This window comes from Aphelocoma coerulescens, chromosome 2 (assembly GCF_041296385.1).
Source record: "Aphelocoma coerulescens isolate FSJ_1873_10779 chromosome 2, UR_Acoe_1.0, whole genome shotgun sequence".
Lineage (NCBI taxonomy): Eukaryota > Metazoa > Chordata > Aves > Passeriformes > Corvidae > Aphelocoma > Aphelocoma coerulescens.
Window position 1 is genome coordinate 101,590,194 of NC_091015.1, and position 144,179 is coordinate 101,734,372.

At 39.6% G+C, this 144,179-nt stretch overlaps 3 protein-coding genes across 6 annotated transcripts in view; all 3 read right to left on the reverse strand.

Annotated features, from left to right (window-relative positions):
- TERT (telomerase reverse transcriptase) overlaps nt 1-14,577 on the reverse strand; it is a 36,039-nt gene extending 21,462 nt beyond the window's left edge. For 2 of the 3 annotated variants that reach the window (XM_069004200.1, XM_069004201.1), the window contains exons 1-7: nt 14,170-14,576; nt 11,220-13,125; nt 8,069-8,264; nt 3,630-3,819; nt 2,164-2,346; nt 704-865; nt 221-316 (exon numbers count right to left, since the gene is read on the reverse strand). In XM_069004200.1, the coding sequence (XP_068860301.1) occupies nt 221-316; nt 704-865; nt 2,164-2,346; nt 3,630-3,819; nt 8,069-8,264; nt 11,220-13,125; nt 14,170-14,397 (2,961 nt within the window). In that variant the 5' untranslated portion in view covers nt 14,398-14,576. Of the gene's footprint in view, nt 1-220; nt 317-703; nt 866-2,163; nt 2,347-3,629; nt 3,820-8,068; nt 8,265-11,219; nt 13,126-14,169 lie in introns of all 3 variants that reach the window. The other variant, XM_069004202.1, reaches the window with a different exon arrangement.
- A 9,175-nt stretch (nt 14,578-23,752) lies between these two features.
- CLPTM1L (CLPTM1 like) lies at nt 23,753-49,335 on the reverse strand. Its single transcript, XM_069004207.1, has 17 exons — nt 49,116-49,335; nt 48,111-48,211; nt 46,541-46,730; nt 45,624-45,766; nt 43,650-43,728; nt 39,714-39,831; nt 38,209-38,303; nt 36,617-36,701; nt 35,144-35,247; nt 33,738-33,803; nt 32,670-32,720; nt 31,943-32,025; nt 29,465-29,499; nt 29,123-29,178; nt 28,996-29,040; nt 25,813-25,928; nt 23,753-24,403 (listed from the first exon to the last, which is right to left on the reverse strand). The coding sequence occupies exons 1-17, from the start codon at nt 49,296-49,298 to the stop codon at nt 24,325-24,327; spliced, it is 1,629 nt and encodes a 542-aa protein (XP_068860308.1). The 5' UTR covers nt 49,299-49,335; the 3' UTR covers nt 23,753-24,324.
- Nucleotides 49,336-61,176: 11,841 nt separating this feature from the next.
- LPCAT1 (lysophosphatidylcholine acyltransferase 1) lies at nt 61,177-120,852 on the reverse strand. Of its 2 annotated transcripts, XM_069004208.1 has the most exons (14): nt 120,539-120,806; nt 114,771-114,913; nt 113,035-113,249; nt 103,506-103,618; nt 102,101-102,161; nt 99,649-99,707; nt 94,818-94,852; nt 92,203-92,257; nt 88,599-88,681; nt 77,830-77,955; nt 72,116-72,269; nt 71,134-71,232; nt 67,070-67,208; nt 61,177-62,054 (listed from the first exon to the last, which is right to left on the reverse strand). In XM_069004208.1, exons 1-14 carry the CDS (start codon nt 120,653-120,655, stop codon nt 61,870-61,872), a joined length of 1,584 nt encoding a protein of 527 aa, XP_068860309.1. In that variant the 5' UTR covers nt 120,656-120,806; the 3' UTR covers nt 61,177-61,869. The 2 variants fall into 2 exon arrangements, with proteins under 2 accessions (XP_068860309.1, XP_068860310.1); XM_069004209.1 differs by lacking the exons at nt 61,177-62,054; nt 67,070-67,208 and adding an exon at nt 69,537-70,699 and having other exon boundaries at nt 120,539-120,852.
- Between the last annotated feature and the right edge of the window lie 23,327 nt (nt 120,853-144,179).

Genomic DNA, 144,179 nt, shown 5'->3' on the forward strand with positions numbered 1-144,179 from the left:
TGGACTTTTTGCCAGATGTCCTGCCTGGTGCACTCCTCCCACTGAACACTGACAGCCTGTTACAAACACCAAAGAAGAGTTGACAGAAGTCTTTCTAGAGAAGGTGCTGGGTAACTAGACAAGAGATAATGTAAACACGTAACATGTACAAACCAATAAAAATCCCAATCTTCCTCTAATTCTTTCTTTTTCAGTTGAAAAGAAGCCTCACAAAACTTACCTGTTCAACTACTATCGCATTTTGCAATGAGGCATTCTCCTGAAGCTGGGACACAAACTGCTTCATGTCTGGCATAAAGTCCTTGAAAGTAGAAACCTGTGTAATTGTTTAAATTGTAAAGAAATAAATGATGAAAGCAGTGGAAAATTCAGTAACTGACTTCTTTTATTCAGTGGAGATCAAAGGACTAGCCTTATTCTGTTATTTTAATCCAACAATTCATCTACTGTTAAAATGAAATGTCTCGCTCACAAATCTCTATTTCCATGACACATTTACTCACTAATTGTGAGTAAAAACTTTAAAAGGTGTGGGCGAAAAAGAAACTTTTCTACCTCTGGAAAATATCTAACAGTAGTAAAAAAAGGGTTTATTAAGTACTTAACCAATTCAAATTGTGACTAAAGAAAGCTAAAAAGGAAGACTTTTCCTTGGACCAAAATATGTTTATAGCAGCGAACAGAAGAAATCAGGAAGCCATACATGTCTCCTATAGAGCCTCTTGGCTTTTCCACTTGGGGTAATCATAATCACAGCATAGCGCCGTATGCAGTACACAGTTCTCTTTTCAGGCTTCAGGACCCGCGAAATCACTTCCACAAGTTTCTTGTGAGGAATGGTATCATAAGCCTTGGACACATCAGCCTGAAATAGAAGAAATATCTTCCACTACATATTCAGCAATATTGTTGTAAACATTGTGGTAGTATAAAAAAAGTACTGCTGTGGTACATAAGCAAGGCTGAAGGATAGATCACATGGGAGTAAAATTATTGCATCACTTAGGCCAAATTTGTGACAAAATAAAAACTTGCCACTTACCTGAAAAATCTTCCCCCACTCATCCAGTATTCCCTTAGAAGGGATATGCAAATCATCAGTTTTAGCACAATTCTTAACAGAAGATTATACCATATGCAACCCTAAATCTAACACTGAACCCTCAATCATTTAAGTTAATAGCTGATATTTTTATGTAAATATTATAAGAAACTTTCCTCACCACATGGCCATGGAAAGGACATCTTAGACTTTTGGAAAGCTGCAAACCTACATATTTTACCTTTCCCAAGCCTCATATTGGAAACCTACCTCTGCTTTTACTTGTCATAGTCAAAACTGAAAACTTCCTGTAGAAACAACAATCTTAGGGTTATTTTACACAAATTATGTCAATGACATGACCCTTTGGCTTGAAAGATAACAAGACAAAATTACGAAAGTTATTTCAGGGCAGGATGACAAGCGACATATGAGAGATGAGAAGGGAGCCCCCCTATAATATACATAAATCTGTGTAATTTACATATTTCTGTATACATTGCCCCAGTTCAAAGCTATGAACTGAAATCAAACACAAAATGTTGTCTGCTAGACAGAACTGACGAAAGTGTGAAGAACAAACTCCTTCAAACAGTGGGTTACAACAAGCACTGATTTTTTCAAAGTGGGAGAAGAAACTTATTGGAAAGACACCAGCTACAAGTCATGTGTTCATTTTCAACAGAAACTAATGACACTGAGATAGAAAAGACCAATTTTTTAAGAGACAGTGACTTTATTCAAATGCACATAGGATGTTTTTTCTGGTTTTCATATGGCTCAAAAGCCTACCTGAGCTTGTATCTTTCTCCCACTTTGATACCCAGCTAAATGTAACTGCAAAAAATTCAGCGCATGTATAGAAGTGAGAGCTCCCACATGACAAAAAAGTGGACAGAAAAACACCCAAGTAAAGGAAGCTCTACTGCAGGAACACCCATCCACAAAAAGCAATCAACCACCCCTATCAAAAAACTAACCAGAGTCTGTTAGGTATGCACAAAATTTTATTTAGAAAAAGAAATAATTATGCAGTCAGGTCACAGCTAATACAGCTACAAAAGTATCTGCACAAGCTGGTTTTGAAAAGCTAGTTTAAATATCTAATTAAAAATACATACCTTTACACAGTAGAAAGGAGGAATTTCACCACCAGATTCGAGAACCTTTGTAACAAACTGCTTCCATGTCTTGTAGATATCATCTTTCCCAAACACTGAAGAGCCTATAAAACTGGTGTTTATAGTCCGTTCATAATTTAACACACTAAACAGATTTTTCAGTTGAGTGTTGTAATGATTCATCTAAAGAGACCAAAGAGAATCACCTTAAATTATGTTGAAACACATTAAATTCTGTGCAATGCAAAGATAACAAATTTACATGAAGTTTGAGATTAAATTTAAGTATCTACTATATTATTTTGTTCAACTGAAGCTTTCAGAAAGCCTGAATATCACTGCAGTAACTACTTCAAAGTGACAAAACAGTCTCAGAGATTTTTATTTTGGTACAGTTACATCATATGGAAAATGCTTTTGTTCCTATACTTGACTCTTGGAAATCAAGGTGTAATAGTTACAGTGATAAACAGATAAATGCCAGAAAATAAAACCACCATTGATCTACAAAAAACTTCTTAAATATCATTCATTCTCTCTGCTGGAGATAATGACAGCAACAAGAATAGCAAACAGAAGGTGTGCTCTGAGACTTTATGCTAACTCCAGCTGCACCATCAGCTGGGCCTCTGGAGGTACTTTATCCAAGTAACTGAGCTAAGATTTAACTCAGCTGTGGGGATAGTCAAGCACATCAGAGCAGCACTGAAGTCGTGCAGGTTGATTAGCTCTGTAAACACCATAATATGGAATATTACATGCTTTTAGCTGATGCTCTTTTCACTGGTCTGCAATCACCTAGTCTGAACAGTAAGTGCTATGAAGCTGTTGACACCTCACCCACCTGGGGAACATTCAATCTTGTGAATGAGACCCAGCCTTAAGGAAAAGCAATTTATGCAGCCATGCAAGATGGTGAAACTGGGCTGCCACTATGTCTTCCAGTTAACTGCCCTGTTAAATAGATTATTCTGTGCACTGAGTGTTCTGTCTCTGTTCCCATACTGCAATTACTCTCAGCTCCCTTCCTGTCTCTCTACCATGCTTGCTCCAGCTTCCTTGCCCTTCCTTAGGCCCTCTTCTGTAATGCACCCAGCTCACCACTGTTCACTGGCTCCACAGACAGCTTCACAGATCAACACACACCCATCAGTATTCAGGCAAATCCCAACAGGCCAGACTCATCCATACCAAGAAAACGGGATTACCTTACAAGTTGCATCATTCTATTGGGCTCATTTCCTAAAGACAGGTTTGCAAACTGAAGTTTGTGATTCTGGAACTGGAGGCTTGTAGTAATTAAGCATTGGAAAGGGAGAAGCTAAGCTGCAACAGACCCATTCAGCCATTGTGATTAGAATGTTACAGTCCACCATGTCAAAACTAGTTTTGCGTAACAAAAATCCTTACTCCATTTATTAGTTACCAACATCAAATGCACATAAAACAATGAAGAAAATAAAAACCTTCTTTTCTCTGCTTTCCTTGCTGAGTGCTTGTTGTTCGACAACACCGCTCACTTTTACTATGGGTCTCAACCCATTTGGTTTGGGAATAAACCGGAGCTTTGATGCCACAGGAACAAATTTTTTTTGACGGATAGTTTCAACCTCCTCTGAAGACAGAGGCCGTAGCTGTACTTTGACAAAATGGTTTCTAAAATACAAATACACACTTAGTGTAAGCAACAGGAAAGGCAGAAAACAAAACATTTAATGTCTTTATGATAGCTAAAGCCAAACATTTTTCTAAGACAATACAAATACTAACCTCTGCAGAAACTGACATGAAATTCTGAATTTCATGTCAGAACAGTATCACAGTATCTTAATGACAATGTAATACAATAAGAGACCACACATTTCTGCTCAATGCAAATAAAAACCCCTTTTAACAAATTAAAATTTAAGCACAAATTAGTGGAATACATATGAAAATTGTGAAATATGTTTTATGCAAGAAACAGGAAGTTGGATATTGCTCATGGTTTCAGAAGTTTGAAAGACATTAACAAAGTTGAAAAGAACCTTCTGAAAACTATTCTAAGAGAGCTCCTGGGAAGGACTTACAAAGAGTAATGGGCTGTTCTACTCCCAACAATTAGGAGATCTACCACTTACTAGGAGTTACAGCTAACTAAGGTGCTAGGATACACAGGCAACATAAGGGCTTTAGGTATCCAGGGCTTTGATGAGCAGCTGTCAGTCGAAATGAACAGCAGAAAATAACAAAGAACCAAAGGCGCTTAAGTCACAGGTTCTGAGCTTCCCAAGTTCACCTTAACGGGAAACGTGTTTTCCTCCCAGATCCCCCCTCAGGATTTACAGTTCTATGCAGCTTCATCAAAATCAATACTTTTCCATACAATCAATCAGGAAATGGTGGTGGAGCAAAAGCCCTTGTTTTTACTTAAGATGCAGTGTTAAAGTACCCTACCTGCAACATAAAAGACCTGGATCAATCTCCTGCACTGCTTGTATTGTTCAGACGGACAAAATGTGCCCTACAGACTAGTGGTTATGGTATTACCCTGGGAAGTAGGTGAGGCAATTTCCAAGTCCTCACAAACGACAGGACATCAATCTAAATTTGCATGAAGACTTTTTACAACCCACATAATCCAGCAGGCTGGTTTAGCAAAAGGAGGCTACACTATTACAAAAGGCAGTGGGTAAATGGTGGAAATCTGGTAAAGATGCTCTAAGAGACACCTGAGAAGCCAAGAATGCAGGTAAGAGAGGCACACAAACACTTCTCTTTTGTATGCCTAAACAACTCAAATACAAGCTCATGATCCAGCTGCTTGGGACTCCGAGTCTGAGGGATACAGTGCATGATACCTAGAAGGGATAGTAGCATGCAGGGCCAGTGAGTTGAGGTAATGAAAAAGTTTTGAGCATTTATATTCAAAATTTGAAATTAAATTCCTGGTACAGATGCTGCCCAAAAGAAAGCAGAAATGACTGCTTTTCCACAATGAGGGATAACTATTATTTATAGAATTACGTTCCTTGCTGAACACATAAAACATCATCTACTATACTATTAGGTAAATAACCAAGAACAAACAAGTAACTCCAGTTCAACAGAAACAATTTAAGGATCAAATCTCCATCTCTTTACAGCTCACATTCAAGACTGGGGGGAAAAAAAACCCCAACGAACCTCTATCATTATTTTAAAAAATATTATTTCCTTTGAAAGTGAAGTCAAAGGCCCGTTATTGGCAGATCTTCACTCCTACCTCTGGCCAGCTGTGGAACTGGATGCCATTGTTCCTACAGCAACATTCATTGCTTATGTCATGGCATTTACGGCAGTGCTAATGATTTTGAATGTGTGCTAATCTAGCAGCCACTGAACCACGCTGCTCTCACTGGCACCCACAGTGCTGTTAAGCACTGCAACTTGAAGGAACTTGACTAGATGGTCCTGCTGTCTTTTGACATCTCACTTCCATCTGGTGGGAGAGATTCAGAATTTCTGCATTTTTAATCTTCAGCAGCCACTGTGTGTGGCAAGGGCATGAGCCTTAAGAAAATAGGCGCTGTCACCACAATATTGGGTTCATTATTTTTGAAACACAACTTTACATTCTGCGGGCTATGTAACTTGAAGTAACTGAAGTAGCATGAAATATTTTTCTTAATAAATCCTGCTTTTAATTTGGGGAATGAAGTTTGATATAGTTTCAAAAATGAATACAAAATTGTCTGTGTACAATGACAGCACACTCTGACCTCCACCAATACAGCAAGGCTCATATACAGAGCCAAGGCCCCTCACAGAACAGTGCTCCATATCCTTGAGTGGGATTCTGCCCAGGATGATCTACTCATAAGGACAGTCCTTGAAGATGAGGATTTACTCCCTAATGACAATGCAGTCAGTGCAAAGGCGAGCTCGCAAGTAAGGTCCAGGTCCACTGAGTCCAGCCTGTTCCATCCATTCTCTTCCTCCAAAGGAGGATGCAGAAGAACTCAACAGGAATCAGTGGCTACCAATGCCTTCCTGTGAACCAGCTCAGAGCAACTGCCTTGAGCAGCTCCAGCTGAGGAGAACCAGAACCACAAAACAGCCATGAGGGTAACAACAGAGGTCAGCAGATACTCTTCCTCCAGCAAAGATGGAAGCAGCTCAATAGCCTTTGGCACTGATTCACCAGCAGTGCATGAAAACACCAGCTGGTTAAGAGCAGTGTCTGAACAGGCTCAAAATGGCCAAGGCAGCCCTAAACACCTGTACCCCGTAACTGTAAACCCCAATTTCTCTCCTCCCATGTGAAGCTGGCAGCTGGCCACCTGCATGAATGCAGGAAGCTGGACTCGTGGCTTCACGAGTACACATCACACTTGAAAAAGCAGTGCTGAAAGCCCTGTCACTGAAGCTTAACTGCAGCTGCTGGGATCAGCCCAGAAGTTCTTACAAACTAGGACTCCTGTAGCCAAGAGCAAACATCCTGTTCTTAGAACACGCCTTTGACAAGCATGCAGCAGCACTTCCATGGGATGTTTCTCCAGCTTCCAATACCCTGCATCTTAGGGACCTTCCAAGCCAAAGATGAGAAGGGGCTTCCTGCCAGGTGAGGAAATCAGAAGAAATGAGACTGTAGATTAGGGTCTCTTGAGTTCAAAGCACCTTGTCCTTACACACTGTGCTTTTCTGGGAAACTGGAAAAAGGGACAAAAGAGCTAAATCCCAAGTTGTTTTCCTTTAATCACAAACCCCACTAAAAATCTATTATTTACTACTTCTATTATTATTTTTATTATAGCTCTACTATGTAAATGTCAGTACTTGATCATATTTTGTGCCAAAAAATCGTCTTTAAGTACATTAAAACTCCATAAAACACTAATTGCAACACTACAGCTGTTAGTTTGAAGACAAGACAAACAGAATGTGTGGGACTGAAAATTACATTCTACCACTACTATTTAAAGTGCATATTCTGTGCTACAACTGCAAACAACATCAAGACTCCATTAAGTGCAAACACGAATGCAAAGAATGGCACTGGAGAAATCAATGCTGAAATCAGGGAGTGATCAGGGCAGGAGGGGAAAAAAATCACACATGTAACATTGTGGACCAAGAGATCACTGCAAAAGCAAAAGGTTTACCATATAAAACAGCCACTAAAACACAAGACAAAGTATGCTAATTTTTTCACAGTTCCAAAGCTCTCTCAGACACCAGCAATTTATAACGAAAATCTGAAAGATGTGAACTAGGGAGATGGGTGCACAACACTGTTCATTAAAATTGCCTTCCTATTTTAACACTAAATTGTTTAAAATTTTATCTTAAATAATGCCCTAACTTAAATACATGCATGCATTTTTAGACCAAAAAAACAGCATGGAATTCCAGCTGTACTACAAAAGGAGCTGCAGCTTCTAAATCCCTTAATCTTAAAAAAAAACCCCCTAAAGTCACTAGGCTACTGTCTGATTTTTATGAACAGAGTATTACAGAATTTCAGCAGAGCCTTGGTTTTGGTTTTGTTGTTTCTAAATTAAAGGAGCTGAAGCAAATTGAGTATTTTTAAAATGAACTTTCACAAGGTTACCTTGGGATTCTACCACTATGCTTTACTCATTGGTAAAAGGTGTAAAATACAGACTTATCAAAACAAAATCCTCTTCATAACGGATTTTGTTATTACAAAGATGTCTCTTCGAATAAAGAAGTCTAAATTTGAATCAGTCTTCTCACACAAAATACTTCTGAAATTACAAACTGTGTATGCTACAGTCACAGGCTGAATTTTCCTTTGGGAAATTAGGCAAACAAAAGGAGGATAAATGGGCAATAAATCAAAGCAGAAATATAACTTTGCACTACAAAACACATGATTTCTACATATCTATCCATTAATACTTAATTAGTTTTCTAGTATTACCTAATTCCAATGTTCTGTAACTTGCCCCAAATAAACTTTCGGTAGTAGAAGAGCATGTTTTTCTGGAACATGGTCTCGGTGATATAGAAAAATGATCTGAGTAACTCAACAACATAGGTATCCATCAGCCAGTATAGGAATTTGGCCAAAAGTTCTTCACGGAAACAATGTTCATCGGCAGGAACAAAGTGACCACCTTCAATAAACAATTCAAAGGTAGTTATAGTAACTATCAACTCTTAGTATGAGTAAAGAAACAGAACACACAAACAAGAAACGTGCACAACATTCTTGCCTTAGCTTGAGGTCATGAGAAAGAAAAAAGGTAAGTACATGCAATTACACAGATTTGCCACTCCAGATTTTCAGGACATTAAATAACGCGACTGACCCAAGCTTAAAGCACAAATACAGGAACTAACCTGCAGTAACAAATCGACATAGAGGATACAAATACACACCATAGTAGACCAAAGACTTACTTTCTTCCCCCGACATTGATTGTGCAAGAACTTTAATGCACCAAGGCAAGATTGTTGTGAAAGCAGAGGTAAAATAAAAAGGAACAAGTCTACTATAATACAAAGCTTAAAAAAAAAAAAAAGAAGCAAAAGACTGAAAATACTTAGGTATACTGTAAAAATTAACAAAATTAAACTGGGATGATTTGGGGAAAAGAATGATATTCAGATTTCCCAATTACATGAAAATTAATTAGTTTTAGGGTTAGGCTTTACTTCAGACATCCTATATAAAACCTATTGCTGCAGCCAAAGAAAAAAAAAAGGAAAAAATTCAAATCACCTGAAGTCCATCAGTACTTCCAATATTTAGATGGGACAACAATTATGAACCCAGAGCATTTCTAACTACTGTCAATTTTATGATCACATAAATCTGTAATTATGTCTAAATACGGATGAGCAGGGAATAAGACTCTGGGCTACAATAACAATTTTTTGGCCAACTTCCAATAATAATTATTCTAATTACATTTAAAGAGTAGATTTTAGCCAAAATGCAACAGGATTCTTAAAGAAACTATACAGAAATACTAGTCTAGCTGCTTAGCACAAATTATGATTATGGCATGAATGTGTTAAAAACAGCTTAACTTTGATGCAACAGAACTGACACTAAAATTTATAAAACAGAAATAAGTTTTCAGTTTTCTACTCTCTTTCGTTTTTGCCCACTCTAGGGCAGAGACATTTTCATGTATTTACAGCACTTAAAAAAAGACTACTACTACTTTAACAGAAGCCAGGTAACTTCAGTGAAAAAAACCCACTGTTGGAAAACTCTCTAACTGAAGAGCTGCAATATGCAGTTGTAATACACAAATTAAATCAGGATGCTGATGGGTAGCTGCTCTGGAAACAGATTATTTCTTTTCTAAGTTCTTGACAACAGATGTAAACAATTACTACAATTTAGGAAATTGTCAAGAAACCACTAATACTTTTGGAGGAAAAAACAACCATACCTACAGTGCAGCAAAGCAATTAAATGCATGTTTAAACATCAAGCACATGGGAATACTCTCATGAAAATTAAAATAAGCCTATATGTTGCTTTTTCTGGAATACGACCAAAGAAGGGGGCATTACATTTTTAAAGATAAGATGTTCCAAATGTCTATGAATCAAACACACACTTTACAATAAAGCCTTTTAAAATATTTAACTCCTCAGAATCTTGAAAAGTGTAGTTTTGAACCACAGATTCTGAATAAAGAAAAAATATATTTCCCAGAATTAAGAGTTTCTTATGAAAGTGTAACCTCCCCTATTTTTGACATCAGTTCTCAAACATCTGACCTTTTATTTTCCTCCTAAACTAGAAAGAACCTGTAATAGTTTCAGAACTTATTGCACCTTTTAACAAAAGAATACCATTTTCAGCTCACATTACTGTAGGATCCACGCACAGTATCAGGTAAGAAAAAACACTGCAAGCATACCAGTTAAGGAAGTGCAACCCACATTGTATAAATGGAGAATAGAAGCACAGAAAAATGAAAATATGCATTAGATCCTACAGCAACCAACCAGGACCACGGCTTCAGCCTAGATTTAAATCCTAGGATAGTGTCTGAAGAACAAACTTGAGGAAAGGAAGATTCACCTGTCATTTTAAAAGAGGACTAAACAGAAATGGATTCACACAGAATTTGGAGCAATCAGATGTGGCCCTCCTGAGAGCTTTTTAGCCAGGGACTGCACAGCCTGGGGACTTCTGCACCACCAACTACCCAGGCTGCAGCAGTGCTCAGTAAGGGTCTCTTGATCCTAGAGAAGGGCTCTAGAAAGGTGATGGATGATAACAGCCCTTTTTACAAGGACACGTAATGATGGGACAAGGGGGAAAGGTTATAAACTGAAAGAGAGTATGTTTAGATCAGATGTTAGGAAGAAATTCTTTACTGTGAGGGTGGTAAAGTACTGGAACAGGTTGCCCAGAGAGGTTGTTCATGTCCCAGCCCTGGAAGTGCTCAAGGACAGGCTGAATGGGGTTCTGAGCAACCTGGTTTAGTGGAAGGGGTTCCTACCCACGGCAGGGAGGTTGGAACTATATCTTTAAGGTCCCTTCCAATCCAAACCATTCTGTGATTCTATGGTAGGCAATCCCAGTATTGAATGGGTCCCATACTCACATCTTTCTCACAGGGTTGATGTGAGGGAGTAAAAAAACCTGGGTTTTTTCACTCCCATAGCAGAGGAACACATGCCACTGCAACTGTCTTGATTTGCTTTTAGTTCTTTCTGAACTCTTATAGTAACTAACAGGCAGACAGCCTTTATTCCTTACGTGCTTAGATCAGACTTCGAGGGATTTTCAGAGTCACTGAAATTTGGATAATAGGAGTGGATGGGAGTTTTGTTTTTTGTTCAGCCCAGGTTCTGAATTCATATTTATGAAAACATCATTCTGTTAAACACAAAAAGCATGAATGCAAACAAGTTTTGGAAGGAGGACAAACTTAAGTGTCCTTCCACCATCAAACACTACTAGGTTTGCTCTCTCAGCTATGGTTATTACCAGTGAACTCAGCAATTCTGACTCCAGGCTCAATATCCTCCCCTTCCCACCTTAAACATGAACACCAAACACCTGACAGCCCCACCACTTAGGTCTTTAATATAAGTACCTTTGCCTAGACGAAGCCACATGCAGTCATTCACTCTCATCCTCCACATCAACTCCTGCAATGAAAGCTTAGCAAACTTCCCCCTGGAAATGAACACTTTGACATTTTTTAGGAACCGGCACTTGTTATGGTTTGAACCCCAAAGCTCAGCGGGGATGACCTTGTCCAGGCATTCCCTCACAAACATGTACACCTGCCAGTGGCTGCTGTGCTGCTTGAGGAGCTCCCTGAGGGCTGAATCACGTGCCTCTCCTAGGTTTTGCTCCTCATTCTGCGACTCCCCACGCACAGGTTCTGCAAGGGAAGCACCTAAGTTGTCTGGCACATCAGTGTGACGAGGTTCACACGTGCTGCTTGTCACACACTTAGTAGGCTCTTTCCCAAACTGTTCTGCTTGCTTCTGAACCTCTGCTTCCCCAGGCAAGGCTGCCTGACAAGACAGCTTGATATTTCTCATAGTGGTTTCAGATATCCAAACAGGGCAATTTTTTCTCAAGAGAGCAAAGTAAGCACACTTTCCATGATTGTTTAACAGTTCCTGAAATGTATCCCTCATTTGCCTGTAGCGTTTGGGCAACAACTTCTTTCTCCGCTTGCGTTTTGGCAGATTTTGGTTATGGCTTTGCTGCACCAGATTTTGGCTTAAGAATATAGCTTCTACAAGGTGTCTTCCACCTGCCTGGGAGCTCTGCAAGCGATTCAATAAAAATGATTTAGGAAAGCATTCTCGGAAACTCCTGCGAGAATGCAGAAGAGACTTCCTCTCAACATATACTGCAGAATTCAGGAATCTATTTGGTAACTTCTTTGACAAATGAGGTTGGGGACTTTCCTGCCTTCTGCATTTTGAAGAAATACCCTCCATGGGTTTGGTTTGTCCTGAAGCCAACTGAGATTCACACGTATGCACCTCTACTCTTTTCCTATGGGATTCTGCTTGCATTTCAGCGTTGGACTCTAAAGGTTTGTTACTCTGAACTCCCTGCAGAAGAGAGCTTTTACCCCCCACAGACTTCTTCCTGCCACGAGATGTGCAAACTAAAGAAGGACCAGACACAGCATTGTTACCTCTTTGAGAAATATGGGGGGTTTTAATGAGACTTTCAGAATGTTGTGCTACATACTCAGTTTCAGATCTCTCGGAACTACTTTGGTTTACATCAGGAATAAGACTACAAGCCTTTTCCTCTCTCACTTTCTCCCCTCTTTTTGCCCTCTTGGCTGGAATTTCAGATTGTTCTCCATGAATCTTCCTTTTTAGGGATGGAGCTGTAGCTGAAACACATGAACTGGAGCCACTCTGTTTTTCCCCATGTTCAGTAACCACTCTGATCTGTTCGCTTGCTTTAGAAACAACTTGTGCAGAACACTGGTCACTGGGCACTAAGCTTCGTATCTTGTTATTTCTTTCATTTCTCACTCTGGAGACATTATCTTCACACCTCTGTCTACATTTCCACCCATATGACTTTAAAAGATAATTTCTATGAAATATAAGCCTTTTTTGCACGTATTTAAGCAAGCTAGTACGTTTATGCTTTGAGAGCCTTTGTCTAACAAATACCAGGGATGAGTCTACATTACGTGATATAAGTTCATAAACTGGTTGCCCACAAACTTGGTAACAATTACTAGGGGGAACCAGCATAAAGACTGCACAGTGTTCCAATAAATACATCATCACATCATCCCCTATCCTGCTCAACAGTGTCTCCCAGAAGCCGCTGATGCGAAGAGTTTCTGTGGCAGTATTGGGTAGGTAGCTGTATAACTTTGAAAATGGCACGACTGGGAACTGCGAACTGTTTTCATCCGGTAAGGAGTATCCATATGCGAGGACATTCTTCTTTTTTTTTTCACACAGCCTCTGAACGACTCTTGTGGTGACTTCGCTCTGACTAGATAACTGAGGAAACAAAGAAAAAAGAAAATTAGCTTTCTTCACTTACTCCTCCATAAACCACAACATACCCTCTAAATAAAAACATATGCAAAGATACACAGCCCTACACACCAACTTTCAAACCAGTATTAATGATTCACAAGCACTGCACCCAAAAATTAAGATTTTCCAAGCGTACTGCAAGATGTTCACATGTAGCAACGCAAGCCAACGACTTTAAGGAAGTCTTTTTAATATCTTCCCTTTTGATCCTGGTTTTTACGCCCATGAAACGCCCTACACTACTCCCCTTGAGTCCCTCAGCAGCTCAGACTCCACTGCCTCCAGGTCACCCTGCCCGTGGATCCGCGTTCGCAGATCCCCGTTTGCAGGCACGCATCCGTACCTACGTGCTCGCGCAGGCTCTAACCGCCAGGGAACTAACGCTAATTTTCTTGAGGCCTCTGTTTCCTTTTATGTAAAAGAAAGTTCAACTAAACGATTCGGTACACAATTCCAAAACCCACTCAACAAGTTCGCAACATCTGCTTCCTATCACAGCACAGTTTTGCTCATGCGGCGCTACGAAAAAAGCGGTCCTCCCTCTCTGAGAAGTTTTTTCTCGGCTCAAACACTGACCTCCGGCCCGTTCTACTCACCTCTTCCCTAATCTCTCACGAGTGGGGCATTTTCCATTCCCAGCTGCTCCCCGGCCACATTCGGCTTGTTCATCCCTACCCACATGGGCACGCAGGGAGTCAGGGAGCCCCATGCACACAGACCTGCAGCGTTATCCGCCCACCGGCACCTGGGCTTTGCTCTCCCACCCCCGACAGGAGGCAGGGGCCGATCCCCCACCGCTCCCCGCTGGCTGCGGGGCCAGGAATGAGCCGCGGAAGGCTGTGGGAGCCCGCGAGGCCCGGCCGGCAGCAGCCACGAGGGGCCAAGGGCCGCCGCGCCGCCCCCGCGCACGCACGGAGCGCGGGAAGCGCGGTCCCCGGGAAGCCCCGGCAGGGCTCTCGCTGCTCGGCGCGGGCGGCAGCCCCTCGCCCCCGGGCCCCTTCCTACCTGCTGGAAGGTGAAGGGCCGCGGGATGGCGCGGGCGCCGCGGGGGACGCACACGAGGCACTGCCCCACGAAGGTGCGGTAGCCGGGGGCGTCGTCGGCCCGCAGCACCTCGGCGTCCCCGGCGCCGCTGTCCCCCAGCCGCCGGACGAAGGTCTCCAGCGGCACGGCCTCGGCGTAGCAGCGGTGCAGCGCGGACAGCACGGCCGCGAAGGGCTCCCTGCCCGCCATGTTGCGGCCAAGGAGGGCACGGGGCCACCTGAGGCAGCCGCGGCGCCCCTCCGACCGCGCCGCTGCCCCGCCGGCAGCGGGGAGCAGCTGCTTAGCGATGGATGAATGAATAAATAAATAAAAGTATCAACTGGAGAGGCGGGAGACGAAAACCAGCCAAAACATCCTTTTAAAGCTGCGGTGCGGCTACTCCGCGCCGGTGCCCCCAGCGTGGCCGCGGAGAGGCGGCGGGCGGGGCGGGGCCGGGCGGGGCGGGGCGGGGCGGGGCGGGGCGGGGCGGGGCCGGCCGGAGGCCGCTGTCCAGCTCCGCCGTCGGGGACCAAGCGGGAAGATTCCCCTCCGGGGAACGCTTTTTTTTTATCGGGATCAGCGCTCCACTGGGATTCTGTCTGAAATAAGAGCAACTGTAGGAGAGATTGTGGTGGAGATGAACAGACTAAACCCTAAAAATACCGAAGTGGCTCATCCTGTTTTTTTTTTTTTAGTCAAACTCATGAATGGAGAAGCCAAATAGCTTGCGGGAGTGTGTAACCTACTCCAAGTTTGCCCTGGTATCTGAAGACTTCATGATAGAAAATTTGATGCCAGACTGTGAAAGGGATTGCTATGGCGTTCTGGGGAAGTGTAGGTCTCTAAGCCTGATGTTTGTTCCAGGCAAATTAGTAGAAATCATAGAACTATAGCATGCTTTGGGTTGGAGGGGACCTCAAAAGTCATCTAGTTCCAACCCCCTTGCCATGGGCAAGGACAGTATCTGTGAAATATCTGTGCCATAACAGAATTAGGAGATGTTGGGAGATAAACAAATTGCTCAGCCAACATTGCTCCCATAAGAGGGAGTCCTGCCTTTGAGTTCTGTCAAGTGTTGGAAAAACATGAAAATTATGGTCATCTGGTTGATATATGCTATTTGAATTTCCAAAAACCTTTGCAAGGAAGTGTGGCACAACACACGGCATAAGTTCAACAAACCCAAGACTTTTGAGTAAGTGTTTGGGCCAGATGGAGTTAGCACTCTACCACAGAGAGTCAGGTGACTCTCTTCCAGCTAGGCTTCATAGGTAGGTTGCTGTGAGTATCCTGCAGAAATATAAGAGTTCCCTCTTTCCCAAAGATTAGAGAGTACCTCATCTTTGAGAAGAATCATCTGACAGATCCCATCAGGGAGAAGGTTATTTTTTCAGGTGTGTCACTGGGTGAAGGGAGATATTAATGACCCCATGGTCATGGTGGTAGTGGTGGTGCCATGCAGTGAGTAATTCTCACCAGTGGCAGGGATAGAGGTGTAGAAGTTGTGGGTCTACTGAGACAGAGTAATGTGTACCTTCCCTTCCTCATGTGAAGGCTTTATGGACTAGGGAGTGAGGTCAGCATCCTACTGCTTGTGGAGGACTGGTCTCCTTTCCTACTAAAACAATGAATTTCTTCCTGGGAGTGAAGCAGCTCATCTCCTAACAGCAGAACGGCTGAGGAGACAACTCCCCTGCACCTTGTGACCTACAAGTTGAGGCATTCCTACATCACTTCCCATTCAGCACTGCCTGCTTCAGCCCTTAACAGAGATAGGTACCTGCTGGCATTTCCAGGTGAAGAAGAGCAATAACACCAGGCTTCATGGGACCTCAGCGAGGCTGTAACTGAAATATTGCACTGCCACTGATACTGAGGGGCGGGGGATTTGGAGACAGTCTGAATCCATCAGCATCTGCACCTAGGGTAGGGATATAGGGATAAAGCTGATGCCCTTGGTCTGACCTCTGAAGGATCTATTTGACATGTATGTCCCCCCATCTCTCCATTGCTCCAAAGGTGACAGCACCCCCAAGGTGGAATGTAGCCTGTGGCGAACACATGGTTCACCATTTCCTGTAAGAAACATGTTCAGGAAGAAAGTAAGAGGAAAAGGAAGAAGAAGGGGTCGATTAATCTCTACTAGCTGTTGGCAAGTCCCATCCTGTGCCTCTTCCTGATGCCTGCTTGGTGGCAGTGATCACAGGGGAGAGGGCTGCTGCAGCCAAGCTAAGGGGGCCTCTTTCCTCTTTCCTTTCACAGGTACCACGTGTGTCTGTGTGTCTACCATCAGGCTGGGGAGAGAATTCAGAAGGGATAGGGGGAATGAAGTGAAATTGAAAAAGAGTAAGGTTGGTTTTTTTGGGGGTTTGGGTTTTTTATGGAGGGGGGTGGCAGGATGAACAAGGAATAGAATCACAGAGATGTAGAATTGCTGAGGCTGAAAGTGATCTATGGAGGTGTCTAGTCCACTCTGCTGCTCAAAGCAGGGTCACTTAGAGCAGATTGCCCAGTGCCATGTCTAATCAGGCTTTAATATCCTTAAGGATGGAGACTCCACAACCTTTCTGGGCAACCTACTCCAGTGCTTTATCACCCTTAAAAAAAAAAAAAAAAAAGTTTAAATGGGATTTCCTCTGTTTTAATTTATGCCCACTGCCTCTTATCCTGATACTGGATACCACTGAGAAGAGTTTGGACCCATCTTGTATTTATTCACTTTGATATGATCCCCACTGAGCCTTTCCTCCTTAGGCTAAACAATCCCAGCTGCCTCACGATCTCCTTATATGTCAGATTGTCCTACTCCTTAATCACCTTAGTGACCCTTAGTTCTCTGTGCTCACTCCAGTACATCCACATCACTCTTTTACTGGGAACCCATATCTGGACAAATAATGGGGTCACAGTTCTCCTCAACAAAATTTATCTTCAAGGCATGCTTAACCTTATCCACATCCTGCTTTACAACCAGTTTCTGTGAAACAGAGTTACCCTGGGAATGGATGATGATAGTGGAGTGATAAAAATAAAACTCTGTTTTTACAGTCAAGCAGCAAAGTGAAAGGAAATGAGATGTTATGTTTAGGTCCAGCTTCAGTAATGGCTATTTAAAGAGGCAAGCTTTCTGCAAATGTGCCTCTCTTTTCAAAGCTCCATTTGAAAAGGCTACAGGAAACTCTTATGAGAAATATCACAAGATGAAGATGTAAAGTGTTTTTCAAAACCTCGAAGCTGTGTTCAAACAGAAAAGTAAAAAATAAATCAAACAATGTCAGATTAGTTTGATGAATAACTTCTCAAAGTGGAAAGAAACATGAAACATCAGAAGTGGAACAGCTTGCCCAGAAGTCTATAATGCAAAAATAGAGAAGGAACGCTTAGGACAATCGTAGCAATACTGAGGAACTTGAGGGAGGCTCCTGTGTCAAATCTTTGCACACAGCATGATCTGTCTCAAGCTCAAGTACTGTGAATTATGTTGTTCAAGAAATAGGAAAAAATTGTTCAAAAATCAGCGAGTCTTTATATTTAGATGGTAATTACCAGTGAGTTTAAGGGAACTCAGTGACTACCTAGGTCAAGCCAGAATGTTTCAGAATCACAAGCTATGAAAATACGTAACCTGACATCAAGGATCCCAAAGGAGATCATGGGGACTACCTAGCAGTAAGTCTGAGGACTTAGCTGTGAAAGCTGACTAACTCTGTAGTAGAGAATGGATTTAGTCAACACATGGATAGCTATGGCACATTGGAGGAGCCAACATTACATTTGCTGAGGAGGACATTATATGGTACAAGGGGACATTCCTTTGGTCAGTTCAGGTCGGTTGTCCCAGCTGTGTCCACTCTCAATTTCTTGCCCACCCCAGTCTGCTCATGGTGGGGGCAGAGTGGGAAAAAAGAAATCCTGATGCTGTCCATGCACTGCTTAGCAATACCAAGACATGGGTGTGTTGTCTGCTAGTCACAGACCCAAAGTAGAACATGAACAACTGCTTTGAAGAAATGTAACTCTGTCCTACCAGATCCAGTACAATTTGTCAGAGTAATACCCCTTTTTGACCCATCACATCCATCAGTCTGAGTCATCAGCAGCTGGGGGATCTTCAGCAGCTGTGGCTGATCTTGATGCCGTCTCACCCAAGGCTACTGCTTGAGACAGATCATACAGTCATATGCCTTTAACCAAGGACATCCCTTCAGTTTAACCAGCTGCTCAGTGTAATCCCTTTTTAGAGCATCTGTCATGTGTCATGGCTTTTATCTGCTGTGGAATGAAGCCTGTTGTGACAGTGACTTGCTCTCTTCTCTGTTGGCTTGCATCTGCAGTCTTTGTTTTCTTTACAGTGGTCTTGGTAAATGGAGTTGCCATTTGGTTCTCTGGCTGGCCCTATGCAGAGGGCATGTGGTGTGGGGAAACAAGCCCTTCCTACCACTGTTATCACAGTTAACACTTACATGGCTCTGGCTCTTCCTGTGTCTGTCCACCACAATCCTCTGGATTGGGACTCTCCCTCAGAGCTGCAGTGGTCCCTTCACCTCTTAAATGCTTTTTCCAGGCCACCATGTGTCTCTCACACTGTGTGTGATGGTACCTGAGTGGCATCACTCTTCTAACGCCAGCCCCAGTCTTACTGTGGGATTCAGCTTCTCCCTACTTGCTTGTTGCTCCTTAGAACAGATATTCAGCCCTTCCTCCCACATTTTCCTCCTTGAAGTCAGGTCTTAATTGCACCAGACACACTTTGTGCCCATTGAACACGGGACTTTTCTATTCTGTTTAATAAATGCTCAGTCCCAGTATTTCCTCCACAAGCTCTTTGATCCTTATCTCAGCCTCTTGTCTGGCAGCCAGCCATGCCCAAGTGTATCACACTTTGCTCTTCCTCAGACACATTCTTCCTCAGTTTTCACACTGCCTTTCAGTATTAGCGAGTTTGAGGGGAAAATAATTTTCCATGTGCTGATTTTGGCTAGGGTAGAGTTAAATATCTTCATAGTAGTATTACAGGGTTATGTTTTGAATTTGTGCTAGAAGTCTTGATAACACAGAGCTGTTTTTGTTACTGCTGAGCAATGTTTACAGAGGGTCAAAGCCTTTTCTGCTCCCTACACCATTCCACCAGTGAGGAGGCTGGGGGTGCACAGGAATTTGGGCAATGACACAGCTGGGAAAGCTGACCCCAACTGACTCAAGGGATATTCCATACCACATGGTGTCATGCTCAACATATAAAGCTGAGGGGAGATTGGGGGCAGATGGTGCTCAGGGAGAGGCTGGGCATCAGTTGGTTGGTGGAGTAATTGCTTTAATTTGCATCATTTGTCTTTTTTGGGTTTTATTTTCCCCTGTTTTTATTATTTTATGTTATTTTATACACTGACCTGCAACCCGTTCTGCCCCCCCCACCTTCCCCGCCCTTCTCTAATCTCTCATGAGTGGGTAAAGTGGCATTTTTCATTCCCAGTTGCTCCCTGGTCACATTTGTTTTGTGATTAGCAGGACCAAAACATGCAGATGAACCACACCAATGAAACATCTACCTTGCTTTAGGCTGCTTGACACAGACTAACCCAGGGCTAGAGACTGCTACAGGCAAATAATGCCTGGTAAAAATGTTCAGAGTCAACTTTTAAAAGTCCAAAATAAGAGTAAGATAGTCCACAAGTCTTTGCAGGTGTGCAAGAATAGAAGGAGGACAAATCATCGAGGCAAGCATCAGAGCTCTTAAAAAGGATTGTGAAGCTGTAGATGACAAAAGAGAACCTTAGGGGACAGAAACTGAGAGGTAACTATACCCAAATACATAATTAGACTCAAAACAGCTTGCAAGAGGTTTTATGGGTACCATGTGGCAAAGACTAAATGAACAGTACCACTAAACAGAAAGCTGGGGGCACCATGGGAGAAGCTATCCTACTCTTTTAACCATAGACAAGCGTGAGCCACAATGCCCCAGTGTTAAAAGTGCCTTTTGAATCTATTTTGTTCCTTTTGATGAAGGAGGGGGGGGTTCTAAAAAAAAAAATTAAAAAATCCCCAATCAAACCAGGACTTTTGCTATTAAAAGGAGCAGTGAGAAGTAGAATAGCTTAAAGAAAAAGCTGAAGCAAACTGATCAGCTCCAGCTACCCTTAAAAAGAAGGCATCACGGTTCTCCTTTTATACTAAGAGGAAATTCTTAAATAGAATAATAGACTGTGCTGAGTTGGAAGGGACCCATCAGGATGATAGAGTCCAACTTGTGGCCCTGACCAGCACCATTCGTAAGACTGACACCATGTGCCCAAGAGCATTGTCCAAACGCTTCTGGAACTCTGTTAGGCTGGTGCTGTGACCACTGCCTGTACAAGTGCCCAACCACCCTCTGGCTGAAACACTTTTTCTTAATATCCAAATTCAACCTCTCCTGACTTCGTGCTGTTTACTCAAGTCCTATCACTGGTCATGAGAGTGAAGCGAATCAATACCTTCCCCTTTGCTTCCCCTCACAAGGAAGTTTTGGACTGCGATGAGGTCTTCCCTGTTTCCTCCAGGCTGAACAGACCAAGTGACCTCGAGTTGCTCCTCATAAAGCTTCCCCTCCAGTCCCTTCACCATCCTCACTGCCCTTCTTTGTATGCTCTCTAATAGCTTAATGTCTTTTATCTATATTCCCATAACCACTGGAGGGTGTCTAGATCCTCACAGACAGAGGGCCACAGCTCTCCTAGTGGGAGAGGGGGAACAGTCAGAGACTGTCATTGGGCATCTAGGAAGGCTGGGCTCTTTCTGGCTCCATTTCTCAATACTTAGAGCTAGATTTATTCACTCACAGGGCTTTACACAGGACTATCAGGAAAGTGTAATTAGCATTGTAACAGCGGTAAGATGCTGTGCTGGTAGTGGGCAGCCTCCCGACATCCTTTTCCACCTGTTTAGATTGTACTATAAGGAAAAGCTGTAAGTTGTAATGTAAGGGGTATCAGCATTACCAATAAATTGCAACATTTCACTTCTTCAAGATGAGATTTATCTTCTGATGGAAAAAAATGGAAAGCGTAGAGTTTGCAGAACAACTACAGAATTATGTGTCTTAATGCTTCTGTTGCCAAGCTGTAGGTGCTGTAGCTGAGTTACTGGAGTGTTGTGTTAAAAGGGAACACGTACTGGTGCTGAGCCTGCAGTTCAGCAGCATCCACAGGCCCTGCTCCAGAGGGACAGAAGCACAGCAGAGCAGACTTCTTGAGCTCTGCTAGTAAGACAAAACCTGTCCGTGCCGCCGCAGTTTTGTAAATCTGTTTGTCCTGTGGTTCCTGGGAATAAAAGTCCAAAAGGTGGAAGGTCACCTCCTGGAGAATGGCAACAGGAAATGATGAGCAGGAAGTAGCAGGGTATGGAAGTGAAGAGCTGTGCAGGAATAGAGCAGAGTCTCTGTCACAGCTCGGCGGCACTGCACCACGGGCCATCTACACCCACAGAGTCCAGCCAGCTGCCTTTTGTCACTTATGTCCTTAGAGAATCAGGACTGCTGTGGTATTATGCAGTGCTAAGTCCTGGGCATGAGCAGCTTCCAGAAGCATAGGATGGCTTTCTCAATTAATTCTAAACCAGCCCCAACCCAGAATCACAGTAATCTTTTAACTTCCAAAGCCATTACAAGCCTAATGAAGATGAGACTGTGAGATGGTCACCTAGTAGGTTACAACAGGAGATCCCATTAGAAGTAAGGAAATTTTTAAGTTACTCTTGGACACTTAAACAGATTCTACATATTGGTAATCCAGTGTGAGCTGGTTCATGTGCAGAACCACATTTTTAGCTGATGCCATTACCACAAGTGGAAAGTTAAAACATGTAATTTAGTATCTCCAAAGTTACTACTTACAGTTTTTTATCACCTTTCTTTCCAGTAACAAAAGGTAACTCTTTATCCCATATGCCAAGTCTTTTATTTGGAAATGGAATGCATAAAACCATGACTTGAACAGAAAAGTCTTGCTCATTTTAAAGACTTAAAATGTTCTAATTTTATATGCTTTATGACTATTGTATAGGATATCATGAGGTCAGTGTCAAGAAATGCAAGACAGAAGACCAGTACACTCACAGTATGTAAAGGTGCAAGAGCAATTTTTCAACAGCTGTGCACAAAAATGGGCAATGAAACATCAGAAATACCCAAATATGATATTCTGGACTTTGAGAAGCTACTCTAGACGAACCAATGACTTGGTTGTTTTGAAATGGCACAAAAAGGGAACGTGCTATATGCATTCTTTATATCAGGAAAACTTTTCACATACATTTAACTTAATGTGAAATACTAGTTTGCTTAACAGCAAAGAGCTCATTCTGAACAAATTCAAAACAAGATACAGCAAATGCAACCCCAGTTTTGCATAGACTTACTTGGGTGTGTTTAATGCTAAAATCAATAATCTGTAGTTACAATTAACAGCATAAAGAGACTTTAACATGAACAGGAGATAAATATTCACTTCAAGACTCCTTTCCATTGCCAGCAGTGTGTAAGGAGGACTTCAGTATAGGAAAAACTAGTCTGTGGCAAAACACAATAGGCAGGCATATTTCTTTATCTTTTTGGGACCCAAATATTTATATGTTCAGACTTTTGCAGTATCAGAACTGGATAAAATCCAGTTCTCAAAGTAGTTGCAGACCACAGGAGCTGACCTGTGTTTTTCAAAGTTATTCAGTGAATATTTTCAATTCATGACAAATTGAGGTTAAACAGCCTTGCACAAAGAGCATGCAATTTAATAAACTTAAGTATCATTATTTGTAAACTTACTGACCAAAGCAAAACTACAATTGGAAACTACAATTCTGCGTTTTGGATTTTTAAAATTGTATTTTATTTGCTGCTGAAAGGAATGCACTCCATATTTCCCTTACTGTTACTAAGAAACTTGCTTTTAGAAAGCTTTACAAAGATTTTAAATTTAAATTTTTTCTAACCATTTTTAAAAGTGGCTTCTAGATATAGCTGAGGAGTTTGGATTTTGGTATAATAATTCAACCTGATTATTTTTACACAGTTGAAAGAAACAGATCAAAATACTTCCCTCAATGATTCCATTCCCATGGAATATGGATTTTCCATTGTATGAGAGGTACGAATTGTTCCTTACCAGGCTATTTTTTTTTCTCTGTATCTGTGTAGTTTGTTGAACCTGTACTTGAGGAAAACAATTCCATTTGAATGATGTGTGTTTCATCTAAAAAACAGGATGGGGCAAGGAGGGAGAGGTGAAAAGGACTGAGGAATTGCTCCCTTTGAAACATGACAGAATTGGCCTAGTAGGTCACTGCAGCACCAAATGATAAAGAATTTAAGAAGCATTAAAGAGACTTTCCCAGCACATAACAATGATTTGCATTACATGAACACCTGGTATGCCAAGAAATCAGGTCTGTCAACAATGCAGAAGGATTTCTATAAACTTGCATACATATTGAAAGAAATCATGTTACAGTTTTTTCACACCTTCATTCATTTTAAGAAAACTGAAACCCTCTGCTATATTGTGGGCGAAGAACACAGCGGAATTTGAAGTTTAACAACACCATTTGCTTTATCCTATATTTCCAACAATATCTTTTTTTAGCTCTGAATTCATGATTTCTACAATTTCTATCTCCATTATCAAATGAGAATGATTGGTAATTAGCATATAATCCAATATTATACCTTTTATTTTTGACAGCCTCCAGTTTGGCAATAATTCTTGATTCTGCTGTAACACAGTGTTTTATTTTTTCAGTTTTCATAGCCTAGTGGCACAGGCACCACAGTTTCAGTTCGTGAGTTGTCTTAAAAACACAGACCTGGATCTTAATTACAATGGTCAGGATGCTTAGGTTTTCACTGAAGAGAAGCTGAAATGCAGGAAGTTTATATAATGTCATCTGGCAGACAGTAGACCTTGTGAGGACAGAAGAGGGTCTTGAAAGAGGAGGGTATCAAAACTAGATTTTGGCAATATAGAAGATGTATTGTCCATGTAGTTCTGTCATAAGCTTTAAAAATACTCTTATTAAATAAGTTTTTCCTTCCTTAAGACCAGGTAATACACAAAGCGAGTAAGAGTCCAGGGATCAGAATCTTCTTCAGTTCTTAGTTATTCTCTATGAGCTTTTTTTTTTTGACTTTTCTTCGTAAGATTCTCCATACTCATTTACTCTGCTCTTATCCACAGGATAAAGCCTGGCAGAAAAAACCCAAATCATTAGTTACATTACAGTCTCCTATCTGAAGGAATTAAGTAGTTCTATCATGCTTAATTTTAAAAGTGAATTTCTTTGTCATCATATTCTCTATTCCCATTTGTGGCAAACACCAACATTTTAAAAGATTTGTACAGACATATCAGCTTCTTCACAATATGACTTAACCAGTTGTCTCATAACAGAACCTCTTAAGAGATGTATTAGCTCCCCTAAAGCTTGGCTGGAGTCTTTTCTCAAGCAATCCAGGATACCTCTCAAACTTGAAACTAGTGCCCAGCCCCTATCAGAAGCTGCTGACCTCTTAACTTCTACAAAAATAGCTCAGAAGGGGACCTATTTCACTACATTTTGGTGCAATTATATAAACCCCAAAACGAAGTCTGCAGTTAGTATTAATGATTAGTTAGATGTACATATCTGTATTCTGGTAGAATGTGAATTTGGCTTAGAATTCTTGTTTGCTCCACATAAAAATGTTTCTTCTTGGGAATAAGAATACACTTCCTTTAGCTTCACTATGAACAGTATTTCATAAGTACTGCATATAAGTTTCTTCCCCATCTGATTTTAGTTACTCGAAGAATCTGAAACTCGACAGACCCTTAACTTACAAGAGAACCTGGTAACTTGTGTTTGCAAAGTAGATAAATAGAAAAGCAGAGCAGGGCAGTCCTGACCAGACAACACCCTTTACTACTGCCCAGCAGAGCAACTTGGAGAGCATGCCTAAGACACTGAGCACATGGAGATGTGGCCCTCAGCAAGGGTTATAAGCCCAGAACTCCTAAGTGGTTTTGTGAATAAAAGCTTAGGATTTTCTATCCTTCCCCTTACCTCAGGTATTTATGTCTCAGGTTTGATTTGTGGTTGGGTTTTGGTTTGTGGGGTTTTTTTTGGTTGATTGTTTTTTTGGTTTTGTTTTTGCTTGTTTGGTTTTTGTTTGTTTGTTTTTTGGTTGGTTGTTTTTTCTGCTGGTTTTGGTAGTTTTGTTTGTTTTGTTGTTTTTTCTTTTTTTTTGTAACTTCCAAATCTGGTGAAAAGAAGGCTGTTTTCGGGAGGGAAAAGGGGTTACTGACAAAAATTCTGAGTACTGTGAGAAGAGGAATTTTTTGACTACTCTGTATCATGTCCAGGATTACTGTCAGCTATGGGAAAATGTTTCTGTCCCTCTTATTTGTATTGAGATCTCCTTTGCAGGGTGCCCTGTTCACCATTTCTTTCATTAGGCATATACCTAGCTACCATTATCCAGACCATACTATACTATACATTATTACAGTATAAAACTTCTACTTCAAGTCTATCCCAATCTACAGTTCTTTACAACAAGACAGAACCATCTAATAGCATTGTAAAAACTGTAATGAACATTAAAGGAAGTCATACCATCTTTGGTAGAGATAGACCAGGAACACAACATCATCTCTAAAGCATGCCAGCCTATGAGATGTTGGCATAGTGATGATAAAAGCAAATATATCATCAATAAAGGTGTTGAATGCCTACAAATTAAAGAAAAGTATGCTTCAGTTAGCTGTGAAGAAAGGAAGTTATCAGTCACACAAAGTTACAAGCTTCCTATGTTTTTCTGCAGGAACACAGACTTCTTCCATATTTATAACAACACTTAAAGGTTATGCTGCAAAACTAATTAATGCAAACTTCAAAATGCATTCTTTTAATGAAGACCATGCTGTCTACCACAGACCACAAGTTACAAGTAAAAAGGAAGTAGGACTGTTTCAGGTAAGTTAAGAGTATTTTTATGGGAGGGGAAAAACACAGACTCAATTTCAGAGAAATCTTCAAAAGAAACTGGAAAAACCCCCACACTTTTGCTCATTCATTACTCAAATGACAAGACTTAGAAAATGTCACTTCACTTTCGTTTTCTGCAGAAATTTGTGTAAAATTTGTTCATTTATTGCTCTTAAGAAGATTAACTTGATAGCCTTGGAAAGACTTCAAAATATTTTCAGTGCTTTTCTGGAAGTAACCATATCTTGAATAAGGGATGGATAATTTTCTGTATCACTTCCAATCAATTAGACATACTATAGGCTCTACTTCTGCAGCAATAATGAAAGGTAAATTAACAGAAATGCAACTCCTCTGGATCTGGCTCTCACCTAGAGGGAGGCTGCATGCATCAACTACAGTGCACCAGCTCTAGTGCTCATATGTTGCAATAAAACGTTCCAAATCACTAAAAACATCAGGAAACAAATTCAGCAAAGAATATGCACAGTTGGGTTAACAAACTGAGTCAGTAATGTGGCTCCCTGCAGTTTAGCAAGCTGTACATTAATCCATATTATAAGAAGGGGGGCAAGTGATGTAAGCACAGGATTTACTCTACAAAATGAACCTATGTTTATATGATGGAACAAAACACTAGCAGAAAATGAGGGTGTTGGACAAGAGAGTTCTGATTAGTTACAACACAAGAGCTCTTTCTGTCAGGTCAAAGCAAATCCATCGATCTGAAGTGACTGAAGAATACAGAATGGCACTTTTCAACCCTATGAAAAGGTTTGTCGTGGAGCAAAAATAAAAACTTTGGCAAGCTGGAAAAGACAGCCTTTCCAAGTCAATACTCAAGTGAGTGATCCTACAATGACAAAGGGAAGGAAAAGCTAAATGCTCCATCCTTCAGGCACACAGGCAGTCTTCATAAGCCACTGCAAGTGAGTGCACCAAGGCAGCCCATCCAATAGTGTTTAGACTGGGTAACTTTTCTTTGAGATTACCTCACTTGAAGGTACTCCTCATAAATGTATGAAGGGCATAAACGTAAAACCCACAGAAACTGAAAAGTCAGAGGTCAAATTAAGGAAAAATGATCACAGATGAGCCCTCAGACTCTTCCTTCTGCTTGAAGTGCAAAAGAAAGCAAGCAACTTTAAATATCCATTAAAAAAAGTAAATTACTCCCTCCAAAGCTCACAAAGTTAAACATAATTGAAAACAAAACAGACTTCTTTTTCCACATACACAAGCTTTTGTTGTGGGTAGCCTATGGCATCTAAACAGGAACCATAAATGCTTGGTGAGAAAATGCTATTTGGCAAGGTTGCACTGCTTAAAAGGTTACTTGCTTGAATAACCTCCCTTTGTTGTTTATTTAACTGCTGATGTCTCGGCTCAGTTATTATCTTTGGTGAAGTAGAATTGAGAAATTATTTCACTAATACACCTTCTGCTCCCTCCTCTTAAGAAACATGCTGATTTGCCTAGTGTATGCCTGAAATACTGTGTTTATTGTTATTTTTGTCTCTATTTCCACATCAAACACTGTTTATTTGCTATTCTGCTACCAGCTACATTTCAATCTGTTTTCCTAGATGCACCCTGTTTCCTTAAAACATTAAGGCAGCAGAAAGTTAGACTGTTGCTATAGGCTCATAGAGATGGAAAAGCCTTTTAAGTCTCTTTAGATGTATATATTTTAGGTTTTTTGTCCCAAATCTTCTTTTCAGAACTGGATACCATTTCTTAAGCAGTTTTTAAACTGCTCCTTTTAACTGTTCTGGAGAATTGTAATATAGCAGCACAAAGGAAAAATAAAAGCATTTATGAGTAGAAGCACAAATAAAAAGGGTACATGTTGATGGCATCAGGGTCTTGATGATCCCAGCACATCCAGCCAGGGTTTCTCAGGACACAACGATCAGGAAAACAAAGTACAGTACAAAAATCCTAATGACTGAGATTGGTGGGAAATGATAGAGTAAAAACACTACCAGCTCTTTAGGGCTACAAGAACAAAACTAGCATATAGTTGCCACTGAGGGAGACCATAGGAGACATGGGAACTTAACAGTGGGTGTCCCTTGTTATCCATATCAGCACAAGGAATCCTGACTGGGACACTGGGGTCTATCATCTTGGTGTTTGAATACTACACAAACCACTTGGACACACAAGTGGGTGCTTGTGGATACACAGCCATCAAAGGGTTAGTGAGTTGATTTTGTTTTTAAATAAACTCACCTTCCCCTCCAAGGTCTGCTACTGAGCTTGACTGCAGCACTGCATTATTTCCTACCTGGGCAATCTAAGCAGTGGGGACACCACCTCTTCCCCCATGGAACAACCCCCCTCATACTAGGTTTGCCCAGAAGCTCACAATTACCACCCTAGCACAGAACAGTGTGTACATTACTTCAGTCTCTGGTAGCTCCTGGAACTTGCCAAAATAAGGTCTTTAAGCATCCCTAGCTGTTTCTCGAGAACTATCCCTTGTCAGTGATGCATTGACATCTTCTTAAAATAATGCATTTAACTGAGACTGACAAATTTATCTGCAGGACCAACATCTGCACTCATGCAAGACAGTTGACAGTACAAAAGGCAGTATTATCATAAAAACTAGGATGCAAGCATTCTCATTATATGGAAGTCATTATGAAAAATGAAAGTCAGTGGTTTTTTTTTTAAGGACAGCTGCAAACAAGTTTAGTTCTTAAAAAAATATACCATCCTTCAGCTACTTATTATTAGGCTGCTTTTTACAGAAAATAATTTTCAAAATGACTGCACCCCACTTTAAATTAGAGCTTTACTTACTTTGTATGTGAAAGCCTTCCATGGTAAGTGTGCAACAGATTTCATCTAGAAATAAAAAATATCAAATTGTAATAAAGTCTGCAAGAAGAGACTAGGAAAGTAGACTTTTATCACTTTTCAATCTTACCTTGTAGTTTACAAATAGTTGGGGCAGCATAAACAGGAATCCAAAAGCATACACTCCTGAAGAGAAAGTATGGAAAAAAACCAAATGCACAGATGTACATCACACAACTGTATTTGCATAATTAATGATTTGCACTTATTTTTTCCTGAAGAGAGAAGATGCATCTAATTCTTTTGTTCACTTTGGGTTGATTCTTCTCCCTTTTTCAATCACTGTGATAGTTTAATAATAAGTTATTGCTCTGTATTACATGGATCCAAATGACAGCAGTTAATATTCTACTTTTGAGTCTGGCCTTCATTTGAAGAAATATGAATAGAAAAAAGAACAGAAGGGACTCACCATTGACAAAACTGTTAATCAACCAGGAGTACCAGCTGCAAATAAAGAGAGTACAGTTATATTTCTCTTCAGCCAAAATTATAACACATCCTATACACGACTGTACGCTGACTACTCCAAGAAATGGCTATGTTACAAATTACTTCATGCAAGAACTAAATACCTCACATCTTCCTTGGATTAGGAGGGGCTCCATAGAAGGTACTTTAAGCAAAGGATATTTATCAGTCCATACAAGAAGTTTCGAGAGGTTTATCACCTGTTTTTGTACTTTTACAGACTATTCTAAGACTTCTGTGTCAATAATCAGATAACTAACATGAGATAATACTGTGCACTGAACCCTGACTGTACTAAAGCCTGCAAAGGTAACACTGTATTCTAAATATTTAAGAGACACTTAATATGGCACCGTAAGGACTTGTCAGATTTCAAACAACAAATACCATTCAGTGCAAACCATGACAGTAGGTACTTAAAAAAAAAGGTAAATACAAAGAATCTACGTTTTTCCCTCCTTACATCTAATAACCCTCCCAGATGTTCAGTGGAGCACAATCTTAACAAAACAATGGCAGTACTACAGACAGTGATTGAATTCCGTACTTCTACTTGCAATCTTGAGAACAGCTAATAACTGTCATGCTCTGGTTACGTCATTTAAAATTAAACTTGCACTGTTGTGTTACTAACACATTAATAGCAACAGTACTGTTGTAGCAGTATTTCCATAATCCACAAGCATTTAAAGAATTAATCAGAAAGTATCTCCAAGATTAAAGGATAATCTACTGCCTAGATTACTTGTTGTCACATTTCCTTCCTGATTTAACAATGGCAAGACTTTTATATTCTATTATATGAATTGTTTTCACTTCCTTAAGCTGCAGCTCATAAAACACCTGGAATATAGTATTTTTGAATACTAAAAAAATTCAAGAATTTTGTCAGAAAAGCAGAATTTTAAAATGCTGCATATTTGTTAGCTGCTTACTAAGGCAAAAACCTTTGGAAAAAACCTGCTTTTCAAATAGCCCAGAAATTGCCCCAGTTTCTAGTATGAGTGTTACGGCCCCTGTGTGCAGCAACAGCTTAAAATAACATTACAAAGAACTACTACTGCTTGTTTTCTCCCATCCCATCTGGGCCTAAGACTATAATAAAAATGCCTACATGGCCACCACCATGCTTATGTTTACAGATTTTTCCTACAACAAAGTCTCATGGCTGCACACTTGCTTGCATCTCTCCAACACAAAATGAACGAGCTGTTTTGAGCGCAAGGGGACAAGGGTCTCACTTGTTCATCAAACACTGCGTGTCCAGCACTTGCTGAAGTACTACTATGTTGCAGGAAGTCCATGGCTCTAAAGGAATAAAGAGCTCTTTCTCAAAAATGCTTTTGCTTGCTTGCTATCCTAGCTATCGTGTTTAGGAGCAGAAGAGCCTCTTGTTCAAAGAAAATAATTTTGTCAAAGTTTTTGCTTCTCTCCACTATTGGACAGGTTCAACACTGGACTGTCTTGGGGGTGACCTTATGATGTGTATCCCATATTGCTGCCCTATCCCCAGAAATTAATTCCTGTGCCTTTCTATGCCTCTAAACTGAGCCTGAGAGGGGGAAGGAAAAAGCTGAGCAAAACTTTTTCAAAGCAGTTTGCAGCTTGTTCAAGGTCACACACAGATAGCAATTGGTTTTCCCCACTGCGGCAGGGGAGGGAGGAAGCACCCGGCTTGCTGCTCCCAGGACAGTTTTTTTTTGGCCAGTGGTTCAGCTACTTTGTTCTCCACAGAGAGACTGAGAGTTGAATTTTTCCTTCTCTGGAATTTTGGATTTTCTCCCTTTTCTACTGGGCTGCTTGATTGCTGTAACATCAGAGCACATCGGGAGGACTTTCCACCGGACACAGAGGGCCTGGCCCTGGCCCAAGCCCCAGCTCCGAGGAGACCAAAGGGAGGACTCTAACGCTTTCCCAGGTTTTTCCTCCACAGCGAAAGATTTTACCATTTAACCTCATTTTCCTTTCCTGTGTGTTTGTTAAATAAATAGTTTTATCTTCTTCACTTTCCTTCAAGGAAAATTTATTTTTTCCCGAACCTGGTGGGGGAGGGTGGTTGTGCCTTCTCTCAGAAGATATATTTCTAAATTTGGCCAAACCGGTACACTCTCCTATCACCAACTGGTCCTCGGAGCATCAATGGCAGCTTTCTTCCTTCTCTTCTGATTGACAGCTTGCTCATGTATGCAAGCTACTGAATTCTATACTAAAGTAGTATCAGGTTACTTGTAAAATACAACAGCCTGTTGCTTACAGGATGTTAAAAAACCATCTAGACTCTTCAGCTTTAGATAGACAGAACAAGGAAGTTTCCAGTTCCTGACTTATGAATCAAACTAAAACAACCAATTTCCATAACCATGTAGAAAAAATGGCAATGTTTCAATTCCATATAAGATAATTTATAGAGTTACAGTACCTTTTGTATTTGACATTCAGCAAGGAGTAACCTGCACCTCCAATACACAGTGGATAGAGCAAATATGACAAGTATTTCATAGCCTAATAGACAAGGAAAATAAGTTTGTTAGCTCACATTTTATATACAGCAGATTTTTCTTGGCATTAAATAGAAGACAGCGACATCATTTTTCCCTGAGAATCTTCTTCTATTCCCAATTGTCTGCTATCATTTCCACTATGCTTCCAGTTCTAGTGGTGGTGGTGGTGAAAATTCCAAAGCCCAGTTCAGACAAGCAATCACCTTAGAGCGTAGGCACTAAGAGACAGCACAAAGATCATGTCTAAAAGTAACTCCCTACTTAACACCAGTGTTGTCACCTATGCCTAACTCCTTTCACCAATCAGGAACCACATGAACTTTCCTTCAGTAAAAGTAAGAAGCACAAATAACAAGTACAAATATCAGCTTTCAAATTTGTGAGTGACCTCTCCTCATCTAAGTCGCTTGCAATTCTGCTTCTCAGAGCAAGGCTTCAACCAGATTCAACAACCGAAAGGAGCGGTTTCCTCTCGTAAATTATCAGAATGAATCCTCACTATCTCATCATCTACACAGTGATGATCAACTTGACAACTGTGAGAACATGGAAAATACATTTGTAGAAAAAAAAGAGCAAAACAAGTCAATCAACAGGTCACATATACAGACTTTGTAGATCCAAAGACATAGAATTCCCTCTTACCTGGGCATCATATTCCTCTGTTTTCTTTTCAGAGTCATTGTATGCACCAAACTGCAACACATACAAAAACCATAATGAAGTCAGAACACAGAGGGAAAGCATTTGCTGTCCAGCCCCCTGCATTAAGCAGGTAACAAAGCTTTTGTAAGCTTCTATATAGGAGAGTCATACATTGTCCTGTGCAGCCTTCTAAATACAGGCAAAAAGACTAACCTTTCACCTCATATTTTACACCAAACTTCCAGGACTTCTTTGCTTAGAAAAATGCTGTTGAGACAGCAGAATTCACAAAGCAAAAGCAAAGCCAAGTAGCTAAAAATCTGTCAGATAAAGGAAGCATTTATTAAAAACTATAATCATGGAGAGGTCAGTTATGGATTAACTCCACATGTCCAGAAATTCTGCCTGCTTAAACACAGTTCCTTGATTACTGACATAGGAACAAGCAGAGCCATCAGTCGCTCCAGACACCTAGATCTCAAGCAGCACAAAACCCCAGCACTTCTTGTGAAGAAAACACTGAAGATTAGACAACTGTTTCTCCCACCAACAACATAAACTTTCAATGTAGACTGAACTTTGCCACTGCATATTCTGCAGTCTCAGCACTTCATTTTTATCCAGAAGAATCATCAAAGAGTGTACTGTCCCCAGAACATGTCATATCTTCTGTTAGTTCCACAATGGAGAAGTTCCACCTACAGGTTCATGAAAAAGCCAGTTTCTTATTTCAAAACATGATGTCACTGAAGAGTTGCCTTTCCAACACAGTAGCAGCAGTACAGTCCCACCTATTAGGATTTAACAGGACTGACAGAGAAGTTCTGAAGTTTCTTGCACCATAAATATACACAAATAGCTGCTTTTTCTAAAGAACTCAAAGAAAGTAACAGGTCTGAAAATGCTCATCCTGCTACTGGATTAAGCCATTCATAAAGAGATGTACACAGGACACCTCTGTAATTTTTAAAAAAGTCTTCACTTCACTAAAAGTCAAGTTGCACAGTAACCTGGAAACAGATGGATGATTCAAGAGTGTAATCATTAACAGGGCAATGTCTACTATACCTGAAATTTGGGTCTCAAACCTTGCCATCTGATTGTCATTTTCAAGGCTTTCTTCACTTTCCAGAGCTGTGATTAGCAAAAACAAAATGTGCACATAGAAGATTATACAAAGGAACGTCAGGATTCAGATAATAAGAATCAAGATCCCAGAAAATCTATTTTAAGCACCCATTGCATAAATCAGTAGCAGCCTGATTGCAGCACACACTGCCTGTGTCTACACAAACCCAGTGCTGTGTCATCAAACAAGTACAACATTGTGAGCCTGTACTATTAAGTCTCTTTATCAGATGATGTACTTTAAGTGAAGTAATTTAGTCCTTCCAGGATATATGGACTGCAGTGCCTAGGTGAGGTTAGCATCAACATGTACCCCAGGTCAGGCATTTAGAACATTCCCCAGTAGTCACCTGTCAAGCAAGTTTTTACATGCCCTTGATGAAGGTGCCTCAGAACTCCCGATTAGGTTGATGCTTACATGGCCATTACCTTTCAGTAGTGGACCACAAGCAAAAATCAGTGAATCCACTGAATTATTTGGTTAATTACTGTACAGCTGTAACAGCCTGACCCTAATGTAAACCAAAAGTTTCAGTTCACCCGAAAATTTACTCACGTACCCACATTGCTATACAGATTCGACAACTTAGGCAATGCAAGCTCCCCAGGAGAGCAGCCCATGAAACTTTTTGTGGACAAGGTTTATTTGTTTAACTTTAGATACACCAATATTCTCTTCTCACCCACCATATATTCCAAACAAAAAAAAAAGGGAAATAGGGTAAAGATGATCCTTTACTGTTATCTTTGATGCAAGTGAGAAAATTCTTACAGCATCAATGTCACTATTAGTACTGCATGAGAAACAGGAGTTAAGAACAAGTTGTGAAGAAGTTCTTCCTAGCAAATTCCTCTGAGATGTACTGTCCATATGATTACTGTCACTTTGAGACAACTGTGCTACCTGCAACCCACTGACTAGACGAGGACATGCAGAATCATGCACACAGGCAGCAGCCTCCTCCTTTTCCTCCTTCCCCCATCACCTCAGTCCTGACACTGTCTGCAGGCGCACAGCCTGCTCTTCCACAGTGCTTCCATGCAGGCTTGTTGACATGGTTGTACTTGCCTGGCCAGGAGTGAGGCCTACCAGATTATGTGACAGCTGGAACCTCAGCATCACTCCGTGTTTGGTTTCTACAGTATCCGCTGGACCATCCCAGAAAAACTGGTACTTCCAGTTTAGTTATTTGATCAAGGGACATAATCTCCTCTGCCACTGATAGCCAAGGACATGCAAGCTACAGCAAAATTTTCCAGTAACAAGTTTAGCATTCTTTTTCTACTGTAAACTATGGATGTTGCTGCAAATACAGGTATCTGGTACTACAGCTTTAAGAACTCACCTCAATCACTGCACCAACGCCTGCGGGGATCAGTACCAATAAACTTGTTTGTTCATCCAAAAGGAAAAGAAATATTACCACAGTACTAAAGCACCGCCAAAGCACTAGACAGGAAAAATGAAAATGGAAGGCTTATTAATATTTAAATGAACAGCTGAGATGACAGAAGACTGATGACCTATTTAGTGTAATTCTGTCTTACACAGTTTAAGCATGAATTTATTCTGATATACTTCTGATATACATATTCTGATATACTTCTTGATATATCTAGTGGTCCTAGAAATGGCCAGTGATCTCCAGACAAATAGGGAACAAAAACATTTCATGCAATCTTTATCACAGGAGATGAAAGGAAATTGGAACATTTAATGAACGCTTCTGTACTGCAGCTATTCAGCAATGTATCAGTACTATTAGGAACTACATGGACATGAATTGTGTCACCAGGAAGCTGAAAGGCTGTGAGACAATATGTCAGTCTTTGAAACTCATTTATTGTTTGTAAATGTTAAGTCTTTTCAATTTGACTTTACTGAGTTTTGAAACTGGCAATTGACTCTTATTTCTGAAACTCCACGGACCGTTTTGAATTTTTATGAACTTTCTGGCATACACATGCCAACAGCAGTACAACTGCTTTAGAAAAACAAATGCACTCTCATAAAAATGATATGTGCATTTTCTACATGAGAAAAACATGTTGATCATCATAAATTTTGTTTTCCCTCTGGTACTGATAGTCCTTACATGTTTTAATCCATCTGTAAATATGACAGAATTAGGGATAGTCTCAGAGGTCAAGTGACTCCAGGTTTATAATTTTGCTTTATAATCAAAATTGGAAAAGATCTATTGGAAAAACCTTCATCTGTTTCTAGGAAGGCTTGGCAGGATGCCAGATCACTAGGTTTCTCTCATCTTTCTGATAAACAAATCAAATCAACCCTCCCATGCTCTCCCCCTCCCCCCACCCCAGGAGCCTCTATTGCTCCTGTTTACATCAGAGCCCAAATCAAGCAAGAGATTACACTACAGCACTTTCCACCCACAAGTATTTTGGAACCTGTAGTTATCTACAAGGAACACAAGGGACTCGCAGAACAGCATTATCCATGAAAGCACATTCTCTCCACCCACAGAACAACTTCTGGTCTTCATTCTTCTGTCAAAGCACTTCTCTGTTCCTTCAGTAAGGAAAACGTGGTAACTGACTCAATATTAATCTAATTCCCAATTCCAAGACAGTCAAACCTCAGAAGTGAAACAAGTGCTCAAGTGATACCTGAGCACAGAACTAACGAAGTTAGAACCATCTAACTGTGCAGACTGCTAGCCATCTCTTCTTTGTACACAAAACCATCTCATTTTGCTACCTCTGTGAACCTACAAAGTGTCAACTTAGAGCAAGACTGAAAACACACATCTTAAAATGGACAGCGTATAGACAACACTTTGCATTCTAGTCCATACCTGCTTTTGTTGACATCCCAATCATGCTCCTCTTTTTCTTCCAAAAACTGATGTCATTTTTAAATGCAAGGAAATCAAAGAGAAGCTGCAAATAGGAAGAAACATACTCATTTGCTTGAAACATGCACTAATTAGAGACTGAAAATGTTAACAATGCATTCAACATGGCATTAAAAACCCCCGTTTTAGAAGCTACAGAAAAGAAAATTAAGATTCACAAATAAAAGCTCAAAAGAAAAGCTGTTTTATAAGCCCACGCTCTAAAAGCAGTACAAAATGACAGGATGAATTTCAAATACTGCTACCATTGCAATGTTGTACAAATCACCATCCTGTAAAGAAAGTCAGGGACCCAGTACAGGATAACTCATCACAGAGGGTGAAGAACGAGGACCCTGAGGAACCACACACCTCCTTGAGGGACCACGGAAAGGCACACTAAATTAGACTGAAAATGCTCTGCATTGGACTGATAGTCAATTTAGGTTTGGATATTATCAAAGCTTTTAAAAAAAGAAAATCCTACAATATAGCAAGCCAAGTTTCCTCTGTCAACGTGGCCTACTTCCAGGACCTTTTAGAATTCAATTTATTTGTAGGAAGCTTCCTTATTTTCTTCACTATTTTCATTCAGCATATTTTTCAGTATTTCCTTTAAGCATGCAGTGTCTTAAAAAAATTCAAACACAGATTCCAAAAATTCTTGCGTCCATGGATTTTAATGAGAAAGTTTTCAGTTGTTTTTGTGGGATTTGTTTGTTTGTTTATGGGAAGGGGTTGTTGGGGGTTTTTTTAAATTATTTGAGAAACTGATCACAAAAGAAAAACGTATCAGAAAAGCTTGTCCCAGTCTACAGATACCTTGCAATGTGATAAACAGAGTGGAAAAATTAAATTAATATGTCATGGAAGTCTAAAGCTTTCCAATCAAATTAACTGTATGTAATGTAAATATAAAGACACATAACATTCCAGGCAAGTTCTTATCTTTCCCAGAGTATGGGAATTATGTTGAGTGTAACTGCAGATTACAAAAATGTTCAGTGTCTAAAATCAAGACTCCGATTTAAGCCAATGCTAAGAAAGAGACAAACAACAACAACAACAAACCATGAGTGCTCCACACTTTACAGTAACATTTTTGAAAGCAATTTATTTCAGCTGATCTAAATTTCTGCAGGGATTAGAAGTAAGAGACTCAAACCCTAGTACAGGTGCTCCAGCTATGCCTCTGCAGTGGTAAACCTTGTGAGAAGTCAACAAAATTTAAACCAATGTTGACAGGTATATTAATTCTAGGGGCTTTGGTTCAACTACAATGTAAAAAAGTGATAATGAAGGTAATGTTTCATATTTCAGTCAAAACTATTAGTTTCTATATAATTATCTCAAATTTCTGCCGTATTTAAGTTTTTCATATTAATTCTCTATTGGAAATATAGTTAACTTGTACCAGAAAATGGTTCCATTGCTCTAGTGAAATTGCTATTTTCAAGAATAACTCTTAATAAATAAAACACCTGAAAGCCAGACACACCCCCCTCCTTTTTTTTTTTCATATTATGTACTTCCTAAAACCTAAAACCACTTACATGGAATGCTGCTACGAAGAATGTCAAAGCCAGAAAGTACAAGTTAGTATCAACAAAAATTCCTTTTACTTCATCTGCATCCTTTTCTGAAAACCCTATGAAAAAGAACAAGTCACTGTGCAAGAAGTACCAGACAGTTCATTGCTGTTATGCTCAAGTCCAATATGAAAGGAATCTTACGTCACCTGCAAAAGTTTTTTTAAGGAATCATAAATCCAAAACATGATGGAAGCTTTATTGGTAAAATCCTAATCTACCTGTATTTTGGCAAGATATAGGGCTTGCCATAAACAAAACCCATCAGTTACAAGCCTTTAACTTATATAATTACAATGTGGTTTGTAACGTGCCTTTAACATGCTGTATAATTACAACCTAAGCTGAACACCTGATAGACAAATGGCAAGACACAGGAAATCATTTTGGCCTGAGTGGGAAGTCAAAAAAAAAAGGTTTTTCAAATTGGCCTCTGAACTTTAGTTTGATAGACAAGAAGAGTGAGCTTCACATCAAAAGCTGAAAAATGAGAAAAGGACTACACTGTAAAGCACAACAAAAGTCAGTGAGAAATATTGTCACAGATGCAATATTATGATTGAAGTCTACAGTTCTCAGAAAATACACAATGCTGTGTTTATGGCAATGGTGCTTGAGTTCAGCACCAGCTTACTTTGCCATCACAGCAAGAATGTGGCCATTTTCAAGTGATTTTGGAATTTTGCTACTCATCTAAGGTGACTGTTCCAGAAATTACTCCAACAGGAAAATTTCAAACCTTATGTTTCACTATCTATACACTTATGGGGAACAAGCAGCATCTTAGACAGGCTTTTTTTCCAGGCAGAGGAGGTAGTCCTGGGATGAGAGGTCTTGCTATCTGTGTCTTTCACAAGACAACTGAGGCATGGAATATGAAAATTTCAATTCTGAGGACTCTTACAAAAAATTATGGAGAAGTGATGGTGGACAAAGGCCCGACACAAACTCTGAGCAAGCAATTGCTTGATTATTTCAAGACCATTATGTTTAGCAGACATACTTGTAGCTTTAATATACATTAGCCTGAGCTAAGGAGAAGCAGTTGGATTTTACTTAGGATGGCCTGCCTGTATTTCACTGCAGATATACAGCTACAGTGAGCAGCTGTATACAAGCCTTGTATCAAAGCCTATGTACCACTGATCCAACTTTTCTGTTCCATGGATCAATAGGGGAAACCCATAATGAAAATGCTCTTCTTGATTATGTCCTCTTATGCTGTTACAGAGTACTATTCAAATAAAACTCATTTTAAAAATGATTAATTTACCTCTGTATTCTTGTTCCCTACCACAAGTCAACATATATTTTTATCTTTAACTTAAGGTGAAACAACACAAGATTTGTAGCATTAAACCTCTTCACCAGCTATCCAGAAAAAGAAGTGTCATCTATGAATATAAAAGAAACAAACTGAGGGGTTAGGCTGTGGTTTCTTGGCTTGAAGTCATTAAAGGTAAGCGTACCAAATTGCTGGAGGGAGTACACAGCATCCTGCATGTGGATCCAAAATCGGAGTTTTCCAAGAGATATTTTGTCATATGACACTGTAAGAGGTAGCTCTGTTGTTGAACGATTTATAACCTGCATTTTAAAAAGACATAGTTTCATTTTAACACCAGAAAAATGGCAAGAATTACTTCCATTCATTTTTTATTAAATAAAGTGATTGTATCACACTATAGTTTAATCACACAATTTTAAGAATTCAGTTTGTTTTTTATAGGGAATAAGATCTTAGACTTCTATACCATGCTTGAAGTCTTTGCGTTTTTTCCAAGAAATGTTTAAATTAGCAGCTTGTTCTGTTCAAGTTCCTATAGCAACCTCACTGTTCTTGTATATAAATGCCTCAGAGATGGCAGCATAAAGTGGGGAAAGTGTGCTTAAGATAATTCTTTTGACAGTTCTTCTCTGAATGTATACACTATGATCACCTAAACTAGAAATATTATAAAAAAAAAACCCCAAAAACTCAGCCAACAAATAAATTGTAGCCCAAAAACCAGTCAGAAATTTATTACATTGAGGCTGATTTCAAGAGAAATGGAAAGGATAGGGAAGCAAGATGATGCCACTAGCTCAGACTAGTGAAAATACCATAGCTAAAGCTAAGTAAGATAACTTTGGGATCTGGGGTATCACAAAAACTTTCTTCCTGCCCCCAAAGAATAAATTTCAGCTAACCCTACTCTATCATCTATGTGTTAATTAAGCCAGGAAAAAAAAGTCTTAAATTGCCTCAGCTCCTTCTGCATGACAGTTGTCCATATCCACCTCTCAAACAAGTTTAAAAAAAAAAAAGAAAAAACCCCTTGTCCTCTCAGATGTTAGAGTACTCAGCAGCTACCTCAGTACAAGTTCAGGCAGTATGTTTTACATTTCCAAGGATAGCTCAGGACTACAGATGGGCAGACACTTTGTAAGAATTCAAGACCTACTGCTCCAGGCTCCTAATTACTCCCAATCATAATTCCCATCTCAGACCTGCTACTCTACACTGCATCTCTTTCTACAGTAATTAGTTAGCTGACACCTAACTGAGGTGAATGGACTTCTTCTGATTCTTGTGACATAGAACACAGTTTTAGGCTCCTCACCTATCAGTCAGATGTGAACTGAGGGCTACGTTCGTTCTCCCATTGATTCTGTCCTCCAGTAACTACAAACAAATCTCAATCTCACCACCCTCCCAAGACCCTGTAAGCTTTTCAGACAGTGGCAGAACATGCAGGCAAATGAGGGTGAGGAAGGGAAGCTGAGAAAGTTTTATGAATACAGCAGATAGTAAAGCTTGAGAAACTAGAACAGCGTCAGGGATCTCTGGACTGAACAGAACAGAAAAACAAGTGTGGTTAGAGCCAACTGTAGAGAATACTGGGAAGATTCTACAACTGTTTACCAAAAACTATATAAACATCTTCCAGACTGCTTCTCCTTTTCAAAGGATTCCTGTAATTTGTCTCATTTCAATTTTTCAGTCTATCAAAAACAGCATCAACATTTATGGGAGAAAGGGAAAAGAAATTTTACCAGTGGAGGATGAACAAGCAACAAAAATTTTGCGACTGCTTGGGTAAGCAGCACGTGGCAAGTGCACTCTCCACAGAGAAAGAACTACTAGGGTGGAGTTAGGGGTAGCGTAGAGAGAAAATCAGATTGCAATAGAAGACAGAGATGGAAATTCTAAAATAAAGATAAGAAGAATGAATTCTTTCTCAACATTCAGCTAAAAGCCTCACAACCTCGATGTGTGACGGTTGCTAAGCCTTTGAAAGCAAGGAATGACTGAAACCCTGCAATACAACCTTCTCTTGCAGTATGGCATCAGAGCATCACACGTTACTTCTAGCACTCTACTTAATCAATACTACAAAACAGTGTGCAAACACTGCAAGTAAAGTTCAGTGGTATGAATTTTAAAATGATCTCTTTATTAAATTCTGTGCAATCCCCAAAACCCCAGCATTGGCAAGCACATTTAAGAACATGAGGAACATAATCTCTACACTGCAGTACTTACCACAGAAGGCCTACATCTTGATCAAAATCAGAGTCAGTTGACAATCTATACAGCCCAGCACACGCAGGAAAAATGCATCTTTAGCTCCATGATTTTAGGTCAGGCATAGAAAAGAGACACTGTCTGTGCCCCTACTTACAGCAAACGTTAACCTGGCTCCATCAAAGCTGTACCACCTTCTTTCCTTACTCTTTCCTGCTCTTCACTTACCCCTCATTCTCTCACAGAATGTTTACTACAGGACCACTCTTGCTGCAGGGCTTAAGAGCCATTAGACCAGTCACTACTGAGATATCACATAAACCACTGCTGAAGGGGAAGTTGGCTGCTCTTAGTGGAATAGTCTTTGCAGCACTTCCCAGGATCTTTAATGACTTTCTAAGGCAATGAGTTACAACAGCATTAACTGTGACATGCATGACAACTGCAGGAATGTCATTAGTAACATGAGAATGCTGAGTTTATCTGTGAACAGGGTACATGACTTGACCAGTTATTAGTTCACATGAATGTACTGAACTGGACTGGATGAGCTGTGATAAAACTTAAAACAAAGGACTACGACCACTAATAGAGATATTACAAAAGTGTATCTAAAGAAATACTGGACAAAACTATCTGCTATCAAGACTTGTAACAAATGTTCACGAGTCTATTTTGCTGTACAAATCTGGGGTGGAAGGGACACAAGTTTGTAAAGACTCTCCTGAACACTAAGTAACAAAATTCTTGGTCTGAGCGAAAGTAATGAATTGGATAGACAATTTAGAAAGTTTATGGTAAGTTTACATCTACCAAGGCTTCCATCTAGAAGATGGAGAATCCAGACGTGCTCATTTAACAGTTTTGAGACATTCCCCAAGACTGCTGTTCTCAGTAACTTCATTAAACAAACTCCAGTCAGTGCAACTGAAAAGAACTGCAAAGCTTAACTAAGAGCTGCTAAGATCAACATGATTTAGATATAGGTGACTGCCATGTCTAACCTATAGCAAGGGAACTGCATGATTTCTTACAAGAGAAGAGTTGGGCAAAAACTGAATACAGAAATTCTACTTACATTTATAATTTCTTTTTTTAAACTGCTGGAGTGACTGAACATTAAAGCAAGTTGCCCATAGAGGCTGTGGCCTCTCCATCCTTAGATATAACCAAAACTCAACTGGAAAAGGTCGTGAACAACTCACTCTATGTGATCCTACTCTGAGAAGGGGCATTGGACTAGCAATCTCCAAAAATCTCATCCAACTTCACCCTTCTGTAATTCCATTACTGAAGTTTCAAAGTCCAGATTTATTTGAGAGCACAAAATCATTGAACATACTGTTAACTCCAAGCTTTCAAGTGCTCAAGTTACTCTAACATGATAGACAGCAGCACCAAGAAATTTAACCACAAGTGAATTTTGAAGAGATAAGAGAATAGCTACTGACTTCTCTCAAGTGTAGCTCCACTATCAGCTGGGGATATGTCAATATGCTTATTTCCCTTGAAGGTATGAGAAGCTACTCTGGGATGCTAACAGAACTTCTTCATCTTAGGGAGTCAAACTTCTGAGGAGACGGCTCCTGCTGCTGCTGGTGCTACCATGACGTCCTCTATATCCACCCAAAAGGCAGAAGCCATGGAATCCAAACATCTTTGGTGGAATAAAAGACAACACTTGACAGATACTTCTGCCAGAGAAAAGTCTCAAAACCCAGATCCAGCTTCTGCAGTTACCACAGTAGATCACATTAAGTTAAATGGTCATTGAGTCCTTTTGTGCATTTATACTTTTTCATTACAGCAAGCAACCTATGAGAAAATCTTAATTAAAACAACATTGAAGGTAACTGTTAAAACTTTTAAATGTAATTAAAGGTATTCTATTACTCACCATCAAATCTTTCACTCTGTTGCTTAGCTGATCAATAAATAATATTGGAAGGTAATGCACTGTCTTCCCCAACTGAACCCTAGGATGTTTAAACATGGATTTTATGACTGTAGTGATCTAAAAAGAAAACTACTTTTATTCAAATTAGCACTCATTCATCACTTTCAGATCTACCCATGTAATTTCCCACCATCTTGTCAGGCACACTTTCTTTTAACACACAGCAAGAAACTAGCCACTAGCCTAGAATCAATCTTTCATTGAAAGATATCTGTACTGAAATATATTGTTTGTTTTTACTTTTCTGTAGAAGGACAGAATAAGCAAATAAAAATACAAATGAGATTGGTTGTGATGATGCTGAAGCTTTTGCATGACCAAGGGAAATTTAGAAGTCTGTGGAAGAGAAACATACCAAAGTTTACTGCCACATATTTGTATCCTTCATCACAAATATCCCCCTCCTGTGACCATGACACCTCTCCACCATCTCCCCCACTCCTCTGTGCCCAGCAGGACATCAATCACATGCTCTAGCCCACATGGGACCATGAATGTGATGGCTGATGCACAATTGGGAAGGCCAGATACTATTGCAGGGAGCATACAAGGAGCAGAAATCTTCTCTGCCATCTACACAAGCTCTCATTTGGATTGCTCTACCACCTCACCAACCTGCACGAATCCAGTTAAAACTTCCTAGCCTTCAAGCCCTCTATCAAATTGATTACTGCAAAGTTATTAGCAAATTATGATCTACATGCAATTGCTTTGTCAGTATCTTAGAGAAGTATTTAGCCCAATGCCCTAACAGAGACAAATTCTTAATGTCTTCACTAGAAAGGCAGTCATCTACGCTGTGACGTTCTCGGTAGAAATCTAAGTAGCATAATGGAGACTTTTAAAGGCTGAAAGTTGAATTTTAGCTGTCGACAAAAGAAGGAAGTCTCTATGCATGCTAAGAAAGACTGCATAATAAACACAATGTGCAAGAGTAACACAGAAAAGTACTAATTTGAGGGTCAGAAGTAGTGCTTGGTTATTTAACTGAAGTGATTTCTATGTAATCACTACGATTAAAGCTATTGTTAGTGATATTGCAGCAGGTTGTTTCATATCCAAATTATCTTCCTGTATAATGCAATAACAAAACAGCACCAATGCAAATCAACCAAAAAACATGTCCTCGTTCATCAACCCCACTCCAACAACCCCTTCTTGCTATCTTGGGTCTATTTTATGAGTTACTAAGTTTATCTCTTCTCCTGGGAAGCTATCCCAGAACCCCAGGGTCTGCTGGTAAACCAACTACTTCTGGATTTAAGTAGAGAAAGGCATTAACATACAGCAGCACAAGCCTGTACAGCACTACTTATATGCTTGATACTGGAAGCGATTGAAGTAGCTGTGAGTAGAAGCTACTGCTTGCACCTAGTGGCCTAAAATCCCATCCCTGCTTGTTAGCATTTTCTTGAGGAAAATGACATCATGTAGGAACACACACTGTCAAAGTAAAATAAAGCCAATCATAAAGGGAGAAAAAAAGTTATCACAGGAGATCAGCCATGCCTCTTCAGCACTTCCAGTTTGTACAGGTAACTCGTAGATGAAGGATAATTGGAAAGGGTCAAGGGATGGCAATTGCTCTGAAGGCCAGAAGGACAACTGGAGAACAAATGGGTTTCAAGCCTGCTGTAGCATTTTACCTGTATCTTCATAGTGCTGCTTTGCCTTACTATGGTAACTCCACACACAGAAAGTATTCTAAACTCTGAGCTGCCCAGGAACCAGGTGTCCCCAGTAAGGTTTTCTAGTACATAATACCTTAGCAGCAATTTGTCACTACGAAAATGCAAGCATTTTTGTCTCTAGGTGCCCACTTAAACGTCAAATATGAAAGAAGGTCAGGATTTTTGAAGAAATGTGCCATAAGTTTATAATAACATATCTGATGAAATTAAGTCATTGACTTACATTTTCATGTAACGGTGAACGTCAGCAGGGAGGGATGAGCCATCAAACACAAAATCTTCCACCATGACATTTAAGGTTAGTCTTGACCTCCAGTGAGAGACAGGTTCATCCAGGACATTGGTCTGTTTTTCTGCTTCAATTTGCTTTAAAAAAAGAATAAAAATACATACTGCTAACCAACACAAAATTTTGAACAGGGTAATAATCTAAGTCACAGAATCCAGGGAGTCATTAACTATATTAAAAATCAGAAGCCCACTAAGAAACACTTTATCTTAATTTTGACCAGATCAAGTGTTTTGCTCAAATACAAAATAATGGATTATAAAGGCCCACCACCATCTGACACTGAAAAACTTCAGTGTCCATTCACAGCCTTGTTCATCAAGAAGGAATATTCACCTAATTAATCTTCATACCTTAGGAATGTGGATACTAATAAGAAAAAATCACTTTGAAAGCAGGACTGTACAGTAATCAGATGTAACTCCAAAACAGTCCAAAGGATGTGAATGATCCTCCAAACATTACCTGTTTGTCTTCATATCTTATTCTGCTATTTTACAACAGCAAAGCATATTATTTCACATTAATTCAATTCACTATAGAAAGGAGCACCATGCTGTTACAGAGCAATACAGTATTTCTACCAAAAACAATGAGTCCTTGAAGCAATTATTGTTAACTAGGGAAGTACTTTAATAACTAGTCAGTGTTTTAAAGTGCTCTGCCTCTGTTCTGCTGAATAGTCTGCTATTAGCACGATGATCAAGAAGAGGATTTTGGTTGGTTTTTTTTTCCCATTGTATCATCATTAGTTTAAAGATGCAAGCACAGCAGTTACTAACACTAGAAGTGTCTATAAAAGAAATTACTTATTTTGCAGATGTTATTCTATAGATGGAACACACACCTACCTGTGTGGCTGATTCACCAGTGAGCAAATTAATCTCTTCTGGTTTGGGGACCATGTACGTGGTCAGAGGGCTTACTATATGCACCTGCTTACCATCATGCCATGGCAAAATGCCAGCATGATGAAGAAATACAAATGCATATAATGTGCCATTATTTCGGGTTTTCTTTGGTACAGAGACATTGACTGTCCTAAAATACAAAATAAATACATTATGAGATGACATAGCACATGCTGAAATACTTAGCTATTACTAAACATTTGGGTTGCCTGGAACACAACAATTACTTCTGGCTAACATGTTCCATGGCTGGATAGGGTCATTTTTTATACTCCAGTACATATCACAATATTGCCTCATTTGTATTTTTATTTGCATTTTCTAAGTTTTACTATTATCTTAAGATAGTTTAATCTTTGTCCACTTCATAATTTATTGCCCTAGATAACACAAGACTACATCATCTTTTGTTGCTTTTCTCTACTGATAGGTCACAGGGCCAAAATATGACAGCACTTGTAAAAAACAGCCTCCCATGTGCTAAATATGTATCACAGACCATATACACAATACAAAGTTTAAAAAGAAAATCATAAAGTTTTGCCATGCACTTTGCATTAATAAAATATCTTCTCAGCTATGGCACGTTAAGCACAGAACTCTAAACTGGAGCCCCAAACTATGAAGTCACTCCCCTTGTACTAGCCAAGAAATCATCCTACTTGCACCCTTGCATAATGCCTCCTCTATTCCTGTAGACTTGCTCAGCTTATTCTGCTCTGAATACTTTCCATGGCTTAGCAGACCCTGTCAGTAAAACAATTCTTATAAGGTCTGCCAGAGATGAAGTTTAATATGACCTAAACAGCAACCAACAAGTTCTTTAATCATAGAAAACGCAGAAAGTGAAAGAACCTGGGAGACTGCAGTAAGAGAGTAAGAGAGTGAGGCAATTATTTTAGAAAAACAAACAAATAAAAAGTGAGGCAGCAAAGACAAAGAACAAAACAAGTAGTTCCAGTCAATTTAATTGTACAAAGCGCCTATGTAGACTGCACTGTTACACTAAAAAATTTCTCTAAGGGCACAATCTTGGCACCTCTATCTGTTCAGAAGATGCCCAAACCCTAAATTATCAGAAAGAAAGGTTTTCTTGTGTGACTGTTAGCAGAGAAACAGTTATGGAACAGCATGTTGCTAAACCACAGGAAAGGAGAACATGGTTTGATATCCAAGTCCTGTTCCAAGTCTGAAGCCACAGCAATTAAGAACAAAACATAACATGTGTAGCCAGTGTCCTACCTATGTGATTAGAGGCAAGTCTCAAGCATTCCCAGGCACATTTGTCTTTAGATTTTCTCAATGGGAGGAAATTTTTACTATTATAAGCAAGGCACACTTCTGCAAAATGTTTGCCTATATGGCTGAAAACGCTGACCCAAGCTAACCAATAGGGAAATCTACCTTGCTTCATGCATACTTCTGTCCATGTAACTCCTAGTTAGGATGCACACTTCAGAATTAAACAAAGAACTCCAATACCTTGGATACTACTGGTTCAGATCCTTACCTTTCAAATTTGGACTCAATATCAAAATCCTCCACATTCAAAACGAGATCTATATTACTCTCAGCACCAATGCTTGACCGTGTGGTAGTATACACGCTTAACTGGAACCAAAACACAGCACAGAGAAATCAGAGTATGGAAATAAATTCATGCATCACTACGTTTAGAGTACAGGTCTGTCTTACAGCTTCACTAATTCCCCCAGGTGCAGGAAGGCTGTATACGAAGCAAAAGAAAACACTGTACTCAAAAAAGTCTTTCAGCTCCTTTTAGGGGCAGAAACACAGCCCCTAAATAAATTTTAATGGCATGACCTGTTCTGGAAGTTGAAGGAAGTGGAGCCATTTCACAGAATCAGAGAATTGTCAGGGCTGGAAAGGATCTCGGGAGATCATCTTGTCCAACTCCCCTGCCAAGGCAGGTTCACTTAGGGCAGGTAACACAGGAACACATTTAGGTGTGCTCAGAATGTCTCCAGAGAGGGAGACTCCACTATCTCCCTGGGCAGCCTGTTCCAGGTGCTCTGCCACCCTCAACATAAGGAAGTTCTTCCTCACACTGAAGTGGAACTTCTTCTGTTTTAGCTTATGGCCACGACTCCTCATTCTGTCGCCACTTAAAAGAGTCTGGCACCATCCCCTTGGCTCCCATCCTTTGAGATATTTACATAAATTAATAAGATCCCTTCTCAGTCTTCTTTAGACTAAACAGGCCCAGCATTACTTCCGCAAGGCTGCTCTAACCAGGATGTGTATGACAGCAGATATACGAAATCAATAAAAACACCCGAACCCAAGTCCTACCCGTGCACCAGCCAAGGGCGCTCTCCACAAGGCCCAGCACTACGAGAGGGCGTGGGAGCGGCTGGCCCGGGGGGGAGCAGGGACAGGGGGCAGAGGGCACGCACAGGGACGGAGAGCAGGGGGCAGGGACAGGGGTGCTGCCGAGGAGCCCGTGACTTGGGCGGTGCGCCGGGGGGCCGAGGGCCGTCCCCGCCCCGCTCACCTGCAGCTTGGGCCTCCGCGCCAAGTAGGGCCAAACGCATCCCCCGGCCGCGCCAGCCGCGCCGTCCGCCGCCGCCGGGCAGGGTCGCGTGTAGACGATGCCGTACATGACCCAGCAGGTGTGCGCCACGTACACGGCGAACACGCCCACCACCAAGCTGGTGAAGGAGCTGCGGCTCAGCATGGTGACAGTGCCGATGGCGATGGCGGCGGCCGCCGCCGCCCCCGCCCCCCGCCGCAGCCCCGCTCGGGATCCGCCGCCGCCGCTCGCGCATCCCCCACGCGCCGCCCACCCCGCCCCGCCCCGCCGGCCCGTCCGTCACTTCCGGCGGGCGCGGGTGGCTCCGCCCCCCCCCCCCTCGCTCCCCGGCAGCCGGTGCCGGGAGCCGCGCGCGCCCCGCGGGGAGGGAACGGCCCCGCCCACGGCGCGCGCGTTACGGTGCGGCGGCGGCCGCTAGGGGGCGCTGTGCGCGGGGCCCGCCCCGGGGTCCGCTGAGGGCGTCGAGCAGAGCAATAATGGTAACAATGATAATTATGGTGATAATGATAATAATGACGGTAATCACAGAGTCGCACAGAATCCATGAGGTTGGAAAAGGCCTCTGAGATCATTGAGTCCAACCTATGACATCAGCTAGACCATGGCACAAAGTGCCGGGTCCAGTCTTTCCTTAAACACCCGCAGGGATGGTGACTCCACCATCTCCCTGGGCAGCCCATTCCAACATCTAATCACCCTTTCTGTGAAACAATTCCTCCTGAAGTACAACCTAAACCCCCATGTGCAGCTCGGGACTTTGTCATCTCATCCTGTTACCTGGGAGAAGAGACAGACCCCCACCTGGCTACGCCCCCCTTTCAGGGGATTGTAGAGAGTGATAAGGTCCCCCCGAGCCTCCTTTTCTCCAGGCTAAACACCCCCAGCTCCCACAGCTGCTCCTTGTGCTCCTGACCCTTCACCAGCTTCAAGCCATTCTCTGGGCTTGCTCCAGCAGCTCAGTGTCCTTCATGAACTGAGGGACCCAGAACTGGACACAGCACATGAGGTGACACCTCACCAGTGCTGAGTACACGGGGACAATCACTGCCCTGGTCCTGCTGGCCACACTATTTCTGGTACAGGCCAGGGTGCCATTGGCCTTCTTGGCCACGTGGGCACACACTGGCTCATGTTCAGCAGGCTGTCAACCAGCACCTATTATTAATAATAACTTGTTGTTATTAGGTAATAATAACAACAATAACCATAACTGTTGGAATAATAACAGTAAGAATAACAAAAATATCCTTAGGCAGTCTAACAAAAAATTACCTTTGATATGCAGGCACAGACTGCAAGGTAGTGCAATATGATGAAAAAAGAAGTTAGGGAAAGGAAAGGAGCAGCATTCCAAGGCCAGGCTGGATGGGGTCCTGAGCAAACTGGTCTAGTGGAAGGTGTCTGTGCCCATGGCACAGGGATTGGAACTGGATGATCTTTAAGGTCCCTTCCAACACAAATCATTCCTGCTCTTCTCTGCGCTGGTGTGGTCTCACCTTGAGTCCAGTGTTCAGTTTTGGGCACCACAATATAAGACAGAGAACTATTAGAAAGGGTCCAAAGGAGGGCAACAAAGATGGTGAAGGGCCTTGAGGGGAAGCTGAATGAGGAATGGCTGAGGTCACTTAGTCTGTTCAGCCTGGAGGAGACTGAGGGGAGACCTCATTGCAGTTACAACTTTCTCATGAGAGGAAGAGGAGGGGCAGGCACTGATCTCTTCTCTGTGGTGACCTGTGACAGGACCTGAGGGAATAGCCTGAAGCTGTGTCAGGGGAGGTTTAGGTGTGGTATTAGGAAAAGGTTCTTCACCCAGTGGATGGTTGGGCACTGTTACAGGCTCCCCAGGGAAGTGGTCACAGCACCAAGGCTGCCCGATTCCAAGGAGTAGTTGGACACTGCTCTCAGGCACAGGGTGATTCTTGGCGGTGTCCTGTGCAGGGCCAGGAGTTGGACTTGATGATCCTTGTGGGTGCCTTCCAACTCAGCATATTCTGTGACGCTGTGAACTGGAACAAACAGTGAAGGGTGGTGGCAGAACCCAGAAGAAGGGGAGGGTCTGGTGTCCATTCATCAGCTGCGGAAGCAGCCCCTAGCCAAGCAGCCAGCCAGACTCTGCTCTCATAGGCCTGAACTTCCAAGTATGGTCCCTCAAGGGAGCTGGGAAGGCTCTTCTAGGCCCTGTGCTTGGATTGAAAAAGGAACGTTTCTTGTGGTCCTTAGATTTCTGCTTGTGTGTGGGTCAACCAGAAGGAAGTGATGATGTGAGTACTTACCTCAAGTACAGCTCAGCTGAGAGGCTTGGGCAAGGGTACTGAGGGGCAGTAGAGGCACAAGCATGGGTTACAGATAACTGCCCCAGCAGCACAGCAAGGTGGCACAACCAGGAGTTTCCATGAAACACAGATCAGAGAAAACAGACACTTGGGTAGGTGAAGGGCATCCACACCCATCCTGTTTTCAGCTGGGATAAACTTAATTTTCCTCCTAGTAGCTGGTACAGAGCTGTGTTTTGGGTTTAGCATGAGAATAATGTTGGTAGCACACTGATGTTTTTGTTGTTGCTCAGCAGTGCTTACCCCAAATGAAGGACTTCCAGTGTCCATGGTCTGCCAGTCAGGAGGTGCACAAGAAGCTGGGAGGGAGCGTAGCGTGGACAGCTGACCCAAATTTCCAAAGGGATATTCTATACCACAGGACATCATTCCCAGTATATAAACTGGGGGGAGTTGCTGGGGGAGGGCTGATCACTGCTCAGTGAGGGGCTGGGCATTGGTCAGAGGGTAGTGAACAGTTATGTTGACCACAACTTGTTTCTCTTGGGTTTTATTCCTCTTTGTTCTCACCCTTTTCATTATTATCTGATTTTATTTCAACTATTAAACTGTTCTTATCTCAACCCCCAGATTCCTTCCTTTTTTTCCTCAGTTCTCCTCCTCTTCCCACCAGGGGTGGGGGAAGAGCGAGCAAGCAGATGCGTGGTACTTAGTTGCCAGCTGAGGTTAACCACAACAACTCCATCACTTGAAATTACAGAATAACATGAAGAAAAACATTAAGAAGTGTTTCAAGTCCCTTGAAATCTTCCTACCATGCTGAATGTCTGTCACTTCTCTGGTGAGTTTCCCCAGTGTTTCACTTTTATTCTTGACACTGTTCATATTAATGGTTCAGCTTACACCCACTGGATCTCAGAGGATGCCTTTTTTCCACCCTCCATTATCAATTTCTCAGGTATATAGGTGTCTTGAGTGTTGGGTCCCTTCTTGTCTGTTTCCTGGATAAAAAAATGTAGCCAGAGCTAATCCAGTCTAATTTAGACAGACTTATTCTCCGGAATTCTGGAGCGCCTTTTTTGAGTATTTTTTGATCTTTCAATATTCTTCTTTAAGCACGCAAAATAGAACTGGAGCCAATATCACAGTCACAAAGGGATATTGTCTTTCTCTTTTTTTTTCATCCCTCCCCCCCCTCCCCAAAACACCTGTATTTCATGCTCCCAGTTGTCAGGTAAACAAACACTGTTTTCCTACACACACTGGCACAGAGAACACACATCAACAAAGCATGCCTAAACATATACAGACTAAGTCTTACAATTATGGTTTGTATCCTTTCCCTTACTGTAAACACTGTTGTTTATTAAAAAAAAAAAAAACAGAGGAAACCAAGTATTTTTTGTTTTATTTTTAATTTGGCTTCACGCTGAAAATTCAATTTACAAGCCATTCATGAGGAAAATGTCCAGTTGGGCAGAATGAGCCATGATTGTGTAACTGCACTCAACACTTGCAATGTATCATTTAGGTCCCTTTCAGTAAATCATCTTACACCTTCTATAGCACAGTTTAAGCACCTACATCATATGCTCACTTTATCACACCCTATAGTCCATTTTAACCTATCAGACAAATAACAAGAGAAGAATGCTCAAATTGAGGTATTTCCTTAAAAAATTTACTGATCACTGGCATTCAGAGGTAATGTTAAATCATATAGTTTTAAACATTGAAAAAATGTACAAAACCAAGTTAATTTTTAAAAAATATTATCCTCAGTCTTCCATGCATGTTAATAAAAAATATAAAAATCAAATTTATAACACTGAAGCTATACTTTTTGTTCTGCAAAAGTATTTCCACAATTGGAGCCACAAGGTATGGTCATCTTTAGTACATTACTTGTTTTTACTCTTCATTTTATGGAGTATAGTCAGTTCAGTGCGAAGGTAATAGTCTATGTACACATACAATTGGAGCCACATGAGGGAAATTTACAGCAGAAAATATGCATTATTATCCAGTAGCACTACATATTGTTACAGATTTACACTGCTCATCCAAGGGCTCTTACAATAAAAAGCTTTTTTTTTTCTTTAAACACACCAGGTCTGTTTAAGCAGCCTTGAAGTCAACAACAGAAGTTGTACCACTGATGGAACAACCACATGATACCTCACAAGTGAGTCTCTACAAAACAGATTCCTGCTCTGTCAACACAGGTTTCCAGCTAAAAGCATCCTTTTCATGGCAGTGCCTAACTTGGATTCAGTAGCAGTACAAGAAAATTCCGGAGTGTGATCATTTCAGTGTTAACTTTTTCAATTTTGTATTTAAAGTTTCAAGTGTGTTCAAAACCATAGCAATCTTTTTTTTTCTCAAAATACAAAAATGATATCCTCAATGCAAGTTCAACAATAGAGATCAAAGCTATTTTTTTTCTGAGTTATTTCTCAGCTTGTTGATGACTCAATTTTATTTTTCCAAAAAAGATGAACTAGTACCTATGATCAAACTAGAAATGTGTCACACACCTGGAGAGGTGCTGGGAATTACAAAAAGGTTTAGAAAGTGGTCCCATTGAACAGATGTCAAATTCAGCACAATGCTGCAACACTGAAGTAGTATAGTACATAATACAAGTTTAGCTGATGCTTACTCTTGGTCCTCTTCCAGGAAACAAAGTCTATCACTTCTAAAGAAATTTAGTTCTGACTTCTATTTCTAACATTGCTGATTTACATGGACTCTTAATACCCTTAGAGCAATCCAAAAAAGCAATATAAACAAATCACCAAACACAAACAACTATAGAGACAAGCAACTGCAATGGTTTTGCTTTTTGTCTAAGTATATACAATTGCTAAGGAGACATGTTTAACCTAAAGGAATTCAAATTCACATATGTAAAAATACAATTTCATTTTTAGATGTTTACTTTAAAACTGCTTTTGTTGTCTGGAAAATACAGCACTGGCTAAGCTAAATGTCCCTTCTGAAATATAAGAAATATTTTCCTTGAAGTTCATTATAAAAGAAAACATAGGACAAAAAATATATATACTTAGGCCATAAAAGATCTTTCAAAGTTTATTTCTTTAGCATTTAAAATACAAAATTGTCTTCATGCTGGATAGTGAATAAAAGACATGTATTTGGGTTTTCCCCATATACATTCATAGACTTAGAAACAACCTATTGTCAGATGAATTTCATTTCCAGTACCATGGTAGGATGAAAAGTGTCTGGGTGTCAGCTTTCTTCAGTATCCACGAGAAGGCTTTGTTTGCAATCACATTTATAGAACCTGCATTTGGAACATGGAAGTGAACAGGCTCACACTGACAGTGATATATATAGCGAGTCAGGAGTCAATCCAATTTAAGGTTGCACTGTAAACTTCTAATACTTCTAAATTTAATTTCTTGTTGCTCACAGGGACAAGAGAATCCCATAAGCTCTTTCTGACCTGCTGTCACCTGGACACACCTGCAATGGGTGAAATGTATGAAAAGAAAAAGCAGTTCTGTACCTAATGGCAGGCATGAGCTAAAATAGTACATGGGCTTTTAGTTTTGGGTAGTGTCACCAGAACAGGACTCGAATATTCACCTGCTGCTCCCGGCTCAGGGAGAAAAGTCCATGAATGTCACGTCAGCTTAACAAGACAGCAGAGTTTCCCTCCGGCTGCAACAAACCTACAAAGAACAGACAGCACAAGCAAGAACTAGGGATACAGTAAACTGAATTCACCAGCCCAAGAGGCAGAAAAGATCCTTCTTTACCGTCAGAAAAGGCCAGCTGCAGAGTGAAAACTTTGCTGCCATGCTGGGCATGGATGGGATTTTCTACTTGCTGGTTCAGGATCAGAAGTTCAGCCTGATTTTTCTCCAGCTGACTTTGGCCTAAAACTGGCACTCTTAAATAACACCCCACTGATAATATAAAAACAGAGTATTACAGAAGTCATTATGACTTTTTTTGTCTTGCTTCTGACATTTTTGGTCAAAATGAACAAACTGAAATGTAACACTATACCAACAGATTATCATTCAGCACCTTTTTTGAGATCCCCAAGCTATCCCAAGTGAGCTCTGATGTTCATATGGCTCTGTGCAACTTCGCTCAGAATAAAGCAGCATGGTAATTGTGTTCATAAAAAAAATAACACAAAGAGCTAAATTAAGTAACAGGAATAACTTACTGAGGCGCAGTCAGTGCTAAGGTGATTCTACTGTTTCTGTTCCCAGAGTGATCATTTTAAAACTGCAAATTCATCTATATCCCAAAGTTGGCCTGCACAGGAGTACTCTGCTCTGCCACCCTGCTAAGGAAAATGAAATAAACAGCCTCTGCCATCACACAACTAGTGAAATTATTTTGCATAATGAATTTGCAAGCCAGTCTTAGGCAGTATCAACTACCATGCAGAAATGTCTCAGCATATCTCAAAGAAACATAAACCCTCTATTTCATAAGCCTCTTACATCCTCTGCTCTCTTGGTATCACCCACTTCAGTTTAATCACATTGCACATGATAAAGCACATCACACCATCTGGGGAAAAAGAAGCTGCTTTCTACAAAACAAATCACTCTTCCACTTGAAGAAGTCAAAGTAATTATTAGTATCTTGAAAGAAACCTGAAATGTTTCCTAGAGAAAGAAACTGTCCTGACTTGAGCAGTATGAGATGAAGGAAATACTCACAGACCCAAGTCCAAGCACAACTAAAGGATGCCCTGTTTTTTGCTGTGTTCTCTAAGTAGTTTTACGTCAGTATTACCATTTATACATGGTTTGACCAAAGGTGTTGGTGACCAACATTGTATACCCAGTTCACCACCATACCTGCACCACACAATAATCATCTTGTGCCTCTGAGGTGGTGCTGGAGGGTTTTTCCTGTAAGGAGATCTTACAAGGTTCCTGTCATGGTTTGAATACTTTTCTCCATAATTCAAAGAAAAAAAGGCAGGGTGAGAAGATGAAGTCTCACTGTCTACACTGCCAGTGACCAAACGTTTACTGGCATGCTGCAGTACCTTCAAGAAATCATCCTCTGACTAAAGACCACCTGGCTTAAATACTACCTAGTCAGGATAGCGAAATTACCCAAATGACCATGTCAGCCTTCCTGCTCATACGTGAAACAGATTTTGCAGCTTTGCTGGACTCTTCAATTAATAATTTAATTAGTATCTCATTATCAATGACACTGATAACTCTTACTTTCCATTTTGTATTCTTCTTTTTTTTGTTAATGATCTGTTCAGAATAATTTAAATTTTCCTTATCAGCTGAAGTTCAGATACCTAAAAAGTAGCAAACTGTTTGAAGTGCCTGGTTCACAGGGAACTTCTGTGCCTCAGTGTGGCTTTAGGAGCGAAATCTGAGTTTTGTTAATGTAGAAATCTCGGCCAGCATATTTGTCATTTCTTATTTCTAGAGCACTCATGAAAGCTCTGCTAGAGAAAAAACCAGACGCTTCACATTAAGTAAAATGCAACATTTCAGAAAGTCTTACGATATACACTCTGACCTAAAGAAGAACTAAACTTAGTTGGTCAGTTTTTAATCTAAATTTTCTTTTCTCTCCAGCCTAGTTTAGTCCTGTAACATTTGCAAATCTGTGCTTATAGGTTTTTTTGTTTGTTTGTTTGTTTTTTTTTTTGTTTTTTGTTTTTTTTTCTGAGATCACAGGATCTACAGCAAGTGCTACTAGAGTTCTGCAACTAGTACTCTTTAAGTAAGGGTGTTGTGGTTTTGGTTTTTTTTTTTTTCAATTTTTACTTTTTTTTGTCTTTTAATCAGAAAGCTATTTTTGAAGGAGCAGAGAGCAGAAGGTGACTAAAACAGTTAACATGAGAAGCTCTACTTACCACATGATAATATAAAAGTAGGAAGAATAATTTAATGACAATACTAAGGATGGACTTATCAGAGAACTCATAAATAAATAAAACCATACCTGCTTCAAAAATTTATCAGATGTTGAAGTGCATCAATGACTTTTCCAGAAAAATGTTTACTGCATTTTATGAATACAAAAATACTCCAACCAGCCCAATGCCTAAACTAGCTAACAGAAGTATTCAGCTTGCATGAACAAAGTAATAAAGAGCTCTGTGTGACACTTAGCTATTTCCTTCCGGCAGCTGTGTCACTTCAGAGGTTGCATCACTTCCCTACTGCACACGTGTCCTTTTCAACCCCTGTGACCTAAGGATTTATACCTTCAAAATGGGATTAGCGAACACACACAAATCTGTTTGCTATTTATCACACATCATTCTAGCTACAATAAATGCATCAAAACATACAGTGTAATTAATGAATATAAAACTAAGTGTACACCCTAGTTTCTCCATAAGGCTTATAGATTTCCTATGAAGCATTGTTATCTGCTATAGCAATGGACTCCCCAAAAAATCTGTAATAACACTTGCCATACTGTGCTAGAGACAGTGGTTTAAACATGCTTTGCACCTACAAACATTTGTTTGGTTTTAGTGGGGCTCCATTATGCTTGAAAAAATATAAATGAAGCAATAAAAAAAAACAAACCCCCAAATCTTCAGATATCTTGGATTTTGTGGTTTTCTGTGTAACTTTAAATTCTTGTTCAGAAGTATTGCTGAATACTTCTGAGCCTTGACTGGGTATCTCATACAATATGTAAAAATGCAGGTTGATGCAAGAGCTCTACTTGGCAAGGGATGGCAATGTTACATAAGAGTACAAAAATGCTCATCAGAAATGTCAAATGCCTTCACACCCCTACATTTTTTTTGTATAAGGATCATTTCTGAAGTTAAATAGTTGCAAAGAATCAAAGTAATTTCTGCATATGTCTCCTTGTAAATTTAGGGGCTGTTGATAGTACCTGTTAAAATATAACAATCTGCCTATAAAATCAGTAATATTTTAATGGAAGCATTTACATGTCAATGTTTGGTGAAGGGGAAAGGAAGTTTTCACTTCTACTCCAAGTTTGCAGCAAGTCACTGAAACTTGACTGTCAAAACCCAGCTGCTCCATAGTCACATGCCTCTAAAAAGGGTTCTCATCAGGAACTACTGAAACACTTCTGCAGTTGGAGTTTGATGGATGAGTTGTAACAAATATTGCTGCAGTCATGCCACATGTTACAGGTCTTGGCCCTCAAGAGCCTGAGTTCACCACCCTGTGGTAACGTGGCTTTTCTCTCACTACAAGGCACTCTCATTATATTCTACAGTGGAATTATATTAAAATCTCAGTGTTGGTGACATGATGTGTGATCTAATGATGTTTCCATGCATGCTGATCCTTCATCCTATCATTGATCCTATTATGTCTCTATCTCATTCAGTAATTTCTCAAAAGAGGAAGAATCACAATTCCTTCCAGAATATGTTGTTTTGTCTTATGCCTTTTTTTAGAATGAGTTTTAATCCACCATGAATACTTGCTTGTGACTTGTGTTGGTCACCAGCCTTCTGCAGCAGCTCTGGACTGAGCTCACTGGTGCACAGGACTTTCAGTGCCTCTTCACCACAGAATGTGGCTCCTGTTTAAGGGCCCATCTACTACAGGCTGAAGCGCCCTTCATTGTGCTCTGTACAGCTTAGGTGCACACAATTACAGCTATTATACTCACCACAATTACAAAGCATCTCAAATAAAAATAAAAAAAAGCCAATGACCCTATGGGGCTTTCATAAAACAGACCCCCAAGTTACTCACACCATATGTGTAAATTAGACACTAGTATTCAGCCAACTTCAAGCAGCTTTCTTTGCTCTTTCACAGATGTGGGCAGAGTATCTCTTCCTTTGGAGCTTCTCTCACTTCAAAGTTATCCACAGGAGTCTATGCTTACCTTTTTCTTCTTTTCAGACACGTGTTGGAGAACTCTCTTTCCCCGCATTCTGAAATTCTCAAAGTCCCAAGCTCACATACAAAGCAAAAGATAAGTATCTTAGACAGCCAGCTTGAGCCACGTGCCATAGTCTTGTAGAGATGCAAGATGTCCAGTCTATATGTGCCTTCCCTTACATACTATTTAATTACAGAAAATAGACCATAGGGACATCTCCCTGTGACCCTGGGGCATGATCAACAAAATCAAGTGTCTCTATCTCAGCTGTCTTCTCTGTTTTTAAAACCTCCAGTGAAGGAAGGCAGGCGCTTCAGCCCATCTGGAATAACTCTTCTCCTTAGCTTAACTAAGTGTTCTGTAAGAGACTTTTCCTAATGCTTAACTTGCCTTTTCAATTAATAGCTGGTATCTACCATCCATGTTTTCCTGTTTTCTCTATAGCAATTTTTTCCATATTTGAAGACTGTTCACATCTTCCTTCAGTCTTCTCTTCTTTGGATTAAAGGATACTTTTGATCTCTCTTTTTGAGTACTTTCTGTCCTCCAGACTTTATCCAGTTACATCCCATCTTTCTCAGGTGCCCCAGTATGAACAGGTACCTCAGGTGAGACCTTATCACATCTTGGTAACACAGAAATACCACCCTGCTTCTCCCAGGCCACATGCTGATGCATCCCTCTATTACGAGCATCTTTTCTGCAGCAATGAGTTAACAGTGCTCAGTTTGAGCACTGTTAACTGAACAGTTTCTATGCCATCCCTGCCTCAAGATATAACACAGTAATACCCTCTCCCTCCTCTGAGCAGCTGACTATTCCTACTTAACTGTACTTTATCATATGCCTTATTTTTTCAATCCATTTCTCCTGTTTTTCATGATCAGTTTTAATTCAAGTCTTGCCAGGAAGTCTGCTGCCTCCCTGTCAGCTTGGCTTTTGTTACCTAGATAAATCAAAAATGTAATTATTGTCTCTACATACCTTCATAAAGCATATTTTCTTACTTTTTTTTCCTCCTACCGTTTTTATTAAAGCCAGTTCAGTTTGGAGACCTGTCACATATGGTTAGGGATTTCTAAGGACACATTCCAATACCCTAATGAGCTTTAAAACACCTCCTGCTATTTAAAAAAGAGTTATAAAAGCATTTGGCACAAACAGACTTCCTTTGCTAAAATTCCTTCCTTTCAAATCTAATTTTAAATTCCTTTGTGGAAGACTCAAATCTCAACAGTTTTCCAATCACAAAACCATCATATTTTAGCACAGCCCTACAAAATTAGTCAGAAATTACATGAAAGATTTTTTTTGTTTGTTTGGAAGCAGAGTTGCCATCACAGTTATTTTGTGAAAGAGTCCTCCTTCCTATTCCTTGAGGCTTTTGTCACATTTCCTAATCAATGAAGCTCTGTGGTTTTATAATAGTCTAGATTTTTCTCTGAGACCCTCAGTAGTAGTTAAGGCATCTGGCTTTACAAAAGGAAACATAGGTGTTACTAATAGAAGTGTGGTGGGTTTTTTTAACAGTTCTAAACTATTCTAAGATTCATATATGTTCTATGAAGTATATGTAATGTTGCTATAGAGATTTAACTAGCACTTCTTCAGGATGTTCTGTAACTTGTTGCTGGCTTGGCCTCTGAAATGACTGCAACCTTTTCCAACTTGTGCTGATACACCAAAGTTTTCATGGTGTGTTCCATGCTATGTTATCTGTACAGGCTTTCTACAAAAGAAACCTGTGATTCCTGATAAATCTAAATCAAATATAGCTGTGTAAACATCTCCCATTAAAATGTTTTATGGACATGATTTCAATTGGTTATAAGAGAAAAGCACAAACAGTTCAGTTATGTATTTTCAAACAGTATGTGGCATGTCAGTTTGGAAAGAATTCATGTTTAATTGCATCTGGAAGATTACAGTAGAAAAGTGTTGGGGTGAGGGATAAGGAGCCTTTCCTTTTCATTCTACCATGGAAAGAGAAACAATTTTGTCATTCAACAATAAAAATAAAAAGCAATCCTTAGCAAGTTTTTGTATGACCATTTCCAAACTGTTCACTGAAACCAAAACAAAGGGCCAAAGTATGCTTGCTTTGCTCAAGAGAATAATCCCACTGAAATCAACAAGACTGACTATTCAGATATGGACAGCAAAGTTTGGCCCCAAATAAACATTCCCATACCTAGGGAAAACACTAATCACCAAAGTGCACTTTACACCATAGTAGCTACAGTTTCTTTATACATGCACGGTTTGTGCGACACTTTGTACATGGAACTAGCCAATGGAATATAAATAACTTGTGCCGCTTCCTTTTAAATATGAACATTAATAATGAAGCACATTCACATTATTACCTTTCAAAGACCTTTTAAAAAAAAAAACAAAAACAACCTTTCCCAAAGTAACCTGGAACATGTTGTTAAATATAGCACATACGATTCAAAGGATGGTATTAAGATAGAATTTTCACACACAAAACTGGTATTTGCTGTATAATTGGAGTGACTTATGAAAATCCCAAGAAAATACAACCCTCTCACCAGGAGAGGAAGGTAACAGTTGTAGTGTTAATTCAGTTTCTTCTGCAGGGGCTTCTTTCTATCTCCAGTGTTGTCAGGGCTGAAGTCAGTACAGATACCATTAGGAGCAGAAAGAGATGAAGTCTCCAAGCCACTCTCAGCTCCCATCTGATCAGCATAGAGATAGTCTTCTGCAAAGTGTGGGTGCAACTCAGCAAATGTGTAGAAGTCATCTAAAAAAAAAAGTTGTTGCGCAGAATCAGCTCTTTGAAACAGAAGGATGCTAAATTTGAATACTTACACATATATAATCACATGATTTCTTCAGAGAAAAATAGCAGCAGTTAACATAATGCTATCCCCCGTGCTTGTTTTAGCTTCTCAGAAAAAGTTTACCACATCCGCAGAGCTGAGATGCTGCAAAGAGTTATCTAAGCCCTCTGAAAACACTTCAGGCCAGAGCTTAGCTTGCATGAAGGGGCAAACAGGCTCAGATTTGCATTAAAATGCATGATGAGCACCACATGCCCTGACATAGCATTTCACTATTCACTGGGGAAGTACAGAAGCCCTCCAGCTGAAGATCACTGAACATCAAGAGTAGTCATTTTTTAAATTCTTAAAACTCTTTTGCAGACATGCCCTTTAATGCTTTGCACTCATAGATTGATTCAACCTAACAGCAGCTGTCATTGCCACCTTCCGCTTTCAAGAGCATTACAGAAGTCCCAATATTTTAGAGAACAATATTGAGGGGATAATTTATAGCACATGAAAAAACTCCTGATTTTAATGTTGGATGATAATACAATAAGAAGAGCCAGATTAATTCTTGGGGGAGTGGGGAAGCCTTAATATCAAGAAGTAACATTTTGTGTTAAAAATCAGACTTTAGAAACTTTGTCTCAATTTGCCCATATGACTTTATTCAGACATGATTTGAACACAGGATACTGTAAAGGATCCAAGCAACAAGCAGCTATTCTTATAACATAAACTGACACTAGAAAAATCTGGATGTGAATGTTTTCACTAATTCAGTCACCTACAATGTATCACACACCTCCCACTCAAATTCACTGTGCTATCCCAGAAGAGCTCATGATCACAGTGCTGTGAATTCCCTGGAGTGCAGAGTGGATGACACCTGAAGAAGCCTTTCAAAGGAGTGAAGCCCAGTTCCTCCTAGTACAACTGGGCTGGTATGGAAGAAGGGAACCACTGCAGCTTTCCCTCTCTGCCACTCTTTGAGATGACATGATTTTTCATTACTGCAAAGGGCAAGGGAATGCCATATGGCTCACAAGGCACTGAAGTTGTAGGGCAACCCTGCCTCTGAACTGTTGCAAAGGGATAGATGGGGAGAAGGAAATAAGCCTAACTTTATCCTTCCACTAACAAAAAAGTGGGTATCCTTTATCCAGTTTATATAGAGTATTCTGGACCTATAACTTCAACTAAAGTCGATGAAATTTAGGTCATGAAAACCAACATTGCTATGTTGAGAAACCTCTAGGTACAACAGTCTGATGGATCATATAAATGATAACATCTTCATGAGGAAAGAAGAATCCAAAGTATCTGAAAATACACACAGCAAAGATGTTTATTGTGACAGTGTTTAATGCAAGTTCAACTTTAAAAAAAAAAAATCTCATAGCGAAGAATTTGATTCATCTAACCTTTTTCAAGACAGAAATATAGGACTTTTAAATATTTAAAATATTTAACAGTGGTAGTATTTGCAAAGATGTATTAGAAACACTTGAGGGCAAACTGATTCATCAGAATCAGAAAAGTTAAGTACCTTCAATGAAACCAACTGATTATATTCTTTTTCTGCAGCTAATAAGGAAACAGCAATCAGCTGTCAGCCTTAATCTTAACTGGGTCTGGCCTGCAGCAGGACCATGAAAGCATTCCCTTTTTTCCTATGGATGCTTTAAGCACATCCCAAGGACATACTGTTATTTGTAACAACACATACAACGTGTGCACCATGAAAAATAGCCTTTTTTTCTTGGGAAAGGTCATTCTAATATTTAGTTCAACTAAGATAAGTACAAAAATTTCAACCAGCAGCACCAAAGATGCTCTTACAATCACATTAAACATGAGAAAGACTGGACTATTTACTGTAGATGCCAGTCTAAGTGATTTCTCAAGAGGTTACAGTATTTTTTCAGAAAATAAATTCAGAAAAATCCCTTGAAGCAGTTGTTCACACAGTTATAATAGTTTATATCCAAATTTTCATCCTGATAATTATGTGAGGATCCATCCCTCAATGTTTCAGCAGTACTGGATCTAAATGAAAAACTTGATTGAACAGGGGTATTGAACAGGGTAACATTTTAGATAGATCTCAGTAAGTTGACATTTTAGGTCCTGCTGAAATAAGTCCTTAAGATATTAAGGAATATTTATCAAAGTTATACTCAGCAGAGTGCAATGAAAAGTGCTTGGAATCCCATTTGCTTCATTCATCAGAAATGTGAAACAAGGTGATGTAGAAAGAACCAGCTGTTCCAGCATTACTTCTAATCACAGAAGAGCTCAAACTGAAAGCAACTGTAAAGCACTAGACTGAAGGAAAGATTACCTCAGTCTAACTTGGGGAGGAAGGTGATTTTGCTTCTACCTCCACTAAGAGCAAGGAGACATAAAGAAAGAAGGAATCCAAAGTGGAGCTAAGACTCATGTCTGTATCTTTGTATTAAGTATACATATGCACTACAAGAACTTCAAGAGCTTTTTATCCTACCCTTGAAACACCCTCCTGCTACTTGCTGCTCCTCCTGGAAGCTCTGTGTTCACCAATCTCCTCTAGTTTTTGTTTCCACTCAGGTAATAATTACCTTAGTGTACAGCAACTTAATAGGATAATCCAGTGGTTAATATATAATCATTTTAAATAATTCATCCTTCTCTGACTGTTCATCCATGCAGATACTCCAAATACGGCCACTTCCCTTTTTTTTTCTGGTTACAGCAAGCCAGGCAGTCTTCAGAACACTTTCACAGTCTGAATTGTCTATCAAGAGCTGGTAGAGCATTTCCTAGAATTTGAGATGCCCTCCTAGAGAACCTATTCAGACTCTCCAGAATCATGTCTTAAGATTGATAAATCTTGCCTCTGTCTATATTAGACCAAAAGGATAAGCTTTGCAATCAAAGTGCATCTGAACAACTAAGCCAACTGCACACTGCTCAAGAGAACTGATACATAGATCTTTGGCAACCAGTGTGCTTTCAAATGCAACAAAAATCCAGATTTCCAACAATTCAGACTCATGATTACCAATCTAGTTACACAATCTTGATTTTGCTATCAGTTATTCTGTTTACCTGCAACCTGAGCTTTTCCTTTGGGATGAGATCTGTGGCTTCAAAGACTCTGCCATGTGTGCAGCAATTTAGGTTTGATACTTTTATCTTTTGTTCTTACAAGTAAGACTTGACTTAATACTCCTGCTTTAAATTCCAACACCCTAGAAAGAAGATTGTCAGTAGACCTCTGCTGTGCATATCCAAAGTAACATCAGTTCCAACAGATGAAGTGTTTTGATTTCTCAGAACTTGTCTGGACAATATCTTCAGAACTGTGTAGTCTTCAAGTTTTTTCACCTCTCCTTTCTAGTAAATAAGTGCAACAAATTGAGCATGGGTGAAGTTCCACATAATCTCAGGAAAGGCAAGAGGTTGAATATTTGTGGCAGGAACTTTCAAGACAGAAATGCAATACCAATTATTTGCAACTTCTAATTCTCTAATCTAAGAAATTGGATATTTACTCTCACTATTAAACTTCCAGATATGTTAAAATGACATGTTTCTATTATAAAATGAGCACTTCTCTCAGAAAAAGTGCTAAGGAAAGTTCCAAAGAAATTATGTAAACACCATCCTACTACCTACTTTGTGTTGCCTCACAAAAGACTATTCTTGACCACAGGAAATAAACTGGTGAAAATGAGAGCCAAGCACTCCAGTGGCCACTGCTGTGGCTTGGTGGTCCAAATTTTCTTGTGATGGGAACATATGAGGACCACTTAGGGAAGAAGTGCAGATTAACTGCAACTATTAAAGATGAATATTAAAATACTAGTTCTTTGGTAACTCACATGACCTTCTCTGAGTTCACTTGTACATGACTACAAATTTAGCTATTCTCAAACAATGAAATGTGCTAAAATTAGAGTTCTGCCATGCTTACCAGCTTAAGATTTGTGCTGGTATTTTTGAAGCTGGTGACTGGGAGGTGGGGAGAAGAGCTGAGTTGGGTATGAGTTGGAAAACACAGAGCAACAGTGATAGGCAGGAAGAAGGCAATGGGCAGGATGGATGTGGAAATACTGGGGATGTGACAGATGAGAGGCACAGAAAGGAACAGGGTAGGGCAGCAGGAACCAAGGAGAGGAGACAGTCAGGAAATAAGGAAAGGACAGTGGCAATGACACTCATTTCAGTAACTACAATATTTGTGTATTTGAAGATTTACATACATATTGTATAACTGAAACACAGGAACTACTAGTGTAGAAACTATGATTTACTAATACTGATGCATTAATTTGTAAGATTTTTACAAATTAAATACGTACTGATTATCCTGAGGGAAAAACAATTGGAACAGGGTATGTCATAAGCACCTCTACTGGAAATACATAATATGTTGGCTATCAACAACTCAGTTCATACTTAAATAATACAATTAAATTTAGAACCTTCTGCATAAAACAAAGAATCTGAAGTAACACACAGGTACTCTGACTCCCAGCACAATCTATTCATCCAGGTCTCAATTTTTCAAATTCAACTTTCTTGCCTCTGTTCCACCTACATTACAGACTACATAATAGGCAGCCTGGTTAACCCCCTCTTTTTCTGCTCCCAGACATAAGAGACAAAACAACAGGAGAGAGCTAAGGTAGCTTTCTTTAAAACTACATATCCACATACATGGAAGTCACAGAACAGAATATGCTGCAAGAGCTAATCCTTGTATTATGTGACTTGATGTGGAAGGGAAAACTGAAAACATGCAAATAAGGTATTTAATACCAAAGGTGAAACTGATTTTTAAAATGAAAATTTACTTTTTTTGCAGTGCTTTTATCAGTACTGAAGTCAACAAGCCAACTAAAAAAAAGCACAGTTTAATAAAAATGCAACTTCTTTGTTTATCAACATGAGTGCAGGCAACTTAGACATTTTGTGCCAGTTCAGATGCAGTTAGAATACTTACCATATGTAATCTTTCCTTTTTCATCTTCATCTACAGCCCTAAAAAGATGTGTAACATCAATCTGTGACACACCCATGGCAGTCTTCAGAATATGAGCTAAATCCTCTTCTGTTATAGTTCCGCTTTCTGACTGGTAAAGCTATGAATCAAGACAGCAAAATAAATCATTGCAAAGCTGAATGCCAGCTCCTAGAAGCAGCACTACATTGAAGTAAAGCGAAATAAAAATTTGGTATTAGAAATTCTAGTCATTCTCAGACTGATGTGATATATCAAGGATTTCAGATTAGTCTGGGTAAAAGATATCATCATCAGTTCACCTGTGTATGCTTAGAAAGTAAAGCTTGCTATATTCAGAAGAAAGTCCTATGTTTACATGCCTAACCACTGGAATTACAGTGATACTCAGTGACAAGACTGTCAATCACTAACAAGTTTTGCAAATATATAACTGAGAATAATATTCAGTCCATTGAGCTACATGTCTAAACTCCAAGACAGTCTGTGATATCGAGAGATATATTTAGGTCAAATCAGATACCATTTCCACTTGGTCAGATGTAAAACTCAAGATTCCTTTGACCAAAATCCAAAAGCCAGTTGGCATAAAATGCCTGTATCTAAATGGTATTAATCAGGAGAATCCTACCCCATACATCAGTGATGGGCATATAATTTTCTACAAGTATTTATTCTAGAAAACAAGAATTTGCATAATCTTACATCCTAAAGAGTTACCTCACAGGAGTTAGCTTTACTACTGACATATTGATAACTAAGAATAATTGTTCATAGTCTCATTCCATCTTTGCATATGTGCATTTTTTCCCTGAGAAATGGACCTGAATACCTCCAAACCTCTGTACGAAATACGGCTTCATTAAGCTTCCTTAAGATAACTCAATTTGCCTGTACAATGTAAAGTGAGAGAGAAGAGTTTTTGAAATATTCCTATCTTCTTTTCAAGCATGGTAACACTGCAAATATCAAACAATGTAAAAAGTGCTGGTTTGGAAGCTTCCTTTTAATTTCTCTACATCATCGAGGTGGGAACTGATGAGATTGAACAAAACAGCCATAAGTATGTATTTTTCACACAAGCAGAAGCTGTTGTCACGAGGTAGCACACCTCAGTGGAATAAAAATATTGAAGTTCCATGGAAGACAACATATGCTCCAATCAGGAATCGTGCCTTTACCCCCCCCCCCCAGCACCTAACCTGCACAGTGTTTCACAGGAATAGGGGAAAGGACAAGACATTTCTTAAATAAAACCTGCTACCTTTTCACAGAACAAGCAGTCAGGTAATACTGGGTGGTCAGGTTCACAAACACCATACTGACAAGATTTACAACAGCCTTTCGTTTCTTTAGCAGTTCAGAAGGGAAGTTGTAGCACTTACACTGGAGTGCAGCTCGTAGTCCAAACCTCCTGCCAAGGCAGGGTCACCTAGAGCAGGGTGCACAGGACTGCATCCAGGTGGGTTTGGAACGTCTCTAGAGAGGGAGACTCCACAACCTCCCTGTGAAGCATGTTCCAGTGCTCTGCCACCCTCAACATAAATAAGTCTTCTTCATATTGAGGTGGAACTTATTGTGATTTAGTTTATGGCCACTGCTCCTCATCCTGTTGCTGGGCACAACTGAAGAGTCTGGCACCATTGTCTTGACACCCACCTTTGAGATATTTACATGCATTAATGAAATCCTCTCTCAGTCTTCTCTTCTCTAGACTAAACAGTTCCCTCAGTCTCTCCTCATTAAAGAGATGCTTCACACCCCTCATCATCTTTGTGGCCTCCACAGGACTCTCTCTAGTAGCTCCCCATCCTCCTTGTACTGAGGAGCCCAGAACTGGACACAGCTCTCCAGATGTGGCCCCACTAGAGCTGAATAGAGGGGAAGGATCACCTCCCTCCACCTGCTGGCCACACTGTTCCCAGTGCACTGGCCCCCCTGGACACAAGGGCCCTGCTGGCTCACTGTCAGCCTGTCATCCACCAAGACTCCAGGTGCTTCTCTGCAGAGCTGCTCTCCAGTAGGTCAGACCCCAACCCGTAATGGAACTTGGGGTTATTCCTCCCCAGGTGCAGGACCCTGCACTGGCCTGCACTTGCTGAACCTCATTGGGTTTCTCCCCATCAAACCCTCTAGCCTATGAAGATCCCACTGAATGGCAGCACAGCCCTCAGGTTTCTCTCTCACACCCCCCACTTTTGTATGAACTCCATATAATGATACTATTTTTCAAGTTCTTCAGTCATATACTAAACACTCTCACTTTTAAAATGTGTAGCTATATGAAATGTTCCACTTTTTCTGAAAGCAAATGACAGCAAAAAGTAGCAGGAGGCAGAGGACAGCACCTGTTCAAAGTCATACACTCATGAACTGGCTAGATCCTTCAATGGCTCCAGGTAAGCTGTGTGAATATCTTACTGTATGTGAAGTCAAGGACAGGAGGTAGGAATTATAATGGCTCTCTTTCCTTTTTTTTTTTCCTAGAACGAGCAAAATTTCCTCAGCTTGAGATTTTTCGTAACTCTTCCAATCATCACTAGTAGGATAAAATGAGTCAAACCTGTTTTCCCTGGCTGAGTACTTCTTAATACACACATAAAGCTTCTTTGCAGTTTTATAGCTAATTTTATATTTTGTAATTAACAAAGTAACTCAAAATTATGTATTACGAGTTGGAGAATGAAGCAGATAAGGAAGAACAGAAATTTTCCTAAGAAACAGTTTTATTAACTTCAAATGCTTCCAGAAAGAAAATAACCACCCTATCTGAGCTTTTCTTCCTCTCAAATGATAAAATGATATTGCACATTATGAAACAGGACAGCTAAATTTAAAAAAAAAATTCCCCAAAGCCCCCTTTAAGTTTACTTCAAATTTGTTCATTTTAGTATGAAGACATGGAGCTGACCAAACAGCACCTGACTATTTCTCTGTGCCATTTCATAGCTGAAGGAGACGAAGTCCTTTCTGTCAGCTTTTCCCTCAGAAGGAAAAGTAGATAACAGCAGCTACTAGTGGCAGATTTCCCACAATATTTGTAGGAACTAATAATTTTTGCTCTTTCCTCCTTTGCCAAATTTATTGGATTCTGGCCGAAGGGTAAGAATGATACATGTGAACACTAAGCATTCACAGGAGCCTCATTTCTTCAGCAAGACGTAGCTGAAGTCGTCATGCTGAAGAACCTGAACACAACTACACAGAAAAGAAGGCTGCAATGTAGCACCATGCAATTGAATGTTCTCAGCTCCATGCATTCACTAGTGAAGACAGCATCAAGACTTAGCACTTCTCAGTTTCAGTAACACTGAAGACCATGTGAATTCAAGGCAAAGGGAAAAGATGATGCAGGATGCAGCAGAGTTCACATGTTGAAACAGTAATATTAAAAAAATTAATTGAAAATTAATACATCAAGGTGTCAGAAACCCGTTGGTTAAGCATTGCTGCTGTCACTTTCCCAAAAAGCTTGCATTAACAATCTATGGTGATGCTACAACAAACCACTGAGGCTAGAGCAAAATCAGGAGCACTTCTGGGAAGCATCAAGTCTGGACAAAGACTTCACGACCACCACACAAACATGGTAAGACTAAGAGGGAAGAAAATCTTGACAAGAAGAAAAAAGGAGATAAAAAAAATACTCTATTAACATGTAGGAAAATTTTAAAAAACTATTTTATTAACTTGAAAAATTTGATTTGGTTGAAACATTCTAAGAGTACTAAGTACAACTCAACAGCCTGTTTGTTTAGAGGAATCAATAAAAAGGACTTGAGGTTTGAGACTTAATTTGCTGAAAAGGATTCTACCAGAATTCTACAAAGAAAAATTTCAAACAGCAAGCTTCCGTAATTTTACACAACTCACACTAGAAATGCATTCCCTGTTAATGTGAACTCTTAATCTAATTTTCCATTAGTACTGTTTTAAAATGTAATTAAGTATTAAAAGGGAATGTGGAAATTTCTATTGAGTCTAACGCCAGTATTAACAATTTCTAAAAATAAGTAAACTACATAGAGCAAAAAAATGCTGCTTACCTGAAATGCCAACTGAATTGTTTCCAGAGTTTTGGATGGCTTACAGACAACTGACAGAGCAACGACAAATTCCCGAAAGTCAATTACGCCATCTTCATTCTGTGAAGGAAAACCTCCCCTCAAAACAGTGCAGTTTGTCTGAGAATTTTCAGAACTAACTAACAGTTGCTAAAAATGCAGAATATTCAGAAAGATTGTTACATGTGCCACAACAAAAAAAACAGTCTCACTGAAATGCAGTCACGTGAGGACAAGAACCTGGGTGAAAGCCCTGCAGGTCCTTCTCAGAGTCTCAGTCAAAAGTCATAGTTTAAATATTCTTGGAAGACAGTGCTGCTTCTGTCACCCTTCACTTGCATATTTAAGATTTTTTCCATTAAACCATCTGAATTACTGGGCTGAAATTAAAACCAGAGAACCAGAGGACAACACACCCTAATTTAAGCCCTGAATACATGACATCTGCTCCAAGAGAGAACACTGTGGACATCCACCTCCTGGTCCAGACAGCACCTCATCCTGACAAAGATAATCATCATTTCTCCATTCTGACTGATTGCTGGAGGAATGAAAAACTGGTTCATTTGCCAAGATCCTTCAGGTTTCAGGCACTGTAGAAGAACAAGTTTATTTACATTTATTTATATTTATTTACAAGGTAAATGAAATATCAGCTACCAGACACTGCATTCAGCTGCCATGAGCAGCAGCAGAGGTCTCACCTGACCCCTTCTTCCTCCTCATACTTTGCATCTAGAAAAAACCAGGTTTTGTCCAGCTGATATTCCTTTTAAGTTCTACCTGAAGGAATGCTTTATTTAGCTGATACGTGCCCTTACCTTGCTGAAAGGGAAGTGCAGCAAGCAAATACTACGGTGAAGTGCTCAGAATAAGACCTCAGTGAATTAGATTGAAACAGAAGTAGGCTAAAGTGGAGTTTACCAAAAGTAATAAAATTTTAAAACTTAATGTTGCTTCTTACCTCATCAAAAAGTGCAAACATACTTTCTAATGTCTGAGAAACTGGAAATTCCAAGTAGGCTGAAAATTCTTTAAGATCAACCTTTTCTTTCTTCATTTTCATGGCACTTGCAGCATATTTTTCAAGATCATCTTCAAGTTTTTCTGGCTTCAGCCTATAAAGTGTATTATTTTTGCAGATTTTAAAATCCAACCCAGTTTTAACAACACATATTTCAAAATATCAAATGAAACAATGGATGATAAAGGTGTAAAGCATTACAAAGTCTGGATTAAGAATTATTACACAACTTTATTATAAAATAATATATTTCTGTAATTTTAAAGCTCCCATTAGTTCTCAAACTGTTTTAAGAATTACTGCAAGGGCTTAAGAACCCGGGACAAACTCACGTCCTTCAGTCTACCTTGGTTATAAGCCATACATGTAAGAAGTTCAACAGGAAGAAACACAGTCTAGAACTAGGTAGTAAATTCCAAGCATGGAGAACGAGGTGGAATTTAGGTCACCTGAATATGGCTGTATTGTAGGACAGTAACACAAACAAATTATGTTTCCAAATTCACTAATGTCACTGAACAGGAAGGACATGATGCATCCTGCCTTAAAAAAAAAAAATCAGGGATTACATAATAGTGATTATACTGCTAATCCTGTTTGTCAGCCCTCATTTATCACATTCAGTCTTGAGCTGGACACCATTATGAGGTAATGGTAACCCAAACAAAATTCTAGCAGTTCATACAGCTACAGTATTTCCTCAGTCCTTCCCATTGCAAAACCATACCCTGAATGCTGAATGAACAGCTTTATACTTATGCAGATATCTACTGCGTGGTTGTTGGTTAGTTTTTTTCCCTAAGTCAAGCTTCCTGTTTTGGCTTTGCAAAAGAAAACAAACACAAAAACCAAACAAAAAAACCTTACCAAATAATCTTATTATGAATAAAATAAATGGTGCTGCAGTATGATGCAAGGAAAAGTAACTTTTCCCTGTAATACAACATCAAGCAAATCTTGATCTACCCCCCTCTGAACTGACTGAGGGTAATTTGGGCATCCAAACTTCCCACTCTGAAGGCAAAAGCTGCCAGCAAAGTCTTCTACAGTGTCCTTCTGCAGTTGCCTGTTTTGATGTTTGCTGCTGCAGACAAGGAAAAGTAGTTATTCACACAACTCAGAAGCTTACACCAGAACTGTTCCCAGACTGCAGCTGGGACTCCTCAGCAGCTTCCTCTCAGTTACAAGAATGAATAAAATGCTTGATATCAGCATTCTGAGGAGCTTCTGAAAAAAGATAAGAGCATTTCTGCTAGGAAGATTATCTGATATATCAGCTCCAGAACTTGATCACTTGCTGTAGTGACCCTTCCTAAACCTCATGACTTTTAAGTAAAAATACAACTCTCATGTTCTGTTATAACCTATACTGACTTACCAATATGTACTAACTAAACAATTCCAAAACCTGTATTTCTGAATTATAAAACTTGAACAAGCAAGAATTCTTCCAGAAACCCATGGCTCCTATAGAACATTCACAAGTTCTCCATCCTAGCATTAAAACACCTATCTTAAGATTTAGTCCTAGACAGTACAAAAGAGTGAGACACCCCTCTGCAAACATTCATTTTCCATGATCAAGTAGAAAAGTAGAAGGAACAAACCTCCATAGAGGATTTGAGACACACACAGAACTCAGCTTCTCACATGCAGGATTACATGCAAGAAGTGTCCACTGATAATACATCCCAGAGCAGTAGCTGAAATGGATTTTAACTGTAGCATGAGGACAGCTGGCATCTAAATCCTTGAGATAAGCCCCCAGTGATGCAGAATACATAGAGTAACATTTGTCTCTAAATCAGAGAGATTTTATTTGCAATGAATTGTCTCAAAATTCACCTTCTAGAACTGAGGGAGCACTCATTTGGTGAACAACACTCAAGACTTGCAAGATCTTCACCAGTAATGAAGTTTGAAAAGCTAAAGAAGCTTGAAGGCAAAACCTTGTATGGGAAGTAACACGGCTCACCACGAATCTTACAGACATCTTGTGGCTTGTGTTTTGTAAATACAGAAAGAGATGTGAGGCAATCTCAAAAGCAGTATGTGGATCAGTGAGGCAGACTGCTTCAACTTCAGTGTGACTGCATTGTGCTTCTGGTAATTCAAGGTAGGCTCAAGTTCCTCTAGTTCTTCAAAATCAGAAAGTAATTAATATGTTGATGACCATAAGCTGCTCAACTAAAGTCTTCTGAAGCCAAGTGCAAATTTCATAATAAGTTCTTAACCAATGTGAAAAGGTTTGAATGTCCCAATTCCTTTACAGTTGTTACTTTTATCCCAACGGAGGCCGTAATTTCTAGAAAGCCAACAGCAAATGTCTTTCCTCATGAAATTGTGGTTGTTGGCTCAATGGTTTCCATACAGGATCTAGGCTTTATGATATATAAAATTATTTGCTGTTGTGGTGTTTTGCTTCATTTATTAGGTCAGTGCACATTAGAAAGGGAACAAGAAGTATTCCCGAGTCCATAAAGATGGAAAGGACATTTTTCAAGATTAACAGCTCTGAACATTAAATTTTTCACAGCATACTTCACAAGAAAAAACAGTTGATCCCTGAAGGTAGAATATTTTACAGCATAATTATCACTATTTTTAGCAAGTAAGCTAGTTTTAGCTGTATTTGACTATTTGAAAACAAGCTCATTTCTTGCATGCTGGGAACCTGCCAAAAACCTTCTAGTGTCTCAGAGAGCTGAAAGAACAGCTGGATCTTGTAGCTAGCTACTGTAAACTGCAAGCACAGGAAAACATGCCCTAAGCCAGAAAAGCACAATACATTCAAGTTTTATCTTTGCTGATGTACTTCTGTGCAACTTCTTGCCATAATGGAGCAAATATATTGAAAAATTGCAAAACTGACCTTGAATACTCTTGGCACACCCTGCCTTGATCCACTAAAGCAGGGGCTGCCATGGTTGGTATTTGCTGTCATGCCTGATCCATGATCACCTCTTGCAGTGGAGAGTATTGCTTTTATCACAAATGGAGATGGTAAACATGCTCCAGAGGTTTTTCCCCTTGTCATAGATGACCTCTGAGCTCTCTGAAGTTACAGCACTGATAGTTAGATGTGAGGGTTATTACTCTGGGGATGCAAAGTTCTACCTACAGTCTGGACCACCATTTCAGGCACATACGGAGAGCAGAATTCTGCATTGTAGTCTGGATGGTAAAGGCTGCTGAGCAAGAATAGACAGGCACCAGCCTATGAGGTTCTTGCAGATCTTGGTAGCCTACAGCTGCATGGCCTAAAAGGATCCTCATGGTCAGCTTGAGGAAGTAATATTGGGAATTAGAACAAACAGAAGCTTGAAACAATAGGAGCAAATCAATTCAAATCAGAACTCAAGGATCTCCTTGCAGGAAACTACCAAGATACTACTTCTAGGAAGTGTCTCATAAAAAGACAGAGACTAGACTTAATTAACTGTATTAAAACTTCCTGAAGGAGGAAATACCCAAAGAGGTCTTTAGTAAGGCACAAAATCCAAACAAGATTTAATGTCCAGAACATGGCAATAGATCCAGTTCAAGTAAAAACAGAGATTCACTTTAAACAGTGGGGTAATTAATTACAGAATAAATCATCAAATGAAGCAGAGGATTTGCAATGTATGAAAAAAAAATATGAAAGCAGTAACATAGACTGCCCATAGCTTAGCAATCAGCTTGTTGGTCAGACAAATTATCAGACTGAAGAGAAACACGACTGCTTGAGGACTAATGAATGAACAATTTGAGAAGGTAAGCCTATGATCAATTGATCTCATTGATAAGGCAGTCATTTTATCACAGAGTGTGGTGTACAGCTCTGTTAACAGAGCCTGAGCTCTTCCTTAGATGAAGCATGAGAACTCTCTGCTATGCCTGCATGGATTCTGGACTGGATCCCATCCAGCTGAGCACAGACTAAGCAAATTTTACAGACAATGAAAATGAATCCTGTAGACACATAATGTACACAGAAGTAACTCTTCAGTGTAGCAAACTGAGGTGTAAGTTGATTTCAAAACATCTAAACCACAAAGAACTCCGAATTTGTCTTGCTATAGAAATCTTCTAAAACTGGACATTATCTTGAAGGTACGTCATTGCTCAAAAACAAGTACTAAGACTGGATGAAAAACCCATTGGATAAAATTTACTGTTCCAGTTATTTAGGGATGTAAGTGGATGATCTTAATGCCTCCCTGGCCTCAAAACCTTTGAATAAACAGCAAAATGACTACATTATTATCAAACATGCATTAGAGATGAAGTCATATTACAATCTTCATCCAATTGTGCCAGCAAAATACCATCATAATATCCTTCTTATTGGCACATGCCCAAATTCAGAGAGGATTATACTTCACTGATGATTAATCGCTCAAACCAGAGAGAAATTCTGTGCTGCAGCAAACCTCACTCACAAATGCATGTAACTGTTTCAGAGGCCAAAACAAAACCCTAGAGAAGCATAATTTCAAAGAACAGCTTTAAATTGAGCAGACAGAAGCCAGACAACTTAACAAGAAGATTAAACTGAATCCCAGGATTATCAACTACATAATAAGAGACGTGGGTGGTCGGTTTGTTTTGTTTCACTTGCTTTTATTCCTTAGCACTGTAAATTCAGAGCCTTTGAAACAAAGTAAGAATCTTTCTTTTCCCTTAGAAGTCTCTCCTATCCTAACAGAATACTTTTCAGATGAAGGACCTGACAATAGCTTAATATATGCTTGTCATCTGAATTCATAATGTGTACTGTCCTACATTCCTTATTCTCCAATAGAGCTTGCTCTTCCTCATTTTCATTTATGTACACAAGCTGAAGATGAAGGAAAAATTAGTGAAGGAAAATAAAATACACAATGGAAACATTAAACTGCGCTCTGTACTTTCAGGTGATGAGACAAGAAAATGAAAATGTTTGCATATTGAGAGTTAATAGGATGAAGCTTGTACATTTAGTTCATGGTTGCTCAATACGATCACTGGAGAAGCAGGAGAAAAAATGGAAAACAGCAGCAAGTTCTACTACTTGATTTATGCAAGTTTTACAGGTTTGCTGAGGCTTTTTTGAAAGGTAAAGCCAACAGGAAATGGTGCTATGGGAAGAAAGAAGAGAGGATCCACACTGCATGCATTGACCTACAGCTCCATTAGAAAGTCCATCTGGCAGTGACCTGCTCAGAAGATCAACTACCACCTTGTGCTTCTCAGGAAAGGGTGACCTCTCTATCTTCATTATTGCAAGGTTAATCCAGTCACAAGATGGCTATTGGCAGCACTTGTTTTCCCTGCACAGATGTCACAGGAAAAGGCAATTGACTCTTAACCGTATCAAATATTAGAAATCCCACAGTATTCCTGATCCTCTTCAGAAAGCGTCTTCTAGGTCAGGAATGAACGCTTCAGACTCACACTGCTCACTTGTCAGATAGAAAATAAGAACTTTACAACCTACTTTACTCATTAGGATTCAGGGGTGCTGCTTGCAAGTGAAGTACAGTACTAGCTTAATTTTATACAGGTGTCTCCCTGACTGTATGATGACAACATTCCATATTTATTTATAAAAGCAATATTGTTACATGACAGGAAAACTATATAAACACAGATATATAATAAAGATATAAATAAATATTGTATATGCTCACCCAAGGCTTCTCACAAGCTTTGCAAATTCTAAAAGACACGTGTCTGAAGGTAGACGAAGCTGTCCTTCAGCCAAAGCCAGCTGACAGTCTTCAAATGTGTAGTCTGTCACTGAAACTCCCAATGCCCTTGAATAAACCAAAAAACCACTGTAAACAAGACAATCTAAGAAGACTGAACAGAATAATCACTTTTTCACAGCAAGAAATCCCGTAACAATTATGCTCTCTATTCTGAAAAACTATAAAGAGCTCATAAAAGTTCACATAGCGAAACTGAAATATGGTACTCGATCCATTGCAGAACATCTACTTTGACTGAGTCCATGAAAATACACAAGAACAAAAGGCAAAAACTGGGCAGTGCATACACTTTCATAGACACATCCATTTCACAGAAGTGAAAAACTAAGGTTTCAAAATTTTTACTCTAGAAAACAAATTTATTAACAATTGTGTCCAATATTTTTATTGTGATTGATTTATTAATGTGCTAGTGCAATCACCTGAGCAGAACAGCTATTACCTGTAGCTAATATTAATATTATAAAAAAAGGCAACATTTCTCAACAAAGAACAGGTAGAACATAACATATAAAAGCAAGTGTAGTTAAACTCCAAGCAAGTAAGTTATTTTTAAATGTATGACATAAGAAAAGTAGAAAAAAAAAATACTCCCAAGACTTTATACACCAAAAAATTCAGTACTGGTTTTTGCTTTACTTCTGACTTGATGCTCTGCAGTAATTGTAGCACCAAAAGATAACTGATGGAAATCCTGATATTACAGCTGCCCTGCATTTGCTGTGGCAAAGTTGAGAGAAAGACACTTTGGTGTGAAAGAGGCCTTTAAGAATTCAGTGTACAAACATAAGAAGCAATTTAGAAAGCCAACACTGGCTCCATATAAGCTACTCATCTGCCACATTTTCTATTATACTTGATTTTACTTAGAGTAGTAAGGAGCATCATCTCCTTTATGCAGACTTCGAGTTCGATGAAATCTTCATGAAGTTTTTTTATTGACTTAGCTTTATTCTTTTAATCTACAGTTTGTCTGCCTTACTGCTAACCACCTTTTTCATATGTGAAGTTAATATACACTAATGGCAAGATTGATGCAAAACCCTGAGGCCTGCCACACTAATTTCAGCTTTGATGAAAACTCTGCATTCAATTCTGTGCTTTATTATAAATAGTTTGTTCTGTAATGCCAGTTATCTCTCATGCAACAAACAATTTCTGTCAAACAGTCTCTTCCTCAGAACCTCATTCCAAGGCCTTTGAATACCAAGGTAAATAACATAAGCTAGTTCTCTTCTGTCCACCAATTAATTATCAAACTTCAGGAATTCTGATATACAAGACATACACTAAACCTTAAAGGTATTGATTAGGGTTTCTCTCTTTTCTTTAAGGCTGAGAAAGTCAAACAATCAGGAAGAACACCTCACTAATAAGTAGTCAAGCTCAAAAGTACCAAATATGGCAAAACCCCTGGATATTAGTTATAAGCCATTTATGCACAAAACAAGGACATAAAAGGTAGTGATCCTGGCTGAATAGCCTCCCCCTTCCTAAGAAAAAACAACAAAGAGAAAGGAGCAAAAGGACAAAGCCAACTAAATCAAATGATTCAGGTACATAGGAAAATCATCTTAAAAGCAGTGTTGAAGATTAGATTGCCTCATACTGGTGATCTAAGCAATTAAATACAGTTCCTCAAAAGTTTTCTCTGCTTCATCTGTTGTTGTTTTAGCAATCCACTCCTCCTATGAAGTGTCCTAGCAGTATTTGTAAACCAGTAAATCACCTTAATGGAATGGACAAAATTCTTGTGATACCTTACCTCATCCCATAGACTTATGGTTAACATAGCAACAAGTGCGTAAAATACAGATGAAGAACTTCTCCATGCTGTGGGGATTTAAATCCACTTCCAAGTTCAACCTGACTTAGAGATCAGGCATTGCAAGCATGTCAAGACTTCTGTTTTATAGTATTCAATATAGCGTTGTATTATACAAGATGAAATCCCCGGTATTTTACAAGACAAAAATCAATTTTCCTCAAAAGAAAAAGGAGTGGACAAAGGAAGCAGAGTCCATCCTGCCAGTTGAGGTAACTTCCTATTCCCCTCTTTCGTACCATCTGTGCACTCCATCGTCCCTACAGACTTCCATGTCAACTGTCTCCAGCAAGGACATGCTACAGGCAGTACTACACAGAGCAGTTCCATTAAAGAATGGGACAATAAACAAAGGTCTTGCCCAGCCAAGCACATTACACCAGAATCCACCAGTTCTCCAGGCCACACTAGGTATAGCATGTAACAGAAATACAGGAACTTCGAGGCGATCAGCTGAAGCACAGGGGAACTACACAAGCAAAAACTACAAGCAAAAAGGGAAGCTTGTTAAAAGTAAGTTAAAAAAAAAGAGCAAAGTGTTCCTCTGTTGGACATATTAGGGAATCAGGAGAAGTGGTAAGGCACTCAACAAATAAGATTCTGAAAGGACAAAAAAAAAAAAAAAAAATTAGTGTCATTGAAACTGATTAAAGGTGGCAATGAAAATAAAGAGACTTTAAAGAAACAAAAGAAACCCAAGCGTTCTCTCAAGGGAAACAGAGAAGATGGACAAGTTAAAACATAACCATAAGGTGACAAGCCAAAGCAAGAAACAGCAGCCTGTTAAAACCAAAAGCAAGACACGTTTCCAACGCATCAAAAGAAAGACGACTAGGAAAGATTAGGGCACTCAGCCTGGGGGAAGGGTTGAAGCCTGACTGACTGCCAGCCCAGCACCAATGCCAGATTTAAATAACTGCTAAATAATGGTCCCTGATTATGTTGGAAGGAGCCTGGCCAAAGAGGAATAAAAAAAACCCCAAAACAAACAACCAACAAAAAAATCAAAACCAAACTTAAGATACAAACCAAATTTCAAACAAAAGCAGGAGTCATTTCAGACTCAGCCAAACCACAAGGGGAAAGCACAACCTGCATCTTTTTATAGCATTGTGCACCCCTTATAAAAGGGGTGATAGTTGGGCCAGACTCACACAGCTAACAGTACATGAAAATCCCCACAACAATACCTACATGTATGTTCAGTGTCAACACATACACAAAATGGGATTGAGAAAGACAAAAGCAGCTTCTCTTGTTTACCTGCTGCAATTTTCCAGCTGCTGGACAAAACAAACCCAACCAAACAAAAAAAACAAACAAAAAACCAAACCAAATGAACTTAAAACAGGGTACATATACTTCCAGACTTTCACCGTAACAAAGATCAGAAATCAGGAAGGAAAGAAACACTTTTGCTCCAAGTTCAATCAGAATCAACCGAGGCCAGATAAGAGTTCAAGGGGCTCTTGAGTTCAGAAGAAAAATCACAAGCTGTACAGGACTAGCAGCTTAAAGGACCTTGATTTCAGCTCAGAATATTGAAAAAACTGAAGCTGGGGAACATATAAAGTTCATTATTTATGCTAAGACTTGTGAATTTTTTAATTTCTTAGAATAAAGCCTGGCATATCAGAGTTCACTCTAAGGCCTCGGTACAACTGCAACTCACAGGATTTTCTACAGAACCACTTATCAACTATTTTAACTTACCCTCCAGGGCAATCTTTTTCTACTTCAATTGGATAAAAAAGGAAAAAGAAAAAAGATAATTTCCATTTGAGATGCAAATCACAAGTACAATCCTGTATATTTAATAAACTAAAAATAAACATTTTTCCCATGTTTTCATTTGAAAGCATTCTTCCCCTCTCTTTTCTTCAAACTTCCTCTGCTTTTGCAGTCAGTTAATGTGAGCCTAGCCTTTTAAAAAGTTCAGCAGATTTATATGGCCTGACATGAACGCCTGGCTTGACATACCTTAAGGCTTTTTCCTTCCCTGCCCTCCCTGAGATGCTGGCTACTTACCTGTCATGATATCACACTACATAAAATTTCAAAGTCAGAGGGTCACTTGAAAATAATAAACCCAAATGGAACAAAAAACCCAAAAGTCTTCCTGCAAACCCAATTGGTTAAACAAAACAGTTGTACTTGTTATATCCTGATGTCTTACACCAAACAGCTCTCTACAGCTAACATTTGGGCAGTCATAATATAAAATGAATTATTAACTTCCTCATTTTCTGCATACCAATCCACTATGCAGCAAAATGCCAAACATAAAACAGAATGTGACTGCTGGAATATTATGCAAAGGGAGAGAAAATAGTACAGGCAATATTGGGACATTCTGAACCTACGTCTCAACAAAAACACTTTCAAAGTGTTTTACATTGTTAATAAGCAGAACTGTGAACTAAACAAGAGAATATTCCATAGGCTGCTCAAAAAAAACCCCTTTATATCAACTATAATCTTTATAGGGTGCTGAAAACATTAGATTCTATCTAATTTGGTATTTTTCTTCATTATCCAATGTTCAGCAAAAAGACATACAAAACACAGTGGACAAGTAACTCCGCTTATTAGTAGTCATTTGTACAGGAACTTCCTGAACCAGAGACCTTTTGTACCACTATGTTTTAGAATCACTAATTAACCACAGGTTTTTTACAGTAAATCTCAGCTCTGATGAAGTCATTTTATCTACCTGGTAATGAATGCCACAATTTTGCATGTTTTAAAGACTTACTCTGTTTACTTTCCGCTGATCTACTGTTGAGTGCTTTCTATCTCTTCTGCTATGAAAAGTAAGACTTCCCTCACTGTGTTTTTCCAGAACACTCATGATTTTCCTGACCTTCAAAACAACCCTCCATTTTTTTTTTCCATCCTCTCCCAAGCTGAAGAACTGTCAACTATTTAGTTTTGGAAGGCCAGAGTAGGTAGCCCATTTTCTCTCCTCAGACAACTACTATGTGACATTCTCCAAGCAAAAGAAGGTCCAGTAATGAGTCTGAAGTTCACATCAGGAATCTATTATATCATAATGGTTTAATTTTTAAGACAGAATAAGAAGCTGCCAACAGCTGTATTTCTCCCTGGTGTTGTTTGAAAATGGGTCCTGCAATTGTTGGTCCTGTAGACTTGCCCATCACAAATCTTCAAGGGGTAAAAAACAAAGGAGGTTCTCCTTGTGTTGTCAGCATTCAGAAACCAGTTCAAACCAGACTGTCATGAAGTATTACTTCACTACTTCCTTGAGAAAATAAATGGGGCAAGAAGCTGCACAGTTAACCCTGTTCTGTGACTATGTTCTCCACCTGCCACTCTCACAGTATTCACAGAAAAATGAACAGAGCACACAATGTATTTCTCATCTCCATTTTTGTGTATGGCCTGAAAACCAAACAATGCACAGAATCTTTTAGGTGAGAAAAGACCTATGAGATCATCAAGTCCAACCTTTGACTGATCACTGTCTTTTCAACTAGACCATGGTGCCACCATATCCGGTTGTTTCCTGAACATCTCCCTGGGCAGCCTATTCCAATATTTAACAACACTTTCCATTATGAAATTCTTCCTCATGTTCAACCTGAACCTCCCCTGGAGCAGTTTAAGGCCATTTCCTCTCATCCTGTCACTGGTGATGTCAGAGAAGAGGCCAACCCACAGCTTAGAACAACCTCCTTTCAGGCAGTTGTAGAGAGCAATAAGGTCCCCCTGAGCCTCCTCTCCAGGCTAAACAATCCCAGCTCCCTCAGTCACTTCTCACATGGTTTAACTCTCCAGACCCTTCACCATGGATGCTTCAAATGGATGCTTGTTAACTCCAGCACTACAGTAATTCCACTTACACTGATGCTCATGCCTTTGATGGTATAAAAATGCCAAAAAACCAGTTTGGATTTCAAAGTTGAATGCTGAGCATCCAACCAGTACCTGTGCAGAATCACACATGGAACTTCAGTCAGCACAGGCACAGAGCACAGCAGTTTTTCCAAAGTTAGATTCAGGCGGCCACTGAATACAATAGCCATGAGACAGACCAGCAAGCTACTGTAAACTCACATCCTCAAGGCTACTCTTCAGCAACTAGCATTGCTCTACCATGTATATTGGCAAAGACCACATTCTGATGCTGGCAGAGCCTGCAAGAAAAGAAACAAACCCTGATTTTGACTGTGTCGAAGATGACAAGAGAAGATGGACACAGAAGACCACTGTAATATTTTTTGCCTTCACCAGCATGGTGGATAAAAGTATTCACTTCTCAAAAGCAAAATGTAATGCTCATAAGTCAGGCTGATAAATCACTGCTTTAATTGTATGACATGCTCCAGCATGGGGAAAGTGATCCTGGCAAGCACTTGTCAGAGAAAACATCAGGAAGACAGATGTTTCAAGTTCCATGTCTAACATGCTGCACTTCAATCAATTTCAGTATCTACTGCAAATATAAAACCAGGTCTTTAAATGCTCCTGTAAGTGAGGAAGAAAACCAAATTTATTAGAAAAATGCAAACTGCACTATGGTATCTTGGTATTTCTACAGGAGTCTGCCTTTCTGGGCTTGCCAAAAAAGAAACTTCAGAACTCCTGGACAGTGCCACACATTGTTATAATGCCGAGTTTAATACTTGAAAGATCTGGGAAAACAAAATGCTCAAAATCAGGAGTACTGACAGAACTTCAGTTCTGAGGTGCTTACAGTTTTGAAACACAAAGGGGCAAAGGTGTCTGGTTTCCATCAAGTTTCAGTCTCAACACGTGCCACATACAAAAAAAATTAACAAATGTGCAATATTTTGTCTTCCATTTTTTTCCCAAATTGTGCCACCTAAACATATTCTTCCCTGTTTTGAAGACAGTCTCTAAGAGAAACTAAAACAAAAGGAAAACAAACTGTGTTTGCATGTTAGTAAGTGACTTATGGGTCTGTGTATCACCTAATCAGCTTATATCTGTAATTACAGGTGAGGTTACTTTGGCTTTGCACAAAGCCTGCAGTGCAGATTTCCACCATCAGCTGCCTGCAATACCATCGGCTCACCTATGTACAAAATCAATTTTTGCAACTTACTAAAAGCTAAGTTACAAACATACTTCTTTCAAACATATTTGAGTCCTAATAAATAGCAGGGTAACAAACTAACCTTTTTTTTCCCCCCCCTCAAAGTGGGAGCAAAAGTTACCTACTTTTCCCTTCAAACTGAATTCTATACCTTAAACAGTACTTTGATTACAACTATGAGATGTCTTTCAGAATAAAGTTGCTAATGAAAACTAGGCAAAAGGCTACAACCCCACAATGAAAAGAGGCAACTGATATATTTCTTTAGGGGAAAACACTCCAAACAAACCACAAAACAAACCACTCTTTAAATAGCCATCAATAAATTAGGAATTGTGATGCAGCAAAACAACACAGAGAGGTAAAAACAGATAAGGAGTTACAACTGATGTAGCTAAGAAGAGTGAAACCTTTTAAAGCATAAAAAAAATATATAAAAATAACATAACTAACTACTAGCTAAGGATAGTAAAATTGCCATTAGGCAAAAAAGAAAAAAAAAATCTGTCATGTGAAATAATTTACATTGGGAAACAATTAAGACAACATAGCTTATGAATAAAAGTAAGTATTTCCCCATGTTCTAAGAGTGGTAGAGATATTTCCTCTATCACTGAGAAATGTTTAGAAATAAATACTTGTGATGGCAAGGTCAAGTGATTTGTTCCTAATAATTCTGGAAAAGCTGGGACTGAAGTCTCAAGTGGCTGACAATTTTACAACACTACCATAACTCCAGTAAATTATTACTTATTAATTTGAAGATTAAAAAAAACAACACAGGCCAGAGTCTGACACTCAAGTAGAAAATATATAGAAGAAACTGTGGAACTCAGTAAACTAACAGACCAAAACAACCCATGTTGACTACCCCATCAACATAAGATGATAATAACTTGTGCACATGAAGACCAAAATGATGATTTTGCTCAAGTAATACAAAAGTAAGGCAATATAATATTTATCTACATGGCATGACTTACTAGCAGGGTGGTTTCAGAACTTTGTTAGAGCAATAAAGAACACATGAAGTGAATTAAAAGTTCAGGATAGCACCACATTTTTTTTATTGATTTGACCGGCCTGGACTGTTGTCATATTTAAAAGCACTCAACATTTTCAGATTTGAAAGTGACTCTAAACACAGTCCCTGATAGCATGTTGTGGGTGAGATGGGCATGGACTAAACCGAGTAGTAGTCAGAACAAGGCCAGAAAGACCAAACAAGACAGACTCAAACAAGACAGACTCACTCAAAATGGGTTGTATGAGAAAATCAAATGTGAAGCATATCATTAAGGGATAAGCAGGGACCATAAACAGCAGATTAATCTATTCTGCACATACCTTTTGTGCAAATTAAGAAAATGACCCAAAGCATGGCAAGCACATTCAGTGTCAGTGGTGACCCTGTGTGAGTAATTCCAGTTCTGATAACACATGCACACTTTGGATTTCACTTTTTGGGCAAACATGCAAGAAACTAATGTCCTAAAAGAAGCAAACTTCTGTGAATGACAGCATCTCCTTCATGAAATAGTTTGTGCTCACTTATATATACAAATGGAGTATCTAGAGATCACCATCACTCACATCTGTGGCTGCCCACAGAAAAGCTAGTCAAATATGGGTAAACCAAAAATTCTTCACAGAGTCAACAAGCAGAAACAGCATAAGATACAGAAATCTTGTCAAATGCTTTGTTCAATGCTAAATAGAAGCCATTCACAAATCAAGATTATTGCGAAGGCAAACAATTTCAGGAGTGGAAACTGTATCTATTGCTGCACTCAGCAACTTCTATTGACTCCTCCTGAAACCAGGAGCAAGACACAAGGTTTGCACAACACTGGTTCTAGAGTCATGAATACATTATTACCTGGGACTGCCACCTTTGATGCTGTAAAATATCCAGTAGGATTACACTCTTCTGCCAGAGAAATATGATGGGGAGGAGGGGTAAGCAGACATCTAAATAGATCCTGAAATGCCCTCATGACAACAAGATGCTACATTGCCACTGACTCAATCCTCAAGAAAAGCAAGACAAATCTAGATGAAGCAGTAATATTGTCCTTTACCCAGCAATGCAGAGTGCAATGCCAGCACCAAACAGCCCCTGAGGTACTTGAGTTGCAACTGCTACAGCTCCAGAACAGTCTGACAGCATTTGAGCTGGAATCTCCTGTACCAAAAGCTGCAGGAATAAACTGGGAAAGTCTGGAGAACTGCCACAAGAAGGCATCCGGAAGTGGTCAGAAGTAAATAATTTTTAACTATGTTTATGTTAACTGGCCTAGAGTTATCCATGGTATCCAGGCATCAACATTCTGTTTCATTCTCATCTGCATTTTAATTTCAAAACTTTGATACCCAAACACATTTATTTTCCTATTCACAACAACACAGCATCTACAGCCCATGCTTCATCCCAAAGTAAGTCTTTTTTGACATCTCTCATTCTGACAGTCTTCCCTTTAGATCTGCTTCCCTCTTCTGTTACCCCAAATGCCTAATTCTTCAGGGGTGGGAGGGAGAAACAAAATCATGTCTTTCCTCCTAAGTGCACTTAAAAGGGACGGCTTGTGACATGGCAGTTGTTGTAAACTTTTGTAGGCTTTCAAAATTTCTCCTTATAGCACACAATCCCTGTTACCTGATTGGAGCAGAGTTCAGAATGAAGGTTTAGTAACCCGGCCTTCTACACAAAGTCTGAGGACAATACTTGACAGGTGACTGTCTTTAATTAACAACAAAAGTCTTTGAGGTCAATGCCTCAAGGATTTTTGACTCTAAGACAAGATGATTCAAATAGGTCCTTTTGCTCTTTTCTCTTGTGAGAAATGTCCTTTTGTACAATGGATCTATTGCTATATTATCATCCCAACAACCTTAAGGAAACTCACAGACCTGGATTCAGCCAGAGAAGAATTCTCAGGCACTACCTACATACTGGCCTTTGGCTTAAATCCGAAACTTGGAAACGGAAGAGAAGTTACACAAAGGAAATTAAGATTTCACAAGTTCTTTCGAAATCAAGGTTAGGAAGATTCATAAACCTCTCAAGACTTATTAGTGATCACAGGCCTGAGGGTTTGCTATAAATATGCAAAAGAGTTATCTACTGACTAATGGAAGATTTACTGAAAGGACAAAAAAATGAATGCAAAAGATGTTAATAAAAAATGCAACAGAAGAGTGAAAGTATTAAATGTTCCCTTTGTTATACCCTACAGAGAAGTGTTTTAAGTGTCATCACATTAACTTCAATTAATTTGCATTGTATCAGTCCTCTATTTCTAATGAAAGTGGCTTTCCTGCACTTTACTATTTGAAATAGCCACAGGCTAACAATGAGTACATGAAACTATTCTTAACCTCATTAAAACAGTCACAGCTTAAAATGCAACCCCAATAGCACAAAATTCAGTTACATTATCTTTCCTAAGGTTCAACCATACCCTTCCCCCAAAAGACTAAATACCCACTGGAGCAAGCAGAACTGGCTTGTTATATGAAGGCATGTTAAAAAAACCCCAAAAACAACCAACCACGAATAAAATATCCCAAACCCATCAACTCCTACAGTTCTTGGTGTATTTGTGGCTCCCTGGCCTCCTCAGAAGGGAAGGCAACAGCTATGTAAAAGGTCTTGCAGACACTCCTGCACACTACAAAGTTCTTTGTAGGCAAACAACCACAGCAACTTGATTTTGTGACATTTTCTTCACTCTAAACTTAAAATCACACATCTATTTTTATTCAGTATTACAACATACTTACTCTGCCATTACACGTCTGACATTATTGGCATATAACACTGGATTTTTTCTTTCTTCTTCTGAAGGAATATACACAGGAAGAAACTGCATACAGAGAACTGAATTATACCAAAAATATTTAACATTTTAAGCAATATCTTACAGCACTATGGTGAAAATTGTACACAGTTTGTTGTTACTTACAAAATTGTATTAAGACTACAGAATATATTTAAAATTAAACTCTTAAATACTTAAGTATATGTCATATTTCTAGAAATTCATATAACATTGACTCTGCTCATTTCTTACCTCATGGAACCCAAGCAGAGTTTTATCTTCCTTTCCTAAGTGGGACTAGGAATTTAAAAATAGGTTTTTGCAAGAAAATATTACTACTTTAAAGTTTTCTCTTACATCCTGTATTGTTCAGCTCCTTCCAGATAACAAAAAAAAACCCCCACACACTAAAGGAATATTGTTCTATAGCTTAAATATTAAGAATCCAAATTTTAAAGACATCAGGTATTTAGTGTTCCCCCTGCACATTTTGAAATCATGTATGACTGCCTAATGTACACATGAGAAGTGTTTTTTTTTCTGTTGTTGGACGTTTTGAAAGCTTTTCCCTTCAAACTGGACATCAGCCATTAACACTCCATCGAAAGAAAAAATCTAAATGAATACAGATGACCAGAGAACCACAGAACAGTTGATGTTGGAAAGTGTAAAATTGAACCAGAACTGCTGAAAACCTGCAGCAGAAAGGGCAGCTTTGAGAATGGCATGGCCTACATGAAAAGATCTTCCAGCATTTTAAGCTGTTTTTAAGTGTCCATTGAAAAATTACATAATCCTCAAGATCATGGCCAGTCTCACCTATAAAAACCTTCAAAACATTTTGTTCTGCCAAGAAACTAACTTCTCAGATGGGAGGAATGAGAAGGCATCACTCTGAGCACCACTCCTACTCAGCACCAAACAGACAGCTGTCTTAGTAGCGTAGCACAATGAGAATTTATGCACTAAGTGAGCAAAATGCTCACAATCCTGTGTAAAGCCTCTGAATTAGAAAAAAAAGCTGCAAGAAGTTTAGTTATAGTACATACAATTACCTATGGGTAGTGAAAAATGGGAATTATGATCCAGATATTTCACACTGGTCCTTAAAATAGAGCCTAACAAATGGGGAACCTATACAAAGTTTATAAATTCAGCAAATACTTCTCAATAACCAGGAAGTTAGCTGTGTTTTTAAAAATACATAATGGTATGATCAACAGCACCCAAACGCTGCCATTAGACATTCACCTGTTTTCTGAATGGAAAAATACTGAATTTATTTTGAGTTTTGCTGGAGTTTTCCCTACATGCACTACTGCAGCTGAAAACATATGGCCCCTGTCTTCTAGGTTTACACTGCTAGTAGGTACACCAGCCTCACATATTATACAAACCACCGAGACTGTGAAGTTAACAGAGATGGAAAGACTGTTCCTTCAACTTCCAGACCCCATTCCATTTGCAAATGGCTATCAAGTCACTTGTCCAAACACAGAACAAACTTGAATATGAGGTGATTTCAGAGGTGTTCTACGTGTCTGTGCCTAATTCAACAAAAATAGCACAATCATTTCAACATCACTAACAAAACTAAGAGAAGAACTCTCAGCTGCTGCAGACTGTCATGGATGTACGAACACTGAAGTTGACAGGTCAGTAAAACAAGCAGACATGAGCCAAAACAAGCCACTTGGGCAGATGATCATATACCCTTTCTTCATCACAGCACTGCCAGCATATCAGTTTTAAGTACCTGACGGGTAGATAGGCCCATATTTACAGAAACCTATTATAAAACCTACAAAAATGCTTGCTTCACAATACACATACTGGATGACAAACATGGTATGCCAGAACATGTATTATATGCACAGAAGCCCAGACTAGCTAACTTTGGATCCTGATTGCTGGCTATTGAATCTTACTGGCTATCATTTAATCAAAAAACCACTGAAGTTGTTTTGTAGCATGTCTCTCTGAGTTATTGGATCATCAGCAGTAACTGGGGTATCCAGGCTGGTAGGTATTTGCCAGTATCTCTGTGTTGATGAAACAGAGCAGGAATATAAACCAGAGAACAGGAATGAGACTTTGAACACAGAACAACTAATTTTTCCTCTACATTCCTAGTCCTCACCACACTTCCTTACAAAAACAGATTTCAACAAGTAGCTCTCAAATACTCTGCCTCATACTTGAGAGCAACCTTGCAAACAGGTCTGCTCCTCTATCCTCTGCCAACTCCTGCTTTAGTATGGAATACTTCAGAAGTTCACTAGTTAGTTTGCCTTTTTTTTCCCTCCAAGAACTACTGAAGATCATAGCTTGTTATGCAAGACCTGTAAGAGCTACAGAAACTCAACATCTGCTAGCAGCTGCTGCCTCAAAAATCAAGAAAGCTCTGCAGTGTTCACTCCTGTGTGAAAGAACCCATTTTACTCGCCTAGGGCAGAAAACTGTTTCTGAGAAAGGGTAAAAATCCAGCCAAGCAGCTGGTTTGTCTTAGCCCTGCGTGAGGCAGTCACTCCCTGGCCCTTCTGCAAAACACAGGCCACTATTCTGGAAATCCCATTTGTTTTTTATCCAACTAAATTGATAACACAAACCACAAATTTCTACAACACATACAACTATTGAGTGGCTGGTATTTTGCGCATTCTTTGATTTTGGGAATAATTGATTGCATAAATAAGCAAACACAGAGCAATGATAAGTACTGTGATTAGCATGCAATATATGTTACTATTGTAACACAGTGTATGTAAATATGCACTAATTCTTCCTACTGATTTACCCTGCCATCAGTTCCATCTGTCAGAGCTAAATAGCTGCTTCTTTATTCAAAAAGCAAAAGAATTGCAGAACATCTGTCGAATATCCTATATAACACTTTTCAAATGCTGTAATTGTCCACAAAAATGTAATTACTCTGTGTAAAAGGCGTAAGGACAACAAACTGAAAGGAAAGGCTTTAATTGTTTTCACATTCTCCCTACAATAGTCTTTAGCCTTAAAATGACAGTATTTTCCTCAAAACAAAGTTAAGAATATAGATAGATTCTCTTTTTGTTTTCCAATTTCACATTCTGAACAGTGCAGCCTAATAAAAAAATTAGCCAGACATTAAATAACTTATGTGGCCTATAAGAAACCACCTACAAATTTTTCTCTGCAAGACAGTCCTAAGTTTGTACGTCAGCACTCACACACTTGAATGTCTAACATACAAAGTTGGTACACTACTTGAAACAACAATCAGGCCATTAAAAGACAAGAAATTTGTTCACAAAAGACTCTTTAAACTGAGCCAGAAATTTATCTACTCAATTCAAATCAGTAAGAAAATAAAGTCTTATGCCAACTGGAAAACTGTATTTTCCTATTTCATTTTTAGACTGTATTTTCAGATACAGGTATTTATTTGTATAAAATACAAGTGGTATCTTAACCTGTTTTTACACACATACATACAAGACTTGAACACAAACTTTTACTGCAGAATTAAGTACAATATTACGTATTCTGCAACTGCTCAGAATACACCGGAATTTTCTTTTACTGACCTCTATTTCCACAGAATTGTGAAATTGACATAAAGTAAGCCACAGAATTTCAAACCTAAAAGGGAAAAAAAGATAGGGAAGGATGAAGGGAAAAAACAATTATATGTAGTGAAATCTTAGTACATTATGCTCCAAAGACTTCACGTAACATTCCTACTTGTAGGTATGATCATATTCAGACAGAAATTTACAGAAATAGTCTTTGAAAGTACTCCTACATACTACATTCTGTAAGGTGGAACAAAAGTAGTTTACATTGAATTGGCATCTTAAAAAATAGTCAAAAACAAGGAAGACAAACAGTAAAAGGTAATATATGCATAACGTGTTAAAGGAAGAACAAGTCTGTTTCAGAAAAATGCTGTATTCAGCACAGAGTTGGCAAGATTAATTATGTAACCACTGAGATTTTATCATTGCCTCAGTTTGGAATCAAAGTTCATTATACTTCCAAAGTCTGTTAATGAAATGCAGTACGTGTGTTTTAATAGCCTAAGACACAAGATAACTGGAGTCAACTTGACCTTAGAAAGCATTAAGATTCAAATCCAGGAAAGGATTTAGTACACCTAAATTAAGAAGCAGTGTTAGTAGCCACATTTTTATACAGTATCTAGGTAGTTACTAGGTAGCAGTCAATCATTGTGAGGGGTCGACTGGTCAAAATCTTCTTGCACAGGTAAAGTGCAGTTCCTGGAAGCAAAACCCCACTCATTTTGTTAGACAGTCATGTAGGGCTGCAAAACATTTCCCCCCCGCCTTCCTTTCTATTTAGCTTCCAACACATTAAAGCAAAGAAAAGGATCAAGAACAACAATGGAGCCTGTGATTGGAAGTTTATGTCCCTGACAGAAACATGAAAGTCTGGCTTCTAGGTCCTTGTTTGAGGGCATAAAAAATCCCCAATAAGTTACAAGTAAACTTTTCTCTCTGTCAACTCTGTAATCCTCAAGGATTAAACCCTGAATTTAATAAAAAGTTAAAATGATAGAACCTGTATCTAACTCAAGTCCAATGTAGAGAAAATTCAAGTTATATACTATGTTCATTCTTTTTTTTCAAGGTAGACTCAGCTGATCTGCTCTGAATACTGTCAAAGTTGTAAAAGCATTACCTTCAGTAAGTGTAAGAAAGTGTTTAAATTTGCATGTGACAAGTTTTCGATCCATTTTATAACCCACAGCACCTTTAAACAAAGGGAATACTCCTAGATACAGAACCATTTCCAGATTAAGTTTTGGCTAACACTAAGGCAGAAAAGATACTTCCTTTTCTCAGCAAATGTATCAGTCTTAATAGTATTTTCTGCTAAGACATCACAAATACATTTTAGGTCACTCAGGAAAATTAATCCTAATTAAGAAAAGCTGTAATTTAAACTGACCCAGTCAATTTGTATAACGTGACATGCTGCTGCAGATTCTGATTCAGCTTTAATTTAACTTTATCAGCAGAGATTGACATTTCAGAATAAGGGTTTTGTAGACATTATAGTGATCCGAGGAAACACACCTACAAGTTTCTTCCCTCTTTCTCCTTTTATGTGTTCTTGACTCCTCAGTTAGGACATTAGGGTGGAAGTAAGCTATTCACCTTTCTCCTTTATGGCTGAGTTACTTTTTTACATGAATTGCAGTGCAAATTCAAGGGAGGAGGTAGTAGCTCGCAAGAACAGAAATCCCTTTATGCAGCAAATGCTGCAGTATCTATTTATGTTATACACAACCATGGACTCATCTACTTCCAAAGTGACAAATTAATTGTAAGCTGAACCTTTGGAAGTGATCACTGATTTCCTCAAGTCTCCAGATCATGTCCTTAATTAGACCTGGCTCTCAAGTGCAAAACTAATTGACAAAATTCCAAATTACTTGAATCTTGGCTAATCCCCACGGTTTCCTCATTACTACAAAAATATAGAAACTCAGGTGGGACATTCAAAACAATACACAGCATTAACCATAGAAGCCAACTCCCCTTTACTTAGGGTTCAAAATTTGTTGTTTCCATCTTCATCTAAACGTTTTGGAATTTCTACTCAAATCCCAACATGAAAATAATGCCAAAATTTTTTAAGCAAGAAAGAACTGCTTCATTTAATATTTTACATTACATGAATTTGCTAAAGAACCGCTAGAATAACATTTTGTTAAAAAAAAAGGTCACAATTATATTCTGACAAGATAATGGAATAGTATCTTCAAATTCTTTGAGTCAGTTGACTCTTTTCGTGAGAGTAGATCAATTTCAAACAACAGCCCTAGAAATTTTATACAATAAGATACCAAATCAACTTGCAGACAATAAAATATGTAGAGCGGAAGCAAGTTGTTTTACTTCAGGCACTTGGCTAAAAAAACCCAGAAGTTTGAAATAAAAAACCTAGAATTCATTCTGCAAACCAGCAGAATCATAGCAGCAGAAGTACACTGTTTACACCTGGATTCCTCTTAACGACTATTATCACAATCAGAGAATAACAGATAAAAGAGAAATTAATCCCAAAGAATAATCAAATAACCAGCAACTAGTTAACTACATATGCACATAAGTCATGTAAATAAAAACTAACTGAGAAAAGCAGTGATAAAAGCAATAAAACATAAACCACTTACGCTCCTGGCCCTTGCCATGTCCATGTGATTGTGTCCTATGAAAGGAAGTGTGACATTTGCAATTAATTATTGTGCTTTCAACTTTTTACATTGCATACAGCATAACTGACAACATACGACTAAAAAGTTTTCATGGAAATTTCTATCCTCTCTTTGCAAAAGTTCTTAATCCTGTTAGGAATCAGCCCATCTTTTATATAGCTGTATGGCCAAAATGACACTGTGTGAAACTCTAAGAAAGGACAAACAGCAGTAAAAGCAGTGAACAAGATGCAAATAGCAAAAAGGGAACAGAGACCTGTAAAGAAATATATAACAGGTAGGAATATGACAGTAAAAGTCTTCACATTTTTAACTAAGAAATAGCACAGAAAAAAGCTGCACTACCTGGGGACAAGACTTAAGTGTACAAGTAAGAATCTGAAAACCTGGAAATTAGTTCTGTTCTAACTGGGAAAAAGAGTTCAAGTCATTAGTGTAAAGACAAGAGGACTCATTAAATTCAGGTTTCTAAAAGACCAGATCAGAAAGATAATTATTTCAACCTACTGAAAACTGTTCCAGTTCAGTTCTATGCCACCATCCAAACCCATTCTATAGATTTCAGGTGATCACATGTGCCATGACCATGAAAAAACTTGAGTTTAACTTGATTTAATCACCACTTAGAGCAAAAGGCCATCAAAACTAAAAAGAAAACAAACCCATTCATACAAGGTGAAAAATGCAATTAATGTGATAAGAACAACAGCTTGGAGAATAAGGTCAATATGTCAAAGATCTATTAAAAATTTAAAACTTTACTTTTAACAATCATTTTCAATCAAACAAAATATGATAAAGGATGAGTCTCTCTGTAGCAATCAATTTATCTGCATGAAAAAACCCCATCTCCATGTAGAGCTCTTTCAGAACTTTAATGTGGATAGTTTTATTGTTACACTGTTGCTGGCTATTTTGATGTCTCTGGTAACACTGCAAGCAAACACATTATGGCATTTGCTGTTTTTCCACAAGGAACTTTCATTACAAACCCTGAGAAACCAGTGTAGATAGCTGATAACTTATCTAGAGACTAGATCTGCCTTATAGAACACCAAGCACTACACATCTCCAGCTCAGCTCTCTAAATTGCAACAGCGCAGAGGGAGATAAAGAAAAATGGGAGCTCCACAGTGTATCTGGATCACTGAACAGTGCATAGGTATTTTCAGAATCCATGCTGGCTAGCTGGCAAGTCAAACTCAAGTAAGCCATGCTGTCTATCAACAATCCTGCAAGAAGTTCCCAATGCAAATATCATAGCAGACAGACATGCTTTTTCTCATCAAAACATCAGGATGCATCAGGGATAGTGGCTAGAAATGCTATCTAGGAGAAAACAGAATTCTGATCTGGAAGAGGCAGATCCATGTTACAGGAGACTCCTACCAGCATAATCAATATTTTTATGATAAAAACAAGAAGCAGACAAAGGGAAGTAGGATTTTTCTTACATGGCTAAGTCACCTTTTATGTTTATCGCAGCTACGCTTCCGGACAACATTCACTTTGACAGTACTCTGAGTACACTTTGAAACTATTGTACCTAAGTAATGAATACTTTAAATAGTGTGGAAGTACATAAAATGATACAATAGCTTAGTTGGAAGGGACCTTTTAAGGCCATCTATTCTAACTCCCCTGCAATGGGCAGGGACATCCTCAACTATGTCATGCTGGCCAGAGCTCCATCCAACCTGACCTTGAATGTTATCCCCTCTGTTTTTTCCCCTCAGCACGGGAGGAAACAAGGGAGAAGAGCCATCTTCCACAAAGTTTGTATTTGACACAAGAGGATACTGAGAATCACATGCCAACCTTCAAACAGGAGATTGGCTGTGTTTTTAAAGGCTCAGCTAACTCTGTATACCAAAACTGTACAAGAGTTGCTGCCAAACCTCTTATCAAATAGCACAGTTACTTGTGGAAGACATTTGGACATAAAATACATTTTAAATGGCTCTGTGATATTTAAACAGATATATAGTTTATATATTTTTATAATTTCATAACTAACAGCACTCTGACAGAAAATTCAAATGAAGAAACAACAAAGAAAAAAATGTAAAAAATTGTAAAAAGGATTGCAGTAGAGAGCCTATGGGTGAAGACATTAGAGCATTTATTTTAATTAGAGTATAGGTCATAGCTCTCAGGCATACAATACCCAAAATATTACCAATCTAGATAACCAGTAGCAAATATTGAATATCAGGTCTGAACAACATTTTAAGCCTTAAAATTTCTTTCTGCTCATGCATCAAGAAGAGCAAGACTAAAATACTACTACTAAAAAGCACTGATACAGGACCAGAGATGTCATCTAATGCAAATAATCATAAGGCCCAAGGCGACTGCTATTCAGGGAGCAACCTGACTATAAATAATATCAAATAGAGAATTCTTCACAGCAACCAGAACCAGCTGTATTTTCTAAAAAAAAGCTGAATTTACTTCTTCACTTTTGCCCTGTTTCAGCCCACTGCAGAACAGTAGTGCTATCCCTAGTTCTTGAATAGACTACAATGAAACAAACATGCCAGAGTGCACACATCTACTACATTCACCTCAGGCTCTGATCTCAAAAAGCCTCCCGAAACAGCCAGGTGTACTCAAATCCAAGACTGTTCTCATCTGTACTGTGGAACTCAAAGCTCTGAACACAGATCAGAGCAGGCACTTCAAGAGAAAAGCAGTGGGGTGACTGCACACAATGTGTATCTGGAGTTCACTGTCTAAGCAAAGATCCTAAAAAGTTCCTTTCTAAAACCTAAACTTGTATGCAGCAGTCAAACAAAACAACAAATAGGAAGCCAGAGACATTTAAAGTTTGCTAAAAATGGTGTCTTAGTGTATGAAAACCAATATTCTTTCCTTACTCTGTTCTTACATGTGTTGTGGTTTAATCCCAGCTAGCAATTAAGTACCAGGCAGCTGCTTGCCTGCTCACTCCTCCTCCCCCGGAGTGGGCAGGAGAATCAGGAAGAAAAGGTAAGCCTTGCCTTGTAGGCTGAGATAAGAACAGCTCAATTATTGAAACAAAATAATCTAACTCCATATCCTCACCAAAAGAAACCTCATCTTCATGTAGCACATCATATTCCTTCTGCCTCTCCTCATTCTAACTATGATGCAACTCTCCTGCAACCCCCAAGCTAACGTAAAAATCAAGCAGTAATAGCAATTATTGCCATTACTGTCGTTAATGCTTAGATCTTTGGAAGGTCTCTAGGAAGTAAACCATGGGAGGTTAAATTACTCAGTAAGGCACTGAAAACTAAGTGTTTTACAGCAATTAAAAGTAGTAGGAAAAAGTAAAGTCCCATACACAAATCATGCCAGCTCACAATGGATACCTATATAAACAGTTACAATTTCTTTTATGACATTCTTGCAGTAACACAAAAATTATAATAATTTTCATGTACATTTACACTGTTTTAATTCAATGTTAAAAGCTCACAAATTTCTGTTAATAAAGTGTTAGGAACATTTAAAATTGGTTTACAAGCATTGCATAACATGCACTACAGGGAACAATGACATTTCAGTATGCACCTGGATTTTTGCAGATATTTACAAAATAACATTTGATAGCTTTATATTGCTATAGGCTTATCATTAACAAAAAGTTACAGGGCCTATTAAGTATGACATAAGCCATGAGCATATTTGCCATTTTAAATGGCACTGCCATCAAAATTTCAAACTATTTTTAGAAAAGAATCCTTCTTCCTGAAAATATAACCATTATGTAATGAGAAGTCCCAGGCAGCCTGCCACAACGCACTCGATACTATGCAAGCATATCAGGCTGCTATTCTTGTCACAGCACCTGCAAAGATAGTTTTTGGGTTTGTTACTGCAACTATTTGATTGCCATTACACCTTGTCTCAGTCAAGAGCAAATGGTGGTCTGTGTATATTAACTTTGCTTGGATCCTGTTCTTTTTTAATCAAGCATATGTTTTATATCAACCTGTAAACGACAGAAAGAACAGTGGACAGAAATAATTGTAAGCTACTCAGGTACCAAGAAACAAAATCCTTCCTTAGAAGAAGGGATTGTTAATGGGCTACTCTGAGATGTTCTGATGTGATATGCATCAGCAAAGAGACCAGGTAGTCCTTATTTTACTTCTGACACTCTCCACACCCTCCCTAAGTAACTTCTACTTCAGAAGGGGACAGGCTGGACATGAAAATAGCCCCAGTGGGTTCAAAGAGAAACTTCAGATATTGTAAATAAACACTGTAATCTGCATTTTACCTGAATATAATTTATACTGGATGACTAGTCCATATTAGCTAATTCCTTAGCCAAGTGCACAGTGAATGCAAAACACCTACAAGGTGATGCTTTACAAAGGTGCACAGGTCCTCAGCACGTTACCCTATACCATTCAGCCAGTCACAGTAATTGGTGACTGACACACCCCAAAAGGCAGGAGATGCAGAAACATCTTCCAAAAGTAAATGACACTAAGAAAACTCTCCAGCACACGCTGCAGGAACAGGGAGCACATAGGCATACAGATCCTGGACAGAAATTGCCGTTTGCCTCATCATTTGTGCAGGATTTCTTGTAACAACCTGAAGAACTTTCAGAGAAGAAACATTTAAACTCAGTTAAGACTCCTCATATTGCTTGAGACTTAAGGAATAAACACTTAACTAATAAGAACTTACTAACAATTTTTGATTATTTAAACCTAAAAGGTTGTACAAGGGCCAATGTATTTAAAGGAAAATGCCCTAAATTTCCAACTACACTGCAAGCTGAACTTACCAGTTTGTTTGGATAACGTAAAACCACCGGCTGTACAGGAACCCCAGGAATAAATGCTCCTAGAAGGCACATATGACACATAATTAATTTATGGTGCATCTTGGTAGAGAAGAAGTTTACTGCAGCAAAAAGATGTTATACAACTAATGGACTGATAGGAAATAGCTGATGGTGAAAAAATAGGATCTGAAAGCAGCCTCAAAAGTAATCAAAAAAGCAAGCACTGGAGAATGACAATGCATATCCACCTTTTCAGCAGATAGGCAATTAAAAATGTTTGCTGTCATTATCTAAATTATCCTCTACAACTTACATGCATTGTCATTTACGAGTCAAAGCTTAGTACCAAATTCAGCTCAATAAATGAACAAAAAAAATATGACCACGTACAAGATGGTTAAGTTAATTCCCTGTCACAATATTTTTGGTGAAGAACCCAAGATTTCTTATGCAAAAGAAGCTTTCTATATTTATCTGAACAGCAACAATTTATAGGCAATTTCTCATCTCTGAAATAACAGAATTAATGTCACTTCTATTCTGTAGCTATGGGAAAACTAATAATGATAAATTGAACTAGAGCTATATTGAACTAGAACTATTATACAGAAGCATTGCTTCAATTCATGTGAAAATTACAGTTCTAATAAATAAACAGCACAAGTTCTATGCCATTTGCTAAGCATTTTCTTGGTTTCTTATACAAAGATTGGGTAAGCATGATAACTATCTTGTCCAAGACTTCTCTCAACATCTCCTTTCTCATGAAGAAATTAAGAGTTTCACTCAAAGTAAGTTATTCTTGACAATTTACTAAGAGCTCACTAACATTCCAATTAAAATTAAGAACCGAATAATTCAAGTACACTGTATTCTTAGCATAACATTTGCTTTACTAAATAACTGTTGAGACATAAAAGGAATATATGTTAATGGAGTATAAACATCTTTAAATGAAGGTGTTCTGAATGGAATCCTTAGGAGGTTTGGAGGCCAGTGGTACCTTCTGCTCTTGAAGAACAGTCTAAGCAACTTCTGAAACAATCCGAAGCTGACAAAAGCTGAGTGGTGGATGACAACACTACCATTTAAACACAAACACAAAGCCAAGAAACGTGTACTAAGAGCAAGGAGTGTAGGCCATGTTAGTAGAATGGAGAAAGGCATCCTGAAAGCAGTAACTTGAATAGAGACCTAAAGTAATGTGATACAAGTGAGGAATTTTGAGGCAAAGGATTTCTGGAAGGCTGGATGGATACAGAAGCCAGGTTTCAGTAGGAAAAGTGAGACAGTCAAGAGGCAGACAGCAGCATGTTCTAGACCAGAGCAGAGGAAGATAGAATGAGAATTTGAGGCAGAACACATGGTGCCTGAAATGTGTGTAGCACAGAGGGAGGGCAGGAAATCAGGGCTTACATGAAGGATTCGGGCAGCTTTCAAAGCTAAAAGGATTCAGGTGGAGAGAGAGGGAGAGTAAAGAGCTAAAGAAGTGGATGTAACCACCATTCATTCATCTAAAAAGGTAAGAGCTGAGTGAAAAGTCTGAGATTCCTTCAGCCAAATGAATCAGTACAAGGAACCACAATGCTGACTCACTGCATGATATTCTAATAGTGATATTTAAATTGCAAGCCAAACAAAATACAAGACACACAGCAAGACCAGAAACTAGGCAGAAAACTAGGAAGAATCAAAAAACACATCCACAGCTGCCTTGCTCACTAAAGCTTCTTCATTGACCATCTCCCTGCCTAATGATAAAGGCATGTTTACATTAAAGGTTGGTGGTTTACTGCAGTACTGGCATTTGTCCCTATGGGAAATGCAGTTTACAGCTGCAGCAATGTTCAGTGTTACACCCTCTAGTAAATCTGATAAGCTAAAAGGGTGATACTACTGAAAAGAGCTTAGAATATGGATGTTACATTAAAATTATAAAAAATGGCAACCTCCACAACAATGTTACATGGGAAACATTTTCGTGTCATCTTCACCAGAATGCAACTCGACAGAAGAGTTAGAGAAGGATCAGCCAGATACAACACAACAAACTATTTCAGGCTGGGCATCCTGAAATAGATACACTATAGAGCTTAAGGTAGCAGAGAGTATTAAATGCTGCATGACAGACCCAAAATAGGAAATGGAGGGGGCAAGAAAAAAAAAGCTAAAAGACACAACCACAAACAAAAACCCAGTAAGAAACATTAGTCCTCCAGCTCATATGCATCTCAGAAGCCAAGAAAAAAATCTGAATTATCTAAATTGTTTTGTTCAATGGTGGAATTACAATCTTCCTGTAGCATCAGAAAATTTATATTCCAATTTCACCCGACTGCAAGATTTTTAACAACTTCTGCAACAGCAAGCAAATTAAAATGCAAGTGGTATTTCAGAAAATGAAGATACAAGAACATTCTGTAGAGAACAGAGAAATGAGCATAATACCTACCAGGTTTGAATGTAATTAGACAGGATCGGTTTGTGCAAGTGCCCTCTGGGAATATCATTATCTTGAAGTAAAAAAAAAAAAGTTGACTTTTAAGAACTATTTCAATGTGAATTTATTTATAAACACATCTTTTCAAAGCTGTCATTAACTGATTACAGCAAAAATGTTCTCAGGGAAAAACAGTTCAGTTAGAGTTAAAAAAAAAATAAATAAATGGCGCCAAAGATGTTAAGTAAAGTTTTACCTTAATAAGAGAAATATTTTTCTTTATCTGTGAATTTGCCTCTTTCTTGCCCTCCAATAATAATTCTATTTACTGGAACTGGGACCAGAAACACTTGTTAAGTATAAGAGCATTTTCACCAAAAGTTTTGGTGCTGGTAAAAATATCATATTCTGTTTTGTACCAGAACAAAATTCCTGCTCCCAGGCTACCTGCTTACAGGCTAAGACATTATTTTCTCTTTGCTATTACTTGGCATGTGCACAGATGTCCAAATGACAGAGACTGAAAATACCTAAACAGAATTCTAAAAAAAAAGCAAAAAAATGCTTAAGTTGAACCAATTCAGCAGAAGAGGGTAGACTCTACAAAAACAAAGCCCCCCCCCCCCCAAATCTGGCCCACTCTGTACTACCTTGCTTTGAAACCTAATGATGAAAGTCATGATGCAAAAGCTATATATCACCTGTCAATTTATTCATAGCTGTTTATAATGTTTTTGAGGTCCAGTATGCAGAGGCATAACCACTGTTAGCAGCAATAATCCCACAAAAAACATACAGTAACCTAATCTCAAAAAAACCACAGGCATGCTTCAAATTTGCAAAATAATCACATGCTTCTAGGAATTTGAGATCTTAAATAGTCATCCCTTCTTTCCCATTATAATGTGCCTTGAAAGAGAGTAAACAGTCACACTTTAGGTACAGAAAAAAACCCTGAGCCACTTATTTATCCATGCTTTCATAATGTGGTTTAATAGAGGTGAGCTCTGGTTATTGGAACATCCAAATTGCTTGGGCTGCCTTGCTCAGTATCACATCTCCAACAATGGCAGTGCCAAAACCTTGCTAACAGCAAGAATACACAATACTTCCCTAGGTATTCTGCTGAGCACTTCATTTTTTTTCTTCTTAGAGGACTTCCTAACCTGCTATGGGGTCTGTCCATTTAGCACCACTTAGGAGCTGTCTACCCATGTACTTACCCAGTTTCCCTTGAAACACAGAGCAACGAGAGCTGAGAATCTTACATTTTATCTTCTGGAAAGAGGGGGTGGGGGAAATTTCACACACACCACCCCAAACCATCTAAAGCCACCCACAATGAAAAAAGCAAACTGCATATCCAAAGCCTGGAAATGCCAAATACCATCTCTCACAGAGTAGCAGAATACGGTACCTGTGGCCATTTACCCTCAGACTGAGCACGTCTCTTTATCTCTTCAACAGTTTTCCTGCGAGAATCCTGGTCTGACCGAGATACAAACACTGGTCGGATATATTTGATCAGAGCTGAAGAAAAGGGAAAACAAAAACAAGCAACCAGCCTTTATTTCCCCTTTGTTTGAAAAACATCTCCCCCCCTCCACTCATCCCCCTATTAGTCCTCTGGACAAAAATTCTGTTAGAAGAACATAACCACTTTACTATATTACACTGCAAAGTCAAATACTCAGCTGAATTATTGCAGTTTTATTGAAATATTTTTGTAAGTTTCTGTAAGGAAAAAAGTTTTCACAGTTTTGGCACTTTGCACTTTTTCAGTTTTTAATAGATCATTACATACAACACAGATAATGTAAAACATGATGGTACATATTATGCACAGTTTTCTGCAACAATGTCTATAGGCCATTTTCTCCTTCCACAAAAATCACAAAATCTATAGCCACTCCCAACTCAGCAAAGCAGCAGGAATCTCCCTGCTATGTAAGTGCTTCCAAAAGACATCCTGTGGGTCAAACTGTCTCTGTCTTTAGAGCTCTTGTCTTCTATGACTTCTCAGCTCCACTAAAGGTACACCAGCAAAGACATTATATACACTGATGTTATTTTTTGTGAAGAATCAGTATCAACAGAAAAAGCATGCTCTTTTTCTCAGTTGTCACTTGTTTGCCAGTTCCTCATACCAGATGAATTAGATCTCAGACATCCTCTTCCTGCCTCAGTGGGAAAACCCTTGTACATAGCCAGACAAAACGAACATGAGCAAAAATCAGAAGTCAATCTACAAAATAATCTCCATGCATGTCTGTCACAAGGACAGCAAAGACAACTTTCAAAATAATAAGAAGCCCATACAGCTCTTTTGCAGTGTCCAAAAGCACTAAAAGAGAAGCACCTTCAAATGTATGCTTCAAGCCTTTATTTAAGCAGGTTGTCTTCAAATACCTTTTAATAATTTTTGTATCATGTAATCTTACCTGAAGGTTCAAGAGTGACTAAACATTAGCTCTCCTACTTGCCCCAAACACAGTTTCCATTTTTCCAGACACTGTGAGAGGAGTTCACTGACACCAATTGTATAATCTGCTTTTGTCAAGGATAGACTTGCTACATTAATGGATCAGCTAGTGCTTAAAGTGTGAAGAAAAAACAGTGTAAGGAATTAGTCCTGTACTCAGCAAAAGCTGCTGGTTCTGGTGTTATCCTACTAAAAGTTTAACCAGCAACTCACCAAAATCCTTCAGTTCTGAAGGTTCTGAGAAACTAATCTGTCAAACCTTACAGCAAGTTCCCAAACATTCAGCCAGCCTCTGAAATATTACTTTTATCCCACAAGTTGCCAAAGCTCAGGAGACAGTGTAACAGAAAAGTTACCTTACTCTTGCACTTTTTCCTACACAGCTGCTCTCAGACAGTATCTATAGAACAACGCTTGTCAGGGGAGCAATCTTTGGCCAGCTGGGATTACTGTCAAGGGAAGGTAAAAACAAACAAAAAAGCCCCAAAACAAATCACAAAAATACTAACACACAAAGAATAGGGGAAAACCCTGACAAACACAGAACAAGCAATAAAAACAAGGGAAATCACACTTGGTATCATAACTGTTTTCTTTTAAGTGATGCTACTTCTGAGTTTGCCCTACTGTTGCAAATTACTATTCCATAGCAAAAACATTATAAAGCAAAGGAAAGCAAAAGATCCAACATCCCCAGCCTTCACTTGGAAGTTTCTTTTACATTAGGCCCAAATGACAGAATTTAGGTTACTTCAGGCCAAGGAATGAGTAAGATAATTCCAGAACTCCAAGGGTCTTTTCTGAGGACATGCTGCAAGCAGGGTCTTATTTATAACACATGAAATTAAGCAAGCAGACAGATTTTTCTTCGGGCAGTGTGACAGAAAACATCAGACTACACTGATGTCATCTGTAGCTGAAAACTGTACAGGCAAATAGTGTGAACCTGGGAGCTTTACTGTTACAACCTTCCCAAAAGCAAGCTACTGCAATGGCACTAAGTTCCAGAGGAACACAAGGCAAGTTACCTTACAAATGACCAGCACCACAAGCAGCAACATACCCCTGTGCAAAGAAAAATAATTATGGTACGCTGAAAGACAGGCAACTGAAATCTTAGCTTCCTATGGATTTGTACTGCCTGTTGAATTAGCCTATTAGGGCAGTTATATTAAGCCTTACTTCCTTAGACATTGGACTAAAAAGCTGACAGAATTATTTTTTTAATATTAAACAACAACTGAAGCTCCTGTGAGACACCAACTATCAGGCCCCTAGTGGTTAAGCCCAACAATTTAAGTGAAATTGAAACTCTCAGTCATCAGCAAAAAGCTGAAAATACACACCAAGAAAAGGCTAACTCTATAGTCTTTTCTTAACCATTTCTGAAAACAGAGCACAAGGCTACACAGACCTTTACTCTCACCACATATATTCATGTTCAGTAAATACACAGAAATCTGAAAATTCAAAGGCTGCACCAAGTCTGTCTGTGCAAAAAAGTCAGGAGCAGGGCCAAAGGTCTGTAAGGAGAAGCTGAGAAACATACCAAATAGGCAGCCAAGATGAGACTGTGGTCGGAAGGCAAGCTGAAACACAAGGAGACAGTACCTAAGGTAGTATGGGATGCAAGGAACAGGCAGGACTGGGGCAAAGTCAGGCCAGGAGCAAATACATAAAAGGCTCCAGACAGCTGGCATACTGCGCAACTAAAGGAAACAAGCAGAACTCTGCACCATGTTCAGTGAACAGAACATAATCATATCCTTCTCTGCTCAGCAACTTAACTGTCCAAGACTGGCTGTAACCAGGTAGTGAAGACCACAGCTCAGGTGCTCAGAGATTCTGAAAAATGTGCTTGCCCAGCTCATCTCACTCCATTAAAGTCAGCCTTGAAATATCAAATCTAGTGGGCAATGACAGACAATCCCTCAATTCACAAAACTGATCTTCCGAGCATCATTATTTCAGCTTATTCTCTAGCAGTGTCAGTCCTATTTCATCTAGTCACTCTCATTCCCAATTTCAGATCATAGAAGGAATCCTGAGGACAGCTGACATGCTGTACTCCACCTTCTTAGGCAGGTGCCTGCAATTTAAATAGTGCTGCCAGTATATCACTAAAACCTCTGCCTTGCAGGGCAGCCAGAATGCCACAGATACTCTAACCAACTGAAAATTGCTCAAAACAGTTTGTTTTTTTTTTTAAGAGAGCCTGCAAAAACTCAGTATTGCTTTAATTAATTGCAGGGTGGCAGCTCCAACTGATTTCAGAACTGTAACTCCCACACAATCAATTTCAGCACCAGCTCAATGCATAAACAAAACCCACTTTTTTTCCATGATAAGCTGAACACATACAGTTGGGTGCCACTAAACTTCTTAGGACAGCAGCGGGGAAAAAAAATTATTTCACCTCTCTATTTGCAGGCAAATGTGCGTGAGGAAACCTTGTTTTGATTCAAGACACAAAGTGCTGTATACACACAACAGCAGAAAGTATTGTAGCAAACCATTTATACTGGCAACATCACCACTGGCTCTACAAGGCACCAGAGAACACAAAAAGCTATGGAATAGCAACGTGGCACTACATACAATTCTTCTAAGATGTATCCATATACACATTTTTGAGTGGGCAGTTACATTTTCCCCACTGTAGAATCAGCAACAAACAAAGCAACAGCAGCAAAAGTAGAGAATGCTGAAGCTGAGGGTTTCACTTGGCCTCTCTCCCAAACAACGCAAATCCCCATCACTACACTCCCCTGACACTCTAAAGGAATCCTACAGAGGCAGCACAACTGGCTCTGCTTGCCTTTAACATGGAGGTAAGCTGTACAAGCAGCCTGCAGTGGGATATCCATTTACAGCATTTACTCCTCATTTTTTTTCTAGTATGGAAAAAATGCAATTATTTTGCTGACTGCAGTTGCCATCTTGTGCATTTTATATTTAGGGGTACAAAACTCTAAAGGCTGAAAAGTGCCATCTTGGGCTGAGTTTTCAAGAGTTGCCTTACTCAAATGTACATACAAGGTTCTGAACTCACAACTTTTCTAACAAAGTAACGTCTACTATGAAAACTGCTCTTTCCTGTAGAGAAAAGAGGAAAAGAAATCTGCGAGAGGTTCAAAATTGTTCTGAAAGTTATAGGGGGAAAAAACATTAAGGTTCCAGATTACAATTACTTCCTGTGTATTTGGATATAGACCTTAAAAATGGAAAAACTCAAGAACACACACACCAAATAAACAAAGTTGTACCAATGCACAAAACTCAATTCAACCAAAATTAGGATCTTTTCCACTTGGAATTACACTGTTCTTACAGAAGAAGTGTTATTATAGCCATGATATTCTACAAGAGATTTGTAAAGCTGGTGATAGTAACGTACTAGAGCAACAACCATACACAGAAATATATACTTATTTGACTCAAGTCTGAACCAACCACTGAAGATAAATGTATGTCAAGAACAACTTCTCCAAGTTTTACTAGAAGTTTAGCAGATGGACCACCTGACAGAAGACATACCAAGTACTCATGGGACAGAGGCAGTATTAATGGGAAAGTTCTCCTCCCTACTTCCAAAGAGAAAGGCAGGAAACAATGCAGCCCATAGGACAAAGAAAGGTCAGTAGTTGGAAATAATCAGTGTCCTCTTTAGCTTTAACAGAAGTAAACTCTGTGGTATTTGGGTTGGTCTTTCAAAATGGGAACTATTTCCTTAAGGACTTCTTGAGGGACAGAGACTTTGCTTGTATCTCAGATTGCTGTTTGCTCTCACACGTGCAGTAGCTGTATGAGGGCATGAGTCTATGTTTTAGCTTTCTGCTGCCAGTCTAAAAAGTAAAGCAGGCAGAAGCATTGGTTTGAAGGTTTCCTATATACTGCACTTTGTAACTTCAAAAAATGATATTAACTAGTAATGGTGGTTGAGGCATTCCAGCAGCAGTTTAAATGAGAAATAATTTTTACAGAATTTTCCAGGACTCCAAGCCAAATGATAAACACACACCTATAATACACAGGTGACAATGCAAGTATCTTGGGTCTCTCCGAGAGAGCTTCTGTGAGGACCAAAATCTTGCAGGACCATCTGGGGGCCCAGAGTCAGAAGGAAACATTAAATTTTGAAACACAGGGTTTTAAAGGAGAAGATGAAATGGATAACATGAAATGGCAACAACTTCAACATGCTTCTCAGAAATGGGGAGCTCAAGTGTGTACTCAAGGCGGGCTACAACGCCAACGTAGAGTAAGACATTGGCATTCAACCTGGTGACCTCAGCGTTTAAGCTGCTGATTTACAGTGTATAAAAGAGAAGAAACCTGTGATGCCTTCACCTTAGAGCAGGTTTTTCCATAAGGAGTTTAAGGACCGTTTTAGTGAATCGCAGAAGTGCGAGATTCTCACTGAAGAACTATGGGTCCACCACAGGTCTCTTCCTCTTGTGCTTTGGAAGGGGTGGGGGGGCACTTGGGATGCAGAACTAAAAGATTAGGTTGCACAACAGAGCTGGTGGGTAATTTGGCACCTTTTAAGTTTTGAGATGAAAAAATACCCAGCTACCTAAGCATAAATACTTTCCCCTGAGTTATTTATTCTCATCTTTTAGTCATGATACTTGAGAAAGGCCAATAATGCACTTTAAAAAAATGAGCTTGAACAAAAACTCACGAGTTTACTAGATGTGGAAAAAACCACCTACAACAGAATTGATAGTTTTATAGCACTGTATGATCCTCCCTTTATAGGTCTGTTGTGTTCTGCCAAACACAAATTACCTCCTTCCCCTTTATAAACCTAAGGTAACATATCATCCTGTACATTTCACAGGTACCAACTCCCTCTCCTTTTCAGAGAGTGGTGTTAGAGATGTTGAGAAGTTGCCTAAAGTTTAAATTAGCTTTTCAATTAAATTTAGTTTCTAAAAGTTCAGACTGAAAATGTTCAAATCATAAAAGCGGTCCAACAAAGTCCACATCAATTCATATTTACTGATAAATCCCTTTTCCTTCTTACTGAAGCATTTCTGCAGCAGGACCCACCATCTCAGCAATGAAAAATTACTTTTATCCAGGGTGCTTCAACAGTCAAAAATAAGACAGTGAAGTGTAACTATCCAGAATTTATGCACAAACTTTGTCCTGACTTGAAGTGGGATTCAACAGACAAAATGGGAAAGAGTACAGATCTGTACTGATAAATTTATCTGACTTCTTCAGCCCATGTAAGGTATAACAGACTCCTACACGTCGTTTTCCTGCTCTAAGACTTGAGGGGTCCAGCAAAGTTCACATCTCCAGTCTACCAAAACTCTGGAAAGTCATTGTGTAGAAACATACATCTTCCTTCAGCATCATGACATATGCCATCTGTTTGGCATTCTCTACTTTCCAGATACTGATTTTTTTTTTTTGGATGATTGCTGAAATATCCTTTATATTTGGGCAAGCAGTTCCTCCCCAGAGTTTGTTAACCTTGTGTGTGTGCCAAGTGGATAATTTTCCTCACTACTGACCACTGACTGAAGAGTTCATAACCAAAGAGCATTTTTAAATCCGGTTTTCTTTGTTTTCCTAAAAAGGATGAAGATCTCTGTAAGAATCACAAGACTTAAGCCTGCTTCTGAAATGGGACTTTGCAAACCAGGAGAGCTGCCTTTGCAAACTAGCAGCACTGCCTTCAAGTTAGAAAGCAATAAAACACTCATACACAAACATACAGTTGTGGAATACTTCCAATCCCATAAAAATCAGGCTTTTAATCATCTGGACTTTCAAGTGGATCAGAAGCTTAATATTCCACGACTGGCAAACTAAAGGTACAATAACATAGGCAGCTGTTCCAGAAACCCATTAAAATACTTGCAGAACCAATCTTGGTAACCATTTAGCAATCAGATCATTTTGTGCCTGCTAAAGCACTTGATCCCTGTGGTATATAATGTACAATGTCCCAATAAACACTGTCATTACATCAAAAAGCCAATTTATTTATATCATACTTCAATATATTGGATGAGGATGTACTTTTCACCCAAAGTCCTCATCCTTGGAAATTATGTTTAAATTTCCTATGCCACTTCATTTTTTACATTTTCAGGTCTGCTCAGATAGTTAAATGATAGTACTTTACTCAAAGCTTCCCAGAAGATTCAGAACAACCATTAACAAAAGACTCAAGAGATAAAAAGGTTAGGATTATCAGTGACTGGCTCCAAAACCTTGCAGAAGATGGTATAACAAGTTTGCAAGACTTAGAAAACTGAAGAACACAACACAATTCTGACCTCTCTGGGATAAATTCTGGATGAATGTCTATCTAGAGTGTTGACAATTCACCAGGCAATCCAATAAAAACATGAGCACATTATTATTAAGCATAACAGAAATATCAGTGGTCCAATAACATGAAATATATTTTATGTGTGTGCATGTAGAGAGGTGTAAAAAACATAGGGATTAAAATGCTAGATCAAAGAAGGAAAGGATAGAGCTATCTGCTTCAGGGAAAACTTCTTTCAAAGAAGTAGAAGAGATAAATCACAACTTTACTGGAAAGTTCTCACTAATTTTTAAGTCAAACTAATCAATACAGTGATTACTACCTCTCTGTTAAGGTCCATTTACTTAAATAACACAAACTGCTGTAATTAATGTTGCTCATATGAAAGTCCACCCTTAAAAACAAAAAAGATTTTTGAACTCTGAATCGCAGTTATGACCTTTGGTATGCCTCACTTCTGTGGCATTTTTGTGAACTCTTCACAAGTGACAACATAACTTTTGTGGCTGCAAGCATAAAGTGAATGCAGCCACATTAGACAAAACATTCATTTATTTGACTGCACTGTACATTCCAGTAATACTCCATCAAATCACTACATGTTCTCTTTTTCTGTAACTGGTTATACTCCCACGTAACCTAAATGAAGTGAATAATTTTTAAAATGTATTGTAGGAAGTCTAGAGTTTTGATGGAGTCCTGTAAAAGTTACCTCAAAATTAAATTATGTACTTACAGAATACTTTGAACTACTCAATACGCATTACTTGTGTTACATTCCCTGGAACTACAACCTCCACATCCCTAGAGATTGTTCTGGTTCCCACTGAATCTACTGTGTGGGATAGTCAAGTAGCCCTTGTAGCATTCTGTCAAATGCCATCCTGCCATTTCATCAAATTGCAGTAACACAACATGGACTGGAGCTACCTCATTTAATCTGGGTGCTCCAGACAGACTACCTTCAAGTCAAAGGGAGTTCTACACAGACTCTTTTTATTTTGCTGAGCCAACAATTATTAAACAGTCAACTGAGTGACCTGAGAAAGAAGATACATCAGCCCCTGCTTCTATGTCTGGACTGCTCCTAAGGCCCAAGCTGGCCTGGATACACCTATGCTGTACAGGACTGCCAACATACTGTCTCACAACAGTATCTTCTTTCAGTACTGAACAAGGGAGTTGAGTTTCTCTTTGTTTTCACACTATGCTTGTTTGCATACAGTTGTTTTCAAAAACACATACCTGTCTGCACCCTTTTTCTTTTTGTTCAAAGCATCTATTCATTTTTATATTTTTTTCACTGTCACAAATTTCCAAACTCCATTAGTAAGATACTCAAGGAAATTAAGATACAACTACAAATCTGGCCTGAGCTTTAACTCATACAGGCAGACCCTTACATGAAGATTCCTTAAATGAAACTTCCATATCTAACCACTCACCCTTTGTGGCCATGTCTCAGCTTCTGGTGCATGAATATCACCTTAAAAATATATTGTCTAACTAAATTTTAGAAGGATGTCCAACAGCCTGATTCCATTTAGCTGCAAAGGAACTCAAAGCTTTTGTTTATACTTTTAAATTGAAGAATCCTACCCATAGCCAAAGTAAAATCTTTTGTCACTTTCATATTACCCATAAAAATCTACACAATGAGACATGGTAGTATTCTTTGAACTTTGCTGGTTGCTAGACACAAGATAGTGGTTTCTCCAAAATGCTTCCACACAGACTTTGGTTAGAAATCTACAAGCTGAAAAGCTTACACAATTTTTTTCCTATCACAACTGCACCAAAAATTACAGGTGTCTCTCAAACATTTGGGTAGAACTTACACTAATAATTCCAAAGATAGTATTCAAGCACTACTGACTCAGGCATCTGCTTTTCTCATGACTAAACCCAAGTGCACAACAATCTGTTCTTGCTCATCTCTCACACTCTGCCTGAAACAAACTTATTGATGTGTGAAGGATTAGCAGCACTCCCTCAAGGCAGGGTAGCATTCAGAGCACACAACATTCCTAAAACACATTTCTGGGAGGGCACCACCATATATTATAGCAAAACTCCCCTTGTGTTTCAGTCCTTCTCATACCCACCCAGTGAACTTCCTAATCAATAATTTTTAATTGATCTTTAAAAAGTAAGTATCTACCAACTTACTTCCCCAAACAGGAATATCTTTGCTTTCTGCTTTCATCACAATGGAGGCAAAGGTCATAGTTACTGGAATGGCATCGAAGTAGGAAGAATGGGGAGCCACTGTTAATATTGCTGCTTCTGCTGGCAACGCCCGTCTGCCTTTCACATTTATCCAGTGGAATCCACCAGCAAGCCACATCATCCTCATTATTGCTTTCAGCAAAATATCCACTATCCTGTAAAGAGTTGGGAAAACAGTTATGTCGCCACAGGAACACCTTAAAATAATGAAAAAAAAAACATTACATGCATGACAAAAGTTCAGATAGGATATGATGCTTAAAACAGAGCTGGAACACTGCACACACTTTGTTTCTCTCTTTCTTGGCTGATTTAAAACCACTTTCAAGGTAAGATGCTGTTTAATTTCATTTTATACCTGAACATTAATTCATTTTAGTCTCCAAGATTGGCATTTAGTTCATCATTAATTTTTACTCAGACTATGACCGTTAAGTTTCTTCTACACAATGCCTAAAAAAGTTTTCTAGTAAAACCTTAGAAAGCTCTAATAAATTGACTCCTGAAATATGCTATTAGGATATTGCTAGAATGCATTTACCATAATTCTTGGTTTCAAGTTTACCCAAACAAAACAGGGGAGAAACGTGGGGCAGAGATTCTCAAATACAGGAATGCCTAAATAATACATATGGGAGCTCTGGAAATATTTTACTTTCTTCCCTTTTGCCCATCTCCTCCTAAAGTGGTTTGGATTTTTGTTTCTTGTGGATTTTTTTTTTTTTTTTTGCTGGGGTGGGAAAGATTATTGGTCTTTGTCTGGTTTTTTAAACTGTCTGACAGTCATGAAAAAAAACTTTGAACCAACAGAGTACAAAAATCAAACACCACAAATGGTAACACTTATAGGGATTGGAGGCTGAAGAGCAGGGTAACACTGGAAATTGGATTACATGGGGAAGGGAAAATCTAAAAAGATTCAAAATGACTGTATGCAAAACTGAAGGCAGCCAATTATTCCATTAGTTATTGTATTGATATCACTCCAAATGAAATGTAAAGTGACAAGCCTCTGTGGTTCTCAACCTCCTTCCCTCATGTAATGCAAAACACAATCAGCTTCCTTCATGTTAGTGCCAGCTCCTAATTTTAAAGTTGTCTACAGAAGAGGAGATATACCCTTCCTTTCCTGCTCCTCAAATGGCAGTCTTCATGGATGGGAGGACACTATCTTACATTCTACCTCAATTAGCATTGCAATATCAAAGCAACCACAGACTTTTAATAAGCACCAAAGTATGGGGCAAGCCCCCAGAGAATCAACACAAGTTTTGTCAGTTCATTATGGGGCAGAAAACAATGGGGTGAAGCAGTTTAAAACAACAGTTTAGAATATGAAATCTGGGCACATTCCACAGAGTCAATCTTCATAACCAAAAGTTGACATTACAGGAATAAATGCAATTGAAGATGCCACAACAAAGCTTCATGCTACATCCTCAATAAAGGTAAGAAGCCAGAGATTACCAGTATAATTCTTGGATCACCTGGTAAATCAAAGAGTTATGGCATTCCTAGTTTCCCACCTGAGGAAAGTGTTTAACAATTTTTATATTTTTCTTTTGAAGAGAGAAGAAGATCTCTGAGACAGGTAAAAGGTATCTGCCATCTCCTCTATTTTAAAGTGCTGAACTGTATAATGATTCTCTTAGTATTTCACCACATCAGTGACTCACTTTCGCCACCAGGAGAGGGGCTTTTCAAGCTCCTGCTCGTCAGATCCCATTGAAGCAATGAACGCAAAAGGCCAGGCCAGCAACATCATAAAAGCAGCAAAAAAGAGTCGGATAGGAAACAGAGTCAAGGTCATGAAGGCAATCTGCAAAATAATAATAATAAAAAAAGCATTATTCTAACACAATCTCAGACTGAAAAGGTCAGTGATTCCTAGAAACTGATACCAGTTCTTAACTTAAAAATATCTAATAGTAGAAACAGCAGAATACAATTCAATTCCAGATATGCCAGATAAGATTTAAAAAAGCACACTTTTCAACACCACAATAGCTGGGCAAGGATGAGTAACGAGGCATAAGGTGCTGTCTCATGTTGTGCTTAATCTGACGCATCTCCAGGCTGCTGTGGAAAGCTTAATTCATATTCTTCTCTTCCCTGATGCAGATCTAGTCATCATGCAGCTCAGTTTCCACTTCCTCTCACTTCCCAAAACAGCTCAACAACCATCTCACTCTGTAGGTGCACAAATCTGTAAATCTAGGGAACACACAGCAGGAGAAAAGCCCAAGATACCACTTTCAAGCCCTAAACTACCAGCCCACTGCAGTTGGATTTTACAGTGATGGTTCAGACTGGCACTATCATCTTGTAACAACCATGATCTCACTCTCCAGAAGAAGATTCCAGTCCCTGTGTAGACTCCTTCAGTTTGCAGAAGTGACAGAAAAAGGAGTATTTTTTTCCCTTAGAAAGGCTAGTTTCCCAAATGAACCAGTAAAACTTCCCACACTACAATGGTCAGATGAGCACCAAAGTTACACCAACTCACACAACTCTGCATCCACTAACAAGACCACCACGTCTGGCAGCAAACAGAGGAGCATTCTGGAGATGAGAGCAGCTGCCTTCTAAGTTTGTAAAATGAGAAGGACCAGCCACTAAAAAATAAGGGAAACAAAATGCAGGTGAGGACACAGACCTTTGGAATTCATGACTTCTCCATCCCTCCCTCCCACTCCTCCAAGTCTTCTCCTACTCCAGGGCAAAGCTGAACGGCGGGTGATTGGTAGTGAGGTGTCCCATCCCTTGACTCTCTGTACCAATCCTTTGTACCAAAGGACCAAAGGTACTATGGTACCTTTGGTGCCATAATTTTAGTCACAGAATGGAAGCAGAAGTTGCATCCATAATTTCATGAAAGATGCCATAAATGTGCTGAAAAGCCCTCTTGATCTTCCAGAGACAGCAGGCATGGTAATGGCCAGCAAGAAGCAAATGCACCAGATGTACAGGGTCTGGCTGTGACACCAGCCCCTTATTAGCAGGTAGTAGGTCATCTGTTCACACAAGAAATTTGGTAGGAGAGAAAAATATGTCTACCTCCTGAAGAAAGTTAGGAATCAAGAAAGACACTGACATTTGAAAAGTAGTTCAGTCTATACCTTAGCTGGGAAGATGTTCAGACATCTTTGCAGGTAAGAAAGCTTCTATCCTGTAAAACCTATGTACAGCAATAGCGTCAGTGTCAGACAGAAAAAGGAGAAGATCTTGTCCCCACCAGCCACTGTCAGAGGTCAGAATGCAGGAGACACACACTGGCTCTGACCTTATGTAGACGCTATTTCGGTGATCACATTCCTACATATTTGGGATGTTCACAGAGATGTCTTCTATTAAAATTAAAAATTCTGTTTGGCAGTAAGTCAGATGTAAACACCTGTGCTTTGAGATACATTTAAAAACCCCTAAAGGCCCACCCAGAGTTGTACTTGAGGGGTTCAGCTCATGACCAAAGAAATTTCAAGAGGGGGTTGACTGCAGCTTATTTAACACTCGCTGGTCTACAGCATTCAACTTAGTTTCTCAGAAGCTGCACTGTATACTGTGAAAGACCCATGGACAGCTTGTAATGGAAGGCTGCCCTGGGACACTGATCTCCATTCTTCCATCAGAAGGTCTTAAATTGGGTGAAAGGCAAGTCACTTAAACTAAATAGGTATCATATGTTCTCCTTGTTTAGGGAGACTGCATTCAGATTTAAGTATGGCCTCACAATGAAGGTATAAAATATGAACTCAAATTCCAAGTTCTCCACAATATCTAGTCCTACTTATCTAAGCACTGAACAAGAGAATCACAGAGTACCTTTGTTTCTACTTCTCTAGGTCTGCTTCTTGTCTTGAAATCCACTATCATAGCTCTCACGCACAGGGGAGCTGAAAAAATGCAACCTGGAAATTAGCAATACAGTGAGAAACATCACTGAAAACCATTTATTCACAACAAAGTTTCCAGGACTTGTTTCAAAGTAGTGGTCACATACTGAGAAAAGAAAATACTATTTGACATGGTAGAGGTTTTGATTTTTCTCTCACACATATCAGATAGAGATTACATCTTGCCCCACACTTGTACTTCCTCACTATTATCATCCCTATAGCTCAACTCACCAAAGACAGCAGTGAAGGAGCTAGGAATTCATTCCTCAACAATTCTCTTACCCACCTTCCCACTGCAAGTTCCCCAACAGACACATTCATGGAGATAAACACAGGAGGAGAAATTTTCCTGTGCAGCTAAGCCAATCTAACAGATCACTGCTGTGAAAGAGTGGTCCTGTTCACTCTCTCCTCAATCCTCCCCTTGAGTCAGCTCTAGCATTATGTGAGCTAGCAATGAGCCAATATAGCTCATTAGTGAGAAAAAACACAACCATCCCAGCAAAAGAAAATAATCAGAACACAGAAAAAACACAATGATATGCTGGCTTAATGAGCCAAATCAGCTCACCAAGGCATCAAATGAACACCAGTACTGGTGAAATAAAAGGGCCAGAAACACTGGAAGAAAAGAAAATGTCACTGTATTGTGTTTTGAAGTAGCAGGGAAAAAAGCTACAGATGCTTAGTGACAGCTCCAGTAATGCTTCTACCTGTTCTGAAGTGGTAACAAGAATCAAGAGCTTGAACTTACATGACAGGTAAGACATTAGTGTGAAGACATTAGTATGAACAAAATCCATGCTTAATAAAATCATGTCTGTCTTTCTCACAGAAAGAATATTTTTATTATAGTACTGAAATAAAACAGGTAGCTCCAAGAATGACTCCTACAGTCACCCTCAGATCAGAGTAAAATAGCCATCATTTCTACTGATGAGACTCAGTTCTGAAGCAGGCTTACGCTCCTGTAATCTCCCAGTCTTCGTAATGTCAGTGAACAGTTCCTTGACAGCCAAATGGATTTCTTTTTGCTGTTGCTCTTCCTCCTTGTGTTTGTTCTACCCTCTGCACTTTCTACCTTTCTTTCACTCCACAGTCTCGGGCTGGAACATGCTAAAAGGCCTCTACTTTTGAGCTGCATTCATGAATAAAAAAGCTAATCTAACCTCTCGCAGACTGCAGGACGAGGTTGCAGCGAAGATAATGCGGCTATCTGGCAGACCATCAGCAACAGACAACAGACCACCGGACAAAGCAGTCTTGTCTCCCAGTCCCCTGGGCTCCCTACCTCTTGTACCTACATTCCTAACCTTCCTCAATAGACTGTGCAACCCCAGAAACCCCCGTTAGATTCACAGGACAGACAGAAAAGCCTGTGACACAATACGTGCCTATAGCTGAACAAGAAGTGAGTTCAGCTGCAATAGTTCACACCGAGCCCTCCGCAGCTGTCCAGGGCTGTAGGGGAGAGAATGCACACTTCTGTAATTCACCTGGAGGACATTTCTTCTCAAGAGGAGCAGTTTCACAGCTCTGCTTTAACCGCTTCTGTCTCAAGCACAACTTTTCATCAGTGAAGAGGCTAGAAAAGTATGACTAAGGCAAAGAAAAAAAATTTACCATAGTTCCATATGCCAGCTTATGGGCTTTTCCCCACATAAAACTGCAACAGTAAGACTGATGGGAGGTTGGGTTAAAGAACTCTGTGCCACTGTGTATCAGTGAAAGACTGCTCGCTTAAAAAGTGAGTCTGAGACACAGTCTTTGGTGAGGAGGCTGTTCCTTTGGCCTGTGTGCGGTGACAAACCACAGAAGTTTAAACACGTGTCCTCATCTTCACTGAAAACAACAAATCCTTGAAATCCATTGGCAAAACTCACATCTCACACCTATGTACAGGGCAGGTGTGTTCTACACACACAGAAGGCAGGTGTGTTCTACAGCCAGTCACTTCTCTGATGAAGCACCTCAAGGTCTGTCAGGACTAACATCAGATCAGCAAGGCTAGTAGCTCCTATGAGACTCAAGACTGCAAAAACTGTAAAACAGAGTCTGCTCTCCTTTCCTACCAGTATTTTAAAAATTTCTTATAAATAACCAAGCAGAAAGCAACATTAATTGTTATAACTGGAGACAATCCTAGTCCATGTGAACATGTGTTATCTTTGCTTCACTCTGCTCCCTGAAAGACTTCTACCTCATTAATCGCATATTAACCATGACTTCAGGAACAAAGTACATGGAAAGGAAATCTTTGCAACTATGCAATTTATTGAGGAAGCCCTAGATATAAACTAAATTAGGCAAATGACACAAACATTTTCTCCCTCTTCTGGCTCAAGCAACAATTTATCAATAACCACTGAATACATACTGGGCAACTTAATTAAAAAGTAGAAATTTTTTCTGATGGAGTCTACTACGAACTTTTGAGCTGCCAAATACGTAACAGGCAGCACATTCCGATGTTTTTTAAGTCAGGCCATACATATCTTGTGTTAAGTATCTGGACAGCAACGGGGCGGTGGAACAACGAACTTCACTCAGAATGCAATTAAATCAAAGCTGGATCTAAAGCGCCTTGACCCAAGAGGCTCAGTACTAGTGGATCATAATTTCCAGTATTAACAGGTACCGAAGACTGTTAGGCTCCCAAAACAACAGCTTCAAAAAAGCTGAAGTGATGTGATGGAAGTGGCAGAAATGGCCAGCCTCTCATTAGGTGAGCCTCTGACGGTATTTCTTCCTCCAGCAAGCGACCCAGATCTTACCGAAAGCCTAAGACAAGGACCATGCCCTCTGAATACCCAACCACTTAACTTCTCACTGTGCGAGGAGACGCAGCGGCACGGAGGGGGAAGAAAAGAAAACCAAAACTAAACAATGAAATAAAAAGCCACGCAACTGCAAATTTGCATTTTAATACTGCTTCCTGTAGTCTCACCGCTACCTGCACAATACCGAAATTACGCCGCAGGGACTATTTACCCAGGGGCCAAACTTCGGCTGCACGGGATGTCTCGGCCCAGGTTAATCCCTACCTTGACGCTGCTAAAGAGTGGCTCCGCAGGGCTGCTCCCCCGCCACCCATGAAAGAAAACCACAAAAAAACAACAAAACAAAAAGAAACCCCAAAACCCAGAAAAACGAAAAAAACTCCCAAATCTCAAAATGCCTACACAACCTATTAAAAATACCCCAAACAAAACAAAAAAAAAAACCCCACCAACAGCTTTTCTTCCCTTGAAGAAGGCGATGGAGCACAAGTTGAGGCGCACGCCCTGCGAGCGCCGGGCGCTACAGCATCACGGCCGCCCCCATCCCCCCGCCCGCCCGGCCCGGGCACGGCCGCCCCCGGCAGCCGCCTCGCACACGCCCGGCACCGCTGCCCCGGCTCTGCCCGGCACCGCCGGCTCACAAAGCCCCGGCAGCGCGGAGCCCCCGCCCGCCGCAGGACGCGGCCCGGCAGCCGGTGCGCCGCGGGGGACGCGCGGAAGGAGGCGGCGGCGGCGAGGAAGGGGGGCCCGGTGGCCGCACGCCCCTACCTTGGCTTTCTCCAGGGGGCTGAAGCGCAGCTGGTGCACGAAGGGGCTCCGCGGCGGCGGCCCGCGCTCCCGGCTGCCGCCCGCGCAGCATCCCCGGCCGCGGCTGCTCAACTTCATGGCGGGGCAGGACAGCGGGCGGGCCCGGGGCAGGAGAGGGCGCGGGCGCTGCGCGGCGGCCGCCGGTCCCGGGTAGCGGCGGGAGCGAGCGCGGAGCGCGGGCGGCACTGGCGGCCGGAGCGCTCCCCGCTGAACGCCGGCCCCCGCCCTCCCGGCCGGCCGCGCATGCGCCCTGCGCGCCGGCTACAGCGGCTCGGCTGCGCGCCGGTTTCCGCGTCGGGTGGGAATGGGAAGCGGCGGCGGGGTGGGCGCGCACCCTCCCACCCTCCTTCCCTCCGCCCACCTACCCACCCTCGGAGCGTCCCCCTCGGGCATGCCGGGAGCGCGGCCCCGCCCGGCGGCGTGAGGGGCACCGCCCGCCCGCTGCCGGTGGGCCGTGCCGGCGCCGCATCCCCGCGGGAGAACGGGAGTGTGGTGGGGGTGGCCGCGGGGACCTGCTGTCAGCGCCGCGCAGGTGCTGGCACCTCGCTCGAAGCCCGGAACGGGGGTTCCGCTGGGCGTGCGGTAGCGGAGAGGAATTTGGAAAAAAAGGGGAACGAGAAGGGGCGAGGGGAGTCGCTCAGGGCCGGAGATGGGTGTTAGGTTGCCGCAGCGGTAACGGAGCGCGCGTCGGTGGTGCTGGGTGAGCATCGCCGCCGTACCTGGGAGAAGCCAGGTGTTGTGCTGGCGTCACGTGTCTGGGATTGGTGAGGTCCATGGAGAAACCTCTGTTCCAAGCAAACCTAGACAGTTTTTAATGAAGTCTGGCTAATTTGCGCCATGGGATCTTGACAGAGTTGGCTGAGGAAGTAGCTAAGTTTGGGGTTTAATAAATCTTTAAATAGTGATTTAGTAAGAAGTAAAGAAAAACATTCGTGTTCTGTCCATTTTTAAAATACCAAGCTGGATGACCTGTACTGTTCTTGACTGCTTTAACATAAACCACAGGCAAAACAGTGGAAGAAGATACAAAAAAAGGTTTGATAAAGATATAATGTTAATCACCTCACTTGAGTTATAAAACAATTATAGCATTGTTTAGTGACATTTACAGGTAATTTGATAAAAGTAACTTCAGAAACATCATGCTTCTGTTTTTAATCTAATAGGCTTAGAACTGCAAAATGGTCTCTGAGTCCTTTGGTTAATACCATATGTACTTCCAGTGGCTACTGCTGTTGAACCATCAGTGGGTTAAACAGAGAAATAGTTCTTGACTTCTGAAATATCAGAAGAGTTTTTAGAGGCTAGTGTTCATGGTTTTGGGGTGTGCAAGCTTCTGCAGGCTCAGCATTTTCAAGAGTTTTACCAGAGATCCAAAATAAACTCACTGTTAATAAAATCTGTGGACGTGCTAAATGGTAACTTAGTAAACTACTGTGAGAGCAACTGCAATGTCATCTGGACTGCTTAGTAAAATTAACACTTTCAAACAGCCAAATATGCAAGCCAAATTTACTGCTGAATTTTCCAGGAATACAAGCCATGCCTCTGGAATGAGAGTTTATGTCTTAGAAAAAGTTGTCTAAAAATCATGTCAGGCAAACTGTTATGGATAAGGTGCAGTGTGTCCAGTCTGACTGTTGGGTGTACTACCAGCATTACAGTGTGTATTAATGAGAACGGATAGACAAAAAGGTGTGTGTGGCTCTTGACATTAAAGATCAAGTGGTGCAGAAAAGACCTGCCAGAACATTATAGTACTGGAGGAAGTCTCTTATAACAGTATGTTTTGAATGCATTATCAATTTGTCAAAAATATCTGCAAGATTTGCCATACTAAAGCTTTTCAAGATGGTAGAAAAGAACATTAAAAAACCAGTGGTCAGGAGCTGATACAATATAATGCAAATGTAATGGTTTTAATCACAAACAAGCTCCTTAGTTCAGTTTGGGACTGGTAGTAAAACTTACTGGCCTGTGGTCAGAGAATGTCCAATGGTCCCTTTTTACCTTAAAGTATTCTAGCTGCATTCCAAATGATTTGGCTGCGCTCTCCTTTTTTCCCTCTCCAGTGACCTCAAGCCAGTTGCTAGTTCAGCCAAATGGGGCTGATTTCTGTAATGAATGACAGATTTCTTGCAGAGTGAAGGAGAGACTCTCTCTAACAAGGCCCGCATGCCACGTAGCCAGGGAGGAGCTCCCCTCATTGCAGCTCCCCTCAGGCATCTTCCAGGCTCATCAGCCAGTATAAGCTGTCCTGTCAGGTCAGCAAGGAGGAGGTGGTGGCCACTGGCTACCCAGCCCATGGCCCCTCAGCGCTCCAGCGCACACCCTCCTTCCCCATCTGGTAGGTGTAGGACACAAGGTACAATGAGGGTACAGGTTCAGCTGTGAGATGTAAGCAGGCTTCTTTATTTCTGCTGGTTATGCTTTATTTGCTTTCTAAAGCCAGCTTCCAAAAAGAATCAACTATTATTATTATTATTATTATTATTATTATTATTATTTGCACCAGAGCTTTTGGTATCTGTAGCATCTTCCTCAGTTATAAAAACTAGTGAAGAACTAGGCACCTGCCTGGTCCTTTGGCTCTCAAACCTTTGCTGTTAAGCACTTTTCTGTATTACTGAGTGCGTGAGGAGTATTCTAACTTTTTATTACTGCTTTCATGCGTTTAGTCAATTATTTTCTAATTAGCACATCTGTAACACCTGACAGAGTTTCCAGGAGGCTTTGTAGTTTTATGGAACTCATTTGTTCAGTAGGGATAATATTCCATGAATTGTAATTTGATAACCATCTTCTAGCTTGTTTTAGAGGCTGTATGTACATACATGAACTACTAGGATGTTAAGGGGTGCTTTCCTGGTTTTTGGTTCTCATTTGTTGTCTTCAAAATTCTGCTGTGATCAGTATAACTTAAGACAGATAACTTAAAAAATGTACAGCCTAGTGGTCTTAAACTTGCAGGAATGTGTTTCCTCTATCTCTGTAGTCCCTTTAAGGTGAAATTGTAAAAAGATGAATGTAAGTCCTGTTTCCTGTGTAATAAAATTTGCACAGTGAAGGAACTGAGCGTGAGCCCCGAAACAGGGGCAATCCCATGGCAGGACTTGAATGGAAAAGGCAGGCTAGGAATCTGAAAGCAAACCAGTTTGGCATGTGATAAAGAGAGGGGTGAAGGGACCAGCCTACATGGCAGGGCAGAGTCAGCCACACTTGCACGACAGTACTGCTTACTGTGTAGTGAACTGGAAAATTTATTTGAATCCTTCCAGAGACACACGATAAAACTTGCTCCTGGAGCTTTATTATATGACCCTAGGAGGATGGGGTTAAGACTCTGCAAGCATGCATAAAAAAGGGCCAGTATTTTATACTTGTAATACACAGAATCATAGAATTATTTAAAAAACTTGGATCATTTTTGTGAATTAATTTGGAACTTGAATAAAGTGTGTCTCTTGTGTTGGGGTTTGATTGCTACTTTTTTGTGCAAATCACTAAAGAGGCATAACTGTGATGTTGCTGTCAAGTCTGGCATGTGCTACGTAACTCAGCTAATAAGGACTTATAAGGACATAAGGAATTTATTGCAGGATTTATGGAATCTACCTTGCATCACAAGAGGAGAAAATGTGTGATACATTATGTTGGATGTAAGTGTATTATGGTACAACTGGAAAAGGAAATGTTGAAGCTGACTATCATGAGAATAAATTGCAGTAAGCTCTCAAATAATCTCCTCGGGGAAACTGTGGAACCTGAAACCACTAAAACGAGACTGCACAAACATCCAAGTGCCATTCTACCCTGAAAAAGCTCTAATTGGTCCTTTCTGTCATTCATTTATATGATTTATAGGGAGCTGTATAAATAAGAGGACTCATGCATAAAAAGCATACAAATATTATGAAATCTGCTTCTCTGAGCCTTGAAGTAGGAAGAGGAGTATTCAATATTTAACAGCTAAACTGGAGTGGTTTTCTTGAAAATAAATCAAATAAATATTCATAAAAAGCAAATATATTGACCGTAGCCCTGAGCTTTATTTCAAAAATTTTAAAAAAATTACTGCCTAGGAGAAGTTCTTGCTTTGATTTTTATGATGGTCCTTGACCTTGATGGCCATTTGGTAGAAATCAGCTGATACCTATTCAAGCATGATTCTGGTACACTTCCACCCTCAAAACAATTTTTCTACAGTTGATTTCACATGTTCTGTAGGGTTTTTTTTTCCTTTTTCTTTCTTATTTTTTCTCCACGACCTTAATCACAAATCTATTCTGTGTTTGTAATAGGAAAGGTTTTTAAAATATTTGAAAAAAAATATGTATTTTGTGAAGGGAAAATGCATGTAAGTTCATGTTGAATTACTAGAAGTAGTCCAGATTTTTGCAATGAAAATGCACTAACATTTTTCTTCTGATTTGTGAAGAAATGCAGAATCCGTCGGACTTTCTTGAATCTGGAAAGGAATGGCTGGAGCTATGGCAGGTCTGTGGGAAGAAGAGCAGTTTCTTGCTTTGATAGTTAAAAAACAGAAAGAGACCTCCCTCATTAAGGAATTATTAGGAAACATAGCATAACATAACTCAGGGTTTTCAAGAAATAATTTTTCACTTGACACCTATGTTTCACCTCAGGATTCACAGTATTATGGTTCACACATGACCTTGGCTTCAGCTTTGCAAAGAAACTCTTTAGTTCCCCCCTGATGATGGCCTCTCAGTAGCGGGGCAGGAACAGGCAGGTGTTTTAGGTGTCACAGACTGCCAGATGCTGAGCTGTCCACACTTGGTGCACAAACCCTGCCCCTGCACACTACTGGAAATACCCAGCCTTCTGAGAGTGAGTGAATTTAAGGTGCAGTGTGTGCTGATTTAATCCTTTCCCCACTGAGGAAAAGAATTTTTGGTCAGCAGAAGCCTTGTTCAACTCATTCAAAGGGTGATTTAAGACTGTGGAACAAATTGCTCTGCAATTTGAGATCTGCCTCATACTTGATCACTTGATCAATAGTATCCCAATTTGTCCCATATATTTTATTTCTCTCTTATTTTTCCTAAACTGAAACACAGAAAAAAAGAGTCCATACTGGTTCTGATAATATCTCACAGACATTTAAAAATATTTGGTTCTTAGGAGTGGTTTAGGTCTAGACTGAACTTCTCTCAGTTCTTACTTGAAAAACCACATCCTTGTAAATAGCTGCACACACAAGGTATAGGAAGTTGAAAATAGAGCACAGATAAAGGGAACTAGGTACAAAATAAAGTAGCAAATATTTTCAGTGCTTTACTATGATTGTAGTCCTCTAAATACGTGTTAATTTCTTTCTCATGTTCATATACCTTCTCCTTCTTCTCTCTGCATGTCTTAGCTAAAAACACTTTATGTTTCTAGTTCTGGCAGGAAAGTGCAGTCCTCAGGAGATGCAACTGTCCCTGACATAAGATAATGTTGGAAGGTAGGGAATGAAATCCTTGACTTATCTGTGCCTTATCAGGTACATCTGTGGTTTGCATGCTCATCAAATTCTACAGATGTACTTGTGCTCAAAAGAAGGAGTATTTCTCTGCCCCCGTGTAAATCCCATGCCCAGGTATGCAGCAGCTAAAGCTCCATGACTGTCATGATAATTTCTGCAAGCTAGGACACTGAGTAAATATTTCCCGTCTCCCAGATCACACTGTATAAAGTAGATAAGAAATCTAAAGCTTTCTGAATACTCCACTTGTATCTTTGTGCAAATATTGCAATATCTTATGAAAATACCTTTTGAATTCCAACACATTTGAACTTTAGTTTGCACTTGTTCTCTTCAACCCACTTCCTATGATTTCTCATTTCTAAGTTACTGTACTTATTTACAGAGGTTTTGTATTAGGCAACCTTTATTTAAGGAGTGCTACATTAACATTATTCAGAAGAGGAGTAAAATGGTATCCAAAGATTTATTTTACGATTTATTTTATTTTTCATTATTCACATAACAAAATAGTCATAGAGATTGCTGATAAGATGAATCAAATTCATACAAATGATTTCACCAGAAGCAGTCTTCATGAAATTAATATCAGGATTCAATTGCATCCAGTACTGTTTTCCCATCACATGAATTGCTCAATTTAATTTTCCTGAAGTAGTATAATACTTAATGTATTTTAAATATTTATTTACTATAAGCTAGTAACACTGGCTAAATATGCAAAGCATAATGTTCAAACATGTTATGCTTTTGGAAGTGCAAATAGGATGAGATGCCAAAAGATCCCTGGGCAAAAATGTCCAGATTCAATCTGTTGCCTTGGGAGGCAGATTTTAGGGAGGGAAAAATCACAGCCTGAAGCCAAAAAAAGACCATATGGGAGTCCCAGCGGTGCCAGTGGCCTTATGCCCAGCTCATGCCCCTGCCCCTGCCAGCTTCCTGGCAGCTGCAGCCCTCAGATGGGACAGGGCAAGGCAGAAACAGGCATCCATGTCTTTTGGATCTGTATACTCCCCACACTCTGCTGGGGAAAGAAGCAGATGAAGTAAGTGGTGTGTGCATGGATGTTGGTGGGGAGAGCAGGGATACAACTGCTCTCCAAATACAGATGGATGCACAGATCTTCCATAGGGTCAGTAAAATCCAGGGGTTATGTGAAAATGAAAAATATGGCTGTGCCACAGTGAGTGTTTTTGGCTTCCACAAATAAGAACCATGAAGGGCTGCACCTGTATGTCTGCGAGTCAGGATAGCCCAGAGGCAGGATAGGACACAGGGACAGCAGGCAGTGTTGCCAGGAGAACCAAGTAAGATGATAAAGAACTGCCAAATACAGATACATTGCTTCAGGATGCGTCATGGACTGCGTCATCCAGTGGAATAACCTATCTAAATCTAAGCATATTAAGTTCTCCAGTGAGTTTATTAATGTGGGCTAGCACCATCTGTTTGTGGACACAGGGCGTTATCTCTCGTTAACGTGATATGGCAGTTAAATTTAGATAGGCTCTTCCATGAGCTCAGAATTACTTAGCTGTTCTTCATGCTATGAATGATTTCTTGGTGCTGGTGAATGGAGTGGTTAGTTAATATGACTGATTGTACCTAACTTTCCTACAGCTTTTCTTAAATTCAAGATCATTTTGCCAATAAAAAGACGATTCTTTGAATAGAACATTTTGTTAGTAACATTTCAAAGGAAATATTTTACAATGGTGAGCCATGATGACAAACAATAAGGTTGGCTAAACAGAGTGCGTTAATTTGATGTGAAAGTTTTAAACCCTGTCAAGTAGTTATAAGTAGGTCAGTAGTCATTTGAAATTTGAAATCGTTCATTTGAAATGATTCAGTTGTAAATTGCACAGTCCTGTTCTATACTGATCTTGTACTCGGATTTTAACACTTTTCATTGGCTTTTGCCAAAAGGTAATTGATTTTTTATGTCTGCTGTGTAAAGTGGTAAGTAAGTGTGTAAGTGTCCAGTTTTCAGTTTGCAGGGGCTCCCTGCTAGTGACTTTTGATTCATTCATAGTGTGCTATTGCTAGCTGGATCAGATAGTTTTCCCAGAACTCTGGTGAGGATGGGTATCTTAGAAAATCTACTCAGTGGCAGAGAAGAATAGTCATAGTGATGGTCTGCAGAGCAGCCCCTGTTAAACAAAATGTCTTACCAGAGCTTTAAGCTCATCTGTGTGGCATCGCACAACTCCCCCCACAACCAGCAGTAATCACAGGTCAGCCAGCAGAGGATTTGCAAAGGGAGCAGGGAAGATTATTGCCCCTGTGCCTTGCTAGCAATACAGAGCTGCTCACGTGCTGTCCCCAGGAGGCAGAGGTAGTTGTGTGGCCTGCGTGGTGGCTGTAGCCCCTCAGCAGAGCAACCCTATCTGTGTCCTTTGATGCATGTGCTCTAATTCTCTGGCTCACATCACAGTGAGCCAGAGAGAAGGGAAACAGTATTCAGAGATGATGAATTTATTAAGAGGGCAAGGAGATCATCAGCCCACAATCAGCTGATTCCCCCCTACACAATGTTCAGGCTTCAACTCGTGTCACTAGCATGCATTAACATGGCTCTCCTGTTTGGATTGAGCATGGGTCAGTCCTTTGCAGCATGGGTGAGATTGTTGCCAGAGGATCACATCCTCATAAATGACACTAGTCTGTAAGTGAGGTTTCAGCCTGAAAACAAAAGAAAATTCTGTGGTCTGGAAAAAAAAAACCCAGCTGGTGAGAAAATTGGAGTCTGATGTACCCTGTAGGATTCATAATTACAGGCACTTTAGGAGATTGCCAGTGGTAGATGACTCTAACCCTGCAGCAGACAACATCATAACAAGATCCAGAGACTGGAAGTAGAAGCTAAAAGCATCAAGATTCAAATTAATTTGGAGAAGAGCAGATTTGGAAAAAGGCTAGTGAAAAAAATAATTAAATATTCAAAGATTTCCTTTCAGATGCTTACATTTCTTGCATTAGCTGTTGTAGTAAATATTTTCAGTCTTTCTTAATGGAAATAGAAATTCATGCAAAAGTCACTGTCTGGGATTTGGGGCAGAAGTTATAGAGATCAGTTTATGTGGTCATGTGGTGTTCTGCTTGAATGGCCACTGCTCCAGAAGTATGGTGGACTTTACCTCTTTTACTAGTGAGTTAAACTAATGAACTGCACAGACAATCTGCCAGCAGCCAGGGACTTGGGCGATGATTCCAGTCAGCATCAGAGACATAAAACAAAGTGTGTCCAGTAGCCAAGCTGAAATATGAAGGTTCATCTGCCCTAAAAATCTCAAGTTCACTATCTGTAGCATGGGAGAGACTGTTTCTATCACTTGAAGTGTTTGTGAAAGTCAGGGAATGGCAATGACTTAAAAGGAGGTTTCTCAGGAAACATCTTTTTCTTCAGATACACGGCTGCTATAGTGTAAACCATTTTTTCTCCTCCTTTTTAACCAGTCTTTGGGATTATTCAGAAAGCTTGAGAAAAGTTTATTCCCCTACCTGTGTCTCTTTTGAACCATTAACTCACTACACTCTGATGTCTGACATGATGAAGAGAATCTTTTATACTGCTTTTCACAGTTGAACCATGCCAGAGTCCACAGTGTGTGATGAGCACCCTCTTAGCTTGGCTCTCTCCCTTGTGCTGAATGTCAAATTTTTAGTCATTGGCTTATTCTATGACTTGCAAGTAATACAGCTCAGCATCCTCCTGGTTCAGCAGAAGCTTTGTAACTGCATCATAGTTATAAAAATATACAAAATAATAATAATAATTTATATATATTCATGCACACAGATGCATACACCGTACTTTCAGTTCTTGGTCTCACATCATTTACCATATAGGAACTGGTTGCATGTAGGTAATTTGTTGCCACAGACCACATACAAAAACTATAGTTTCATATCTTCTTTCAAAAGATACAGGCTGATCAACCCCCAATGTCTTGTGCTCTTCTGTGAAAACCCCAAACCTGGGGGTTACACTGGCATATTGCTCTTCTTCACTTGAGACTGCTGCTTAAGGCTCTTTCCTCATACAAAAGAGCCCAAAGAGGGTCAACTTCACTGTATTTTGCAGTAAAGAGGCATTGACAAATTGTGCAGTTGGCATTTGTTTTATTGGTAGATTTTTTTAGCCAGTCTTTACATTCTGCTATGTTTAATCTTAAGTCATGGAGTGTGCAGCTTTTGATAACTAAATCTAAATTGTTCTTCATCTATTATCATTTAAGTTGGGGCAGGGTTATTCTGTAGCAATGAAGGAAGGAGCAGAATTCTACATCTGCATGTGGAAACTCCTGAAAGGAGCAGATCACAGAAAGGATAGCAGCTGTGCATATCTGTCCTGCCAATTCCAGTTAGCTGCAGCAGTCATTAGAGAGGCTGCAAACCCATCTGCATTGACCTGGTAGTCATGGGAGGAGGCTGCCTGGCCCTTGAGAGCACTTTCAAGTTCAGGAAAGCATGATAGGCTTGTGTTGTGTTTTCACCACAGGCTCCTCAAAGCAGGGTGAATCAATCCAACAGGCGTACGTCTGGTGGAAGAGGACACATCAGAGAGCCTGATGGCTTTGTAAGTAACAGAGTGAGTCCAAGGACTTCTGCTCTGTTTTTTCAAAACCCTAATGAATGAAAAGAGGTGAACATAGGACAGCCCTGTTTGTTGCACTGAAAGGTTTTTTGTTGCCATCTCTGCGACCAGAAATACACCATGGCAGCAGTGGTTTCAATACCTTTTCAGTTCTTTGGGACAGGAGAATGCAGCCTGTTTCTGTGAGGTAGCACCAGGGCATGGGGCAGGGGAAAAGACAGGCAAAGGAGGAGATCCTCAGTAGTGAGGGCTGAAAATCTGGGAGAGGACGTGGAGCTATTTTTATTTTGGGTAATGTTCTGACTCAATGTCCATGGCGATTCCCTTTAAGGAACTCTTTTACTAGGTGCACAGGTGTGCAGTCTGTAGCATGGAGGTAAGGCTCAGCGAGGTAAAGCAAAGTGGGCTTCCCCTTCCATCAGAGTTTCATACAAGGGACATCTGCAGTTCAAACTTCCAGCAGCTCTGTCACTCCCTTTCTTCTCTATGTCTTGCTCACCCAGGATAGGTTAAATGGATCAGTCAGACCCAGCCTCAGATTTCTCATTTGCCTGTCAGTACAGATTTCAGTGTTGGTCAGCCTAGGGCCACAGTCAGCGATTCCTCTCTTCTAACAAAGTAATTATTAAAGGGATTTGAAGCCTAGAGAGGAAAACAAACTGTCTTTTTCTATTAAGAGTGATAAACCAATCTTACTATAGTAACTAGACTTCTCTGTAACTCTAGCAAACAACAGAGAAGTATTCTTTCCACGAGGAGACTCAGTGTATTGGATACATGAATCTCACCAGCAGCTCACATGACTATGTGGTATTTCCAAACGCATTGCAGCTCTGTGTACTGCTCCTTCATGATGGCAGTGTGGAGTTCTGTCACAGCAAGTGGTTTATCAGCAGTGTTCCAGTGACAGCAATTTAAGTGCTGATCTTCCAGATGTCACAGGAACACCTACTTCCTGAAATCTCACGTTAGTGGATGGTGGCAGTACATTTCTGACACAAAAATTGTGATGGTGCTGCCAGCTATTGGGATGTTCCACCAGAGGAAGCTGTTTTGAGCCAAAGACAGGCAGTTCTTGTAGAAAAAAAAAGTCTCTTTGGGGAGACTTCATAGTCTGCTCAGTTTTAGCTTCTTCCATCTCACAATGCACATGAACCCAACTCTGCTGCACACCAGTGCTGTCTTGGACTAAACTATGTCTATTTTTGGTTCTGTACTAGTTCTTAACTTTCTTTTCTCATCTTGGGAAGTGATAGTACTTAAACACTTTTGAAGAGGACAGATTTGAACTTTTTGATTCTCTCACTTGGAGATACTTTTTCCTATCTTTGATCATTTCTGCAACTCATCTCTGGAATATCTCCAGTATTCCAACATCCTTCTACATATCTTGCTGTTATGAGAGGGGCTGAAGAAAAAGCTGCTCTGCTACCAGATGGAAGAGAGTATGGGAGAAGGTATCAGTAGGAGTTATCTAAGAAGTCAAAAGAATTAATGCCTCTTGATGGGCGAGGAGAGGTGATGTGGATCTACGCTGCAGTATCTGTCAATGGAATAACAAAAGTGAGTGTCTGTGAAGAGCATTATTTAGGACTTTTTTTCTGTGTTGACTTGTCAAAAATGAAGAAGATGGTAACCCTTATGGAAATAGTGGAAGAGATAAAAAGAATAGCAGTAAGAATGAAGATGATCAGGTAAAGAACTTGCACAATATGTGCATATAGATATTTTTTTTCCTAAAGCAGCTTTCTGAGAGATGTGGTTTCTGCACAAACCTGCTTTGCAGAAAGTGTTTGAGATGCATCCTTACAGGCTTTGTGAAGTTTTGTTGCTGAAGACTGGGGCAGTTTCTGTAATGAGAAGACTGGAACATGAGAATGAAATGGAAAACATGCTTGTGAGTACTTAGTGGGTACTTAGTGGGAAAGAGCAGAATGACTGCAGCCGAGGGATCTAGGAACGTGGATTGAGATCTGCAAGACGCCACTTCGTGTTTGCTCGTTCACCAGCTCATGAAACAGCTTGTTCCCTCTCAATGCAGCAGGTTAATCTGTTTATGGCTTTCCGAAAGCTAGGAGCACCATCTAGCGGAAACGATGTTGGTCCAGCAGATAAACCTGTTTAGAAGAGTTTTAAAGACAACGGATTTTGTCTTTCCATTAGAAGTATTTACACTTGCTTTTGTCTTTATCTACAAGCACAGGAGAGAAATGCAAGTCTAACATCACAAATCAAATGAATTACACAACTGTGTTTATTCTATCCTCATTCCTGTCGAGCCACTGTTACTATCAATTCTCATGTCCATCATAAGGATACAATATCACTTTGGACAGTCCTTTCTTTTTAAGTGCTGTAGATTCCCCACTGCTATACTAAACATTTGGTGTTTTCATGTTCGTATTACAGTATTCAGTGTCCTCACCAATTCCCTTAGAGTCAGTTTATGTGCATGTAAATATCTGAACTACAACCGAGGGGTGCAGAGGAATCTGGTACAAGGGTAGAGTCTATTTTCCATGAAAAATCGGCGCAACAGAAGACCATAATAGGAATTGCAAATTATCTATAGAAATAAATGGTTATCCTTTCAATTTCTATGCTTTATCTGTAGTAAATTTTGGCATTAAGCTCTCAAAGTTACCTCTTAAAATATGTACTTTCTAACATTTTATGAGAATAATTTTGCTCTGAGGAATAAAAAATAAATAAGTAGATGAACTGCTTCAGGCTAGAAGAGAGCCTTATGAATGTATGGAAAAGAATATGATAAAGATCCCCTGATTTTTTACTATTTTCTCATAATGTGGTGAGTAGAGCACATTCAATGAAGGTGCCAAGTGACCTATTAAAAGGAAAAAAGATGAAGTGCCTTTATACACAATTTATAAACAGAATTTAGAATTACTGTTGCAAGATAATGTGGAGACCAGAAACAGGTTTAAAAAAATGGGATTAAGCATACTTTTGGAGGATAAACCTGATGTGGCTGTCAAACTCAGCAGTCTAGCTGCAGCCCTGGAAATTGCCCAGCTGCTGCTAACTGGAAGCTGGTAGGATATATCAATCTTAAGAGTAGAGGAGTGGCTGGACTGGTACAGATCATGGGCTAACTAATCCATTTTCCTGTCTCCGACAGTGTCCGAAAGCCTGTGGCTTGGGAACAATAAAAGCAAATCTATAAAATACTTCCCTTGTAAAACTTCCCCAGCTGAGGGTATTTCTTGATCTCTTTTTTGCAGCACTCAGGACCTTTTAAGTGCTCCTGCAGCTTCTGTTTGACGCCCATCAGACTTGAAGCTGCAGCCTCTTGGTCAAGGAGTTTCTCAGCTCTCTATCTGCCATGTGGTGAGCCACTTCCTTTTGTTTGTTTTGAGTGTGGCTGCTCCTAATGAATTTTGTGGCTTTTGCTGCTGTACTGGACAAGAAAGGGAACAGTCAGCCTCTTTTCCATTCAGGGTATTGCAAAACCACTCACTGTGAGCCATTGCTGTCCCCACATGTTACTGCAGGACTGCTCCCAAGCTCTAGCTCTCCTTGGTGCACAAGGGCATGATTAAATTCCAGCTGCTTCAGGGGGTGTTTTCACTGCAGCATAAGGCAGATTGCCCAGGGCTACTGTGGTCCTTTTCTCTCCTCTTTTTCTTCCCTGATCCTGCTCCTGGCTGCAGGCTCCTGCCTCCTTGTATCAACATCAATGCAATTCAGGACCTGTGCCTGTAACAGTGTTGGGATGCTTTGAGCTGCATTACTTCCATTTTCAGTTTTGAAAATGTGGCGCAGGGATCCCTGGGCTGGATTTTCTCAGAATGGGCTGAGATGAAACCAAATGGGCTTGAAACAAAAAGGCACAGGTTGCTTAGGGCCATGTCTCACCTCAAAAACTTTTTAAGACCTGAGAGAACTCTGCCGGTGTTTTGTCTTCTACCACAGATCCTGCCAGGTGTGGGGTCCTGGGGAGAGGGCTGGGGGTGCATAGGCTGCCAGAGGGGCAGTGTGTGCCAATGGCTCAGAGCATGTTCCTGGGGCCAGGTAAAATAAATCTGCCTTTGGAGCTGGACTCAGACATCCCGGACTTAAACAAGCATGATGATACCACGTGTCTATTTTGCCATCTCTTTATAAATTGAGTAACTGCTACTATAATATAAATTATGTTTTTACAAACCAGGAAAAGCTTCTAGATCAAGAAGTTTGCTTGAGACAGACTGGCAACCTCATCACCAATATTTATACAATCCTTTTCTTCTTCTTTTTTTTTTTTTTTTCTTCCTTTTTCTTTGCTTCTCTGTTGCTCTTCTAGAATCTTTCTTTCCATAAACTTGCCTTACCTGCAATTTGTTTCCTTCCAGCCTTATGGGTTTGCTTTGCTGTTATGTATGCAGCATAAAAGAGGATGTTAAGGATGGGAAAGTCTCTCTTTTGGTGAATTTGGTGTAACCAGGTCACTGATGTTGTTGCAGCTGAGTTGGCTGTCTTGGGAAAGGAGTAGTGCTATTTGAAACAGCAGCTGCTTTTGTCTGAGCCTCCAACCTTGTAAGTATGAATTGTGCCTGTGGCAGCAAAATTAATGGCTAACATAAAAGGAGAAATAGAAAGCAGGTGGCCTCTTGAAAAAACAGCCAGAGCGGCAGGACCACATTTGTACTACAGAGCACATCATCAGCCATGCATTTTCTTTACCCAGAGTATTTTTTGTAGCCCTTTTCCGTAACCTTACTCCCTACCTGACCTACAGTCCTCCCAGAGGCCCATCCATCAGGCTGGGGAACTTGATATTAAAGTATAATTAAGATGAATACGTTCAGACCCTGGTAAAAAGACCGCGAAACCCTGCAATGTTGCACTTGTCTATTCATTTATATTTGCTGTTCAGATGCTTTTATTTGTAAAAGCAATTGAGTCATGAATACCCCTATACCTGAAAGAATGTGGTGCCATCATGCAAGGCAACATACAGTTGAAGTCTGCATCTCCCTTTCTAATTACAGTGAGTGACGTCTCTTTGTTGATTCATCTCTATGTTTCACTAAACTTGATCAAATACACTAAAAGTCCCTTTTTCACAGATGAATTGGAGGCACAGAGATCAGGGGGGAGCTGCTTCCTAACATCTGCATTTTTTTTAACAGATCTGCAGTCTGATCCACTACACCAGAGAATCATTCCCTAACAGTGGCACAACATATGAACCTTATATTTTAAAGAACTTTTAAAAAACCCTGCCTTTTAAGATAGGCAAAGTGAGCTACCTAGGGGTTCTTATGTGAGTAAAGGCTGATAGACTGGGCAATCCATCTGAATGGGTGATTAATTCACCTAAGTCTACATTGTGTGATACACACTGATACTACAGAACGAATTATTTGTAACATTTTGTAAGTACTAAAATTAATGTTGTATGAATTTGTCATTTCAACAGAAAAGTTATAGATTTTGTGTATTATAATTTCATCTTGTTAATGTAAAAGAAGGAATTTTGCTTTCACTGGCCTCTTGGGAAGCAAAAAAAATAGTGTATCTAATTATCTGAACACTCAGGAACATAAAAGAATAGCAAGTGGTGAAATTACAAATCTCTTGGAACAACTCCATGTTTTCTGATTAAACTCTATTTCTGGTGGCTCTCAGCAATCATGTTCCTCCTATGTTCATAGTAATTGCATGTGTCAAAGCTGAGGCCTTCTGTAAACTGTACCAAATGAGTTACAATTTTAATTTAGAAGGAGATAACTGTATTTGCCCCTGCAGGCAGATTGCATCGGGTCAGAAGTTTAAAAACGAATAAGAAAGGGAGGAGGCTGGAGGGCCTCCAGGTTAATAATAAGTAGAAAATCTAATAAGGGTTTCATTACAACAGTTGAATTTTAGGGGAGGGAAGGGAAGAAAAAATGCAATTTGCAAACATGAAGCCAAACTCTGTTACTTGCATATTATCTGTGTGTATGAGTGCACATTACTAACTGCATGTGGGTATGTTTGGCTTTGGTTAGGAACTATTTCTGTATTTTATAGGTAAAGGCTACCAGTGCACTTTACCCCTATACTAAACGGATGAAAAAATGTTGAAAAAAAATTTTCAAAAACTTGCAAGGTCTCAAAACCAAATGTATTTTCACAATTTAAAAATATCTAGTCAATCCCTATAATTGCATTATCTTTTAGATTGCTTTTGGCCTAAGAAAGACAGCAGATAGTTTTCTTAATGCTATGTTGCATTTTTAAAAGGTTGGTGTCCTCATGAAGAATAAAATATTTTTTTAATCTAAAATCTTTATTTTAAATTTTAATCAAGGCTATTAGAAATATGTTTGAATATGTCTATGAAGCTGCACTAATTTTGTGTATATTTGAAAGCAATCACTTTAGCAGTGATTAGATACTGGCAATAATTTTGTTTAGTACTAGGATATGAAGGTTGTTTTCACCTAACCTTCTATACAGAAGACCAGTGAGCCCCAAAGGTTATTTGAAAAGAATGAGCTCTTACTACTGCTTATAATTAAGACTTAATTTGATTTGTCTACAGCTTTGCAAAACTTCCCCTTTAAGGAGCCTCCTTCAAGCCGATTCTGTGTTTGTGCATGTTTGATTTTCACCTGAAATGGTCCAGTCATTTCTCAGAGTGATATTACAAGAAGAAGCCTGTTTTGTACCTGTTAACATTTTCTTTATAATTACTTCATTACAAAGCTGTACTTCCTTTGTGATTCAGTGCAGGATAGAACCGTAGAAGGGTTTGGATTAGAAGGGGCCTTAAAGGTCATTCAGTTCCAACCTCCCTGCCGTGGGCAGGGACACCTTCCACCATAACAAGTTGCTCAAAGACCCATCCAGCCTGACACTGAACACTTCCAGGGATGGGGCATCCTCAGCGTCTCTGGGCAGTCTGCTCCAGTGCCTCACAACCCTCACAGTAAAGAATTTTTTCCTAATATCCAATCTTTAACATTTCCATTTAAAGCCATTCCTTCTTGTCCTATCACTCCATGCCCTTATAAAAACTCCCTCTCCAGATTTCTTTCAGGCCCCCTTTTAGGTACTGGAAGGTTCCATAAGGTCTCCCCAAAGCCTTCTCTTCTCCAGGCTGAACAGCCCCAACTCTCTCAGCCTGTCATCATAACAGAGGTTTTCCAGCCCTCTGGTCATCTTCGTGATCCTCCTCTGGACTCGTTCCAATAGGTCCATGTCTTTGCTAAGGGCCCCAGATCTGGACTCACTACTTCAGGTGAGATCTCAGGAGAGTGGAATAGGGGAGTAAATCACCTCCCTTCATCTGCTGGCCACACTACTTTTGATGCAGCCCAAGATATGGTTAATTTGAATGGTTAATTTGAAGACCATGAGAGATGGATAATCAGCTACTCCCTCTATTACAATGTTTCAGAGGTAAACTACCTTCCCTTTTAAAATACTCTGCCTGTTTAATAATGGGAATGTCAAGCTTTAGCTTTCAACCTTGTTGCTGGTGCACTTTATGCTGCTGGTTTCAAAAACTACTTAATACCTGTATTAGTATTTTTCCCTCGTAGAGATGGCTATACTGTGTAATCTCCTCTCAGTCTTCTCTTTGATATGTTAAAGTGTATGAGGTCTTAAAGTCTCTCTCTCTCTATTCTTAGAGACATTTTTCACAGTTCATGAATATTTTTGAAGCACATGCACTACAACTGACAGTGCAATACTTTCACTGCATTTCTTTGTTTAGAAGGAAGTGTGGTCCTTGTGATTCTTTACTATCCATTTTATGAATATCTTATAAAATGTTTTCTTCTCTCACTTCCATTTGAGATCTCTTGCTCACAAGTAACAGATCTCCCTGGTCTTTGTCAGCAACAGCACAAACAAGTCACCTTTTCTGCAAGGTCCAGTACTTCCATGCATGCTGCAGATGCATCTTGTGGCTGTATGGGACTCACTGCTCTGTGACAGTCTTTGGGCTGTCAGAGTTCTGAGCAGGACCTTTCAGTCAAGACATGTAGTGTTTTATTAAGAACTTTAGTACTGAAGTCATGTGTTTGGGTTTTGGTGAATTTATTTCTGTGGGTTTTTTTGGTTTTTTTCTTCCCCCCTCCATTCTATTGACTTGTATTGATTCTTCATTTCTTTGTTAGAGTAACCCAAATCATCTTCTGCATGTGTGAACATAGTACATAAGAAACAGAATCTGCAAGGAGTACAAGACACACAGTAACAGCATTCTTCTCTCTACAAGTGAACTTCCTGCATCTTCTTTTTTGGATAAGGCTGGGAACTCAAGGGGGTTACACACAGTTACTAGGACATTTCCTTTTTTTTTAAAAAAAGCAGTTCATCATTATAGTTAGGTCAGATCTTTCATGTGCTGAATGTGAAACTTCAAAAACATATTGGATCAGTAATATTCCAAAATGCTAAAAAGAATCCAGAAACTAGAACATATAATTTAGTTTATAGTCTTCATTAGAGTTTTCTATGACTTGTATATGTCAGCCATGATTACAGATTTCAAAAGGCCTAAGGAAAGTTGATAACTGAGCACATCTTCCACCAGCATATTTGCCTAAATATATCACAACATATTTACTCATCATGTCTATTTGTTTTTTGGTTTTGTGTGTCACTTTTGAGCAGGATGACCTAACAACCCATCAAGAATACTAAAGTCTATAACGTAATAGTTTGAAATTGATTGTGGTACTGATTTAATATTTGAAGAAGGAGGATAAGACAGTAAACAATGTGGGCAGATTTCAGCTCATTTTCAAGAGAGAAGCTTTAATGTAGTTTTGTGCCAAAATGAACCACAGATGTAAATGTGCTCATGCATTTTAGATAAAGGAAAGTATTATTCAAACCGAGGGGACTAAAATCAATTATAGGTTATATGTTCCTTAGCAAACAGTTCTATCATTTCCAATTCAATCTCCTATAAAACAATTCCTAGGATAACTTCTGACTGGCTGAAAGCAGATGGAAATGCTTTAGTCTTTTGGCAAACAAAACTAGTTCACATTAGAGTCTCCTGTGGTGTTTTGTAAAGTAGTGGGTTTTGCAAAGCAGTATTGGTTCCACAGAAAAATTTTTACTCTCTGATATCTAGAGAGAAAACTGTCCTTTTTTGCTCAAAAGAAAAAATGCCTTTAACGTGAGAGTCAACATGCATTTATATAATCAGATAGTTTAGTATGAAGTATTCAAAACCAGAATGACGTGACAAATTACAGCTTTGCTGATTCTCTTGGAGTTTCAAAATTACATAATTAAATATTTATCCTGTTCCATGTGGTCTGTTAGCAAACATATTTTCATTGGATATCCGACCTTGTGTTTTCTCAGAAATAAATAGTTTTCTTGCACTGGGAGACATTTAATAACAAATGTAAATAAGTAACTGCAAAAGACCACCTTTCTGTAGATTTCAGCTTTCATTTATACATGGGGAAAAAAAAATACACCGAACAGTCACATGCACAAAACCTTCTTGTATGCAGGCAGTTACTGCTTATTTTGATATTAGTAATTCTGAAAAATGATCATTTGGTTAATATACATGAGATGTGAATTCTGATAAAGGACATTGGCCTTTAGTGGCCGTAGTGACTTTACAAAAGTGCTGAAGTCACTGCAGATTTACATCAGCCTTAAAAGAAAGTGGAATCTTTCTCAAAGTAATGTAGTGAGTTCCTTTGTCTTACTTAATCCTTCTCACTGCAGCAGCTACTACAGCTTGCACACTGTTAGTTGCTGTTAGTGAAGCATACTTGATTTCAATTGCTCCTCAGAGCCCCATTCCCTGATACCAAATGATTTTGTGTAAAGTGGAGATCTTTTCTGATTATCAACAACAAACCAAAAAGTATACTGTATCTATTTTCATTGCTGCCTTAAAATATTGGTAGTTTCTTTTAACTTTGAACTTTTATTGGTTTACAGGTTTCTTCCTCTGGAAAACTACTGTAGAGTTTAATTATTTGTATGAGTAAAAATCACTTTAATGTTTTCCCAAACCATCATACAAAATTGCATTAAACCCCCACCTATTTAAAATATTGCAATATTTTGGTGGGTGTTGGTTTGGTTGCTTTTTTTGTATGTTTTTTTGGTTGGTTTTTTTATGTGTGGGGGTTTTGGTTTGGCTTGTTTGTTTTTTGGGTTTTTTTACACTTTTAGAAATATATAATTAACTTTGTATAGCATAATTGCATATATTTCTAATGTTTTAAATCACTGCAATATAACCACAATACACTAATATTACCAGCTAAGGATTTAAAAGGCTCATTATTCTTTCAAGGTGCACTTGAGTGTTGCTGTTTTAAAATAATTTAATTACTGGTAGCTCTGCCCTGATATCTTATTAAAATCACAAATATGCTGAGTTGGAAGGGACCCATCAGGATCACTGAGTCCAACTCTTAGCCCTGCACAGGACACCCCAAGAGCCACACCCTGTGCCTGAGAGCATTGTCCAAATGCTTCTTGAGCTCTGTCAGGCTGGTGCTGTGACCACTCCCCTGGGGAGCCTGTACCAGTGCCCAGCCACCCTCTGGGTGAAGAACCTTCTTCCTGATATCCAACCTAAACCTCCCCTGGCACAGCTTCATGCTGTTCCCTCAAGTCCTGTCACTGTTCACAAGAGTGAACAGATCAGCACCTGCGCCTCTGCTTCCCCCTGTGAGGGTTTTGAAGGAGTCTCCGTCCTCTTTATCCATCCTTTCTTTGAGATTTGAATCCACCAACAAGGAAAAGTGTTGCTAATTTTGGACCTCTTAGAAATATTGGGCCTTGAGGTTGAGATGGGAGTGACAATAAAGAAGAAAAAAGGCATCATTTTTTCACATCCTGAGCAGCAGCCTTTTTCCTTCAGCCCATCCCTTTGGTTCATAGCCAGGGCCACTCTCAAAGCTACCACCCTTCCCCTCGTTGCCTACACCATTCCTCCGGGCTGACCACGACAGTGTCTGCCGAAGCAGGAAACCAAGAAGTCTCTCCTTGCCTTCTGCTTGGGAGAGCTCCAAGCAGCCACATGTGATCACTACTAAAAGACACATAGGAACCCAGAGCCAGAAAACACATTCAGTTTATACACAGCCCTTTTCTCCTTGTCCCACCATCTGACCCAGCAATGGTCCCCACTGTGTAAATGACTGCTCCTTTTCACTGCTGACTGATCTTTGAGCTCCCTGCCCAGTTATAATCTGCCTGTATTTTCCTTCAGAATTGACCTGGGAATATTGAGGAATGCTATCCTGACAGCTGATCCCTGAGAGAGTTTATTAGGAAAATGCTTATTATCAACCAGTCTTCATTAGTAATTATGTTTGGACAACCATCAGTTAATGACTTTACAACCAGTCTAATGTGAATAATGATTTCTGTAGTGATTTTTTTTCTTTAAATTTTGTGCATTACTAAACAGATATCTTCTGTGACAAAGCTTGCTTTTATAGCTCTGCTTAACACTAGTACTAATAAAAATATAATGAAATTCAGTGCAGATTGAAACTGGAAAAAATCATGTGTTCCATTGGCAGTCTAAGGCAAATTTCTCTGTTCTTTTTGTCACAGCATCATCAGTTCCTGAAATCAGATTTGTTGACCCTAGAGGGAGTCATCAAGATATAAAATTTGTGAGTGTGAGATTTTATCTTTTTGTAAGAAAGTCTCCACTCAAAATTGCACTGCTGTATGCACAACACAAATATGATTTCATCACGTGTGCCAAAGTGAAGGCTAATTCATTGTCATGACAAATTTTCACAATGATGTCAAATCCTGTTCCAAAGTAGATTCAGGACAGTCATTTGAATTTACCCCCAAGATCAAAATGAACTAACAACCCAGAGTCTATCACAATGTTTGTAACAGTGATGAGAATGGCAAAAAAAAGGCCTCCTCTTTCTTTATTTTTTTGCCTGAGACTCTTCACATATGGATTTCAAAGAGCCTAAAGTTGAAGAAACTGCATTGTTGTGTTTATCATAATGTATATCCTCAACATTATCAAGAGACAGAAAGGAAAACAAAGACAAGGTTTTATGTACACAAGAGCCTCTGTGCCCAAGAAAATAACTCTTTTTTTTTTTCCAAATATGAGTTGGTCTAATAAAGAGTGACGATTACAGATCTTGCCAGTCTAATGTCCTTTGACCATAACACCAATATAATGTGTGTGTTGAGATAAAACATTAAGTCAGTAAAGACAAGTTGTATATCTAGCCTTTGTCTTTCAGTAACTGGCATCATCAACAAATGTACTCTTTTTCAAAACACATTAGCACCGGTTTTCTCAATTTTCGAGACTTTTTAATGATGTTTTTCTGAGAACCGCTGAGCCCTACAATGGAGCCCTCTTGCTCTTTGCTCTTAATTTTCATTAAATAAATTATGAAAGTCTTCAGATTGTAATGCAACAGATGACAAGGCAATTAGCACAGATTGAAACATACAATAAGAAAATGTAGTTGGAATGAACAGTCTCCTAATATACCATACAAAGACACTTTTCCCAGAAGTTTTCAACAAAAAACCAAAATCTTTGTGCGTGCCACTTATGGCACAAACCTTCTCTGTGCAGGGACTATTTCATCTACCTCAATGTAATCTAAAATTTTCATTAATTATCAAAGGTTCAGCATATTTCTTTCAGTCCAATGATGGGATTTCCTCCACTGACACAAATATTGCTGAGGGTTCAGCGGGAGAGGGAGTTGACTCAATTTACAGCAACCCTATAAGAGTCTTTTTCTGGTGTAGCATTGCTACCTTCTTAGTGGTGTCAGTGTAGACATTCCTCTTGTGTGCCTGGGAATACTGCTGCTATTCCAGAATTAGTCCCATGGAATTATGGGTTCCCTGCACTATGCATCTACAGTCATAATTTTCTAACAGTTTTCATTATATGCTTTATTCTCCCTGGGAAGGTTTTGGCACTTTTTAGCCTTCTAGAACACACCTGACATCCTCTTTTGGGCTCATGGTCCCTCAAACTGCTGGAGTAGGTTGACAAAACATTTATTTCACACACAAATCAGTCAGCCAGCTCTGTGGCTTTCTTCACTGAGGTAGGTTAGACAACTAGTCTGCAAGATGATATCAAGGGGAGAGTTCTCAGCCTTTTTAGATTCCTATGAAAGCAAGAACTAAGAAAAATACTCTTGTTTCAGTCTCTGCCATGTTCAAGTTTAGTAACATTTTATTCTTACCTTTGTCATAATGTTGAATCAGAAAAAGCATCCTGAGAAGCTGATTGTAACAGTCACAGCAAGGAAACTCTTCACCCGGAGAGCCAACTTCAATAGCACCAGGTATTTCCCTCTGGGAACGGGTCTTTTTTACAAGAGGCATGAAGAGACAGGAGTAGTCTGCTGTCAAATCAATCAAAATTCTAATTTTAGGTGCAAACTCTCGACTTCTAAATCCTGAGCTGGTGTAGAGTGCCTGGTAGGTAGCAATACAATAAAGATAAACATAGAAGGTGGGCTTTTTTAGTAAAGTTGTATATTTATGAATTCCTGGTTGTAATTTTT

Excerpts from the sequence above, each read along its gene's own strand:
- CLPTM1L (XM_069004207.1), bottom strand. The coding sequence starts at position 49,298 with ATGCTGAGCCGCAGCTCCTTCACCAGCTTGGTGGTGGGCGTGTTCGCC. Across the intron at positions 32,026-32,669 it reads CAGAGGAATATGATGCCCAG|GCTATGAAATACTTGTCATA; the intron begins GTAAGAGGGAAT and ends CTTGTCTATTAG. Across the intron at positions 29,179-29,464 it reads GATTAACAGTTTTGTCAATG|GAGTGTATGCTTTTGGATTC; the intron begins GTGAGTCCCTTC and ends CTTTCTCTTCAG.
- LPCAT1 (XM_069004208.1), bottom strand. The coding sequence starts at position 120,655 with ATGAAGTTGAGCAGCCGCGGCCGGGGATGCTGCGCGGGCGGCAGCCGG. Across the intron at positions 102,162-103,505 it reads CTGAGGGTAAATGGCCACAG|ATAATGATATTCCCAGAGGG; the intron begins GTACCGTATTCT and ends TTTTACTTCAAG. Across the intron at positions 67,209-71,133 it reads CAATTCAGTTGGCATTTCAG|CTTTACCAGTCAGAAAGCGG; the intron begins GTAAGCAGCATT and ends CTTGATTCATAG.